This window comes from Benincasa hispida, chromosome 11 (genome assembly GCF_027475165.1).
Source record: "Benincasa hispida cultivar pf3 chromosome 11, pf3_genome.v1.1, whole genome shotgun sequence".
NCBI lineage: Eukaryota > Viridiplantae > Streptophyta > Magnoliopsida > Cucurbitales > Cucurbitaceae > Benincasa > Benincasa hispida.
This window is the reverse complement of record NC_143488.1, coordinates 72,993,087-73,137,265: the sequence shown is the minus strand read 5'-3', so window position 1 is coordinate 73,137,265 and position 144,179 is coordinate 72,993,087. Positions and strand designations below refer to the sequence as shown.

Genomic DNA, 144,179 nt, shown 5'->3' with positions numbered 1-144,179 from the left:
ATTATATATGATATAATCGGTATGATGTATGAGATACATCTAGTGGAGGATTAATGTAAATAAGATTTACATTAAGTACCATGGAATAGAAAAAGAACTATGGTTTATATGTTTCATGAGATGAAATATTAAAACTATAGGTTATAAATATAGTATGATAAGTTGGTTATCATTTATATTTATAATAATATTAATATTTGATAATTAATATTTTTTTCTTTTAAATAACCAAATGTAGTGGGTGGTTATTGATCATGGTAACCGTGAGTTTAAAAGGAAATCAGTTTTCTATTTTGAAAAAAGAGGGTTTTTACAAAAGTTTGAAAAGAATTTGAGTTTTCTCTCGGGCAAAAAGAAACTCACAGAATTCATCAAGTAAATACAAATTTACTAAACGACGACTAGGTGAGCTAAACGATCGTGCAGGTGCTAGCTAAACGATCGTGCAGTGTTTACTAAACGATCACATAGCTTTGTTAAACGATCGCTGGCCCAAGGTAAATGATCATGTAGAATCAACCGAGCTAAACAATAGAGTTAAACGATCACATAGATTTTTCTAGACTATCGCATAGCTTATCTAAATGATTGGGCATCAACCTATACGATAGGTCTCCGACTTCTCCCACTTGCCCAGTCGTGTACACGATCTGTCTTTCCTCCGTTCCTCCGTTCGTCTACCCTCTAGATTCTCACACCAAGAATACCAAGGTCGTCTTGTTGGTGGTGTCAGACTCAAATCAACATAGTTGAGGTTTTCTGGAGATCATTCGTGGTGCTTTGGAGCAATCCGTTCATGGTGTTGCGGAGGAATTCGTGGTGTTGCGGAGGAGATCGTGAAAGAGGAAATCGTTGGGGACGAGCGCGAAGTGTTCGTACAGTGTTGCATTCATGTAGATGAGCGCTCGTGGTTGCTGTTGTTTAATCAGAGGCGCGCATCGGAGCATGGAGACGCTTCCACCGTTGTTAGTACAGTTTCTCCCTCTGTACATTTGTTGTTCATACTGTAATTTCACTGTAAATTGTATAACCGCTTGTTTGGAAGTCGACTGTAAATATATGTTGATTCATGATTGTAATTTGGAATAGTGTTGCTTCCGCTGCTCACGGAAATCTCGAGTGTCGATTTCCTTCAACTCGTTGTTGTTCGAGGATATTGTTGAGGCATTGCGTTCGTGCTGTTGGATTGAGAAAGTACAAGAAGAATAGGTTCTTCTAGGGTATGTTCACTCGTTCTTCTATATTTTCTTCTTGGAGCATGCTGTAATTTAAACTTTATGCATAATTATTGTTATTTAATTGTAAATGTGTACGTTCTTTCACAATGGGGTATCTGCTTCCACTCACTGGTTCTCTTTGTAAAGAGTTCCTTCAATTGGTATCAGAGCAAGGTTGTTCTAATATTCCAAATTCAATTGATGTATTGAATTACTTTTGCAGTCTTGGTGGGTTTTCTGTTTGTACAAAGCATTTAAGTGTTAGATGTACTTGTGGATATGAATTGATGGATGTTTCGGGATGATTGCCTCTGTTTGTTAAAGCTTTCTTTACATTTCAAGTTAATTTGTAAGGGCCCCTATGTTTTTTGGGCATAATGACTTTGCAATCGAGTTTGTATTCAAAGTGTTTGAGTCTATAAAAGTCGTTCGTGATGAAGCTTCAAAGAATGGAGATGTTGTTCTCATCGAGGAAGAAGACCAAGGGTTGGTCACATCGTGTAGTCCAGGCTAAATAATCGTTTAGATTTGGCTACGTGATGGTGTAGAAAAGTTTTACTCGATTGTGTAGTATTTGCTAAATGATCGCATGGCTGATGCTAAGCGATTGAGTAAAGACTTTACTCGGTCGTGTTGTGTTGGCTACTTGATTGCGTAGATGCTGAGGTAAACGATCGTTGAATATATGATACTCGACGCATGGTAGGCACGCGCACTAAATGATTGAATAGGCCAGCATGCTTTATTGCATAGTCACTGGTTATTCGATCACTTAGTATACAATATTTGATGCTTATTCCACGATCGTTTAGACGACCATGCTTCATCGCATAGTTATCGTCTACTTGATCGTTTAGGCATACGTTACATGATGTGCGCATGATCGCGTGGCCTTCATGCTTCATCGCATGTCATAGGCACTCGATCCATGCTACACGATCGTTTATACTTGTTGAGTGTTACTCGATGATCACAAGGAGCTGCTATACGATCATAAGGCCTGTTTGAACCAGACGACTCAATGGTTTTTGTAATAGATAGTTTTTCTTTTCCAGTTTTTTAGGTTGTTCATCTCGGTCCATTAATTTTGAATGAATGTACATGTGATGTATGTTTATTTATCTGTCATAAAGTATGTCATATAGATTTACAACCCACTATAAGTTATGCATTTGTTCATGCATCATCTTTATATTATAAGATTTATAATATAGTAGATTGCATGATTGAATTACTTTAAAGTATGCTCATGCATCATATAATATAAGGGTTATAATATATGCATGCATTAAGCATATCCATGCATAATCTTTATATTATAAGTGTTATAGTATAAGGGTGTATGAAAGTATATATGCTTGGTTCATTACAAGTTATATAAGTGTTATATATAGTAATGAATAAACATTGCATGAAGTATGACACTTAGGTTAATTTATAAAAGTTATAAATACCTAGTCTAGCTTAGCAATGTGGATAGTTTTAGTTGTTTCTTTTTATAAAAGTTATAATAGAAATTAGAACTAAAATCAAGAAGAAAGATATGCATGTAAACTTAGGTTTAATCATGTTTTAAAAGAGTTTTAAAATTTGATTGAGATAGACCTAAGATCACAGTTCTAATAAGATTAGAAATGTAAGATTAATCTTTTAATCGGTTTAAAAGGATTAAATTGACTAATAAAAGATTAAATATATACCAAATCTATCTATAAAGGACCTTTTGTCTAAGGCGGATTCTGTCTAGGCTAGGGTATTTAAGCTGACGAAAATGGAACACCCCTACCTGGGAACCTACCTGGAAAGGTGAATTAGATAGATTTACTACATGCATGCAAATTTGAGGATAGTCTGTTAAAGTATTTAATAAGATTTGATTCGAACTTGTTTAATTATCAAAAGCAAAAGTTTCTTTTTAGCAAATTAAACTCACACTTAGATAAAATCAGTAGCTGAATTTTCTAAGTTAATGAATCCTAGGTAGAACATTCAGTGAGAGGTACTTGGAGTATATGGTACTTCACTTAAACCTTTACACATTTCTCCCTAAAAGTTCACACCATGAGATAGATCAATACCAAGGATAATATCCACCTAAAGGATGGTGTTTGGGTAGGTCAATACCAAGGTGAATGGAGAGAATGTTTATGGTAAGTGGGAGCGGGACGTGTGACAACATATCCCACGGTCTCTCTCATTAGGTTGGATAACATTTTGTGCATCGTCTCGAGGAACCCTGGGAGTGTCCCCCCTAAAGGATGGCAGTATTTGCACAACTCTTTATCTGATCTCCTAAAAAGGATAAGGTTGTTTTAGTCTCTTGTCCTAATATGCTTTTTCCCTACGGTGGGTGCATTAGGGCAGGACTCTAGGGCCTAAAATGCAGGGTTACACTTACGCAGAATTGTTAAGGTTGTTAACAAATTCTGGATCAAAAAATGGTGACTGTTAGAGTCAAGTACAAGAGTTGTTTTTGTCTAATGGTTAAGAATGGCTCATCCCAGTGAAGGGGCAATTGATCACCCCAACGGTGACTTTTGTCTTGCCTCATCGGAGCATCATTGCAAAATAGATGTCATTTCACTTAGGGTACAATAGAACTATTTTTCTAAAACCTAAAATTGGTGTTAGATGTGGTAATGCAAGTAGACTTATTAAGTTTGTTCTTGTTTTCAGCATCTTTTAAATTATGGCAACCGCTACTTTAGTTCTTTTAACCGCCAACAAACTAATTGGTAATAACTACGCTACTTGGAAGAACTCGATAAACACAATACTTATCATCGATGACCTCCGATTTGTCCTTACGGAGGAATGTTCTTTTATTCCACCTCCTATTGTCGCTCAAAAAATTCGAGATGCATATGAGCGATGGACATAGGCGAACGAGAAGGCTCGAGCGTACATCTTGGCCAGCTTGAACGACATCTTGGCCAAGAAGCATGAGCCCATGGTCACTGCACGTGAGATCATGGAGTCTCTAAAGTGCATTTTCAACTCCAAAACGAAGGAAGGTACATCTATTCGAGAACATGTTCTGGACATGATTGTCCACTTTAATGTGGCGGAGATGAATGTGGCTCGCATCGATGAGGGCAACCAAGTTAGCATTATTCTAGAGACGTTGCCAGAAAGCTTTATGCACTTTGTATGCAGCGCTGTTCTGAACAAGGTTGATTACAACCTTACAACTCTCCTCAACGAGTTGTAGACGTTTCAATCCTTGCTGAAAATTAAGGAGAAGACAGTTGGTGAGACAAATGTTGCTTCATCATCTAAAAGGTTCCACCGAGGTTCGACCTCAGGAACTAAGTCTGCCTTCTTCTTCTGGCACTAACAAATGGAAAAAGAAGAAGAGTAGTAAGGGGAAGGGGAAGGCACCAGCTAACCCAAAACCTGCCACTCAGCGGCGTAAGCGACTACCTCCGATTGAAAAAGAAAAATGTTTCCACTGCAACCAAGATAGGCACTAGAAGCAGAATTGCCTACGCTGGTTAAAGGAGAGGAAGAAGGCAAAGGCCAAGTCCAAACAAGGTAAATATGATTTACTAGTTTTAGAGACTTGTTTAGTGGAGAATGATGATTCTACCTGGATTATAGACTCTGGGGCCACTAACCATATTTGTTCTTCTTTTCAGGGGATTAGATCCTGGCGGCAACTTACAGAATAGGTTTATCATTTTGAATGATGTATATGTAGAATGATGATGTGAGTAGGCAATGAGCACGTCATCTCAGCTGTGGTAATGGGAGGCCTCCGGTTGACTTTACAGAATAGGTTTATCATTTTGAATGATGTATATGTAGTTCCCAAGTTAAAGAGAAACTTAATTTCTGTAAAGTTGTTGCTTGAATGTAAATACACTCTTAACTTTTTAGTTAATAAAGTGTTTATTTCGAAAGATGGTGTTGAGATATATTCAGCTTTACTAGAAAATAATTTGTATGTGCTAAGACCATTAGCAACAAATTCCCTCCATAAAATAGAGATGTTTAAAACTGTCATAACTCAAAATAAACGACTTAAAGTTTCTTCTAAAGAAAATGTCCAATTTTGGCACCTTCGATTAGGGCACATCAATCTTAATAGGATTGAGAGATTGGTGAATAATGGACTTCTAAACGAGTTAGAAGAAAATTCTTTACATGTGTACGAGTCATGCCCTGAATGCAAGATGAATAAAAGACCTTTTACTGGAAAAGCTTATCGAGCCAAAGATCCTCTAAAATTAGTACATTCAGACCTTTGTGATCCGAGGAGTGTATCAGTAACAGCGGAAGCAACAAGAATCATTAAGCATTCTAATTCATTAATTTTGGCAAAATATAAAGCATGCTCTTGCAGAAACAAGTGAGTTTCATGACATACCTTTGTAGAACTTCTTCAAAGCTCGATCTCCAGCTGCAATCTTCTCCAAATCTCGTTGTAGACCACCTCAAGATCTTCCCCATTATTCTCTTAGTGCTCTAGATTGAATTGTGGGACTCAAAACAAGCTTGAATCAAGGGATTATTAAGAAGTGCTCACAGCAGCAATCTGGTTGAAGAACACCTTCTTCACTATGAATTTTCAACTAAAATTTTTTTGATTGCATGCCTCAAATCACTCAATTATTCTTTATTTATTGCAGGTGAACATGCAAAGGAGAATGTTGCATGACTTCCAGCTCATGCTTGGAGTTAATGAAGAAGAGGAAATGGGTTTTGTGTGAGCATGAAGAAAATGGATAATGGAATATCTCAATATTCCATTTGTGCATGATTTTTCCAATTTTCCAATTTATCTCAAAATCAAAACTTGATTTTAAAAAACATTTTGATTTTAAAACTGAAAATTTTAATTTTATAAAATTAATTTCATAAATTAGTTTTTAAATAAAACTAATTAATTTAATATCAAATATTAAATTAATTTTTACACATATCCATCTTTATATATTTAAATCATATTTAAATATAAATTCTCTTATTCCATTTAGTTCTCAAAATTAAACACGTAATTATATCTCATATAATTACTAATTTCCTTAATTCTAATTTGAATGTTTCAAATTAACTTATCACGCTATACTAGAGCTAATCCATTTATAATCTAGTAGGGGGACCTCGTGGACCTACAGATCATGGGCTTCAACAACCCGAGATTAATTGGCTAAACTCATTAGATCAAATTAACACTCATTCGTTAACTAATGGGTCACTCCACTAAAGCCCATAGTTGCACTTCTCTCACTGTAGATATATTATATCCACATGATTTAACCATAATCAGTAAGTCGACCCTTCACAGGTTGTTCGTAATAATGGATGGGTCAAATATCTATTTTACCCCCGAGATTAATTCTTGTTCCTCAAGTTCCTACTGATCCTCTAATGAACAACTGGTTTGTGATCCAATCACTAAATCAAAACTCTCTCAGTCTAGTGAGTGATTGTGGCCCCTTGTTCAAAACCTGAATTCAGTACTTGAGAGAACAACCTTTCTCTTATCCCTAAATTTGGTAAGCATGAACTCCGTCTTGCACCCTATGTCCCCAGCTATCTATTTGGTATTACCCCTGAAACGGGAAGCTTATTGAGCCGGTGTTGTTAAGCCAACCCTCACCTATGTAAATCTAAGGATAATCCCAAAATAAACTGGAGTTCATAGTTAGCTCAGGATTAAGATCGAATTACCTAGGTCATCTAGGTAAAATAGTCAGTCTTATACAGTAAACAGCGTTATAAAGTAAGAGTGACTTATTTCTTGGTCCGATCTTATGCAAACTCATTACATAAGACGCCCACACTCCTCATGTCATAACATGTACGAATTAGGATCACATTGTATGTAGCACTTTACAACTCTTTGTAACAACTACAGGGTAGGCCGCATCTAATAGTGTTATCAGAATAAGGTACCCAACCTTATTCATGTACTATAGATCATTTTGACAATTTACTCGAACCTGATCCACTCTTATGTCTCCACATAAAGTTCAAGTGCTCATGTAATAGTCATGGGTCTTAGTTTATTGGATTTAGACGTTCATGTATATAATTTATAAAATTAATAATAAGTTTATTAATTATAGAAAATGTTTATCATTTTACAAACTGCGAGTTTTAGGACATAAAACTCAAATGGTAAAACTATGTCTGGTTGCCTTTCCCAAAACATAATGTTCACAAAAAGTCAGTTTGTCTGAAATTCCTTTGGATAGGATACCTTGTCTAGATAGCATTTCCAGTCGTTTAGCACTAATATGAGACAGCCTCTTATGCCATATATCAGCTTCTGTTAGATCATTAGTAGTGGCAATATATGCCCCTATCATCATTTCTACTCCTTTGACCACTAACAAATCATTAACTTTCTCCCCAACAAGGAGCACCTTGGAATCTTTTAGAACCTCAAGAGTTCGACTCTTGCCTCTATATTCACACCCTACAACATCAAGCATTCCCAAAGAGATTAAATTCCTCTTAAGAAGTGGTACATGCCTAACATTTCTAAGAAGTTTCTCAGTCTCATCCTTAAATTTCATTGAGACAGACCCTATTCTTTCAATTTTGCAGCTTTGGTTGTTTCCTATGTAAACCCTTTCTCCATCAACTTCTTTGTAGGTATTAAACCAAGGTCTCATTGGTGTCATGTGATAGGTGCATCCGTAATCCAAGACCCAATCATGTTTCCCAAGGGGGTTTACATGATTGGCCTTGTCAAGTGTTGAAGCTAGTGCATCTGAGTAGATAAAGGAACCTTCTACAACAGAAGCTTCAGGCTGCTTACATTTAGTTTTTTTTTTTCTCTTTATCTTGATTTTTCCTCTTGAGAATAAAACAGTTTTAATCAAATAGTCTTCCTTTTTACAATATTTTCATTTAACTTTCTGTTTTGGCTTATTTTCATCTGTATGTTGTTGTTTTCTATCCTTCTGCTAATTTTATTTGAAATTTTCCTTCACAAAAAACCCTTCACCACTTGGTTGTTTCTTTTTAACTGTTTATAGCTCAAGTTATTTTGTTCTTAGGGCATAGATAATTGCATCAGTAGTTATATTTTCCCTTCCATACTTTAATGCATTTTTAATTTCTCTATAGGATTCTGGTAAGGAGTTTAAGAGCTCATATGCCTCATTATCATCTCCAATTTTCTCCCCTATATTCTTAAATTCAGCAACAATTCTTTTGAATTTATCAAGATTGTCTGAAAGAAATTTTGATGGGTCCATTTTAAAGGTGAAGAACCTCTCCCTAAGGTACATTTTATTAGGAAAATCTTTAGTAGCATACAAGTCTTCCAGTTTTGTCCAAATCCTATAGGTCGTCTCTTGATCAAGGACTTGTTTTAAAACATTATCACTTAGGTTTAGGACTAACGTACCATAGGCTGCTAGCTCCTAGTCTTCTTTCTCCTGAGTTGTGACATTGTTTGGTAAAGAGGATGGATCAAGAAGAGCCTTGTGAGCCTTCTGCTAACCAAGAATGGCTTTGATTTTGGCCTTCCAAAGGACAAAATCACCCTTACCATCAAATTTCTCCACTTCGACTCTAGCTACTGCCATTTGATTCTGAATCTTGAATCTTGATTTTCCAAGAACTGAAGTCTTTTAGTGTCTTTGCTCTGATACCAATTTTATTGGGCTTGTTTTATTTTTGAGGCCCAAGGGAAGAGAAAGCTTAATCCAAGATTGAGATTAGGTAGAAGGAAATGCTCTGAAGAGGCCACAATCTTCAGCTCAATGATCAACAAGTGGTGAATACCACTAACACTGATCAGATGGATTGAGGTGAGCTGATGGAATTCCTTCACTTTAAACAAAAACTTCTCTCTCTCTCTGACACCTGAATCTAAAATTCTTTCAACCCTTTCTAACTTTTTTCTGTTCTTGACAAAATTCACAGACAATGAAGAAGAAATTCAAGCATGCAATTGAAGGAAATGAAAGAGGGAGAAGAGATCTACACAGTGATGTACTTGGTACGGCAAGAAGGTGCCTACATCTAGGGGAAGGGAGTTGTTTCTTTATTGAAGACTACAAAAGATAAGATTTTTCTCACAGATTTGTACAAATGCAAGATGTAAAAACTATCTAGTTGTTTTAAATGTTCAGCTTATATATACATGTTTTTATAACCGTTACAAATAATTGTTGAATCTGTTAAAAGGAAAACTAGCCATTAAGATTATTTTCCTTCACTTATCCTGGTAATACTATGGATATGACCTATTTTGTAATTTTTACAAACGATTTTATTCAAATCGTTCATGTAGAGGCATATGAGTGGGGGTATCATATGTAATGAAGACCAGACCACAAAATATATAGTCTCTCGTTATAACATTGTTAACTGAAGAGATTAATATTGCAAATGATTACCATGGAACTCAATCTGAATCCTGAGTGAGTTATGAACTCCTACTCATGAGGAGGCTCCTATCGAATTTTTAAATGAGGAGGCATCACCGTAAGATCGGCACTAGCAGCTTCACAACATATTGTTCGGAAAGGGATTTTTTCCCCTAAGCAAGGCTTGGTTTCTGATGCTTAATTTTATGAAGTGGAAATGTGGATGATATGCGTTGATGAAATTGCGTTATGCACTCAAGTTTCCTCAGCATAATCCAAGTGTAAATTCCCCTGAGTTTCCTGCTAAGTCCAGGGTCGAACACAGGGACTTGTGAAAACAGACTGCGTTGGTAATTTTTTATGAAGACTTTGCAGTAATCGGATAAATAAATAAAGTGTTAGGATTGTTGTTTGCGTTGATGAAAAATAAAAAAATGTAACAGAGTTCGAAAAGAGTTGATAAACGAGAAATGTGATGAGTATGCGCTGAATGGGTTGAGAAAAGTTTCGGCTAACACTTTCTAGGATGCGTTCATGCTATGCGATCATGCAACATGCATACAACAGTAAACCACCTCTCGGTGCGAATGCCTCGGCTTCTAAGGCTAAACGTATGCGATATATGCGCTAAGTTTATAGGACCTACACATAAGCCTCTATTCTTATTTATGCGACGATGAAATGACACACACACAAATAAGGCGACCACATAATATCATTCCCATCTCTAGGATGCATGCAATGCAAGTTGACAAACAGAGCTTATCTCTAAGTCCCTATCTCTTGCTTATGCAGTTCTAATCTTGCTCTCTCGAGTCCAGATTCTAACTTAGCTCTCTCGAGTCATTAGGTTCTTTCTTTAGACTCTCTCTCGAGTAGCTCTAAAGGGTATTTGGCACAACATAAAACAAGACAATCGCAAACAATGAACTTCCTAGATCATGTTAGCTTAGTTTTTCTCAACCTATTAGACTAGTTTAGCTACTCATGCGTGTTAAGAGAGTGAACAGATGTAGAAATAGAAATTCTATTGTATAAATATGAAGATGAAGTACAAAATAACAATGCAAGTATAAAATAAAGGGCCTGGAAGCAATCTCTTGCTTCTCAGGCTTTTACACTGATTTCTACTCGTGCTCAAAAGATAATCTCGCTCTCGCGAGAGTCGGCCCACTCTCTGCTTCTTCTCCTTAAGGTTCTCTCTTGAGTTGCCCTGAGCGATCTCCGGCGTCACCACTCTTCTCTTGCTCCGCCTTAAAACGAAAGGAAAACTATGCACAAAGACGAGCAAATTGAAGTATGAAATCTCTAACTGCTGAACTGGTTCACCCCTTTTCTGAAGAATGCCCTTGGTATTTATAGAGCATCTAGGATAAAAGGCAGCTTCTCTCTCATGATTGTACATATGGGACAGATTTAATTCCTGACTGATGCGCCGGATAATTGTCACCGAAAATCTGAATGTATTTGTGATCATTATCGGCTTTCAACTTAATTTAGATTTGACTGTCATCAGCTTTCTGTCCCATCGCGATCAATTAGCCTTTTACTCAGATGCGCCTACCATGTTGCGCTGGCCAAGTTGCAGCGATCCTTCTCGGGCAAATATTTGTGAGCACGATCATCGCAAAGCCTTGCGGTGAAATTGCGCTCCACCAATGATTTCCTATGATCGCAATTCTTGCATTGCGTCAATGCATATTCTGCATAAAAATACTAAAATCAACTATTCCTATGCGATGAACGCATGCGATCGCAATATTATGAAATTGATGCTTGATGGACGCAATTTAACATGTTTTATTAATGCAATCCAACATTGTTTAAGAACTTAGTACTATGATAACGTGCATTTCTGCCCGTAATCACAACCCTAAATTTAAACAATGCTTGTCCTCAAGCATAAGCTAAAAATTCCTTTAGCAAGTCAACCGCAATGTTCTTTTCCTAGATTTCTTAAGGATACTTCGTTCAAATCCTATATACTAAAGTTTCCTTAAGTTTTATTCAAGTATTTTCTTAAAATATTTCTAAGACCTAGGGACTACAAGCTTAACCTTCAAAAGGACTTTACTAATTTTCGGAACATCGCATGATTTATTTCAAAAAGAAAATTTTCCACTGGGGTGTCAATTGATTTTATCCTTGCATATTTCTTGACATTATTATTATTTTTTTCTGAACTTGTGCTAATCCAAGTGCCTTGCTTTCATTTTGGCTTGCCCCCATGGGTGTCATGCGGACATCCAACTATGAGCAATATGCTCTTTCTCAAACTAAACTCATACCTAATTGGCAGTGGAGTTACGGTCATTTATTTATGCATTGATCCTGGTGACTTACTTTTGTTTTGGCTTGCCCCACGTGTGTCATGCGGACATCTAACTACGGGTAAATGCCTTTCACAACTTAATTCTTATCAACATGGGTTTCCCATTGCATTGACAGTAAAGTTGTTATTCTAAAAAAAATTTTTTTTTCAAAATAGCAAGGTCGAAAATAAATACCTCACCCCCCAAATTTAAAATGCGGCAATGTCCTCATTGCCAAAAATATTGATATAAGTCATGCTATGTTCTTAGAATGCGTTGTAAAGAGAGTTTGAAAGAAAGCTAGCAAACCCCTAACTTCTAGAAATATTTTATGAGGTGACTATCTTAAAGTTAAGTTGACTCTAGTATATATGAAAGACATAGAAGCATATTTTTCATCATTGAAATCATACTCGGCAAAGAAACAGCATGCGGTAACCTACTAAAGTTATTTATGTCAAATGATTGCGGTAATCAAAGAGGATGCGATGATAAGACTTTTAAAACTAACATACAATGTGATAGCGTAAAATTTGAAATAAAGATAAGGAAAAGTACACCCCCAAATTTGCACTGTCGCCCGCATTGTATATTGACGCATCCATCTTTGTGGCGATCGCTTTTCTTTAGATTGCGGTGATGGAGTGAGATAAGTTGCTTCTTCGCGTAACATCTCCGCAATCCAGCGCCTCGATCGTTGCAAGAAAAACAGAGAGAGGTTCAAATTATTTTAAACAAAACAAAATTCGTTAATGCAGTCCCCCCCCCCCTTTTTTTGTAGAAATAGAACAGATAAAGCTGAAAAGAGATAGTGGAATGAAAATTCAGAATAGTAGAGAAAAGTTAAAGATTTCATGCTTTCCAAAACTTGTGTCCCTGATGAATTGCGAACGTTCGATAACACAGGGACCACCTACTTCCTTCTTTATTCAAAGTTGTTTAGTTCCACGGGGTCGACTCAGCGATGCTAGCCTTCTCCATGATATGCTTTTACTCGCTGCCCATTAACTTTGAATATGTTGGTTCCGTCATCGTTTGATAATTCAATCGCACCATGCGGAAATACTTGTCTGACTATGAATGGTTGATGACATTATATCTTTAAGCATGTGGACAAATATGAATGTGAATGATACAAGCTCATGTTGCCATAAACTTGTAAGAATACGACATGTAATGTTGTCTATCTGATGCGCTGATGAATGAATGAATGCTCTAATTGCGCTTAAGTTCTTTTGCGATAAAGATAATTTTATGTGATATTACATCTAAATATATGTGTTATTAATGATATGCTATGCAATGGAGTAGTGCATGTCACAAGTTTCCTTGCGATGAAACCAAATATAATTCCAATGCAAGTTTCTCAGAATGATCCGAGGTCGAACACAGGGATTGTTTTCGTTAATGCGCTACTTATATGATACATGCGACCAGTTTTTAACAATGAATAAAGAATGTTGATTTATACAGAAATGTAAATTGCGATGGAAGTAAAAATGCATTAATAAAATAAATCCTAAACTAATATGATACACGATACATGATACATGATACATGATATTGAGGTCGAGAACTTACTGTGAAGTTACACAAAGAATCGATGTATGCGATGGCAAGTCCTTATGAACGAAGCAGAAAGAGAAAGAGCAAATAGTAAAAACATCGCAAGTTTGCCAATTGTGTTAAAGATGCAACTCAGGTTCCGCTTTCCCTTGGCGTACACCTCTCGGTGATCGGCCGCGTTCCCATATCTTTATGGTGAAACAGGGATGAACGTGATGAACGCAAGGTTGCTTCCATCTCTGGAAATACTTCTCGCTTTAGTTAACGTATTCTTCCAACCTTCTTTCGATAGGTGGAATAACATCTTCACTTCTGCTCTCACAGGTGAAGATGCGTCGAGCATGCTTTAGATAAACTTAATTATTTCCTTAACACAAATTAACTCACTCCTTAATTCTTGCTATTTACCCAGGGTATTAAGAACCATCATGGAGAAAATGGATTATGGATGTACGGAAAGAGACAGAGAGATGACAATGGAAATTATCATAACATTTAATTCTAAAATTAAGCATTTGATACATGGTGTGAATGAAAGATTAGAGGAGATGAATACAGATGATGAAATAGAGATTAGAAAAAATACAGAAATAGTGTCAACGTCTTGACACAGATTCCGAACGGAGATTATGCTTGCCAGAGTGTAGAAATGGTGGAGAGGAAATCTTCCCTCTCAGGCTTGCTTTCTCGGTAGAATTGACCTTCGTACAGAGCTTCAACTACAGGGATCGGAATAATTCTCTGCTCGGAGACTCACCTCTCGGCCTTATCTCGTGGTTCTCCTGGATTTACTCAGGACAGTCGCTTCAGACCAGCCTCTCTCTCAGAATCAATATATGCACGTCTCTATGTATTCATGTATATTTTTCAGTGAATTTGAAGAAGCTATTTATAGTCGAAGCTTGGCTCTTTGAATGTGTGGTCCCCACTGTATGGTTATGGTAGTTCCTGAAATGGCGGAATGAGAAATTTCTTCTGTTACGCAATCAACCCGTCAGAAATGCACAACTGAAAGCTGTACACTTGTCAGAATCTTCCGCAAATGCATTGCTCTTTACATCTCCGATCTATGGCCGCATGCGGTGTTGTTTTTTATTACCACATGCAGTTGAAATTGTGTTGATCCCTATAGCTCTTAATCAATTGTCGCATGCGCCGTCATTGCGTTGATCATCTCTTCATTCTTGATTGATGGGCGCAATGCAACGTAGATGCGTTGTTTATTTTATTTTTGAGCCATGAACGTATGCGGTGACTGATTTCCTACAAAACAAAAACTGAAACATTCTATTCTACCATCGTAATTGTATTAGTGGGTGTATTTGCGACATTTTATAATTTTTGCATTTCTTAGCCAATTTGTATATAATCGATGCAACTTTTCTTTCTTTTAGCCGCAATATCTAAATAAAACAGCATAAATAACTTGTATTTCTATAAGTTACCAATGGTTCAGACCAACGTGATTTTAATTTTCCCGGAAAGAGCCGCAGACATGTGTTGAAGAGTAAGACCCTCTGCCCGACTTGGAGGTTTTTACCGCATATGCGTTTGTCATGCCAGCGTTTGGTGCACTCTTTGTAAATCTTCGCATTTTCGTATGCGTTAATCCTCCATTCTTCTAGCTCGACCAGTTGCATTTTTCGCGCTTCTCCTGCTTTCTTCAAATCAAAGTTTAGCTTCTTTACCACCCACAATGCCTTATATTCCAGCTCAAAAGGCAAATGACACGCCTTACCAAATACCAACGCATATGGGGACATACCTATGGGTGTTTTAAATGCAGTCTGGTATGCCCACAATGTATCGTCAAGCTTTGTTGCCCAATCTATTCACGAAGGCCTTACTACCTTGTCAAGTATCAACTTAATTTCTCGATTGGACACTTCAGCCTAACCATTCATCTGCGGATGGTATGCGGTGGCCACTTTGTGGAGAACGTTGTATTTGCGCAGCAGCTCCTTGATATTATGGTTAACAAAGTGGGACCCCTCATCACTTATGATGACATGGGCAGTGCCAAAACGAGTGAAAATATGTTTCTTAAGGAACTGGGAGACTACGACCGCATCACTTGCAGCGTAAGCTATTGCCTCTACCCATTTGGATACATAATCAACGACTACTAAAATATAATGCTTACCATTCGAAGGAGGCAATGGTCCCATGAAATCAATCCCCCATACGTCGAACAATTCAAGCTCCAAGATGGTGTTCATTAGCATTGCATGTTTCCATGAAATGTTACCTGTGCGTTGGCACCGATCACACTTCATTGCGTAGTCAACTACATCCTTGAACAATGTAGGCCAAAAGAATCCACTCTACAAGACTTTGGTTGCGGTACGCTACCCTCCAAAGTGCCCACCATATGGTGAGTCGTGACATTGCGATAATATAAGTTGTTAAGCATCATTTGATACGCATAATCAAAAATTTTGGTATGCCCATCTTTTATACAGATTCGGCTTATCCCAATAATAATGTCTGCATTCATGTTTGAGCTTCTTTTGTTAGTGGTAGGTGTAATCTTCAGGAAATTACTCGCAAACCAAATAATTGACTATGTTCGCATAGTAGGGAAATTCTTCTATATGGAACAGCTGCTCATCCAGGAATACGACACTTATCTCAGACTCATTGCGGTCAACCTCAAGATTTTCCAGTCTAGACAAGTGATCCGCAACTTGATTCTCTGTCCTCTTCCGATCGATTATTTCTATATCAAATTCTTGAAGGAGGAGAATCCACCTGATCAGCCTCGGCTTTGCGTCCTTCTTTGCCATTAAGTACTTTATTGTCGAATGATCAGTATGGATGAGTACCTTTGTTCCTAACAGATATGCCCGAAATTTCTCCAACGCAAAAATTACCTCCAAGAGCTCTTTCTTTGTAGTGGTATAATTTGTCTGAGTAGGATTTAATGTTTTACTCGCATATGCGATGGGATGCAAGATTGTTTTTCTCTTTTGCTCTCTAAAGCTACTCCTATCGCATACCCGCTTGCATCGCACATAATTTCAAAAGGAAATGTCCAGTCCGGCGCAATCAATACAGGTGCGGTAATCAGCGCATTCTTCAAAACTCAAAATGCATTGAGGCAGTTGTTGTCAAATTCAAATTTTCTGTCAACCTCTATCAACGCACTTAGTGGTCGTGCTATTTTTGAAAAATCTTTGACAAAGCGTCTGTAGAATCCAGCATACCCCAAAAAGCTTCGCACAGCCTTTACGCTTGTTGGAGGTGGAAGTTTTTCAATTGCTTCGATTTTTGCTTTGTCCACCTCCAACCCATCCCGGGAAACCTTGTGTCCCAACACTATGCCCTCCTTCACCATGAAATGACATTTTTCCCAGTTGAGCACCAGATTCGTCTCTTCACATCTCTTCAGTATCTTCTCCAAGTTGGCTAGACAGACTTTATAGGTGCTCCCATAAACAGAGAAGTCGTCCATAAATATTTCAACAGAGTTCTCAAGATAATCTGAAAAGATGGCCATCATGCACCTTTGGAACGTGCTTGGCACATTGCAAAGGCCAAACGGCATGCGGGAATGTGGTCTTGTCTTGATCTTCTGGAGCTATCATAATCTGGATTTACCCGGCATAACCATCCAAGAAACAGTAAAAATCATTTCCAGCTAGACGGTCTAGCATTTGGTCGATGAATGGCAGAGGGAAATGATCTTTCTTTGTGGCTGCATTCAGCTTGCGGTAGTCCATGCAAATGCGCCATCCAGTGATGGTCCTTTGCGGTATTAATTTGTTGTTTTCATTCGGGACTACCGTCATGTCGCCCTTCTTCAGCACACACTGCACAGGGCTGACCCACGTGCTATCTGCTATAGGATAGATAATGCCCGCATCTAGCCATTTAATGATCTCCTTCTTGACGACTTCTTTCATCGCAGGGTTGAGTCTGCGTTGATGTTCAATCATTGCTTTGTGGTCATCTTCAAGACTAATGCGGTGCATGCAGTACATAGGGTTAATTCCTCTAATGTCGGCAAGCATCCAGTAAATTGCTCGCACATGTTTCCTGAGAATGCTCATCAACGAATTCTCCTGGTCTTCGTTGAGCGCAGAGGAAATAATAACTGGCAACTTCTCATTCTACCCCAAAAATGTGTTCTTCAAATGGGTTGGTAGGGTCTTCAATTCAAGTGTCAGTGGCTTCACTAGGGAAAGTTGCGTTGTTTTTCTTTCTTTCTTTCTTTTTTTTGTTGGCTCTTCTTCTTGCTTTGCGATAATTTCTTCTTCCTTGCTTTTTTTTGTTATGATCGCATTACAGGCAGCAACGGATGCGCTGGCATCCTCTTCTTCATTTTCTTCATCAAACTTTTCTTCTTCAATCACATTCTGGTCATCATCTGAGTCATGCAAGTCTTCCTCATCCGGAAACTTCATGGCACGAATTATGTTAAACTTGAGCTTCTGTCCATTGATGCTCAAAGTGATTTCCCCTTTATGCACATCAATTTGAGCATGACCCGTTGATAGAAAAGGTCGCCCCAGAATGATGGGTACATCTTTGTCAGCCTCATAGTCCAATATGATGAAGTCAGCTGTTAGGATAAACTTATCAATGGTTATCAGCACATCCTTCACTTTTCCCTCTAGATGCACCAGAGATCTATTGGCCAGTTAGAGAGTCGCTATTGTGGCACAAGTTGCCCCACGTTCAGCTGTCTAAAGATTGACAGAGGCATCAAATTTATGCTGGCTCCCAGGTCACATAGGGCTTGCCCGATGTATAGTCCTCCTATAGAGCAAGGAATGGTAAAGCTCCCAGGATCGCTCATCTTCAGTGGAATTATTGATTTGGAACGTTACGTTAATGCCACCGTGGCAAATTTTCAAGCTCCCCTCTTCTTAGTTACCATATCCTTCAGAAACTTGGCGTAGGCAGGCATTTCCTCAATCGCTTCACTAAAAGAAATATTAACATGTAATTTTTTTAACATAGATAAGAAGCATTTGTACTCTACCTCTTCGTTCTTTTTCTTCCTTAGTCTCTCCAGAAAAGGGGGTAACTGAACTTTTACGATTCCCGTTTCAGTTGGCTTTGAGGTCAACGCAACCTTCCGTTCTACTGCTTCTTTTTCTCTTTCTTCTTCTTACGTCACCGCAATCTCAGGTTCAGCCGTAATGGAAGTTATCCGACTAAGCTCCTTCTTTTCTCCCTCTACAGTCATCCCACTTCGCAATTTCATAACCTGGCATTGCTCTTTACCTGATCTCCCGGGTTGTGTGGAAGTTCAGTTGAACTTGGCAGAGCCCCTTGCGGTCTACTCTTTAGCTCACTCGTAATCTGACCCATATGTAATTCTAGATTGTGGATGGACGTAGCCTGACTTTGAAGCACCGTTTCATTTTTCTCTATGTACTGCTTCAATTTTTCTCTATGTACTGCTTCAATAGGCTTTCCAAAGAAGAGGATTACGGTGGTTGTGATCTACTTACTTGATTGCTCGTTTGACCTTTATTGCGTGGGAAGAATCCTGGCGGCCCTTCTTTCTGTGCCACAGATTGGAAATTCTATTTTTGATTCTTTCAAGCAAAATTAGGGTGGTTTCTCCACCCGGGGTTGTAGGTGTTCGAAAAGAGGTTATTCTTTACAAAGTAAACAGATTGTGGATTTTGTGGGCAATCTTCCATCGCATGCCCATCACCGCAAGTCGCACACCTTGCGGTGTTTTGACTGATTGCGTTGATTTGCCCATTTTACGATGTTGAGCTGCTGATCGCAATTCCTTGTATTAAGTTCATCACTGCGGTCATCTGGTTTTGTAGTGAAGCAATAGCACCATTACTTGCGTCATTGTCTTTAAGTCTCAATCTCTGGTCACTCTCTCTCCAATCTTCATGGTTCTTAGAGATGCGATCCAAGATATTCTTCGCCTCGTCATACGTTTTATCAAGCAGACCACCAACGGCTGCCACATTGGCAGTGGTCTACGAAGGGGAATTCAATCCTTGGTAGAAAATCTCCATTTGTAGGCAGTCTGGTAAGCCATTAAGTGGACAGTCTCTTACCAGTCACTTGAACTTCGCCCAGGCATCGCTGAGCGATTCATCATCTTCTTGTTCAAAATTTGTTATTAATTTCCTTCTCCAAGCATTCTCGGTTGGTGGGAAATACTTCTTCATAAACTTTTCCACTACCTGTTCCCACGAAGTTATCTCTCCCGGTTCGAGAGAATATGGCCATTTCCTCGCCTGATCACACAAAGAAAAGGGAAATATAGTTATTTAAACTTCTTCGGTTGAGATATTTGGGAACAAAAAAGTGTTGCAGATTTCTATGAAGCTCCAGAGGTAGGCGTGCGGGTCTTCGCCACACCTTCCTCCAAACTGCCCAGTAGCCTAGATCGTCTGCAACATTACCGGCTTCATTTCAAACCTCGATCCATCTAACGCCGGCCTCATGATTCCTGGAGAGAGATCGTAGAGGTTAGGTGACGCATAGTCCCGAATGGATTTATTGCAATCATTCGCCAGAAAGATGGGGTTGGCCATTATATTATTCGCATTCGCGGCCCTTTCTGCCCGTTGTTCCGCCATTCTTGGTGTTCTCTCTTGTTGTTGTTGGCATTCTCTTAATCTTCTTCTGAATGTCCTCTCAATCTCCGGGTCGTAATTCGCCAGAGATTGAAAGTCTGCAAAGAAATAAAAAAAAAATTACCGTTAGCACTCTATTTTGCCGAAGTCCCCAGCAACGGTGCCAAAAACTTGATGCTTAATTTTATGAAGTGGAAATGTGGATGATATGTGTTAATGAAATTGTGTTGTGCACTCAAGTTTCCTCAGCAGAATCCAAGTGTAAATTCCCTGAGTTTTCTGGTAAGTTCAGGGTCAAACACAGGGACTTGTGAAAACAGATTGCATTGGTAATTTTTTATGAAGACTTAGCGGTAACCGGATAAATAAATAAAGTATTGGGAGTGTTGTTTGCGTCGATGAAAAATAAACAAATGTGGCGAAGTTCAAAAAGAGTTGATAAACGGGAAATGCGATGAGTATGCGGTGAACAGGTTGAGAAAAGTTTCGGCTAACACTTCCTAGGATGCATTCATGTTATGCGATCATGCAACATGCATACAACAGTAAACCACCTCTCGGTGCGAATGCCACGGCTTCTAAGGCTAGAACGCATGCGATATATGCGCTAAGTCTATAGGACCTACACATAAGCCTCTATTCTTATTTATGTGATGACGAAATGACACACACACAAATAAGGCGACCACATAATATCACTCCCATCTCTAGGATACATGCGATGCAGGTTGACAAACAGAGCTTATCTCTATGTCCCTATCTCTTGTTTATGCAGTTCTAATCTTGCTCTCTCGAGTCCAGATTCTAACCTAGCTCTCTCGAGTCATTAGGTTCTTTCTTTAGACTCTCTCTCGAGTAGCTCTAAAGGGTATTTTGCACAACATAAAATAAGACAATCGCAAGCAATGAACTTCCTAGGTCATGTTAGCTTAGTTTTTCTTAACCCTTCGACTAGTTTAGCTACTCATGCGTGCTAAGAGAGTGAACAGATGTAGAAATAGAACTTCCATTGTATAAATATGAAGATTAAGTACAAAAGAATAATGCAAGTATAGAATAAAGGGCCTGGAAGCAATCTCTTGCTACTCAGGCTTTTACACTGATTTCTACTCTTACTCAAAATATAATCTCGCTCTCGCGAGAGTCGGCCCGCTCTTTGCTTCTTCGCCTCAAGGTTCTCTTTCGAGTTGCCCAGAACGATCTCCGCCGTCACCACTCTTCTCTTGCTCTGCCTTAAAACAAAAGGAAAACTATGCACAAAGACGAGCGAACTGAAGTATGAAATCACTAACTGCTGAACTGATTCACCCCTTTTCTGAAGAATGCCCTTGGTATTTATAGAGCATCCAAGATGAAAAGTGGCTTCTCTCTCATGATTGTACAGATGGGACAGCTTTAATTCCTGACTGATGCGCCGAATAATTGTCACTGAAAAGCTGAATATACTTGTGATCGTTATTGGCTGTCAACTTAATTCGGATTCGACTGCCATCAGCTTTCTGTACCATCGAAATTGATTAGCCTTTCACTCAGATGCACCCACCATGTTGCGTTGACCAAGTCACGACGATCCTTCTCGGGCGAATATTTGTGAGCACGATCATCGCAAAACCTTGCGGTGAAATTGCACTCGACCAATGATTTTTTATGATCGCAATTCTTGAATTGCGTCAAAGCATATTCTGCATAAAAATACTAAAATCAACTGTTCCTATGCGATGAACGCATGCGACCTCAATATTATGAAATTGATGCTTGATAGACGCAATTTAACATGTTTTATCAATGGCTACCTAGACTGCAACTTAGACTGCAACTCACAAACGCTCAAACACAGCGACTGCAACACAGCACGATCACAACGACCACCACACGAACACCGCAAACTCAACAAATGGCCTCCAAAAAACCTCAAACTATGTCGAATTGAGTACGACATCACCACAATGGCTACCTTGGTATTCTAGGTGTGAGAATCCAGAAGTGTGGGCTCTGTGTGAACTTAGTTAGAGGACGAGACCGGAGGAAAAAAAATCGTATAAATGATTGAGCAAGTGGGAGATGACAAAGTCCATCGTATAAACGATGATCAATCGTTTAGAAAAAGCTCCACGATCGTATAGCAAATGCTCTGCGGTCGTTTAACAAATGGCCAACTGAGTGAACTATCGTATAGTATCACTCCATGATCGTTTAGTCTCTCTTTAGCTATCGTTTAGTAAATCTAATCCACTTGATAGCCTTTCCGTGAATCTCTCCGAGAATGGAAAATCTCAATTCTCATTTAATTTAAAATTAGGAAAACATTTTTCCTTTTATCTCACGGTTACCATGAAACCACCAATAACCTCCCACTCAATTGGTTATTAGAAAAAAAGATATAATTATCCAATAATTAATATTATTATAAATATATATGATAACCAACTTACCATACTATATTTATAACCTATAGTTTTATCATATATAGTCTCATTTACATTAATCCTCCATTTGATGTATCCCATACATCACACCGATCATATCATATATAATCAAATTTCCTCTTATCAATTTGAACATTTCAAATCAACACTATGAACTGATTCTCAACTTGAATCCATTGAGCTACCAAGGGGAATTTATGGACCTATAGCTCAAAGCTCCAACAGTACGTGAATAACTGACTAAACTCTTTAGTCACGGGATCCACCATCCGTTATCTGCCAGGCACTCCACTAAAGACCGATAACTGAACTCTCCTTACCACAGATATATTATGTGTCCATATCAACGAATCAACGGTACGATAACCCTTCACAGATCGCTCGTAAGTACAGCTGGACCAATAACCATTATGCCCCTGTAGTTACATCTAACTCCTTAAGTACCACTGATCCCTCTAATAAACATAAGTCATAGTTCTTTATGACTGAGTCCTCTCTTCCAAAGAGAAGTTGTGGCCACTATGTTTAAGACCCTGAATCAGCCCTTAAGGGAGCAATCTATCTACTTACCCCTGCTTTAGGGAAGGAGTGAATTCCATCTTGTGTAACTGAGTTTCCAGCTCCCAAATCAGACAAATCCCTAAAAAGGTATGCATGTTGAGTTGGCAATCTAGCCACTCTCACTTATACTAATCAAAGGACCACCCTTAAAGGCAGAAGTTCCCAAAACACTCAGGATTAAGGTCACGTCACCTATGGTCATTTAAGTAAGATGTAAGTCTCAAGTATCAATTTTGTTATATACAGAGACAAGTCATCTCATGGTCTGGTCTTATACAAACTCTTTGTATAGGATACCCCCGCTCGCATGTCTCCACATGAATGGTCAGGATCTACCATCTGTAGTAGTTCACAACACTTGCAAACCTCTACAAAGCGGGCTGAATCTGTAGTGTTACGAGGATCAGGTATCCCTTCTTAATCCTTATACTACAGACCTATTTAGGTTATCACTTAAGGCATGATCCACTCGTATATCTCATATACATGCTTAAGTTTACATACAATAACCAAGGAGCTTTGTTTATTGGATATGAGTAAATGTCAAATAAAATAACTCTTATTTTATTTATAATAATATGTATATATTACAAACTACGAGACTCTGGGAGAATTAGGACACCAATCTCAACATCTATACCGAATACAAACCGCTTTGGAAGAGGCTGATACTAGCCATATACAAACAATCCTTCATAAGGGATATTCAAACGACGAGCAAATACAGCAGCATGAAGTCTCCTTGAAGATCCATCACAAAAGGCCTTGAGTGGTTTAAAGCCAATATTTTTTTAAGGTAAACAATAAAGAACAAACCTTTTTTTTGGAGAGGTTTATGGCATGACAAAAGTTCATTAGCTGACAGCTTCCTCACACTTTTATTGTGTCACAAATCCCAAATAGCTCCATAAAGGAAGTTTGGAACAATGAGAGAAAGGATTGGGATATTCAGTCTAGAAGACGTCTTCGAGATAGAGATATTATGCAGTGGAACATTGCGAAGAAAACCTTCTCAGTACCAAATGATGACAGAGTCATGGACCAACCCAATTGAAACTTGCCATAAATTAAAATTCAGGATTTCTTCGATAGAGGAAGCTATGTGCCTCCCAACACCAAGGGATGAACCTTCCTTTAAGCCGACCATCTATAAGAACTTGTGGAAGTCCAACATTCTTTGAAAATGCAAATTTTTCTTTTGGACACTCTCACTCAAAAGCATCAATACGATGGAGGTGCTAAAGAAAAAAACTCTTAAGCTCCTCTCTCAATCCTAATTAGTGCCCACTTTGCAAGAACCATGATAAAAATATGGAACATTTATTTATCTGTTGTAGAGTTGCTTCGAACTTATAGGCCATGATGGCTAGTCATATGAGGTGGCACACAACATAAGTAAGTCCATCCAAACACTTTGCAAAATACCTATGCTTCGATCAAACAAACCATCAAAAGAAATGTCAACACCTTGATTGTTATGTTATCGACCCTTTGGATTGAACGGAATAATCGTACTTTCAAAGACACAAGCAAAAATATTGCAAATCTATGGGAAGATGTTTGCACCCTCGTGAGTTGTTGGTCACACAGGTTAAACCTCTCATCGCCCTCAATTTGAATGTTTTTTGTAATACACAATATATTGATTAACTCTCATAAGGAATCTAAATTTCCTTGTCTTCTAGTCCCTCTTGTAAGTTTAACTATATTGGGTTTTTTTTTTTTTTTTTGCCATTAATATAGTAGACTTAGTAAAAACCAAACATTGAATTTAGATGATAAGTGAATAGCAAAATTTTTCTTAGGACTATTTTTCTAATTTTTCATAAAGTAGCATTTAAGATTTCTAATAGGCCTACTGAAGTTGATATCTACAACTAGATCTAAGTTTCATACCATTTGTATTCGCATTACTTTACAGATATGCATCTTTTATATAATTTGTAACTAAAATGGGTAACATGTTTTTCATGACGTTGCACCATTTTAGATATTATGATGATTTATAAATTGAGACATATATGTTTTTCATTAATATCTATGGATTTTTTAACTGTCCATATATATAGTTATGTGTGATATAAGGCACACTCATGGTAAAATTGCATTACTTTATATGCATCACTTGTGTGTGATGTAATTACTTCCCTTCCCTATTGTGTTGTTATTTGAACGTTCTAGATGTAGAATAGTAATAAACATGGAAAGTCTTACAAATGAATAATAAAAATTATATATATATAGTAAATAGTGATATGTTGGTTCCTCCACTAATTTGATTTGTTGGACTTGTGAATATAAGACAAAGTGTGAAATGTCTTATTATAAGTTATTACATCAATTTTTTATTTTGTGACATTTCAAATCTCAAATCCGTCAACCATATAAACTTAATTAACTTTTTGTCCATAGGTCAAAATATGACTCAATCATGATGTGATCATTATATATAACATGTCCTATATGGTAAGCATTTTCTTTTGGCTTTTTGTGATTTGAAAGTAAATGATATATATATATAGTTTATTAGGATGGGAATTCAATTTTATTGTTGTATATTTTATGACCCATGCATATGTAGATCACAATCAAAAGTAATCTAATATAAAGTTATATATTGTAGTTGTTTCTGTCATAAATTAAGTATCGGTGCAAAACCAGAATATAAAATTATCTAATTAATTTTCGCAAGTTGCAATTTTATAATATATGGTTTGCAAAATTTCAAATTACACCACTTAGAATTATTTAAAAGATATAGAAGAATAGTTTGCGAGCCAACTATTGTAAAGCTTTACACATTCACCAAATTAAACTTTTTTACTTGTTTATTTTTATGATTTAAATATTGAATTGCATTATTTAATTGAAATTTTAAGTGGCAACACAATCAATTTGTGTATTTAAGCCACAGTATTTGAGTCATGGTATTGAGCTTTGGAAATCAACTCTACCATAAATACGTATGTTAAATTCAAAAAAAATATATTATTTTATGATTTTAATTTGATTATTCCATTGACTTTAGAGGTAAAAATTAAGATTATTATTTATTTATTGCAAAAAAATTATCAAGAATAGTTAAAACATAATCACCTTGTAAAAGTTGCAACAAATTCTAAAAAGTTTTAATATTTATAGTGCATCTACATTTTAATATAAAAGTATAAATAGATGTTCGTATGGTTGAACTCAAAAAGTTAATCAATAATAATTTATATTATCAACTTAAAAAATTTAGTGGATATTATAACTAGTTTTATGATAAATAGATATAATATAAAACACATTTTGAACAACAACGTTTATAAATTAGAATTAGAATCCAATTTTTGTTTGTATTACTAAAAGTATATCAAAAACATGAAATATAACCACATTTTTATCGAATTCTTTATTTTCAAATTTTCTATTGTAACAAGGTTGTTGTTTGCTAGTAAAATGTGATACCTTTCAAATGAAGAAAAAAAAAAGGGCAAGTGGGTTCAAAAAGGAAAAGCAAATTACCATGGCTTCCACTAAGAAACACCATTAATTTTAATTTCAGGCTCTGAATCAAACCATGAATCCCATACAGTTTTGTCCCAGTTAACACTTAACAGCTTTGCACAAAGTATTAAATTAATAACTAACAACAAAAATTAATATAATGAAAGTATAAACCCTAACACTGCCCAAATTAGGATGTTATACTCTCTTTTCAGTCCATTAATCATGTTGGATTATTAAACTTAGTTATTAGAATTATTTATTTTGAATGGAGAAGTTGTTTGTTTTTAGATGAAAAGCTTTTTCTATCTCTTTACTCTCTTTTTCTTTGAGTTCTATGGAAATATGCTTTGTCCCCCATTGAAAGGTTGTGTCTTTTAAGAATACTCAAAGTAGTTGAAAACTTCTTTTTCACTATGTTTTTAGTTTTATGGAAGATGTTAATTCATGAATAGTTTCTTTTTTTTCTTTTTAATTCAGTTGGGTGCAGACTTGAAAGGGTTACAAGACGAGGATATGAATAGTGTCTATAATGAATTAAGAGCACATTCATCATCCTATAGTCGCAATGAATGTAAAATAATTCAAGCAAGTGGAGCCCACTTGATTACTTTCGTGGTTCTTTATACAACTCTTTAATCAGAAAGGAATTGTGGGACCCATATAATTACATCATTCCAATCAAACAATTTATTGAATCCTTTGTTGAATTACGGGACCCACACCGAATTTTTATATACTTTGTCCTTCTTTTGAATCTCTACACATTGGTTTGGACTCTTTTTCATCCTCAACATTGGGCTATCAATAGTTTGGTATCAACTTCTTCATTTACAGTTCACGTTTTTACTTCGCAATCAAAAGTGTCCATGTTATCCGGAAGTATGTATTCTCTCTTTATCAAAAAAAAAAAAAACCAGACTCATCAAACTTTAATTTATATGCCGTTTTTCTCTCCATCTTAATTCTTTTTCTAAATCTCTCATTTTTTTTCTCTAGCATTTTTTCGGTCTCACTCTCACTCTTGCTGTTATTATATGTGCTAAAAACCAGACACCCTAGGTAATTTTCACTCTAGTTTAAGATTGCAAAGCAAGATTATTATTATTTTTTGGGCTTCCAATCTCGAATTTAAGTTCCAAATCCATGATTTCATCGATAAATTCCTCTCTCACTCTTCATCCTGATCTCGCTCTCGCTCATGTTTGATCTCACTCCCTGAAAATTAGACATGCTATGTACTTTTAGCTCTGGTTTAAGATTGCAGATCAAAATTATTGCTATTTTTAAAACCAAAAAGAATATTTTATTCATTATATAGATTTTATATTATTAAAGATTTTGTTTAAAAATTTATATATAATTATCTAAAAAAATATTTGTTAGAATTTTTTTATCAATTAAAAAAATATTATTTTGAAGAAATAGATCTACAGTCAAATTAAAATGTGAATTAGATTAATGAAATAGTTGTTTTTAAATATAGAAAAATAAACCAAAATATTTACAAAATATAGCAAAATTTTAGAACTATCAATATAGATTCTGATAGACATGGATAGACGCGGATAGATTGATAGGAGTCTATTTGTGTCTATCAACGTCTATTCTAAAATTTTATTATATCTTATTAATATTTTCAACAGTTTTACCATTTGAAATAATTTTCCTTAACGAAATTCAAAATGATTACTATTTATTTTTTAAAATCATATACTTTTTGGTTTAGGTATTAAATTTTGTTAAATATAAAAGTTTAATTACTAAATAAAATAATAAATGAAAAACTATAAAAAAATAATAGTCATCATAAAATTAATTAGAAATATAAAAGATATTCCGATAATCATTTCAAATTTCTCGTGAGTAAATATCATAAAAGGTACTTTGATTATTTTGCAATCCATTCCTGTTATAATGCAATTCAATTATAGTTGCATGGATGGGTAAATGACCCTAATTTTCTATCCCCATAATTTTTTTTTTTTTTTTGTTTAAATCAAATTTCGCAAGAAGATTTATTTTTCGTTATTAATGTTATTATTATTCATTTTAGAGAGATTTTCAAAAATAAAAAAATAAAGAAAACTATTTACACAAATAATAAAATTTTAATTTTTTTTATAGAGGCTAATAGAAGTCTATCAGTATTAATTGATAGAAGTTTGTCACTGATAGATGCTGATAGAAATCTATCAATGTCTATCAGTATTTTTTTTCTTTACTATTTTTGTAAATAGTTTGACATTTTTTCTATCTGTAAAAATTTTCCTTCATTTTATATCTAATATATCTAATTTGAATTTTTGTGTTTGATAGAACCCTCAGCTTTTAATTTTGGTCTATTAAATTCATAAGTTATATAAAAAAAATGAAAGTTTGAGACTAAACCTCGTTTAGTAACTATTTTCATCTTGATTTTTTATTTTTGAAAATTAAGTTTATTTTATTCTATTTTTACCATAATTTACATATTTCTTAAGTACAATGGTTGATTTTTAGTCAAATTTCAAAAATAAAAATAAGTTTTAAAAACTATATTTTTTTCTAATATTCTAGATTTTGCTCGATTTGGTGCAATAATAGGTTAAACAAAAAATGAGTATCCAATGATGTCTAAATTTATGTTTTTGAAAATTTAGAGACGGAATAAATAGGGATTCTCAAAATTTAGGGGGCTAAATTGGTAATTGAACTTAATATTTCATTCCAGATAAGATTTCAATGTAACCTCATCCAGAAATCAAATTCGTTGCAAGTAAACCGGCCTGGATTCTTGTTTAGGCAGTTAATCAAAATTAAATCTGATGAACCGACTCAATCCCACAAGTTCTGACCTTTGTCTAAAATCTACGCTTTACTCTTTCTTTAAGCCGCAACAATACCGATGCACACACTGTTTCCACGCGCCTTTCTCAATGCGGCCACCGAGACCAAACCCATGCCAGAGGGTACAATCGTAAGTTTGTCTCCATCTCTTTCCCGTTACGCTTCCCCCACTGTTTTCACGCATTTCATTCTAGGAGGAAGAACCCTGTTCCCATTAATCGCCATTCCACCCGCTGCCAGTTGAGAAAAGGGCAATCAAAGAGAAACCAGATATGGGGCTTCTTTCCAACAGGTATTTGATCTACCAATTCTCTCTGTTTTTAGTTTTATCCCATGTTTTAATCTATTGGGTACCCTTAATTTTAACCAATTTCAATTGGGTTTCCTGTCATCTGTTCAATTTCGAAGCCTTTTTTGCCTAAACGAAAAGTTGTTTGGTTTGCTTGCTTGTAGAGTCAATCGGGAGAGCTTGAAACCGGGTGATCATATCTACTCTTGGAGGGCCGCTTATATCTATGCCCATCATGGTTCTCGTTCTTCCCTTCATTTTTCTCCTTTTTTTTTTCTCTCGTTGTTTGGATTATTTGTGTATTTCCTGTAGTTTTAGAGATGATTCGAGTAGAATTAAATTTGCCCCAAATATTCTTCTTGCCTGCTGGGTAATTTGAAAGGGTTGGACGAGTTGCCTGAGTGGAACTGAATTGAAGAGGAAATGTTTTGATGTGAGAGCAGAAGAATTGGAGTATGCTTTAAGTTAACCTCTGATTTAATCGGAGAGCGATAGTTTGATATATGAGACTGCACTACGGATCTTCGATTCTTCTTATGTTGGCTTGGATTGATTTGTTGGACAGTAGTAGTGAAGGATCAGGATGACTTTTCTGTGGTGTGTCTTGAAAATTTTGTTTTCAGGCCGATTGATGACCATGTTGTTTTTGGGTTTTGTTTTTAAAAATTAAGTCTATAGATACTATTTCCATCTCCAAATTTCTTATCTACCCAATAAAAACAGTAGTTTTCGGAATTTGGCTAAGAATTCAACCATTGTACTTAATATGTAAGTCACTATAAGAAATATGGATAATATAAGTTTAATTTTTAAAAACAAAAACAAAAACCAAATAGTTACCTAACGGGACCTCAAGAATTTTGTATGTCATTTTGCACATTTTGTTTTCCTTTCAGACTGTTGAATGTTATTGACTTGTGATTTTCCAGAAAAGAAAGTGGCTGTTTTAGATTTCTGATATTGTTACTGCATTACCACTTCCCCTTAGTATTGAAGGATCACATTTGAATATTGCGCACGGGTTCAAGTGAAAATTTTGGATCAGATCAGTGTGCTTTCTTCTAAGTTGCTGATATGTTATGTTCTCAATCTCCAGTAGAATGTGCTTTTATTCTACATGTTACTACAGTAAATTGTGTTGAAACTAGATTCGTACCATTTCAAATTGTTATTTCCATTTGTTTTTTTATTCATTTATAATTCTTTTGTTTTCTCCATTCTAGGCCTTTTTCATTATTCACATTAATATGGACAGTAGTGTATCAAATAAATATAATCTGATCGTATATAAATGAAGCTAGTTGTCTCCGTTTCATGACCTTTGCTTTTCCCACACATGATCTTATTGTATTTTCTGTGATACAATCACTTTTGTGTGATATTAGAAGTTTTTTATAATTGGAATATTTTGATTAAATCGTAATTTCATTTCTCTTGTTATTTTGATTCTGATTGTATCTACGTTGAAATTTTTTTTATATATTTTTGGGTTGCTAACTCAATGATAGAGTACTGGGCTTTTAAGTATGGCTAGCATCTTTTACACATTTTTATGAAGTAATAGATTCATCTATACTATCGATAGAGTTTGTAAGACTGCGACTGATCCTGAAAGGAATGAATGGAAAAAGAAAAAGTAGCGTGTCGTACTAGTGGAAAATTCTACTAATATTTTTACCTTACTAGATTAGGCCAAAACTTGTTTGGATTCTTATGCGGAAAAAAAAAAAAATCAAGTCAAGTCGGGTCGAATGAACAAATGGATAACGGCATCTCTAGTAGAATATGCTTTTATGCTACATGTTATGACAGTAAATTGAAACTAGATTCATACAAAGATAAATATATTACTTAGTATCACTTTTAGCTCTTTTTCCCCTCTAATCTATATCGCTAATGGGAATAATTCAGGCATCTATGTTGGAGATGGCAGAGTTATTCATTTCACCAGAAGAGGTCAAGAAGTAGGAACGGGGACTGTGCTTGATGTCTTACTGGTAAGTTCAGGACCTGCTCGATCTTTCGTGCCATGCCCTACTTGCATTCCTCTAGAAGAAGGGAATGGGGTTGTCTCCTCATGCTTGAACTGTTTTCTTGCTGGTGGGGTGTTGTATCGTTTCGAGTATGGTGTTAGTCCCGCTCTTTTTCTGGCCAAAGCTCGAGGTGGAACTTGCACCCTTGCTAGCTCTGATTCAGATGATCTCGTGGTCCATCGAGCAAAATACCTACTTGAAAATGGCTTTGGATGCTATAATGTATTCAAGAACAACTGTGAAGACTTTGCAATATACTGCAAAACTGGACTACTTGTGGTTGATCAGAGGACCATGGGACAAAGTGGGCAAGCAGTTTCGATCGTTGGAGGACCTCTTGCAGCGGTTCTTTCAACACCACTGCGTCTCGTGACAACCAATGTTTATGGAATGGCAGCAACAGCCGTTGGGGTGTACTGTGCCAGTAGATATGCTGCTGATATTGGGATGAGAAAGGATGTGATGAAGATACCTGTGGAGGATTTGACACAAAGGCTGGCCACAGGCCTTATCCAGGTGGTTGAACCACAGATTTTACCTGCAATGTCGCCGGAGTCTCACCTGCTTACGAGCAGATAAATAAGTTACCATCGAAACTGTTGTGAAATGCAAACTGTTGCAAAACAAAATATTTGTGGCAAGTTAAGAACTTTAATGTGTTGGGGAGTTCTTTTTAAAATATATGGGAGGTCTTAAATTTATTAGGAAAACATGATCAAGTTATAGGAGGGTTATTTGATTATAATCGCTGAAACTTCGTCTCCAATAAATTTCTTCATCAAAGCTTGTTCTCCTATATGGACATTAATGTAATTACCAACCAACCCAAAACAAAAGGCTTCAATGAATCCATCTGTTCTTCAACTTATAGTTCTAAGGGATTTTTATATAAAAAAGGTCTTATATTTTAAAAATGTCTTTAAATTTGAATTTTTTTTCCGGAAAGGCTTTTAATATTATTTTTGGACAAATTTATCTTTTTTTTTATTTATTTTATTCTTGATTTTTATACATATTTTTCCTATTTTTAAAGCTTTCTTAATGATGTAGAAAGAAAATTCATTTAATATGAAAATTTAATTTAATTGGAGAGAGAAAATATAATGATTTTTTTCTATTTTCATTGGTTTCATATTTTTCTTTTTTATGGATTCATGGTTATTTAAAATATACCTCAAAACATTTTGTTAGGAAAATTCTAACCAATGTATGAAGAGCGAAAATGCATTTATTATGTTTTTTTTCCTTTTTCGATGGTAGAGATAAAATGAATTTGATATATTTTTTCCATTTTCATTTGGGGAGAGAAATTGACATTTAATATGATTTTATTTTCCATTTCGTTTTTTATGTTGATTTTTGTTATTATATGAAATATTTCATTGTTTGCATATAATATATTCCGTTGTTTATTTGTACATATCAATTTATTGGGTTTTTTTATTGATTAATGGTTATTTTAAATATACCTTAAAACATTTTGACGGATTCATGATTATTTTAAATATACCTTAGAACGTTTTGTTAGATATTTGAAAATAGTCTAACCAATATATGAAATATATTACAGTTTATAAATTAGAGATTGACTCAATACTTGACATAAATCACAGTATAAACCAATATATGAAATATACTACAGTATATAAATCTTCATAAATTTCATTTACACCACAATATATATATATATATCATAATACAATAAGTCTAGATAAAAAAAAATACTCATTTATATCAAATAAATTAATACATATACCACAGTATATATCAAATTTCCTACAAAAGCTAAAAAAAAGTACATATATATCACAGTATTTATAAAAAATAGGAAAAAATAAAGTTAATCTTCATATGAGAGTTTATAATACAGAACCATCTATCTTCATTTCTTCTTTTTCAGTCATGGCCACCACGGATCTCTCTCCCCATCGTTGTCGACGGGATTTGTTCACCCTATCGTGTCGTCGATCGAATCTATTCAACCTATCACCGTCGATTCGCCCCACATGGTCTGCACCATCGATTTGTCCCAAGTCGTTCGTGTCACCTCGTATCGAGCCATCAATTCGCCCCACGCCGTCGTCTATCGCCTACAACTCACATCGTTGGAAGGAGAAAAGAGAAGGAGGGGGAGGAGAAAAGAAAGGGAAGAGAATATATGAAATATATTATTGGGGGAGAGAGTATGCATGTAGGAGAGAGAAATACCTTAATAAATATACACATATACATATATACATACATATACATATATACATACATATACATATATACATACATATATACATATATATATATATATATAACTCAAGTGAGGGCTAAATTATAAATAGCCACTGATATTAGTGAAAATAAGGAGGTTAATAAGTCTTTTTTGTAAAAAAAAAAATGAAATGTTCAAAACACTAACATAATATGTGCCTATTCTTAAGGCCTTTTATGTAGAAATCGATAGCTCTAATGAAAAGCCCATGGACCTTGAAGATGAAAAGGTTCTTTCTATGGGCGATCATTTGTAAGGATTCTCCCTTACTACCCAGTATCCAAGCACGATGATAAACCCAAAATACAAGGAAACGAATTCGATTACTAACAAAATGAGGATACAATAACACTATAGTCAACTAAGAGGGTTGCTCTCTTTATAGTGAACTATTGTCCATACACAAAATACAAGATAACTAACCCTAGCCAAAACAAAGGTATAAATACCAACATTCCCATGTCACAGGTACAATGCGAGACCATAGTCAACTACCCCTCTGTCTGGGGGTGTAAATCCCTTTTTACCCCTTCTTCTATAAATGTTCTTAATGGGTGATCTTGTCCTTAAGGTGAAAATCCAAAAATTGTCGCCGGAGTAAAGCATGGGACTCTCAACTAGCTTCATGATCAAGTTGCCCCTTCCATTCAACATTATTAAATAAATAATTTAAATAAAAGTTCAACTCAAAATTTATACCGTTTGATTAGAGGTACCCCTTAAAACTTAAATTTTAAAAATAAAGGAAATTAACTGTTAAAGAAAGTCTTTTAACGCCTAGACTCTGTCAAAAACAAGACCATGAAAGAAAACTATAAACATGAAAAGACTTATGAACTCAAATGCGAAAGGGTTTTCTAGTCCCATTGGCACTATCATGGATTCCTCTTATCAGTCGCCCAAGTATCCTTGCCCTTACCTAAAAAACATGTAAACATAAACTTTGAGTATAAACTATCAGTAAGTGATCTCATTACTAGGATCAGGCTATGCATTCACATGTAGTGAATGCTTGGGTTAGTGGGTCAAGCAAATGTAACTTTTCATGAATGAAAAACTAAGGGGATAACCCATCTCACCTTGACCTACATGTCTAGTGGTCTGATGGCACACCGTCCAAACATAGAAAAACATGAAAGTGAACCTGTCAATTCACAGAATCGTAACATGCAAATGAACTTGTCAACTCATGCATGTCTAGTGACTTGAAAGTACACCGTCAAAACATGAAACTGGTCCCGTCGTCCCCTGAATAAAACATGTGTCGAGGCGAGATAGTAGATCGCCCGTGCTGATGTAATCATGCATCACACATCTAAATTTCATTAATGATCCCACATCACAAATTATAACATATCATGTAAATTCAATCATGCTATTGAAGGAACTCGGTTACAAGAGATCCATGAGTGGAAACAGATCGTCTAAATTCCATTTTAATTGAAAACATAAGTTTACAATAAACAAACAGATTGTGCATGTTAACTGAAATTACAGCATGCTTTTAAACGAGAAATAGAGTTCAAAGATTATACCTTTGAAGAGCACTTCTTCGCATAAATCCCTCGAACTATCACGAACTCCTCGAACAACAACAAAAATCAAACCAAAAGTGTGAAGACACTACCACTTGGAGACTTCGGTATTCTCAGGGTGAGAACCCAGAAGTGGTGGGCTTTGACTATTTTTGTTAGGAGGGAGTTTGTGAGTTTGGAGAAGGAAGACGATTGAAGAAGATCTATCGTATAGCAAAATCTTCTCAATCGTGTAAACAAAGAGTCTATCATATATTCTCTTCTCTTTTTCGTGTAATGTGTTATTTCGTATGGGATAAAAGAAAAAAACTATTTTTTTTTTCATTTATTCCATTTTGCGATAAAAATCAACTAACCACCCACTAAGGGGGTTAGAGAGAAAAGAGGATTAATTATCCAAAATGATAAATAATATAAATAAATATAATATCCAACTTATCATATTATATTTATAATCTATAGTTTCAATATTGCATCATATACAATAACAACTATAGTTCTTTTTCTCAATTTTATGACATTTAATATAAATCATATTTATATTAAATTTAACAACTATGAATCTCATTCATAGAAAATATATTTAAATCTTATTCAAATATTTATTCCTCCAATTAAATTATAATGTATCAAATACATTATGTCAATTATATCATATATAATTAAATTGCCTCTTATTAATTTGAACAATTCAAATTAACCTAAAAACTAATTCTTAGCTAAATCCTTTTGAGCTACCAAGGGGACCTTATGGATCTGTAACTTGAAGTTACAACGGGACGTGAATAATTAATTAAACTCTTCAATTACATTATCCACCATCCGTTAACTGTTGGGCACTCCACTAAAGACCGACGACTGCACTCTTCGACTACAGATATATTTTTGTGTCTATTGGATATAACCAATCAACAGTACGATGACCCTTCACAAATTTCTCATAAGTACAGTTGGGCCAAATTTTCGTTTTGTCCCTATAGCTACATCTAACTCCTTAAGTACCAATGATTCCTCTAATAAATAATAGGTCATAGTCCTACTATGACTAAATCCCTCTCGGGCCAAAAAAAAGTGTGGTGCCACATTATTCAAGACCCGGAATCAGCCCTTCAGAGAGCAATTTATCTACTTACCCCTATCTCGGGGAAGGAGTGAATTCATTGTGTAGATGTGTTTCCAGTTCCCCATCAGGCGAATCTGCAAAATGGTAGGCTTGTTGAGTCGATGATCTGGCCACTCTCACTCATACAAATCAAAGGACCGCCCTCACAAGTAGGAGTTCACAACTCACTCAGAATTCAGGTCATGCTACCTATGGTTATCCTGGTTATATAATGAGATTAAACATTTCGTGGTCCAGTCTTATACAAACTCCTTTGTATAGAATATCCCTGCTCACATGTCATACATGAATGATCAGGATCATATCATTTGTAGCACTTTACAACAATTGTAATACCTACAAAGCAGGTAATACTCGTAGTGTCATCAAGATAAGGTATCCAACCTTATCCATCTACTATAGACCATTTAGGTTATCATTTAAACGTGATCCACCCGTATGTCTCTACATGTATATTTAAGTTACAAAGATAACCTTGGATGTTAGTTTATTGGTTTGTGGTTAATGCATCTAAAATATCATATATTTTATTAAAAACACAATGAGTTTGTTCAATAATATTTACAAACTATAGAACCCTACGAGATTTAGGGTATCAACCCCAACAATCCCATCACTATGTTCAGAGATAACTCCACTACGAGACTAACTTCCAACATACGATCTTCCATGTCTTCCATCTCTATATCTTCAAGATTGTTGGCTACCATACACAAAAGCAGCTCTTTGTTTTTGCAACGATGGCCTTTACTAAATGGTTCATCACAACGATAACATAATCCTTTTTTGTCTCCAAGCTTGCAATTCTGAATCCATCCACCTACGAAATTGGGATTCTCGTCGATTCGTTCCAGAAATAGGTCCTAAAGTAAAGATTTTTTCTACTAACATGACAATACGTGTCGCTATTCCCTTTGAGCTCTTGATCGTTGGCTTTTGGGCTGGTTTCCAATCTTTTCCATGAGGACCTTGGTCTGAGCGGGCTGTTTCAATTCGATCCTCTACTAATTGGGTCGCGTCCATGGTCTCCTCTAGGCCCACGGGCCTCATAGAGAAAACTTCTGTTTGAATCACCATATCCAAGTCATTTGTGAACGTACTCACCAAAACGTCCTCCACCAAGTCTGGCAATGGGGTAAACAGTTCTTCAAATTTCTGTAAATATTCTACAACGACCCCTTCTTACTTGATCGCTAGGAAGTGTGCATATGGTGTGCCTCTATGTTGTGGCCGGAAAAGGGCGTAGATCCTCTGCTTCAAGTCTTTCCATGATTTAGACTTCCTTTTGTTCTCCGCCTAGCGAAACCAGTTCAGTACCTTTCCCTCCATGCTCACGCTCACAATTTGTAATTTTTCTTTTTCCGTCAGAAGATGTAGCTGGAAATAGTGTTTTGCTCTGAAAAACCATCCATTTGGGTCCTCGCCGTTGAAAACGGGCATCTCGAGTTTTTTTAACCTAATCTTCTCTTGGCATTATGCTTACCCCCTCAGCTAGAAAGTCTCTCCTTCTTCTGTCTCATCGATTTCCTCTGGCTTGTCCTCCGCTCTCACCTTCCTCTTTCCCGTGTTGATTTTGGTCATTTCAGATGACCCCTGAGACCGGTGGTGTTCACCGTGTATTTCTTCGAGGATGGTGTGTAACTTCTTCATTAACTTCTCCAACGTCGCTAACTGCTGGACCTTCTGCTTAATACTCTCGATGTCAGCCTCTGTTGCACTCAGTCACTCTTCTATATGCTTCTGTGTTATTTTATTCCACTTCCCCGGGTTGTCTAACAGCTTTGATACCACTTGTAAGGATTCTCCCTTACTACCCAATATCTAAGGACGATAATAAACCCAAAACAGAAGGGAAACGAGTTCGATTACTAACAAAATGAGGATACAATAACACTACAACCAACTAAGAGGACTACTCTCTCCACGGTGAATTATTGTTCATATACAAAATACAAGATAACTAACTCTAGCCAAAACAAAGGTATAAATACCAACATTCCTCTATCACAAGTACAATGCGAGACCACAACCGACTACCCCTCTGTCTGGGGTGTAAACCCCTTTTTACCCCTTCTTCTATAAACGTTCTTAATGGGTGGTCTACATCATTTTGAAGAAAAGTTGTGAAGAAATTAAAACTTCTTCCTAGCATTGCTTGGCATGTCATGATGTAACTATACTATAAAAACATTGGTTTTGATCTAAATGTTTAAATTTGATCTTCTTTCCTTGTGCATATCGTCTTAGCAAATTTTAAATCTAATTCAATATTCAGAAATCAAACATGCTAAACATTTTTTTCATTTTGGAAATTACATGTTACTTGGATGGTATAGTTTCGAAAAAAGGTGAATGGAGAAACTTTCTAATTGTTCACAGGTGTACATAAAGTGTTTTAAGCACTTAAAAAACCATTCCAATATGTTGGTTGAGTTAGTTCCATCTCGATTGGCATAGCTCAATTTGACCTAGTTGAGTAAATTTTCATAAGAACTCTTATATTATGGATATTTCTCTTTCTACATAAGCAAAAGAGTGTTTGGTTACATGTGAAATTTCAGTGGTTCAAATAACGTAGCTGTTTTTTTTTTTTTTTTGTACAATGCGTGGTGGAGATCGAACGTTTGATCTCTAAGAAGGAAGGTCATATCAATTACCACTAAGTTAACCTCCGAACTCTAGTGCAGTTGGTTTGAGCATCTTTGCTTGGTTGTACAAAAAGCATGCACGAGGTGGATTAAAAGAGCGGGAAAAAGGAGATTTTAAATGTAAGAAAACTTAGAGAAATTAGCACATGGAATGGCTCCCTCCCTCCCCCACACCCAATTGAAAAACAACCAAAATATTGATGATGAAAATAGAGACAGATTGAGACCCATCTGTCCAATGAGTGGATCAAAGCAACAAGAAAACCCTAAACAGCAAGGCAGTTTAGTTGGATGGGCCAACAAAACAAACAGATGTGGGCTTCAACCCATAAGTTCTTATTTTTCTTTCCTTTTTTTTTCCATTATTGCCCTTTTCTTATCAATAGATTATTCAAGAACATCATAAAAATATTCTATCTATTTCTTTTTATTTTTGGGATCAGACTTATCTTCGGAAATGATGGACCAATTTAGTTTTTTTGTGGACATTATTGGGACTTTTGGGGGAAGAGGAATCAATTTGTTTGATTGGTTTGGCATGGGGCAGTGGTAAGAGGGGAATTATTCCCTTTTTTTTGCACTTGTCTTCTCCTATTATTTCAATGAATTAAGGGTATCCATTCATGCACATGCCCTTACACTCTCTCTCGTCCATTTTCTCACATCATTATTCTTTCTCATAAATTCTATTGATTTACATATCTTGATAATTATTGAATTATAAATACTAATAGGTTATAGGTTGAAGGTAATTTGAATCTCCTCATATTTACTTGTAAATGTTTATATTCTAAATAAAAACTAAAGTGTATATATATTTGGTATACATGTGAAAGTCATAAGTATTTCTAAAACCAATTAAAAGAATACTCCAATCTAACTACAAACTTGTAATATTATATATATATATATATGACATTTAAAATAGGTATATAGACTAAAATGTATATGATACACCAAAATCAATAGCTGATTCAAACATAGTTCAATAGAGACGACATCAAGCATTATTTTAAAAATAGATTATTTAATTTCCACTTTTATTGAACTGACAAAAATAACAAAACAAAACTAGTAATTTTAAAATTATAAAAAAGAAAAACAAAACCTCGTTAAGATTAAAAATGGAAACACAACTAGATACTAATCTAATGTAATGATTTTACGATTATTTGAATTCAAATTTTAATTTGAAACAAACACAACAATTATATTTGGTTCACTAAACAGAGTATAAATATTTTGTCAAAACATATTTTTTCTAGAAAAAAATAAAGAAAATAAAATAATTAAGAGGAGTTGTTTTACAAATATTGTCATGGAATTTCATTCAGACATTTAATATTTATGTTTGTTTCAATATTATTATTTAGTGAACTTTTAAACATATCTGACATGGGATGTTTTAATACTCTCCATACTTAGGACTTTTATACTCCAGATTGATATAGTCTGATTAATTAATAAATTAATATCAACTAAATATTATTATTAATTTTAATTAATTATTAAATATAAATATATTATAGACTTAAAAAATTTCAACTAATGTATTTACCATTGATATTTTATGTTATCGTAACTATTTAATATAAAAATTTATTATTAACTATTAATATTCTGATTAATTTATACTTATTTATTTATTTTTATTAATTAAATAATGTTTAATTTTAAAATATTCATGTAAAGATACTTTAATTGATTAAATAATTAATTAATATAACAGTATATTAAATAGTTAAATTTAATTATTTCTACATTACTTAGGGTTTGTTTAGATTGACTTAGGAAAAAACTGTTTTTCAAAAAATTAATTTTTATTTAAACAATTTTGATAAAAATTATTGAAAATACACTTCAAAGGCTATTTTAAGTGATTGCCAAACATTCTATTTTTTTCCAAAATGACTTTTTTTTAAAAAAAAAAAAAAATTAAACACTTGAAAATGCATTCCAAATACATCCTTGTTCTCTTACATTTGATTAAATAATTATTTAGTTTTGACTTCTATATACAAAATTGGTAAATAAAACACATTCATTTAACTTTCAGACATTAATTATCCTGCATATCCAAATACAAACATTAATTATCTCATACATTTAAAATTAGACATTTAGGATAGATAACGTTTCCATTTTTTGTTTTCTATTTTTGTTTCTTCTTTTTTTAAGAAACTGACTTTTTTTATATAACCATTCTTGTTTCTTTCTAGAATTTGATAAACGTTCCTAAAAATGGTGTCAAAATTGAGAAAGTACACAAAGTAGTTTTTCCAATTCTGTTTCTGTTTTATTAAAGTTGTTTCTAAATTGTATCAAAGTGTAGACTTGACTAACGGGTGAGGAAGCATACCCAAAATATTCTTACGATAAAATCTCAGGTGAGACTTTTTTATTTTCTTTTTCTTTCTTTCTTATATATTTCCTTTTTCTCTAATTATTTTTTAATATTTCTTTTATATTTATTTCTTTTTTTTTATTTATATTATTTTTTATTATTTTTTTATAATTATATGTTAATTTAATTTTGAATTTTGAATTTTCAAATATTTTGATTTATATATTAATTTGATTTTTAATTTTTAAATTTTCAATAAGGTTGTTTTCAAATATAGGAATGAACCAAAATATTTATAAATATAGTAAATTTAATTTTTAATTTTCAATTTTCAAATATTTAGATTTATATTTTTTTTTGTTTTCAAATTTAAAATTTTCAATAGAATTGTTTTTAAATATAGAAAAATGAACTAAAATATTTACAAATATAGACAGACAGCGATTGTGATATTCAACATTTTTTTCATTTGAAATAATTTCCATTTTGAATATGCATATATAAATATTTTTTAAATTTTGAATTTTAAAATTTGCAATATGCATTTTTATATATTTTTAAAATTTTTAAATTTTATTTTTCTTATATACAAAACCAATTATAATTTTACAATATCTAAATTTTGTTAACTAAGATATAATTTAGGTTCATTTTAATATTTTTACAACCACGACATTTACATAATAATATAATTGAGTTAGATTTGAGTCTACATCATTTAAAATTTAAAACAAATTACTTGAGTGCGAAATAATAATGTAAATCAAATTTTAGCAACATTTGAATAATAGAAATAATTGTATTATTGTTATTAATTTTTATATCGGGACTTATGTGTATTTGATAATTTTTTTTTATATTTTAATACATGTTATATATTTTTTATTTTATATAATTATATTATATTTAAACTATAAAATATAAAAAAAATGTAAAAAATACAAGAAATAGTTAGCAAACAAATTTTTGTCCTTATTTCTTTTTTAAAAGAAATAGAAAACAAAAATAATTATCAAACATATTTATGTTTTTTGATTTAAAAAAAAAAGAGGAAGTAAAAAACAAAAAATAAGAAACGAAAACAGAAAATAGAAAATGAAAATGTTATCAAAAGAGTCAGTCTCGAAAAGACATTTTTGTCGCTTGACCGATTATTTCGAAAATTATTTGAAATATATAAATTTTAGTGGATTTTGACTTTAGAAAAATGATAAAAATTCGTCACATCTTTGACTGGAAGCGTTTAAAAAGGCGTTTGATTAAAATTAGAGAATTGAGTTAACGGCGTTTTCTTACACCGACATGGACACGTGGCTTTGCTTTGCTTTCAAAACTAAACCGATCCTTAATTTTAGGTCATTCATTATCGACACAATCATGGTCGCCACCAATTTTCATTCCAAACATAATTATTTCCATTTTTTTTCTTTCAGAAACTTTTCCTAAAAATTCTGTAAACATAAATTGTTTTGTTTGTTAGTTTTTTCTATTTACAAATATCATAAATATCATGCTAATTTATATTATTTAAATCTTCGCCCTAAATTTTTAAATTGTCATAATTTTTTACCACGAAAATTCAAATCTCTAATCTTTTTATCGATGTTATAATCAATGGCCAAAAATTGAGTAAAAGTTAATTAATAATCTTGGTGATACGACCTTTATTTTTTTATTTTGACCAATTTTATTAAACTCAATATTTCATCTTAATTATACCACCTTTATTTTCTAATGCTTTGTTAAATATGGTGGTTTGGCTAATATTTTTTATACAAAAATAGATAGTAGAAATAAGGAGTAATAATATACATACCATAAAATAAATATATAATTTCAAATATAACAAAAAGTTTGAAAATCTTTATACAATAACACAATTCAAGTTGACTCTACTTTTGTTTCTATTATAGTTAAAACATGTTAAAAAACAGTCCCGTGTATATTATATTTGAAAAATAATTGTGACATTATTTAAAATATATGTTGTTAAATTACCAATTAACCCATAAGTATAAGCTAATAAGTTTAGAAAAAAAAGAATGACATTTATTCTCAATAATACCTCCATCAAATGTTCTAATTATCCAACTTCATCATTTTCATTGTTAAAACTTAACTTAAAATATACTAGATTTACAAATTTGACTTTAAAGGGTTAAAATGAAGGTTCAAATCACACCACATTACAGCTTATAGTTTGCAAACAAGACCCAAAAATATATTTTAAAGAAAAATATTGGACTAAATTTGATTCAATAGCTTAGAAAGTGAGTGATGTGATGAATTATAAAATTAAAAATTAAAAAAAAATGGGAAAAGAAAATAAATAGAAAAGTAGAAAAAAGTAATAGAGTAGGGCCCCAAGGATCCAGCTTTTGACTAATTGGACTCATTCACCTTCCTCCCCACATCTCTACAAATTACAATACAAACAAAAAGTTTAGCACAATATTTGGACCCCACTTTTGTCTGTGTTTAGCCTATATAAAAAAAGAAAATTAAAAATAATGAAAATAGAAAAAAAATCATAATAATAAATAAATAAAACCCTCTTTGGCACCGCCGCTGCCCTTTCCCTAACTTTATTCTCATTTCCTTTCATCCTCGATAATTTTCTCTCCATGTTCTAAATTATAATAATTTTCCTTTATTTTTTTTTAAAGAAAAAATAACGTTCACAAATTTTAATTAAAAATTTAGGAATAAATACGCTTTTAGTTCTCAATGGCCGAGTCTAGTTTCCACCGGCCCACCAAATTTTAAGATGTTACTATTTTATCCGTGAATTTTGAATTTAATTTCTATTTAATCTTAAATTTTAAAATATTATCAAACGTTTGGAGCACTTAATTGATTATTATAGTTACTGATTATTATAATTAACAAATTATAATAGTTAGTGTTTGCTTATAGATTATTTTAGTTTGAGTTATAATAGTTTGTGTTTGAAGTGTAAACTATTTTTTGTTTGAATAAGATATAGAAAATATTATAGCAAAAAATAAAATAGAGAATGAGTATCAATTAGTAAATACTATAGCAAACTTAATTATAGGTTATAAATAGTTGTACACACCACTATTATATTTAGTGTCCCAAACATGGACTGGGCTATAATAACCCACTCCACTATCTTCTAGTTGTGTCCCGAATGACCCCTTATATTTACACCTTGTATTTTGAGTTTTATTTTTAGTTGATACCAAACTTTTACACTCAATGATTTTTCACTAAATATTTAACATGGTCTTTCATGTTAACGTCTATAAATTAATCTAAAAGAATTAAATTAGTTTTTTTTTTTTTAATTTTTTCATCACTATTAAAATTAAATGAAAATTTTTACACCACAATTATTTTTATATAATTAAATGAAAGTTAATAGCAACTGGAAAGTAAAGGAAATCCAAAAACAAAATTGAAATAAAAATTCGAAAATTTACATAGAAACTCTCTATTTTTGTTAAATATCATAGAAAATTACATGCAAATAAGTTAGGGTCTGCTTGGTAAGCAATCTAAAAGCAGAAATTTGAAAATAAGGGATTCAATAAAAACAAAGTTATATTTCATGTTTTCAGATATGTGTTTGGTAGCAGATTTAGAAATTAAATTTTAATTTAAACAAATTTTTAAAATGTGATTGAAAATAATTTTAGTTACTCATTAAATACTAGATTGAATATAAATCATTACTAATTAATTTCTGAACTTGTTTTATGTTAAAGTTTTTGTATAATTATTATTTCGTAATATCATATAATATATATAATATATTATATATTTTAAGCTTAACAAAAATAATTGAGTTTATAACATGAAATAGTATAATTTTATTATTATTTTTATTATTTTTAATATAATTATGCATTTTAAAATTTTGAATTTAAAATCTGAATCCACTAAAAACATAAAAAAAATATGTTTTCATAATTTACACTATTTGGATCACAAAATTCAGAAACAGTTTTCGAAAATAAAATCCAGACTGCAACCAAGCACATATTCACTGAACTCAATGAATCTAAAAAGTTAAAATAGAATCTGTGTTTGTTCACTTGAATCTAAAAATTTAAAATAGAATCTGAGTTATTTATCAAACATATCTTAAAAATTTTAAAATTTCATTTTTATCCTTGGTTTTATATATCTTTCTCACACAGCTAAATTCTATATTCTATCTAATTCTTTAAATTGGTCAGTTTAATGCCACTTAAAAATATTGTTGCTATTAATAAATTATTTTTAAAACTAAAACAATTTCAAATTAACTCTATGCTATTAATTAATTATTTTTAAAATTAAAACAATTTCAAATTAATGCGAGTATACACATATATATACACGTTATAACGTCAAACTTCTACAATGTTTTTATTCTCTCAATTTAGATGGGAAAAGTGAAAGAAAATGAAGGATAAATGAATCACTTGAAAAGATAGTGAAGAATGCATTGGATAGGGATCTTGCATTTCCATAATTATAATTTGGTTAAAAAATTTTATTCAATTTAGACCTGTTTGAAAACGTTTCTGTTTTCTATTTTCTATTTCTGTTTCTCATTTTTCAAGAAACAGACTTATTTGATAATCAGTCTTATTTTTTGTTTCTAAAATTTGAAAGACTTTTCTAAAAATAGGCAAATTTTGAAAAACTACAAAAAAAAAAAAATAGTTTCTTCCTATTTCGTTTATATCTTATATTAAACTATTTATATTATTTAATAAAATGTATTCTTGGCTTATTAGTAATTTTGCATGTCCACAATTTCTTTCTACCTCTTGGTTGTGTGTGCAAATCTTAAAATGGACACTTTTATTTTGTTTTCTCTCTCTTTTCTTTTATATTTATTTCCATATTTCATATTTTATTTATTAATTTTATATTTATAAAAAAACGGTTATATTTATATTTTATTTTATTTTTGAATTTTCAAATTCTCCTAGATATATATATATATATATATTTTAATTTTCAATATGTGTTAATTTTTTTGTTTTTCAAATTTCAAACACTTTTATTTATTCTTTATTTTTTATAATTATTTCCATCTTTTATATTTTATTTATTTTCCTTATTAATTTTGTTATTTACAAAAATAATTTTGCTATATTTATATTTAATTTTAATTTTGAAATTTAAAATTCTCCAATAATTAAGTTTATATATTACTTTAATTTTTAATACGTATATTAATTTTTTTTACAAATTTAAACTTTTGATTCTTAGTTCTAATATTTTAATATCTGAAATTGAGTAGATTTTACTATATATATATAAATTTTGTCGATTAAGACATTATTCATATAATTTAACTTTAATATTTTACAACCACTACATTTACATAATAATATAATTAAGTTGGATTTAACTTGACATCATTTAAGAAAAATGACTCGAGTTAGAGATGGCAATACCGATCTTGACAACATATGAAAATTAGGATACAATTTGTTATTATATTTAGTTTTCACCGGGACTTATATTAGATGACATAAACTTTTGATAATATTTTTTTATGTTTAATGTATGAAATATCTTCTCTTTTTATATTATATTATTAAAAAAATAAGAAAAAACAAGAGAACAAAAAACAAAACAAAAAACAAGAAATAGTTATCAAACAAGTTTTTGTTTTTGTTTTTTTTTATAGGAAACATAAATAGTTATCAAACATATTCTTGTTTCTTGTTTTTAAAAAATAAGAAACAGAAAATAAAAAAGTTACCAAATAGGCTCTTAATAACTACCGTCCTTTTGAAAGTGAGAATTAAATAGGGCCATTTGTAAGTGTGGAGTGGACTACCACAATAAATTGTTACTCCATTTTGAATGTTTTAGATTCCTAAAACTTTGAGAATCTCTTTTTCCATTGATATTCATTTGCTTTGAGTTCACGCTATAAGATATTAGTTGACATATTTAGTACTTAAAATTTTCGTTAAAATATTGTTTTGGTCCATGTATTTTGAATTGTGTTTCATTTTCATCTCTATACTTTCAAATATCCAAATTTAGTCCATATATTTCAATAAATCTTAAATTTTATTACTTTTAAATGTATTCACATGATATCTTTCCTTATCCAATTATATATTATGATATGTAGATTAGCATTTTTTTTCGTAAATTTTAAATACATTCATATGGTATCTTTTTTTTATCTAATTATAGTTATTATTTAATCAATTTTGATAAAAAAAACCACTTTGAATGACTAAATTTAAGATTTATTATAAGTATAAAGAGTCAATTTAATATTTATTTAAAGTATATATAGTAAATTGATCGGATGTATCACCACCAAAAAAGTATATGGACCAAGACATTTAACCTTAGAAATTTATATGATACATTAAAGTGTTAAGAAAATGTATATGATATATTAAAGTGTTGATATGTAAAGACCAAATGTTAGAGATTAAATTTGCATTTAACCAAAATATAATATAGCTTCAACGATTAAATTATCAATCAACTCAATCAAAAGTTTAACTAGATGAGTTACGTTAAATTTAATTGTTTCAATGTTTTTAAATTTAATTGTTTCGATGTTTTAACAACCCCTCACATTTTTTTAATACAACAAATTAGGATAGAGAGATTCAAACATCCAATCTTAAAAGAGACCGTATATATCAATTATCGTTGAACTACATATTCATTTTAGCACACTTCCTCTCACTTATGGGTTTGAAGAATTGTTGAAGGTTTAGGCTTCTAACAAATAAGAATCATTCCTAATCACCTTTTTAATAGTACTGAAAAATTCATCTTTTTAATACATATTTGATGGAAATATCAAAGTCCTAATTTTACATAAATTTTGTAAGAAATATCGATAAAATATTGATTTTTATTGGTATTTTTAAAAAATTATAAAGACAAAAAAAAAAAACAATAAATTAGGAAATAATTTTTTTTTTTTTTTTTTATCATTTTAAAACAAGTTAACATGTCTATTATTTATATTTTAGTTATATTAGTGACATTTTGTTGTTTTTTGTTTTTTTTTTTGTTTTTTTTTTATTTTTATTTTTATGTTTCATGGATTTTTCTATGATACAATAGAAATATTGTTTACTCCTTAGGAATGTCCAATTCATAAAAATGTGAAAATATCAATGAAAATATTGATATACTGAGATATACTATGTGTATCATTGTCTTGCATCTTATTTATAAGAAGGTAATTACGAATCATACTGAAACTCTATTTTGTAGAAATAGCGCGCATATATATTATATAATATATATATATATCACACATATAAATATATATATATAATCATTTTCCTTACAACTTTTGTTTGAAAAAATAAACATATATTACAATAGACGCCGAAGAATTTTAATTAAAAAAATTGTGATTTGAAATATTGAAAAACCAAAATTATAGAAATTGAAGAAATCAAGATCAAACATTTAAAAAATTTCAAGACTAAAATTAATAATAAAAAAGACAAAATTTTAAGACTAAAATCATGTTTAAATAAATAAATAAGTATTTCCATAATCGAGTTGACTAATGGAATTGTCTACTTCTATAACATAGCCCGTGACCTTCTGATAATATTATTCAAAATGCTTCTAATTGTCTACGTTTACCAATTTTAAGACATCAGATTTGTCTTTATAAAAAATCAAATTTGTCAACATAATAATAATAATAATAATAATAATAATAATAATAATAATAATAATAATAATAATAATAAGTAATACTGAGATAGCTGTACACCTCAATTCACATCCACTCTATACCAAGTTTGCATTCCATTAAATACATGCTTCATCAAGAATTAATATCATTGAATTAAAAAAAACATTAGGATAAGATTGTCATTAAACATGAACAGTTGAAATTAACATTATTAGATATATTTTCCATTTCTGCTACTTAAAATTTAAATGCTCATATCAAATACCAAAATGGGATAAAAGTAAATTAGTAATTTCACCCATCTCAAATAATTCATTTTCATATTCATTCAATGTCTTTTATTTAAATAATTTTTTAAGTAGACATAAAAAATAATAATTGTATAAGCAAATAAAAGGAGAAGTATCTCAATAAAACTCCATGTGCCACGTGTCAGAGAATAAAAGAAGTCCTCCAAATAATAATACTAAATAATAATTGAAGCTAACGAATGATATGGGTTCGTGATTAGGCTTTAGACAATGATATTTAAATAAATATTATATTGTTTTTGTTTTTTATATTCTCCTCAAAGAAAATTTTGTTTTTTTTATATATTTTTCTAAAATGTTACGTTTAATACATCTCTATTTTCGTGTATAACAAATCATAGGCCTATTTGAATTATTTAAACAAATTTGTTAAACATGTAAATGAAAAATTAGAATTATACTACACTTAAAAAGTCATCTGATTTCGGATAGATTTGATTTTTTTTTTTTTAAAAAAAGGAAAATCAAACTTTTAAGCTCAATATTGATATTACATATCTAATGTCATTGAATTATGTTTTTTTGGGGTAAATATTTAAAGTATTTATTACATGCAAAGTTGTGGAAGAATTAAATTTGAAATTTAGCCGAAATAAATCAAAATAATAGGGTTTTATGGGTAAATTGAAAAAAGAAATTGGGGTCAAAATGTAAGAAAAAAAGCCGCCGGTTGCCGGAGTGACGTGGACGTGTCGTCATCGGTTAAAATTCAACGAGACAGTCCCGTGATTTTCTCGTAAGTTGTGGTCACGTCTTGCGTCCCGGGATGAATTTACGGAAATGCCACTGAGTGCAATATCCTTTTCTTTTTCTATTATTTATTTTTAAGGGGGTAGTTATCGCATGCGGTCAATTCTACGACTCCTTTGTCCTGGAAATTTTAAAAAGGATATATCTTTTTTTGAAAAGTAAAGTATATTGGTCTTTCATCAAAAGATGAGAACAATTCTTTTGAGATTGTAAAAACTAAAAAGTATAATTTTTTTCAGATGCAATTTGCTTTTTTTTTTTTTTTGTCCCTTCAATTTTATCTAGTAGGATTTTAATCACATTCTTTGACAACAAAATTTTAATAATATTTTTAGCATTTATATTTGCAAATCCAAATACAATTCAACTAGTATAAGCATTTCCTTAAAAGTTGCATATTTGAATTATAATTAAATCAAACAAAGTGCTGATAAATTCTGAAATATGTTAAATTTTGAAAGTTGCATTTGAAATTAATCCAGAAAGTGTTTTTGAGACTTTTCAGTAAAAGGGTGAATAGAAAAATGGGCTCAACTATGTGTAGAAATTGAAACGTATGCATGATATTATTTTTTATAATTAATTTTTTTAAGCAAAAGAGATATTATTAATGGAAGGCAAAAGAAGCAGAATTACAAAGATCCTCTTTGGTTAATGAGTAGAGCCAAAGGGAAAAAATCAAGCCATAAAAAAGGCAGAGAAGAATGAGTAGCAAATATAGTAAGAGAATGAGCTATTGTATTACAAGAATGGAGGATATGGGTTAAAGTTTAAACATAAGAGGAAAGTTTGCCAAGTGAAGCTTGAATTTCTTCCGACCATACTCCGATCTCGTTTCTAAGTGAGGAATTTGATTGAACGACTTTGAATGCTAAAAAGGAGTTTGATTATGATTAGGTTTTTGTAGCCAAGTGAAATTGCATTTGAGAGACTAAAGGAGATAGTTGCTAGTTCTGCTTGCAACAGGCTTTGAAGAAGATTCAGGTTGCAATCAAAGGCTGCAACAATGGTACCTTTAGAGTTACGAATAATGGCTCCAAAGCTAGACAAAGAGGTTGAAGGACACCAAGCTCCATCTGTATTTAATTTGAAAAATCCATGTTGTCACACCCCCTCCTAGATTACCTTCTTAACCTAGAAGGAGATGTGAATATAGCAGATGTCAACCCTTTTATGACATCCACTGCCCATCTCAACTTCAAAAACCTGTAATCCAAAGCTTTGTGCACATGATAAACAATTTATAAGCATACATTCATCTAACACTCCCCACAACAACACGCAGCCAACTCAAATGCACATGTTATATATATACATATCAAAATGGTTTACATACAAGTTATAAAATAGTGGGTCCCCATCTCAAGTCTACCATATTAGGGTTGTTGTCCTAAATCTTATGAGTCCTGTAGTTTGTAATTGTAATGTACAAACAATTTTATTTATTTAATAAAATATGCGATATTTTATTTGACATTTAGTAGCATTAACCCACAAGTCATTAAACTAGCATCCAAGATTATCTTCTGTAGCTTAAACATGTATGTAAAGACATACAAGTGGATCACGTTTAAGTGATAACCTAAATGGTCTGTAGTAGATGGATAAGGCTGGATACCTTATCCTTGTGACACTACGAATACGACCCGTTTTGTAGATGTTACAATTGTTGTAAAGTTCTACAAATGATCTGATCCTGGTCATTCATGTGGAGACATGTGAGCGAGGGTATTCTATACAAAGGGGTTTGTATAAGACTGGACCACGAAATGATTAGTCTCATTATATAACACTGTTGATGATAGAGACTTACATTTCACCAGGATGCCATAGGTGACATGACCTGAATCCTGAGTGAGTTGTGAACTCCTGCCTATGAAGGTGATCATTTGATTTGTATGGGTGAGAGTGGCCAGATCGCCAACTCAATAAACCTACCATTTTGGGGATTCGTCTGATTAGGGAGTTGGGAACACAACTACACAAGATGGAATTCACTCCTTCCTCAACATTTGGGTAAGTAAATAGATTGCTCTTTTAAGGACTGATTTTGGGGCTTGGACAATGTGGGATCATGCCCTCTCTTGGCCCGAAAGGGGTTTGGTCATAGTTAGACTATGAGTTATTGTTCATTAGAGGGATCAGTGGTATTTAAAGAGTTAGATGTAACTACAGGGGCAAAACGGTAATTCTGGCCTAGCTATACTTACGAGCAATTTGTGAATGGTCATCGTACTGTTCACTGGTTATATCCAATGGACACAAAAATATATCAGTAGTGCAAAGAGTACAGCGATCGGTCTTTAGTGAAGTGACCGAAAATTAATGGATGTTGAATAATTTAATTAAAGTGTTGAATAATTTAATTAAACTTCAATAATTTAATTAAAGAAGTTTAATTAATTATTCAAGTACCATTGGAGCTTCAATCTGCAGGTCCATAAAGTCCCCTCGGTAGCTCAATAAGGATTAATGAGAATTGATTTTGGATTAATTTGAATTGTTCAAATTAATTGAGGGAATTAATTATATGTGATATAATTAAATTGATTATATATGTGATATAATTAATATAATGTATTTGATATATTATAATATAAAGTTTATTTGAAAGGAAATAAATATTTGAATATGATTCAAATACTAATTATATGGATGAGATTCATATACTTATGTTTAGTATAATTGTGATTTATATTAAATATCATGTATTAATGAGAGAATTAAAAGCTATTGTATTTGATACAATATAAAAACTATAGGTTATGTGTTATATATATATAATAAATTAGTTTATATATATATATATATATATATATATTTAAATTAAATTATTTTTAATTTAATTTTAAGTTTTAAAATTAAAATGAGGGAAATAACTTCTCTCCCCTTAATTCTCTCTCAGACTAATGTTGGAAGTGGAGCAGTTTTGACGTGATCATCTTCTACACAGAAGATTTGTTACAAAGGCTCTCTCTGTGTGATCTCAAGAAAGATCTCCATGCAAAAAGAAAAATTTCCTCTCTCAAATCTCTCTCTCTTCCAAAATCTCAGAGCTCACGCACTCTTGAGGATTCTCTACTCAAAAGAGAATACAAAAGGCTCCGCTTGGTGGTGTCATCATTAGGTGTTCGTGATTCTTTTCGTTCATGACAGATCGAGGAGGGATTTCGTCAAAAAATTGGTTTCTTCAAGGGTAAGTCACATTCTTCTTAACCCTTTCCCCTCTTCTAAGGCATGTTGTTTTTTTATGTTGATGCATAATCTTTATGTTCTGTAAATTTTTGTATTCTGTGTAATATTAAAAATTGGGAACGATCCCGTTTCCACTACGAAATTCACCGTTCCTTTATACCCTTAGCCCATAATATGTACATGAAAGTTTAAAACAAAATAGGCTTAACCACCTAAGCTCCTTCTATTATGGATCCTTTAGGGACCTTGATACTTGTGTGGTAGATTGGCAGATCAGTTAGGCTTCTGGGTGTTGACCGCTACTTGGGAAAAATGAAAACATTAGAAAGGGTGAGCTAAACACTAAGTGAGTGACTTTTGAAATCTACTATTAAGTAAACATGATACGAAAGCATGCTCGTACTTAAAACATAAGCTTATTAAATTTAGGGTTATGCAATCATTAAAGTATTAGGAACATAAAATCTTTGAAATTGCCTTTAGGAATCTTGAAAACTCATATAACACCTTATTCTTTTGAAAAACCATCATCCTCTAGCCTTGGTTGAGAGATAGTCCTTTTGTTCGATCGCTCAACGTTGAATTTCTTAGTTGATGTAGAGTAATCTCAATACAATCAGTGCGGATCATATAGAACCTATGTGCACGTGGTCAAGCCCCAAAGGCTGCTTATATGCCCTGGATACCGTCATCCCTTAGGTATTAGGGGATCCAAATACCCATACCTTCAGTATCGGATTTCCTCAATAAATAATTGTAAAACTTTTCAGGTAAAATCCCGTATTTCAAACATAGAGCACATCATAAGCAATAAGATCATTAAGGAATAGCTTAACTCAGGGAATGCTAGTTGACACACATTTTCAAACATTAACTTAAATATGCTTTATAAATCCTTTTAAGGGTTCACCACGTATAGGCTTAATGCTTGATTTTAAAAACTAGGAAAAGAATACTTTGCAACTCATGGTAAAACTCATTAAAGGCATGCTTTATTTTACCTAACTTTAAAGCTGTAAAAGAAAAGGGCCATGCGCCCACTTACTATACGACCACATCTCAACTTTTAACTAAGCATGAATTGAAAAACAACTTAATGGAAATCAATTCAAGTTCAACTTAATGAAATCTAATCACTCACTGTCTTATGCCTTTCCCCAACAGCTTATAAGTTTCTTCTATTTGCATTTGTTCTATAATAATGGGTACCTTAGGTTAATACTATGAGCTCCCTTTTGGGCTTAATTTGAACATTCAAGCTTAACATTACACTTAGAAATTCCTCGCAACTCACCATCGCCTAGCCTAGCTCAAAGAATCACCAACATTTAACCAAAATGCCTTGCAACTAGGTTGGTGGGTGGTAACGCACACACGGGTGCTTACTAGGCCCCAGGACCTGTCGTCCTTGCCTATGCTTTGAGTACTTGCTATCGAAACCCCTCCGCTTGCCTCAACCATTGTGCATTGTCTCACGTTCACTCTGCGCGCACACTTTAGTCCACATCTGCCTACACCAGTGCATACCCTCACCAATGCGCGTATGCTCACCTATGCACAACCTCAATCCGGCCAACTGTTTACTTATCCTTAGGTTGCAGTTACCTGCTTGTTCATCCTACCAAAATTCCAGATTCGATTTCCAACATAAATTTTAGATATTATCTCACAAAATTTCCTTCTAAGAATTTGTTCCTAAACATTTTAGCTATCTCAATTTAGAATTTTAGCCTCTGATTCCTCTTGATGAACTCGGAATCCTTCAATCTTCCCAACCTACCCGAGAAATCCGAGAGCCTTGAACACTTGTGGATTTTCTTCAATTTTCAACTTCAAACTGTGTGAATTTCCTCTTAGCAGCCTAGGATCCTCTTCAAACAGATCAAGCTTTAATTTAGCAACAATTCTTTCCTTTTGGCACGAGTGGATTGCACAAACCGAGCTCTTCCTTTCAAACTCCCTTTTATACTATGGGTTGCATGATTAGATGGCTTATCAGGATCACACCTAGGCCACTAATTTGTGCTTAACGCCCTAATCATGCCACTTAGCCCACAAACCGGGTGATTAAGCTAGATGCTTAAGCTTCACTTCATCGTATAGGCTTGCCTTACTTAACTCTTAAGCTCGCGTCCACTCAAGCCTTCTCTTTAGACCATAAACTTGCCTTGTCTTAGGCACCTGTGTCTAGGCCTGCCGCTCGTCAACGCCTCAAGTAACCTCTAAAGCACGCCTCAGTGCCTCGTGCACCAACGCATATCCCTTGGGTAGCCACATGCCCTAACTTTTAAGCCTTCTGGCCAAAGCACTCCTTATTGTTGCCTAGCCTTTGCCTTGGCTCATGCCAACTAACCTCCTTAGCATCACTTTAGCGCCCTTCATGCGCTTATCTAGGCAAGCTTGGCTGTTCGCATGCCGCTTACCTTGGCCTTCACTAACCTCTTTGTGTCTTCCTTCGTTAGGCACAACTAACCTCTATATGGGCCATCAATGAATGCTTCGTGCTATAGTTAGCTAATTCCTCCCTTGAATCCCTGGGCGCATAGCGTGGCAAGATCTCCATAACAAACTCTCCTATTTTCTATCAAGTGTTAAAACTTCCAATTCACCCGAGAGCCTCAAGTACCTTTCTTAAGGTATTTCCTTCATTCTTAAGCCTAACTCCATGTTTAACTTCCTTATTGCCTTCACCTCACTAAATCTCACTAAGTGCAAATGGCTCCTTCACTATCCGAGAGTAGCCTTCCCTATACTTAGAGAAATTTCCTCCTCTCAAACCCCTCTATGCTTTTACACTACTAACAACATGGCATGCAATTAAGTTAACCAACATAAGCATCACACAATAACTATGAATACTTAGTAAAATGAGTTCTAGGGTTTACAATTTACCTTCCTCTTAGAAAAATTCGTCCTCAAAATTTGCCTCTAGCTTCAGCATACGAATAAGTGGGATATCTGCTACTCATTTGCTCCTAGGTCTCCCATGTCGCCTCTTTCACCTCGTGGTTCCTCCATAATATCTTTACTAATGGTATTGTATTATTTCTCAGTACCTGCTCTTTCCTGTCAAGAATCTGTATTGGCTCTTCTTCATATGACAAATCTTCTTTCAATTGTAATGGTTGAGTTTGCAAAATATGCAAAGGGTCCGTACATATTTCCTCAGTAATGATACATGGAAAACATCATGCATCCTTGATAACTCTGCAGGTAAAGCTAGTTTGTAAGCTGCTGACCCGACCCCTTCAACTATTTCGTAGGGTCCTATATACCTTAGGCTCAGCTTACCCTTCCTGCCAAATCTAAGTATTCTCTTCAAGGGAGATAATCTCAAAATCACTCAATCACCAATCTTAAACTCTAGTTCTCTTCTTCTTTTATCCGCATAATTCTTCTATCTGTCTCAAGTTATTCCCAAATTTTCTCTTCTCAACTTTACATTATTTGAGGTCATCTACACTAACTCCAGCCCCACTAATTTCCTTTTGCCAACTTCATTCCAACAAATTGGAGTTTTACACAGTCTTCTGTACAATGCCTCATACGGAGCCGTTCCAATACTGGAACGATAACTGTTATTATAGGTGAACTCTACTAATGGAAACTATGTATCCCAACTGCCTTTAAACTGCAATACACATGCTCTCAACATGTTTTCCAACGTCTAAATTGTTCGCTCTAATTGTCCATCTGTTTGTGGATGGAACCTTGTACTGAAATGTAATTTTGTGCCAAGAGCCTTCTGCAAACTGGGCTTAAACTTCAAGGTGAACCTCATATCTCTATTTGATACAATCAACATAGAAGCTCCATATTGGCTCACTATTCTATCCACATATAGCTTAGCTAGACTATCTAGCGTAAAAGTAACTTTAACTGACAAGAACTTAGTTGTTTTCATGAACCTATCAACAATCACCCGTATACCATCATAACCACTCGGGGTTTTAGGTAATCCAAATAAGAAATCCATCATGACATGTTCCCATTTTCACTCCGACGCTGGAAGTAGGTTAAGCAATCCTGCAGGCCTCTGATGTTCCGGTTTAACTTTTTGGCATACTAGTCCAAAAATTTTGCGCTGTCTGACCACTCTGTCTGATCTCAATTCATAATCTGACCTTTGCTTCTTACTTACTTCCTCTGTTAATTTCTGTAGATTGGGATCTTCTGGTTGCTCTTTGAGAATATCATCCACCAGAGTAGGTTTTACCTGGAAGTGCGCTATCAAACTCCCTACTTGGCAAACTAACAAAACGACATCAGCACTTTTCAATTCCTGCAAAAACATACCCTTAACTTAACTAGGGATGGCTTTAGGATGTCTCGACTTCCTACTCAATGCATCAGCTACCACATTCGCCTTCCCTGGCTGGTGCTCAATAATACAATCATAATCTTTAATCAACTCTAACCACCTTCTTTGTCTCAAGTTTAACTCTTTTTGTTCAAAAATACATTTCAAATTCTTGTGATCAGTAAATATATAACTGATGGGATTCGAATCCCCAACTGAAACATGCGAACGCCTTACATTCTGCAAATTGATTTTTATATAAACAAAATTAGTGTACAAAAACAGAATATGTGTAGAATAAACATGTGAAATAGCATGCTTTAGAGAAAGGAAAGAGCCATTCTCACATTTGTAGATTCCCAAGCTCTTAGAATGATCCTCTCAATATTCCAACGAGCGACTCCAACAATCTTGAACACAAACGTCTCCTCGAACAATCTTGAAGACGATCACATGACTTGTTATTCTCAAGGATTCCAATAGAAAGATAGGTGGTATCCAACTATTGGAAGAGGGTGGGGAGGAAAAACCTTTAGGAGAGTAGAGAGGATTTCTTTTTGTGGCTTAGGGAAAATTTTGCACAATGAATCCTTTTTTCAAAAAGGCCACAAGGAAGACTTTATATAGAGAAGGGTCAACCCCTTTCTCCAAGTCTTTTTCCAATTTTTTCTTGTGCACAATGAATTAAATAACACTTATTTAATTAATTATCACATTAATTAAATAACTATTTATACATTAAATCCAATTTAACGTATATATATTTATTTATCATAAACATAGTATGTCTATATGCAACATCTCTTTATTTATTAATTAATTCTTTATGAATCTAATTCACTTGAATTAATTATTTGAATCTTATTCAAATGTTTCTTTCCAACTTAATTTGAATTGTAGATCACATCTATAATAAATTATATGTTAATCATATTAATATACAATTTTCTCAAATTGATTTGAACAATTTAAATCATTCCTCTTTAATATCCTTTAATTAGCTAACAAGGGGACCTGGTGGACCTGTAGATCATAGACTCCAACGATATGAGATTAATTGGCTAAACACATTAACTAAGTTAATCAATATTTGTTAACTATGGGTACACTCCACTAAAGACCTACAACTGCACTCTTCTCACTATAGATATATTTCTATGTCCACGAATATAGACCAATAACAAAAAGTTATTCCTTCATGAATGTTCGTAACTCCAACTAGGTCAAATTTTTGTTTTACCCTTGGGTTACCTTTGACTCCTTAAATACCAGTGCTTCTCTAATGAACAACCTGTTTATGATTCAACCAATAAACAGAAACCCCTCTCGAGCCAATGAGAGGGTAGGGCTCTTTGTTCAATTTCTAGAGACACCACTTAAGGAAAAACTCATCTATTTACCCTGAAGACGAGAATGAGTGAGTTCCGTCTTGTATTATTATGTTCCCAGCTCTCCACTCATTCTTGTCCCCAAAATGATAGGCTTATTGAGTCAGCGAACTGGCCACTCTCACCGTACAAACCAAAGGACAATCCCTCATGAACAGAAATTCATAATATACTCAGGATTAAGACTAAGTTGCCTAGGTCATCCTAGTGAAATAGATACCTAACTAGTCAACAGTGTTACATCTAGTGGTTATTATTTCATGGCCCAATCTTATACAAACTCATTTCATAGGATATCCCAACTCACATGTCACCTATACAAATGCGTCAGATCATTGCGTTTGTATTAAATAAAAAGTGGGTTGTATTCATAGTATTACTAAGATAAGATACCCAACCTTATCTCTAAACTATAGACCCTTTAGGCTATATCTTGAACATTGATCCATGTATGTCTCCACATATAGTTCAAGACTCATAAGGTAGTCTTAGATGTTAGTTTATCGGATTTTAGGTTATTAAAAAAAATAGAAAACAACATAAACATTTATTGAATTAACACTATAACTCTTTATTTATGATGGTCAATTAATAACATTTACTCTCTACGAGTTTTAGGGCATAAAACCCAACAAACTCCCACTTGAATTAAAACTCTAGTCAGTGGGTTGTACATAATATCATAATAAAAAATGTGATATTATGGTAAATAAATACAATAAACTAGGGCATCCATCTACCCATTACACATCTCCCACTTGTCCTAGATTATATAATGTACATGTCTCGTAGATCTAGATTCTTTAGATGAACCTCGAACACTTTAGCCGAGAAAGCCTTCGTAAATGGATCAGCAATGTTGTGCTTTGAGGCAATCTTTGTGACGATCACATCTGCTCGGTGCACAATCTCCCGTATCAAGTGATACTTCCTTTCAATATGCTTTCCTCGTTTGTGATTGCGAGGTTCTTTAAGTTGGCTATTGCCTCATTGTTATCATAGTATAAGGTGATGAGCAAGTCCATATTTGGAACCACTTCCAAATCGCTTAGGAACTTCCTGAGTCAAACTGCTTCCTTTGTTGCTTCACAAGCAGTTACATATTTAGCTTCCATAGTGAAATCTACAATACATCCTTGTTTGATGCTACGCCATACTGCAACTCCCCCATTCAGGGTAAACATTGATCCTGACGTAAATTTCCTAGAATCCTTGTCAATTTGGAAATCAGATTTGGTGTATCCTGTCAGGATCAAATCCTTAACTCCATACACCAGCTTGTAGTCCCTCGTACATCCTTGAGGATATTCTTAATCACAGTCCAGTGGTCTAACCCTAGATTGGACTAGTACCTACTAACTATTCCCACTGCATAATAAATATCTAGCCTAGTGTATAGCATAACGTACATTAAGTTGCCCACAACTGAGGTATAGCGAATACGTCTCATTTCCTCAACTTCTTGATATGTCTCAAGATATTGTTCCTCTTCCTTAGACAAGTGAATTACGTGTTTGAAAGGTAATCACTAGAAGAAATTCGGGCTTCAATGTCCGTTGAAAATAACATTATTGGATGTATTATGTCGGTTGAAAAAAATGGATCTTCAATATCGGTTGTAAACGACATTGAAGATGGCCTACAATGTCAATTTAAAACCGACATTGAAGGCCTCCCATTATTTATTTTATTTTATTTTTAAAAAAAATTTATCAAAATTAAATTTTGATTTCCCTCTCGCGCGTGCCCTAACTTTCATCTCTCAGCTCTCTCACTTTACCAAACGTACTGCAACGCCGTCGAAGCCGTCGAAGCTCCCTCGTAGTGCCCTAAAATTTTCTCTCTCAGTAGCTGTTGGTCGGCTGTTTTCCTTCAGGTGGGGTTGTCTTCATCGGGCGGTCATTAGAAACGAGCTCATCATCCAAGCTTCTCCATCGCAGGTATATTTGAACAACATTTTCGTTTTCCTTCAGGTGGGGTTGTCTTCCTTTGTCATTTGATTATGTTTATAAACAACGTTTATAAACATAGGTATATCCTCTGTCGTCGTCATCCAAACTTCTCCATCGCAGGTATATCCTCTATCAAATTTCTGCTCACAAACTAATTGCATCCCATAATTTTCTGATTGCATTTCGTTTGCCCTCTTGATTGCATTTCGCACCACCTGAAAGTTACCATTCTTTTTTTTCAAAAAGAAATTTCAGCTTTATTATTTTTGTTTTTTTCTTGTTTGCATTCAGATCTTGTTGGATTTTGTTGATTTTGTTTGACTGTTTCTGAATGGATATGAATGTTGAATGGATCTTGTTGGATTTTGTTGAATCTATTTGACTGTTTCTGAATCGGTCTCCGTCTGGTGGTTTCAATCTCAGGTGGATTTTGTTGGGGTTTCTGTTTCTTTGCCTAATGGTTCTCACATCATGTGGATTTTGTTGGGGATGTTTGTCTTATTACATATATTGTCTTGACTGATGTTTTGTATATTCTCGCTTTTGCTTTCAATCTCAGCTTCTTCAGTGCATTAACACAACAATTACTATTACTATTAAATTTGATGGTAACGATTGTGTTCTTTAGGACAAGTCGTCTTTGACCACAATTGGCAAAGCTAGCTTATCTCATGGATGGTATGTTTTGGACAATGTTTCATATTTGCCAACTATTTGTGATGTATGCCCACTGGCTAGACCAAAAGCATTTGTATTTTGCATCAAATAAACATGTTGTTGCTTATGTTTTTGAACTAATACATTGTGATGTTTGGGGGCTACATCATGTTGCTTCTCATGCTAGTTATCGTTGTTTTGTATTCATTGTTAGCTTTTCTTGAAGTATTTATAGAAAGAGTTTAACTCTAAGGACACGGTTTATTGTGATATTGTGATTTTGGACGTGTTTTAAGAAGGTTGACAAGTGGAGAAGGTGCACCCAATACAAAAAGGACTTCATAACAACATTAATAACAAGGGCAAGGTAATATTTATAAGATGCTTATCTTAAAAGTCTAATTGTTCTAAATTTGTTGAAGTTGCATATTTTTCAATCATAATTTTATGCTTTTAAATTTTCCCTTGTTATTGTTATTTTATTTTATTTTTTTGTAGATTAAGTTGCATATTTTATAATCATGGATAAGTCATGGATGAAAATGAATAGAATGTCAGCCGAGTATGGTTTAAGGGTCGAGGTGTTTATTAAAAATGGTTTACAACATTCAAATATACCGAATGTTATGAGTTGTCCATGTTTGAAGTGTGCTAATGCAAAGACTCTAGATGTGAACAAAATAAGAGAACACTTATTTTTTAATGGTATAGATCAAAGTTATCAGACATAGATTTTTCATGGTGAATCATTACCGCTTAAGATGAACAATGAAAATGTGTCTACTAGTAAAAGAGACGAAGCTGATGAGGATGATGTTGATGTTGATGACACAATTGGAATGTTTGAGGCTGCATACAATAACTATTTTAGTGGAAAATCCGATAATTTTGAAAAATTATTAGATGATGCAAAGAAACCATTGTACCCAAATTGTAAAACTTTTTCCAAAATATCTACATTGGTAAAGTTATATAATTTAAAAGCTAAATTTGGATGGAGCGATCAGAGTTTCACTGAGTTGTTAGAATTAATTCATGACATATTACCTAGTCCTAATGAAAATCCAACTTCTACTTATGAAGCAAAAAAGATGTTGGGTACTCTTGGAATGAAGTAAATCCACATGGAGATCTGGGTAATAGATATAGTTGTTGGCCAGTGATGTTAGTGGCGTATAAATTTGTGGAATGAAGTAAATCCACATGGAGATAATTCCAACTTCTAAATTTGAAAAATTTGTGGCCAGAGTTTGGGTCAGAATCTAGAAATCTTCGTCTTGCTCTTTTGACAGATGGGGTAAATCCACATGGAGATCTGGGTAATAGATATAGTTGTTGGCCAGTGATGTTAGTGACGTATAATCTACCTCCATGGTTGTGCATGAAGCGAAATTTTTTGATGTTGACTGCACTAATATCTGGTCCTAAACCGAGAAATTACATAGATGTTTATTTAGCTCCGTTAGTAGATGACTTGAAAAAACTTTGGAAAGATGGGGTAGAATGTTACGATGCATATGAAGAACAACGTTTCATGCTTAAAGCCATTTTATTATGGACCATTAATGATTTTCTTGCGTATGGTAACTTGTGTGGTTGTACGGTTAAAGGATATCATGCATGTCCAATTTGTGGAGAGAATACTTCATCCACTTATTTACCAAAAGGGAAGAGGATGGCATATCTCGGGCATCGCAAGTTTCTACCCCGCCATCATCCATATAGGAAACAAAAGAAAGCTTTTAATGGCACACAAGAATTAGAATTTGGTCCAGAACCATTGAATGGGGAAGAAATTCTTGCAGAAACAAGTAAGTATCAATATTCATTTGATAAGAAAAGTATCAAAGAAAAGAACAGTGGAGATAACACTTCAACTTATTGGAAGAAAAAATCTATTCTTTTCGAGTTAGAATATTAGAAGTATCTTGACGTGCGACATTGTTTAGACGTGATGCACATTGAAAAGAATGTATGTGCAAATCTTATTGGCACATTGCTTGATATTCCTGGTAAAAAAAAAAATGGAATAAATATTCGATTAGATTTGGTGGAATTGGACATTAGATCAGAGTTAGCCCCTCAAGTAGGAGAGAAAAAATTCTTTTTACCTCCTGCATGTTATACATTAACATGAGCTGAGAAATTGAGCTTTTGTAAGGTACTATCAGAAATTAAAGTACCTGAAGGCTATTCATCGAACATTCAAAGTTTAGTGTCGCTCACAGATTTGAAACTTTACGGACTTAAGTCGCATGACCATCACGTTCTTATGCAACAATTATTACCGATAGCCATTCGTGATATTTTAACCAAACATGTAAGACTTGCAATTACTCGCCTATGCTTCTTCTTTAATGCTATATGTTGCAAGGCGATCGATTCATCTCAATTAAAGGGTATGCAAAAGGATATCGTTGTCACTCTATGCCTCTTAGAGAAGTATTTTCCTCCATCATTCTTCACAATAATGGTACACCTTGTAGTGCATCTCATAAGAGAATTTGAGTTTTGTGGACCTGTTTATTTGAGGTGGATGTATCCTTTTGAACGATACATGAAAGTGTTGAAAACTTATGTACGAAATAGAAATCGACCAGAAGGATGTGTTGGAGAAAATTATATTGTTGAAGAAACTATAGAGTTTTGTTCTGAATTCATATCTGGTGTTAATTCTATTGGGCTAAACTCATCAACAAAGAAAGCGAATTCAAACATTGATAGAGCATTGTCACTGCTTCTTTTATCAGATCGAGTAAGGATGAGTTGGATCAAGCTCATCTTTATGTCCTTCAAAATGTAAATGATGTGCTTCCTTACGTCGAGTATGTAGATCTTCATCTTATTCTTGTTTTAGGTTACTTGATTATTCAATAATCTACTAACTTTGTCATTTATAATAGGCAACATATGGATATTTTGTCTAAGCTCAATTCTGGTAAAAATAAAAGTAGAAAGTGGCTTCAAGAAGAGCATAATCGTACATTCAGTCGGTGGTTGTCCACACGGATAATCTCTAGAGACCTACTATTTGATGTATAATTAAATGTTAACTACTAAAATATTATGAAATATATCGTAGGTTGCACTAGCTCTCGAAGTACCCAAAAATTCCATATCGCCTTCTTTGAGATGGATAGCTAATGGACCTTGTCCAACTGTGGCAAAATATTCTGTTATGTGGTCAATGGTTACTACTATCACACATAGAATCACGATGATGTTAGGAGGGTTCAAAATAGTGGAGTTAGTATAACGGCTACCACAATGCAAGTCTCTAGTGCTAAGGATAAAAGGCCCGTCATGTCAGATATGACCTTTTATGGTGTAATACAAGAAATACAGGAGCTTGACTATCATAGATTATCATTTATTTTATTCAAATGTAATTGGGTTGAGAATAGAACTGGAGTCAAAACAGACGAGTTTAACTTTACCTATTGTGGACCTCAATCGTATTGGACATAAATCAGACCCATTTATTTTAGCCTCTCAAGCAAAACAAGTGTTCTATGTAAAAGACCCCGAAAATTCGGGTTGGTCAATTGTTTTAACATCTCCACAACGAACAATTGAGGATGATTTTTATGAAGATGAAATAGGAGATATGCTACAAGAGTGTGGTTATGGAGGTATGCAAAGAATGCCCAATGTTGATACATTTACTGAGATTGATGATACAACATCCACATACATTAGACATGACTGTGAGGTCGATGGGTTGATAAATAATGTATTAAACATGGTATGTCATTTACTATGGTTATATGTATTTAAATATTAAGATTATATGTTTTTTGTGTGAGTAATGTTTTTTTTTTTTTTTTTTGTGTGCAGATTGACATGGAAACTTCAACAAGTAGTAGCGAGGATGATAGAAATATGATCCCACAAAAACATAGTAGAATAAGTATACCACGTGGCCCAACTACAATGTCTGAGTTGGCACAAATAAGGACATCTGGGCAACGGTTGACCATCGATTATAATGAACATGGACAATCGGTTGGATCTGAAGCAAAGAAGATGCAGAGTTATATAGGAGTTTGTGTTCGACAATAAATTCAACGTATGATTCTTGGAAAAAAGTTCCAAACCATTTAAAAGACAAACTTTTTGATTGTGTAGAGGTATGTTTTCTAAACTTTTAATTCATGTGCATAGTAGTTTATTAGTTTATTGTTTAACTATTTTTTTCATTGTGTAGATGTCGTTCAATGTGGACTCTAAGTTCAAACAGTGTATACTAATGTCTGCATCTAGGAAGTTTTAGACTTTCAAGACAACGTTGACTCAAAAGTTCATACTTCCATTTAAGGATGAACCTCGGTCTTGCAATTTCCACCGCAACAATATTCTCATATAGAGCAAGATCATTGGACATCGTTCGTCAATGAACGATTGAGTGAAGAATGGGAGGTAAGTCATTCACAATAAATTACATGTCAACATTATCATTGTTTTGATAGGTAACTTCAACTAGATTTGTTGTACAGAAAATCAGTCGTGTTAAAAAAGAAAGACGTGTGAAATGTGTATATAATCACCACATTTCTCGGAAGGGCTATGCGAATCTTGCCCAAGAATTAGTGAGTTATTCGACTTAAATTAAATATTTTATTCTAATATGTTTATGCTAATTAAATATGTATGTTCATGTAGAACCTATCGAATGACCTTTCTTATCGGGTGACTTTATGGAAAGAAGCAAGAAAAGGAAAGAATAATGAATACTTTGATGAAGTTACTCGAGAATGTGCCAATCGGATTGTAAGTATATATTATGCAAAATTTAATTAAAATTTTCTTATTGATGTATATGTTCTTGAATATTCATTTTTTTGGGAATTCTGATAGTTCTGTTGAGAACAAGTGGTTGTGAAATGTTTTTAGGAATATGTTTCTTTGAACAGGTTCAAGGTAAATTTTTGGTTTTGTTGTGGTAGCATCGTTATGCTGCCAAAAATTTTTCAAAGTCTAGTTATGGTATTGTAGATAAATTCATAGGTGGAAAACAAATATTGATGAGTATATGTAATGGATTGGAAATATTGATTCTTGTTTGTGGATAAATTCATAGGTGGAAGACAAATATTGACGGGCTCGCCATGCAATTTTTTTTATACTATTTAATATAAAACAATGACGGACATTTCCTGACCCAACACGAGACATATAATGTCATTTTCAACTTATTTGACCAAAAAAATTGATTCGGCAACGAAATTTAAAGAAGAAACAGATAGATTCGGGCTTTAATGTCGGTTAAGAATTAAAGAAAACAGGCTTTAAAGTCAGTTGAGACCTTCAATGTCGGTTGCAAGACTTTCAATATTAAGACTTTCAATGTCGGTTGCAATCGACATTGAAGGTCTTTGATGTCGGTTGCAACCGACATTGAAGGTCGCAATATTGGTGTTACTGAAGGCCTTTAATGTCGGTTTAAAACCCTTCTCCATATAAATATCCCTTTATGGCCAATTTAGGGGATGAAATTCATTGTGAAAAAACCTAGCTTCCAATCTAGATTTTCTCTCAAATTTTTTCATCTCAACCATTCTTTATTATTCTTTCTCCTCCAAAGTTATAGAGGCCACTCTTTTATCCTTGGATTCTTAGAGAATAACAAGGTTTCACTTGCGGTGGTGCTTCTTGTTCGTTGAAAAACCGTTCGTGAGAAGACGAAGAGGAAAATGTGAAAAGTTCGTGATTTAATAAAGGCAATCTCACGCTTCCATGAGAATTTGATTCCCTTCACAACTATGACTAAATCTCTTTAGGGTCAGGAGAGGGTGAGGTGCCTCATTGTTCAAGCTCCAGAATTAGCCCTTAAATTAGCAGTTTATCTACTTACCCTTATAATAGGGAAGGAGTAAATTCCTTCTTGTGTAGCTATGTTCCCAACTCCTCAATCAGACGAATCTCCAAAATGGTAACCATAATGAGTCGATGAATCTGGTCATTCTCATCCATGCAGATCAAAGGATCGCTCTCATAGGCAAGAGTTCACAACTCACTCAAGATTAAGGTCAAGTCACCTATGGTCATCCTGGTGAAATGTAAGTCTCTTCTAGCAATGGCGCTATAAAGAGATACTCAACATTTCGTGGTCCAGTCTTATACATACTCTTTGTTTAGAATACCTCTGCTCATATGTCTCCACATGAATGATGAAGATCAGATAATTTGTAGCACTTTGCAACAATTATAATAACTACAAAGCAGGTTGTATTAGTAGTGTTTCCAGGATAACGCACCTAACCTTATCCGTATACTATAGACCATTTAGATTATCACTTAAACATGATCCATCTGTATATCTCCACATATATGTTTAGGTCACATAAGATAATCTTGGATCTTTGTATAATGGGTTATTGCATATAAACTAATCAACCATTGATTCAAATAACATATAATTATGAGATTTTAGGGCATACATCCCAACACCTTAGCCCTAGGACAAAGGATAAGAGCGTGCAATATTGATTCAAGATTTTGCTTGCAACAAGGGCAAATAGCCAACCAGTCTACACCTTTTTCAATGAGTCTACATCTGGTAGATAAGCATTTTGTTAAAGCTTTTCACATGAACAGTTTAATTTTATTGTAGATTTTGATTTTCCATAAATACTTCCATAAATGCTTCATCATCCAACCAATTGAACATGACATTATTTACATGATCATTCGTATACAAATTAACATGGAAGATTATGTGTAAAAGTTGATTCAGTAAATGTTATTGCAAATAATGTCAAGAATGAGTTGAAATGAATGGTTAACGACTTTGATATTTTGCATAACTGAAATTGAGTTATAGATGGTGTCATACACACTTTTCAACTTCTATAGTTTGATGTTGTGTCAATTTATTTATTTCATTTTAACGAAAACACTCTAATGGTTTTTTTTTACCAATAATTTCCAAGTTTATGGATTAAAATAAAAATTTTCCAAATGTAAAGTATAATTAAAACTACCCCAAAGTTAAAAGGGCTATTTTATAAACTTTGACCTTAAATTATTTAGGATTTTTTTTTATAGACAATTTAGATTATACTCATTTCGTTGACATTTTATTTAATGTATATGAATTATATTTAGTAATTTGGACATTCGATCATTCATCTCCACATTGTTGTACCAAATAAATGGAGTAGAGAGATTTAAACTTTTAATCTAAAAAAGATAGTATATGTCAATTATAATTGAGTTAAACTCACTTTAATAGAAATTTAATGTATGAAATTAAGTATACTTAGCTAAAAGATTGTTCGATCTCTCACCCAACATGTTGAAGTAAAAGAGAAAAATCAAGTGTAAAAAAGTATTTCATTTATTTTTAATCAATAGCAAATTAAAATGATTTATTAGAGGTGTTTTCAAATATACAAAAATGAGTCAACTATTTATAAATATAACAAAATATCACTCTATCAGTGATAAACAATAAAAGACTACTATCATCTATCAGTGTCTATCACTGATAGAGTGATATTTTTATAGACAATGATATTTTACTATATTTAAAAATATATCCATCAATTTTATCATTTAAAATAATTACCTATCAATTTTGTCATTTAAAAGAATTACACTCGTAGTTATTTATTTTCAATATACATTAATATATATGAAATTGTAATTATTTAATATTCACGACTGATATTTCTATTGAATTGCTTTTCGACCCAATTAATAAAGTAAACCGTTAATTACAGTATGTGGATCCTTTTTGTTTTTACTTTATATTTTTTCTGTTAGAACAGAATGTGAATATAGTCTAGACCTATAACGAAACAAAAATTTGACTTTTAGTTGTACTTATATTTTGATTGAATTAACAGACAAAATTGTTTCACATGCATATGAGATTAAAATTTACCTTTTTTAAGGTTATGTCCGATTGGGTTCACTTGAGAAAAAAATATTTTTTTAAAAAAATCATTTTTATTTAAACATTTTTTACAAAAATTGTTGAAAATACATGTCAAATACTTCAATTTTTCTTTTCCAAAATGACTTATTTTTTAAATTAAACACTTGAAAATGTGTTCCAAACATAAACTTAGACACTAAATAAATACCATATTGATCAAATCTAGAACTAAGGCCACTTTTTCGAATGTAATTATTTGTAACATATGTAACGTATGAGCATAATTAAAAAATGTTTAAATGAATAATCAATACATATCAAAATGAAATTAGTTTAATGATAATTGGCATGGTCTCATTTTCTAACATTGGGAGGTTTGAATCTCGTTGTACTAATAAAAATATATAGTAAAAATTGTAAAACATTTGGACTTCTTCAACATTGTTCAAGTACTCAACATTTTTTTTATAATTTTTTTTAATATCAATTTATACCTTTAAACTTTAAAGGTGAATTAATAATTGTATTAATTTGAATCCTAAACATTTGTAATTATATCAATTTACACTCCTTCATTACGTTTCATTTGAAAAAGTCTCGTATGAAATTTATAATTGTATTAAATAAACCTTAAGCTTTCATAAATAGATTAATTTAGATTTTTAGTCGGAGTTTCCTTTGAAAATCGTTCATGCATATATTCTAATCATTCATTTTATAAAACCAACATTTGAAGAAGTCTACACACGTTTGAAAATCAATGCATAGAAGATTTTCTAAGGTAAATATAATAAAAAAAAATATCTAAATTGATTGACTAATGAAAATTTAGGAGTTCAGTTGATTCAAACCATAAGTTCCACACGATATTGGTCGAACAAAGTCTGAAAGATAATGTAAATTGATGCACTTACAAAAGTTCAGAAGTTAAATTCATAAACTCTCAAAATTTAGATGTATAAATTGATATTTACTTTTTTTTTCTACAAATGTTCTTTTTCTCCATAATTTAATAATAAATTAGGTGAGAAATGGAACATTTGACATTTTAGTCGATAATAATAGAATACTTTCATTAGTTAAGTCACACTTTTTACCATCTTTTAATTATAAATGATAACCTTTTAGTACTTAAATAGTATGTCTGAATTTTATTTTCTCATTTATAATTTAATATTATTGGAAAAAATTCATATCCAATTGTAATTAACATATGTACTACCTATTACAAATTTATCTATATCATTTATTGTGCTAAAAAAAATTGTAATTTAAAAATAAGTTATAGGATGTAAAATAATAAAATATAGTAAAAGCACACTAATAAAAGTAATAATTATTATTAATGACTCATGAGGAGGGTTAAAGATGGCAAAAGAGGCAAGAGAATTAATCTTTTTTTTAAAAAAAAAAAAAAAATCTCTATCTAATTAAAAGAAAACCAAAATTAATTTTTATAACTTATTTTTATTTCTATATAGAAGACCAAAATTATCTTATAATTACAAAAAGGAGAAAAAGAATGTAATGATGGAAAATTTAAAATAGACACGTTTATGTTATAACTTTCCGTCGAAAAGTTCCGTTCATCTTCGTCATATTCCTTGGATGGCGCCGGATTAGCGCCAAATATTGAAAAGACAAAAGTAGCCTTATGTTTTCACAAAATGACGTCAAGGACAAATGGAGAGAGAAGCGGAGGAAGAATGAGAAGGAAGAGGAAGAAGGCGCGTGGCATTCCTCACTTCCAGAAACCATTAACGCTATTAGCATAAATTCCCTCACAAGGGACACACTCTCCAATAATTTCTCTCTTTGGGGCCTCTCTCTCTCTCTGTTTTTTTTGTTTTCTTCAGTTTCCGATCTGAATTTCCCACATTTCCATCTTTTCCTGAAAGTTTTGTCGTTACGGATCCGCCTTTCTCGCCCTGACCTTCACCCAAACTTGATTTCTTCACCGTTATTCAGTTTAGAAGACAGAGCGATTTGGCTGTCCGTTTTTGTAACTGGTAATTGAACATTTTGCTTTTCACTTCGCCGGACAGTTCTTTCAATTGGGGCTGTGTGTTAACCCAAATTCTGCCATTCTCTTGCTCTACAGTGCTCGATTTCATGTGGGTGTCGTGAGAAACCGCTAGAAATGGCGTTGTGAAGGTTGTTCTTGGTAAGCATTTCGGCCCCAGATGGTCCTTTTGGGAGCTTGGTTTTGCTTCACAGATCTGCGATGGAAGACGTTAAAACAGAGCTTGTTCTAGCACTCCTTCTTGCTGTGATTTCTGTGGGGTTTGGCGCTACCGACCCCAATGATCTTGCTGTTCTCAATGACTTTAGAAAAGGGTTGGAAAATCCAGAGCTCTTAAAATGGCCGCCCAAAGATAACGACCCATGTGGCAACAAATGGCCCTATGTGTTCTGCCATGGTTCGAGGGTTTCCCAAATTCAGGTCCAAGGTTTTGGACTGAAGGGCCCTTTGCCACAGAATTTCAATCAGCTTTCTATGCTCTGGAACATCGGTCTTCAGAAGAATCAATTCTCCGGTCCCTTGCCATCGTTCAGTGGCCTGAAGAATCTCCAGTACGCGTTCCTTGATTACAACAATTTCACTTCGATTCCGGCTGATTTTTTCACGGGCCTCGATAGTTTAGAAGTTCTTGCTCTCGATGGGAATAATTTCAATGGTAGTTCTGGGTGGATGTTTCCACCGGCGCTGAGCAATTCAGCTCAGTTGATGAATCTTACTTGTATGAGTTGTAATTTGGTTGGTCCCTTGCCGGACTTTCTTGGCTCTATGTCCTCTTTATCTGTGTTGTCGCTTTCTAACAATAGACTCACCGGTGGAATTCCGGCGAGTTTTAAGGGTATGATATTGACGAGGTTTTGGTTGAATAATCAAGTGGGAGATGGAATGAGTGGTTCTATTGATGTGGTGACGACGATGACCTCGTTGAATAGTTTGTGGCTCCATGGGAATCATTTCTCAGGGACTATTCCAGATAACATTGGGGATTTGAGTCTTCTACAGGATCTGAATCTGAATGGTAATGAATTTGTTGGTTTGATTCCAAAGAGTTTAGGTGATATGAGTTTAAGTCGTTTAGATTTGAACAATAACAATTTCATGGGTCCAATCCCAAAGTTTAAAGCATCAAAAGTGAGTTATTCTTCAAACCAGTTCTGTCAAACTGAGGAAGGGGTTGCTTGTGCCCCTCAAGTCATGGCGCTGATCGAGTTTCTCGGCGCCATGGGTTACCCTTTAAGGCTTGTCTCTTCTTGGACTGGGAATGATCCATGTGAAGGCCCATGGCTGGGATTGAACTGCAGATCTGGGGATGTCTCTGTCATTAACTTACCAAAGTTCAATTTGAATGGGACCTTGAGTCCATCACTTGCAAATTTAGTTTCTCTTGCTGAGATTCGACTTCAGAACAACAATTTGAGTGGTTCGATTCCATCAAATTGGACTGGTTTAAAGTCTCTTACTTTGTTGGATGTAAGTGGGAATAACATCTCCCCTCCTGTGCCACAATTCAGTGGCACTGTGAAGCTTGCTACTGGTGGCAACCCATTGTTAGCTGGTAAGCAATCCCCATCGTCGGGAATTGGAGGTTCACCTCCTTCTGATAGCCAGTCTTCTCCAAATACAGAACCGGGTTCTAATTCTGGTAATGGGATAGGACAAACACCTACTCGTTCCAAGGCATCTATAATAGTTTCTACTGTAGTTCCTGTTGTAAGTGTGGTAGTTGTTGCTTTTGTTGCTATTCCTCTGTGTATATATTTGTGTAAGAAGGGGAAACGCAATGGCCAGGCTCCAAGTTCTCTGGTCATTCATCCAAGAGATCCATCTGATCCCAACAATTTGGTTAAGATTGTTGTTGCCAATAACACAAATAATACTACATCTACCGCCTCGGGAAGCGGTTTGGGAAGCAGAAACGACAGTGGAGTTGGTGATTCTCATGTCATTGAAACTGGAAATCTAGTCATATCTGTACAAGTTCTACGAAACGTGACAAATAATTTTTCTTCAGAGAATGAGCTCGGTCGTGGCGGATTCGGAGTAGTTTATAGGGGAGAATTAGATGATGGAACAAAAATAGCAGTCAAAAGAATGGAGTCAGGTGTAATTAGCAGCAAAGCATTGGATGAGTTCCAATCTGAAATTGCAGTTCTTTCGAAGGTACGGCATCGTCATTTGGTATCGCTGTTAGGATATTCAATTTCAGGAAATGAGAGACTTCTCGTTTACGAGTATATGTCTGAAGGGGCTCTCAGCAAGCATCTGTTTCATTGGAAAAGCTTTAAGCTCGAGCCTCTTTCTTGGAAGAGGAGGTTAAACATTGCCTTGGATGTTGCTAGAGGGATGGAGTATCTTCATAGTTTAGCCCATCAGAGCTTCATCCACCGGGATCTCAAATCTTCAAATATCTTACTTGGTGACGATTTTAGAGCAAAAGTTTCTGATTTTGGATTGGTTAAGCTAGCACCTGATGGTGAAAGATCTGTAGTAACCAGACTTGCAGGGACATTTGGTTACTTGGCGCCAGAATATGCTGGTAAGCTTTTAAATTTTTACGGATGAAATCCAAAATCAAAATCAATTAGCAATAGAATTTGGGATGGCTTTTGTATATATTTTTAAAAAGTAGACTAAAGGATAAAGAATTTGTTAGTAATAAAACCCTGAAGCAACTCATTTTTCTCATTGTTATGTTAGTTTCGTATCTGACTTCCACTTTCATGGTTTCATTGATACAGTGACAGGTAAAATTACTACCAAAGCCGACGTGTTTAGTTTCGGTGTTGTGCTAATGGAGCTATTGACTGGACTAATGGCTCTCGATGAAGATAGATCTGAAGAAAGTCAATATCTTGCTGCGTGGTTCTGGCATATAAAATCAAACAAGGAGAAGCTGATGGCTGCTGTGGATCCAGCCTTGGGTTGTAAAGAAGATATATCTGAAAGCATTTGCATAATTGCTGAATTAGCTGGACATTGCACTGCAAGGGAGCCTACCCAACGACCTGATATGGGTCATGCTGTAAATGTCCTTGCTCCACTCGTTGAGAAATGGAAGCCAATTGACGACGACACAGAGGAGTACTCTGGAATCGACTATAGCCTACCCCTTAACCAAATGGTGAAGGGTTGGCAAGAATCCGAAGGGAGCGATTTCAGTTATGTCGATCTGCAAGACAGTAAGGGTAGCATACCATCAAGGCCAACTGGGTTTGCAGATTCATTCACTTCGGTCGATGGTCGTTGAAGGAGGTACCTTGATGCTCTTCTCTTTCCCTCATGCTTTTCTTTAGTAGGTGGACAGCTGGTTGTGTGTTCAATCTGTTTCGATACAATTTGGAGATTTCTGATGCCAGAGAAATCTCAAATGTAGGTTATGGTCTTTCTTTTGATAATGTGGATGTAGATAGATATCAATGGTCCTTAAAACTGGATAGTTACCCTTTCTTTTTCACTTTGTGCTTGTAAATTCCTTGTTCAACAGACTTGCAAGTTACAATGTTCTCTTGTTGAACTTCTTGCATCTTGAGTTCAGAAAATGAATTTACACTTCTGTTTGTTCCTTGGATTGAGAAGGGGAGAAGAGGCAGAGGGTAAGAGAGGGAAAAGTTGTTCAAAGACAGAATTGTTTTGATAGGAAAAAACAAGTTATATTGGTATGGAGCTTGCAGCAACTCAGAGACAGAATTCTAGCAGCTACGTTGAGATGAAATCATATTAGGTTCTTTTTGCCCTTCAACTTCTATATATTCTATTTTCTATTTTGGTCATTGACCTTAAATTTTGATTATAGCCTTCAGAAAATGTATTTTGTTTTGTTTGTTCTTTCATTTTTTAAAAATTTTTATTAGTCTACCATTACTCGTTAAATTCTTCCTTTTGACTGCTGTCCTACAAATTTTATTCCTAGTTTTTGAAATTATGATGTGATACTATAAACAATCCAACCAACTACACCCACGACCAAAATGTTAGATGTTCAAATTCTCGCTCTATGTCTTATCTAAATTGTCAATATTATTGGTTCTACTAAAGGGATCAAATGTAAGGTTTAAGCATTTATAGTTAGAATTAGAATTTTTGTTTCTTTAAAGTTCTTATAATTTTTGCGGCTCTCTCATTTTTCTCTAAAGTTTTTATATGTATTTCTAATTTTATTCTCTCTAAAAATTGTAATCATTTTTCGTACTTTGTCTCCTCCATTATATTTCTAAATCTCACTAACTTTTTTTTTTTTTTTTTTTTTTTTTTTTTTTTTTTTTTTTTTCTCTAAATTCTTATTCCTCTCTATTTTTCCTCTCTTAACTTTATTTATCTAACTAATCTTTATATACCTCTTTTGCTAACCTTTTTTTTTTTTTTTTTTTTTTGAAAAATTTTACCCTCTTGATCTCAAGATCTCTAAGAGTAAGGATAGGAAGAAAACCTTAGGCCTGTATGATAGAGGATCTGAAAACAAAAATTTAAAAAAAGGTATTAAATAGAAACAGAATTATATTTCATGTTTTTAGATATATGTTTGATAGTAGAATTCAATTTTCTAATTTAAATAATTGCAAACTCTTTGGTAGCAGAATTTAGAAATTGAATTCCAATTTAAATAATTGTAAACTAGTTATAGTTACCCACTAAATATTAGTTGATAATAAATTTTTAGGGTAAATTGAAAATTTTGTTCCTATGGTTTGGAAGAAGTTAAAATTTAGGTCTTATGATTAATTTGAATTTACCCTAGTGATTTGACAAAGGCTTTACAAATAGTCCCTATGGTAGAGATTATTTAAAAGAATTTAACAAACTATAAAGACTATATGTGAAGTTCTATCAAAACATAGGAACTAAAATCTAAAATTTAAAACTATATGGATTAACTTTTAACTTTATCCTAACCAATAGGATCAAATATAGAATTTAACCTAATTTATAATATATTACATAATAAATATATTTTTAAAAAATAAAATTGAATTGAGTTTATAATATGACATATGTTATCTTTTTAAATGCTTTTAACATTATTTAATATAATTATGTATTTAAAATTTTAAAATTCAAATTTAGATATAATGAAAACATAAAAATGTTGTTTTCAGAATTTGTATTGTTTTGATCATAGATTTTGAAAACTGTTTTCAGAAACAAAATTCGGATTGTCTATCAAACACATATTCACTAAATTCAGTAAATCTGAAAACACAAATCAAAATTTGGATTGCAAACCAAATAGAGCTTTAGCTTTCTATTTCTCTCAACTTTTTTATTTCCCTTCCAATTTTTTTTCTCTATATCCCCCCCCCCCCCCCCCCCCCCCCCTCTCAAATGTAAGGTCCTTTGTGATGTTTTAAAAATATCTTTTGAAAACAAAAATTAACCCTCAAAAAATCATTTTAATATTTCAATAGTCTCTTTTACAATGGTAAATGTTAAAAATCACTCTCAAATATATTTAAGTATCGAAGTTTTTTTTTTTTTTTTTTTGTAAGTTCGGAGAATAGAAAGAAAAAGAAGACGAATGACTTTAAATTTGCTCAAAAATTATAATTTAAACTTTTTCATTACAAATGAGAATCTTTTGAAATTGAAATGAATCCTTCACATCAATCAATTATTATCAATGAAACTATCACCAAAAACCTTCAAATTTTTAATTTGTCCAAGAAACTCAAACCTCCTCAAAATTTCACCCAAAAAAATAAAAAAAAGTAAATGAAAGCTATAGATGCAATTTTTTCGTTAATTTTTGATAAGGCATAATGTAATGTCCTTAGTAGGGGAAATTCGAACATCGAACCTTGAAAGAAGTAATGCGTGTCAATTATCCTTAAACATTTAGACCAAAATAAATGCATATTATAGTTGGAAAATGGACATAAAAGGAGTATCTGATATTATCTCTAGGATTGAAAGGGTATAAATTATGAGCCACAAAGCTATTGATAGTGAATTATTCACAAATGGGTAAGGCATAGAGATATTTGTCATTCATATCATGATATCCCCTATTGAGAAGGGCAGCCTTGAGAGCCATAGAAATATTAAAGCAGAGAGCTCACCATCATTTGGCGTCTGCCTAATTCCCTAATTGCCTAATTGCTCTCTCTCACAAACCAATTTTCACTAGGACGTATAAAGACATCCATTATCCTTATACCATATATCTTTTTTTCTAATATACAGAATGAAAACAATTATTTTGTACCATATATTTGTATGTCCTAGATTTATTAGTCACTTTCAATAATTTATGTGAATCTAGTTTTCTTTAAAATATATATATAAGAACAATACGTGGCATGATTTTAATGTACTTGACAAATCATACATTATACGTGGCATAATTGTAAACAAATTACAAACATGTAAAGTTTAAATACTACTTTAGTTTCTATATTTTCACAATGTTTATTTTAATCCATGTACTTTGAACTTTTGTTCCTTTGGTCTCTATCATTTTTATCCTTGAAATTTTAAAAACTAACCAAAATGAACATTTTTAAAGCATGAGACCAAAGTAAATAAAAGTTGAAAGTACAAGGACCAAACAAAAGTTGGAGTGAGAGTACAGGTTGTTATGAGTGGCTATGAGTTGGATTGTATGTCACTGATATTTTATATTCATGTCTACTAACTTTGTAACAATGCACTCAGTCCTCATCACTACTAATGCCTCCGTTGTTACTTTGGCCACCACCTTCGGCCACATCTAGCCACCACTGTTGGTGATGAACTCCAACGACCTCTGCTGGCAACCATCTCCACCAACTCCTACAACCATTATTTTAAATTATCAGCTCATAGTATTTTATAGTCGTCATTTATAGTAATTTGACATTAATAAAAGCATTTTTAATATATAATAAACCAAGCAAACTTGTATATAAAGCCATTTTTGAGAAAAAGTTGCCAAACACATGAGTGTTTTTATTTTAAACAATTTTTATAAAAAATATGTTTAAAATGAAAATGATTTTTAAACAAAAATCCAAGTTAATCCAAACAAAAACTTGTATCATGATAATAGATAAGTATGAACTAAAGTTTGGGATGCATAAGGAAATTGTAGAAAATATTTATCAAATAGAGGATTTAGATGGACGTTTATATAATTTTCTTATGTAAGTGGAATTGGCCATTTGTTGGCACATATCATAATATATATATATTTGTCATATAACAAGGCTGGAGAGTGTGGACATTTGTTATATATTTTTGTGTCAACTATGTAACATGACCATAATAGTATAATTACATTTCGAGAATATTTCACTTACAATATAAATCCAAACTTGTTTTGTTTCAATGGACCCAATATAATTTTGTCCGACTTAATTAGATACGTCACATGCAAAAATTTGTAAAATGATTGATTACATTAAAAAAATTGAAATGCACGATCCAAAAACGAACCCTAAACACCACTCCTAAAACTCCCAATGATATATGCATACTTAAAACAAAATACACTCCATAGTTTATTAAAAAAAAGTATAAAATTATTGAATAAAAAAGTTTTCAAACAATAATAATCACAAGATATCACACACATATGAACTCAATTCACACAGACATATTAATTCAGACAAAATAATCCTACACTTCAAACACAAACATATAATTCTACAGACATATAAATTCTATAACTAAAAATATATCAACTCAATTCATCGCCATAAATAATCCATGATAAATGATTATCCCAAACTACAATGATTCAACATCATTCTATTATTCTACCTTCTTTTCAGGTGCAATGATAGCAAGTAGAGGTACTTATGAGATGATGATGAATAGTCACTTGGGTTCGAGAGTTAATTATTAACATATGCAAATTAATTAACAAAATAAATATAATTAGAGAAAAAAAAGGTCCCTCAACCCACAAATTATAAACTTATCAAGTCTTTTTAATTCATGAAATATGAATTGATGCAATAATTAATAAATATAAATCTTTTCTAATTCTATAATAAAATAATAATAAATGATCTATTCGGATAGAAAAAGTTATACATTCTCACTTTATATATATAATTTTATGCAATTGGTCAGAGAGTATCATTGTATATATTAACAATCATGAAACCTGTGGTTTAAATTTCTTCGACTCTTATTATATTAAAAAAAAGTTCTATGCATTTGTATTTTATCGAACTATAAAACACAAAATAACTATCTTCTTTGTTCCAAACCAATCATTCAAGGTTTTTCTAATTATCTCCCTTTTTTTTTTCCACATTTGTTTTATTTTAAATCTCATGCATTTATTGGGTCATGTAATTAACAAAACGTCATTGTGTTTTTTTAGATTAAAAGTCTTTTTAGAATTTAATGAAGATTATGTTTATATGTAGTTCCATACATTTTGTATGTTGACTAACACTACAACAAAATTGGGATTTTATGACATTTAAAAATCATCGGATTTAAAATTTGTGACAGTTATTTTCATTCATTGTATCGCCTGTAAATGTATGAACATCAATGACAATTTTTTAAAAATGTCATAATTGGTCTTCTCATGACAATAAATAAATGTAAATAATGAATAATTATTGACAATTATAAACTGTCATCGTCAAGTTTATTATGACATATTATCAGTGTCATCAATTGAATCCAAATTGGCTTATTTCTGTAGTATTATATGTATTTACGACAGTCCTAAAATGTAAAAAATGAATATATAGTGACATTTTTTTTATCAATAATATGTGAAATATGACATTTCTTGTCAAGAATATTTGATCCATGACAAATATTTTATGTCAATAAATGTTCTATCATAATTCATTTTTATTGTCACATAATTTCATATTTATGATACTTTTGTATTGTCAAAATTATACATGGCTTGATAGTTTGTTATTTCTTTGAACCCTATCATCACACGTGATTTCTATAATCAACTTATCCTATTAAAACACTAAAAAAACAATATAAACATGAAGGACTTTTATATCTGTAATGATAAAGTTCATAGCGTTTTTACAAAGAGGTCGACCAAATAACCATTGGTAAAGGTTTTACAATAAGCTAGCTAAGTACAATCTACAAACAAGCTTGAAATAAATACATTGCAACCAAAATTTTGCCACCAACCCTACAAAAAGTCTTATAAATCAATCAATTGCTTTGTGGTTTCACTACTCCAAATGGATTCTTGCAAAACCTAGTAAGAAAATAAAAATAATTTTAGAGTACAGCTTTACACATCAATATTGACAATGAAAACAATATAAGAAGGTTTTATCCTTTGTAATGTCAATAAAAGGTATCAATTCTTAGCCAAGTTACAAATGCTTACACAACTTTAGCATCTCTAACCCGTAATGTAAAATTCATGTAATTTTTAACATCATTCTCATTCGTCATTCATCATATTCATCTTTCTAGAATCAACAAAAATAATATTTTAACATACCTCGATGTTCTTCCAGCCCTAGCCAAAAAAGAGAGAAATTTAATCTACTTCAACCAATTATTAGTGCATAATATATAACTCAATATATCACAATAAAGTAACAAAAATAACTCACCCTAAATCCTTGAAGTCATTTAAACTAATATCACAAAATTAGATGTAGGTTCTAAATCATGGTTGAAATAGATGTAGAAACAACATACCATTTAATAATTATGAATTACGATGCACAAACATGGAAAAGCTCTTCAGTCACAAAAAAAAAATTATTTATATAAATGTGACAACTACAATTGCAAGTCATAGACATATCGAATGGAATTTGAATGGTTCTCAGGGCTAGCACTTAGTTCAGACCTTCTAACTACCCTTGCAAAATAGAAACTCTTGCTTAAGCGATAGGGTTGGCAAAATTTCCCGCAGGGTTGGGTCTGGGGATGAGAACAAATCGAGGACGGGGTGGGAATGGGGAGGGTATCCCTGACCTCGTCCCAATTAGGCTTATATATATGTATTTAAATTTTTACATTTAGCCTAATCTAAGTCCAACTAAAGTGTCCAAGCCCAAACTAAATAGAATTTTAGAGGATTTTTTTTTAAAAAAAAATAGTCCCCATGGGGAAACAAAAGGGGAAACGGGAAATGGGTCCCCGTGGAGACCCGTTTCCTCGATGGGGGTAAAATCCCCCAACAGGGATGGGGACGGGGAACTCTGTTGTGGTTGATGCCCTAAATCTCGTAGGTTCCTATATTTGTAATTGTATTGTACAAACATCTTATTTATTTAATAAAATATATGATGTTTTATTTCATTTTGAGTTGCACTAACCACAAACCAATAAACTAAGATTTAATATTATATTGTAGCTTAAACGTGTATATAGAGACATACAGGTGGATCATGTTTAAGTGATAACCTAAATGGTCTGTGGTAGATGGATAAGGCTGGATACCTTATCCTGGTGATACTACGAGTATGGCTCGCTTTGTAGATGTTACAATTGTTGTAGAGTGCTACAAATGATCTGATCCTGATTTTCATATGGAAACATGTGAGCGGAGATATCTATACAAAGGAATTTGTATAAGATCGGACCACAAAATGTTTAGTCTCATTATATAACGTCGTTCATAATAAAGAATCACATTTCACCAGGATGATCATAGGTAACATGACATGAATTTTGAGTGAGTTATGAACTCTTGCCTATGAAGGAGGTCATTTGATTTGTATGGGTGAGAATGGTCAGATCGTCGACTCAACGAGTCTACCATTTTGGGGATTCATCTTATTGGAGAGCTAGGAACATAGTTACACAAGAAGGAATTCACTCTTTCCCCGATGTCAGGGTAAGTAAATAAATCGCTCCCTTAAGAACTGATTTTGGGGCTTGAACAATGTAGCGCCACACCCTCTCCTGGCCCGAGAAGAGTTTAATCATAGTTGGATTATGATTTATTGTTCATTAAAGGGATCAGTGGTACTTAAGAAGTTAGATGTAACTATAGGGGCAAAACGATAATTTTGGTCCAGTAGTACTTACGAACAATTTGTGGAAGGTCATGGTACTATTGACTGATTATATCCAATAGACAGAGAAATATATTTGTAGTGCGAAGAGTGCAGTTGTCAACCTTTAGTGAAGTGTGCGACAGTTAATGGATGGTGGATAATTTGATTAAAGGAGTTTAGTTAATTATTCACGTGTCGTTGGAGCTTCAAGATACAGGTCCATGAGGTCTCTTTGATAGCTCAACGAGAATTAATGAGAATTAGTTTTTGGATTAATGTGAATTATTCAAATTAATTGAGAGAATTAATTATATATGATATAATTAATATGTGATATAATTACTATAATGTATTTGATACATTATAATACTAAATATTTATGAGAGGAATAAATATTTGAATATGATTCAAATATTAATTATATGAATTGGATTCATATAGTTAAATTTAATATAAATGTGATTTATATTAAAAGTCATTGGTGAGAAAAAGGAAACTATAGGTTATATTGTATATGAAAAAAATAAATAAATGTGAATTTTATACAAAACTCCATAAGTCTAAATAGAATTACCAATTCCTTTGTATTTCATTTGTATATTAAAATTATAGGTTATATGTTATATTTGATATAACATATAGTTTAATATATATTATATGATAAGGTAGTTATCATATGAATATATATTAAATTATTTATTAAATAAATAAATAAATTTAATTTGATTTATTTATTTATTAAAATTATTTTTTGGGAGGGAGTTACTTTCTTTCTCTCCACTACGTGGGAAGAGGAGTTGAACAGATGTGTTTAGTTTTTTCTCTCCATCTGGGTGGTTTTACAAAATAGTTATGTAATTCTTACGATATCTCCCAATCTTCTCTTCTCACTCTAATTTTTCTCAACCAAAATAGCTAGAGCCCCTACATCTTCCTGGATTCTTACTCAGAGAATACCAAGGTTTCCTTCATGGAGGTGCCTAATTGAAGTTTGAGGGACTTTTCAATTGAAGAACTATTCTTCAAAGGTAAGGGTTCTGAACCCTAATTTATATTTCTATATTTCATTTTGAGCATGCTGTTAATTTCTAAATTAAATGCATAATTTTCTGTTCATCTTTGTAAAATTCTGTGTTCTGTGAAATTGGGAAATCGGGACAATCCTGTGCTCCACTCAAAAACCTTTCATAGAGTTCTATCAATTGGTATTAGAATCATTGGTTTTTATCCCAATTTTTCCTAATTTTAAGAACGATTTTTACAGTGTTGGTGGGTAAATCATTCTATTTATTCATATGATAAATTTTGTGTTGAATGGTTTGCGTTGATGGATGTTTCGAGATTGAGCTGTATAGAGTTATCGCAATTTTTTTTTTTTTTACAAAATTGTTTTGTAAGGGCCCATGTTTTTTTGGGCATTAATTTGTAATTGAGTCTATAATATTTGTTTTAAGTCGTTCGTGAAGTTCCCGGCCAAATTCTTGAAAACAAAAATCGGAAGAATTTCGAAAGAGTTCAAAACTATACAGTGGACGATTGTACAGTAACATCGCGATGCTACGAAGAATCTAGCAAAAAAAAAAAATGTTTACGTTTGCTTTAGATTGTCTTCGTCATAAAATGTTCACATTTTATTGAATAACCTAGCAAAGTATAAATCTTCATATCCACGAGAAGACAATGTAAAGCAAAATCGATAATAGTGAAATATATGCTTTCACATGCCTAAGAAAAATAACAAAAACTAACCACAAATAAAACGATATTTGGTCTATAGCTTTTCAAGTTATGATGTTGCACTTTAGATGCATCTGCAATCAAATGTACATCTTTTGTTGAATAACCAAGCAAAGTATTAATCTTCATATCCACAAGAAGATAATCTAAAACAAATCAATGAAGTTCTTAAACACTTTCACCAATACTTCAAACATGTGATCTGAAAAATATAAATAAAAAAATTATATGCAATACCCATATATATATCTAAAAGACAGTTTTAAAGAGAAAAACATTAAGAACTGATTGGTTTCAGTTTGTAGATAAACCAACTAGGAGGAACTTCCATTGGCGAAGTCTAAGTTTAACCGAATATTTTGTGTGATTTGGGCTTTGAGTTGAGGGAACCTACAGAAGTCTCCAATCATAGTATGAACTCTTTTCTGAACATTTCCACTCATTCTCAAAAATAAAAATGTTTCGAGTAATTATGTTATTGATTTTGGGTAATTGGGATAAATATGTTCCCATGGTTTTGTAAAACAATCTCATTCGCCTCTGATTCAGTTGATACCATAATTGGTTGTGATAAAACCGAGGGATGATTTCATTAGACTGTGGTTATTGTGTCTTATCACAAGATTGTGATTCAAAATTTCAGCAATTTCAGCTAAAGTCCTAACTAAGATACAAATGATCAAATAAAAAATAAGCTGAATATCAAAAATGAAAATGAAATCACCCAAACATCCATTAATTGGTGCAAAGTCTAGAGATCAGTGCAATAACACAAAGAGAAAAGTTTAATTAACATATTACCTTTAGAGTTCCTCAAGGTCTTATATTTCTCATTCTCCATGACGACAGCGAGTCTCTTGTTGATGTTCTCATGGATTGTTCAAGGTTTCACAACCAGAAAGAAAAATGACAGAATACTCCAAAACTAGCGTCGCATGCCAGATCTGAACCACGAAGGCTCACTAAAAGGCGAGATCCGTTTAGATCCCGCTGTGCATCGCGACCAAGAGTACCTGAAGATGAGGAAGAATTCCACACCAGATGGGAGTCGAGGGTTCCCATTTAATGACAGTTAATAAACGTCATAAATCGATGACATTAGAAAACTGTCATAAATGATAAAAATCCGAAACTTGCATTTTTGACACCATTTTGGCACATTTTGTTTATTTATCACAGTTTTTTTTCCCTCTTCTATATCAATTTGGATTACACCCTTGTGTCATAGAAGCACACATTTATTGTAGTGTAATTGAAAAACAAAGAATAGTTATTTTCCTTTGAATCAAATTAATCGATTCAAGCCCTCAAAGCATGTTGCTACACCATCTTAAGAGCTAAATTAGGGAAAATGAAGCTTGTGGAGAATCAAATCGGAAAAGAAGGGATCAAGGAAATAAGAATAATTATTAAAAACATATATCAATTTTCATCTCTGTGTTATATGTTTGATAATGTACTATAGCAAAAGTGAACTTCCATGATATAAGAATGTAGCTAAATTAAAGAAAGTGAAAAAAGTATCATAAATTTATTTTTTTTAAAAAGTACGTTTTTTTGTTTTTGAAAAATTAAGCATGGAAATCTTATATAATTTTAATAGATTAATTAATTAAAAAATAAATATTATTTAATATATTGATAAAAATTCATTAATTAAGAATCAATAATAATTTTAATTATAGATTTTAAAAAATAAGCAATTTATAATTAAAATTAACCAATTAACATATTTAAGGAACATCATATTAATTATAATCTTACTTGATCATGTTTGAAATTAATTAAATTCAACATTAGTAATTTTGAATTTAATTAAATAATATAAGAAAAAATATTTTAATTAACAATATATTAAATAAAAAGTGATAAATGTGATAAAAAAAATATATGATATATTAATAGAGAATACTAAAAAATGTTTTATAAATATGATATGTTGATAATGAATGAAGTAATATAAATTAATCACAACAAATAGTTAAGATTATAAATAATCAAGAAAAAATGTCAAACGGTTTATAGAAATGAAAGAAAAAAACAATGATAGGCATTGATAGACTTTTATCGGCATCTGTCAGTGATAGACCGGTAAACTTCTATTAATCTCTATCAACCTCTGTCAAAGAAAATTAAAATTTTTCTATTTTGTGTAGATAATTTCTCTTATTTTTCTATTTTTGAAAATCCCTCAATATTCAATAATGATTATATGTTTTAAAGGAATGATCAAACTAAAATTAGTCTCAATAAATAATTGATTGATTATTAAAAATAAAATAATAAATTATTATTATTGAAAAATTGAACTAAATTGAACTAATCTTAGTTTACTAATTCAATATATTTAAGATATTGTTAGCTAATTAATTAACAATTTATGTAAAAAATAATTGCATTCATTTGATAAATTTTTATAGTAAAAGTAAGTTAAGTAAATATTTTTATAGATTGTTGTTGATTTATTGAAATAAAGGTTCATATTGATTTTGTTAAATTAGTATTAATTAAGAGAAATTATTTTAAATAATAGAACTACTGAAAATATTTACAAATAATAGTAAAATATCATAGTCTATCTGCCTGCGATAGACCGTGATAAACTACGATTTGTGTCTATTGTGACATAGATAGATATAGATAGTAGTCTAATAGTGTCTATCATAAATAGACAGAAAAATTTAAATTATACATATAATAGTCTATCACGGTCTATTGCAAATAGATAGTGAAATTTTGCTATATTTATAGATATTTTAATTCATTTTCTTATATTTAAAAACAACCCATTAATTAATTAATTATATTCTAAATGAAATTATATATAAAATGAAAAAACAGATGAAGAAGGAAAAAGATAAAACTCATAGTTTTGAAAGAAAATAGAAAACATAAGAAATGAGAATGCCTGAAAATAGCTTATTCTCAAACAAATGATTGAAAACTGTGAAAAAAACAAACATGAGATTTAGATGTCTGTGTCAATTCTCATACAGAAAACTCTAATGAAAATTATTCTCAAACAAATGATTGAAAACTGTGAAACAAACATGGAATTACATACCCATTGAGAAGTGTGGGGCCGTTTGGATTGAGGTTTTCTCAATGTCAGGATGTCTGGGAATAAAATTCCTGGAATTAAGGATGACTGATGACTATGTTTGATTGTGTACGGAAAAATAATGTCTAGAAATCGTATATGTGAAAATTAAAAATTACTATGTTTGATTGTGCAAGAAATGTTATCAACTTTTCCTGGGTATAAGTAATACATTTGTTTTGTGTTGTATAGGAATATTATTAGATCACCCAAGTAAATGTTATTTTTGTTTAAATTGTGTGATCACTTTCAAAATCTTGTGCAATTATAAAGCATATAACTAATAAAAAAAAACTTGCCTTAATTGATTTTAAATAATTAATTTGTGCAATTTTATTTTTATTATGAAATTATTAAAAACAACGTTAAGGCACTATATTAGCATTTATATGGTGGTAGGAAGGGAAAAAAGAGGTGAAAACCCACGCTTCTCAATGGATATGTAATTCTTTCACTTGTGTGGCTAAAAAATGCCTAAGAAATCCATTTTCGAAGATAAATAAACAAAGTTCACCAACCAAACATAGACTTTGTCAGCCCATTCCCATTCCCATTCCCACCCTCTTTTCCCTCCAACCAAATAGCCCATAAGGGTTACTTTTCTTCATGTTAACTTTTTATATATTCCATATTTATATTCATATATATATGGCCCATATTTATATATTCCTATGTTTTAGGATGTTTGTTTCCTAATATATATATACCCCATATGCCATATGTTTGTCAAAACAATAAATCAATTAATTTTTCATTAGAAAATACAAATTATAAATCAAACATCAAACTATTATTCAATATTCAAGAATAATTAATCACACAACAAAATGTTTTCCATAACCATATCTACCATAGAGGTTGAAAGTTGGTCCATTGAAATGTGCACTATAATTTTTTTCGCTCTATTCTTCTGTCGATCCAAACTTGAGAGTATTGTACATACACAAGCTCGTACTAATAAAGGACTAACATCCTTACTTGAATCTGAAGGCGCAAGATACAAAAAGTGATTCTGAAATCAAAAGTTATCTTCCGAGCAAATTGTGAAAAAGAACTAGCAATTGCTCAAATCAAAGCAAATGACCTTTGCTTGCCTTGACAATGGCAAGCTACTTGAGCCAACAGAAAATAACCACATCAGAAACTGGATGGTTCTTTCAGTATCACGATTGGCTCCTATGAATAATCTGAATGTCCCTCCTTGTCATGTAATTGCAACAAAGGCTAGTGAATAACCAAAAGCCGCAGAAGCAAGCAGCCTGCGCCCTCTTTGTATTCTGTGCATACTATCGTATAACATGTGAATCGGAGTCCACAAGGCCGTGAGACAAATTATTAGACGAGTGAAGCTGAGTAAAACAAGGTTCAGTGCAGTTGAAAGGCAAGGAACATGTTATGACAGAAAACAAATTGACAAGTAAAGAAAGCGTAAACTCTAAAAAGTGACACGAAGATTTACATGATTCCTACGGTGTATTAGCTATGTTTACAGGTAAAGGAAGAAAGTAGTTTATTATTTGAGGGGAACATAAAAAAAAATAATGATAACATAAGCATGAATGGGATTAGAGAGTTTATATATGACACTCTCATGCTTGGTCATTCGTAGTGTAAGATAACAGAATTAAGGCATTCTAGTAGAACAGAATAAAGTAATCAGAATGTAAGAGAAGAGACTGGATGTAACGCCCCGGGCTCAAGATTTAAAATCCAAATTTGGCACCTGAAGGCCCCAACATTTCTCATTCCCTTGCATCCTCTGCAACTTAATAACATCATGCTTGTCTTGAATCCTTCCAAAAGTGAAGACTATCCCCAAAAACCAACATGGGTTCTTTCAACATGCTTTTTCCTCATTCACATACTCCGTAGGAAAATTTCAATGCTTGTCTTATAAATATTGTTATAAGTAGTAACTTTTTGTTCTTTTAAACCTTTCTAACTATACTTTCATATTCTCAAGATTTCTCACTCGGATGTAATCTCTGCGGATTCATATCCCTCTCATCAAGGCATAACATAACAGGCTCCCTTGCAATGTTCCGTATCTATTAAGTAACAGCTAAACTCAGACTAAATGTCGTAGTATGGGCCATGAAATGAGCTTAGTGGATTTTAATGCTGACAATAGTAGATTAATAGGAATTGGTGCACACTGCACACTGTTACCAGATAAAAAAAGCTCATAATCAATTAAAGGCTTAAAAATGATCAAGCAATTGAAAATTTGAACATGTGTGTTTTATTCCAGCTGTACCTGTACGGCTCATTGTGCTATAGTTCTCCTGAGAAACAATCAATGTGGAAAGCTTGAACAGAATCCAACTTCTGGTCTTTCAATGAGGTTATGGGCACAGATGATGAGTTCTTTGATGCACAAAATTGCTTGTACGGGCGAACGGCAGGAGGCAACAGTAAATCGGATTGTTTGTTTACTGATAGCAGCTGTCCACATTTACTGCAAGACCAGATTAACACGCCATTAAAGTGTCAAATCCATACAAAACCAAATGTAGAAGCACTGAAATCCCTAGACGCACCTACAAGCTTTTGAAAATAAATTTTGGTAGCTGCAGATCCAAAGCTACAAGAAAGTACCACAAATTAATTGAGAGTATTTTAAATGAAATGGAGAGAGAATATGTCAAGTCCACAAATTCAATGATTGAATGTTACCAATAGAGGATATAGAGCTGCTTTTGCTTGATTTCCAAGAAAATACTGCAGCACCGTGGCAGCATGCTCCTGCATCAAGATATAACGAAATTATCATCTCTCTCTGAGAGAGAGCAACCTCCATAAATGTGAATGAAAGTAGACATTATGAGCGAAGTGATAGGTACCGTAACATGTCTGAACAAATGATGATTTGAAAAACCCCTGGCATGTACATGGCTGCCTCTCTGTTGCAACACAAAAAGTTCTAAATAAACTGCAACAGTTACCAACTTAAGTGCTCAAGTAAGACAACGAAAATCAGTGCAATAAATCAGAACCAGGTGGAGGCTTGGAGCATAGATAATAATTTTAGAAAAATAATCTAAGAAAGTCTAATTGCATTTGTAATGAAAACCATGTCTGCTTGGTCTCAAATCCGATAAAATACAATGATGAACATTGATACAATGATATTCAATAATAGAAATAGAACTTAGTTAGGTCATTAAAAATTATGGCAGAGTGTTATTAGACTCACGCCAATTATTTCATAAATTAATTGGTTGCATATCTTTAGACCATGCAACTGGCAGGTAAAGTACCTCATATAAGGAGTAAAGAACTCCCATAGCATGGTCAGGGAATAACCCAATTCATTGAAAGAATTTTCTTGTCGTCCGTACAGCAGAATAACGAGTAAGGAAATTTGACAATGAATACTTATGCACAAAATAGAGTACCTCGTCAGGAGAAAAGAAAGCGACAGCATCTGGTTCAACAGAACCAACTGGATGCAGTGATACTACAGCTCTAAAAACCGAAGGAATGACCAACTCAATTACACCAGCTTTATCAACGGGAGTAGCACCAAGTGATCCAGGGCTCATCCTAGGACTATGATAGCTATGTTCTTTCAATACTCCTATTGAATTCTCATTTGCTTGAGAGGGAAGGGCTGAAGCTTGTTTTAACCAGTCCAATCGCTCATAAGTGAAAATCTTAAGCTCTGGCACTTCCTTTTCCATACATGTTAGAATCTCTGATAGTGATCTAGAATCATTAAGCTCATTTTGTTTGACATCTGTCACTCCATGAGAAAAACAAGGCTTCTTCAGAGCAGGCTCATTATTCGACCCATTTTCATCTTCAAGATGAGGGAAAAATCGTCTTTTTTGGTCCGTGAAGGCCTTTAAAGCTAACCTATTAACAAGTAAAGCATCAGTTAAAAACCTGAACTAATGGAAGTCAGATAATTACATGATTTTATCTATCGTATTAAAATTTCAGGGCAACTGAAAATGCCCTACTTAAGTAAAAGCAAAAACATTTTCAAGGCCAATTCATTAGTCAACTTCATCTCTCTGTATTAGAAAATATGTTCAATAATTAAAACCATCTGTAGGTGAAAAAAGCAATGTGACTATATAATCATCTCATTGGATCCAAGGGCCTTTAACATTTGGTTACAAGACAAAAATGAACATAAGAAATTAATAATATATGTCGTTTGACACAGGCCATAACCTAATGGTAGCCCACGAAATATCATTTCCACAATGCATCTATCCATCTAACAACTTAGGTTCTTCTTCTTCTTATTCGTTTATTCACTTATTTTTATTTTATAAAATACCAAACTTTTATTGAGAACCATGAAAGAAGATACAAGGGGCATACATAAAGACAGCCCACACAAGAACAGACCAAACCAAGCCTACAAAAAAAAGGTCTCAATCGAATAGAATAACACCTGACTGATGATTACAAAAGGCCTCATAGAGGCCATCACAAGTATTGAACAACTTAATATTTTCCCAGAGAACATCCCAAGACCGATCAAACCATCAAAAGATCCTCCTATTCTTTTCAAGCCAAACACACCCACAAGATTTTTACAAAAAAGAAAAGGAAACAACAGAAGCCTCAAAGGAGTCCAACAACTGACCCCAAATCAACTGCACAAACTGGTAACTCCATAACAAATGATCAACATCCTCCAAAGCTCCTCAGCACAAATGCACCACTAAGGACCAAAACAGGACGAAGAATACCTCAGAATGTGATCCCGAAGTGTTGACTTTGTTGAGCAAAACCTGCCCGGCAAAAAGTTCGTGCTTTTTGGCATTCCAACATTCCAAAGAGAGAAAAATGAAGGGGCTTTTGGGGAGGAAACGAGGCACATAAAGACTAGGAGAAAAAGGATTAGGGAGCCAAAACCGAGAATTACTTCTTCCCTGGCTAATCTGAATATCCCTAATTAACCCCAACACAGCTAAGCTATAACCTCCGATGCTTCCCTATATGTCAAAAGATGGAAACTCACATATATTTATACAAAATACTTGATCAATTATTTCGGAATTAATTAATATCATCAAGCGGAGCCTGGAAGCTCTGTTTCCTGTTACTTCTTTAAAAAGAAAAAAAGTGAATTTGGGAACTCTAACTTAGCCAGTCGAGTCTAAATTACCACGAAGCAATATGAAGAAATGTCAACTTCCAAATTCAAGTAGTTTTCCCGTATACATGGCCTAGAGCAGCTATTTTCCTGGATAGGTAAATGCAAAATGTCTAAACAAACCTGGTTCGGTCAACTGCAGATGCACCAGCCTGGCCAGCTAGTTGACGTTTCCAAGCATAAGCAACCACTGCACCATCAGGACACACTAAAGGCATATGTAGTCCCCAAGAATTACTTCTCGAAAGAAGAGATTCGCTGAGAACACCAGACTCTTCGAGCTGCTTTCCTAACAAAATTAAAAGTAAAACAATTAAAATCTTGCTAATATTAACCCCTTGTTTTCAATTGTATGATCTCATCCATAAAAATGAAATCCCTTCTTCAAATCGTAGATTTAACCCTATAAAAAAATTCTTAAAAAACTGATGCAAAATACCAACTGCACGAAGGTCAAGGAGGTGTTGGCGCATGGAAGCGTCTTCTTTCTGAAACAAGTGGAGGGGCTTCGTGCTTTGATGAGGCTGGGCAGTGACGCAGAGGGCTTCGAGAAGGCGATCAGCACCGAGCCTGATGTCAGCGATGAGACGAGCGGCGTGGCCGAGTCTGTCCATGGCGAGTGCGACCTGCTTCGGCGGCGCGTCGTCCGCAGAGGCGGGAGAGTGAGGAGGAGCAGTGTTAGGGCTCACCGTCGCAGTCTGGCCCTGCGCTGGCTGCTGAGTTTGTCGCATTTACCCTCCGCCGATGTTCACTGCTTCCAATTTCTTTCCCCAAAAGCCTCTTCGGAGGTGTGACCAAGACGACTGCTAATTAATTTCTTAATTTCCACCCTCCCTTTTCTTTTCTTAAAATAATAATTATTATATTTTTTAGATCAAATAATAACAATAATAATAATAATTTAACTTTTTATTTAAATTCATATTTCATTCCCGAAATTATTCAATGTTATGTCAATTCAATTGTGCTATATTCTTTTTGCCAGTGATTAAAAAATGTTTGAATCTCCTTTATATTGTATTTAAAAAATTAATTTTTCTTAAAACTATATATAAAACAAAAAGCATACATATGTAAGAATCCAACTCTTAGAATAACGTTCTTCGAAGAAAAAAAACTTTTAGGATGATGAAACTTATATATACGTAAATGTAAATTTATTAACTTTAGCTCTTCTTTTGAAAAAAAATAATTATGAACCTTAGCATGAATATCAAAATTATATATACATATATAAAATTTACACATCTTTAAATCAATTTTTTTTTTTTTTAATTTAGCTCAACTGATTGATAAATTTGTACTTTCCATCTTTAAATCCAATTTGTAATTTTTTAAAAAAACATACTTAAATTGAACTTAGAAAATGATAAAACCCAAAATATATATTATATATTTTCCAAATTTCTTTTCAAAACTTCACTATTTATGATATAAATTCTTTTTCTTAAGTTAATAATATTTTTTTCAAATTTAATTCAACTAATATAAATACGTGTTAATAATCTAGTTTGAATCTTTCATGTCCACTGAGTCATTCTACTCAAATCTATTTTTTAAGGAAAAAAAAATACTTAAATGCTAATTTAGAAGAGGGACAAACCCAAAATTTATATACATCTCCCAAATTTCTTTTCAACCAAAAACTTCACTATTTAGGATATAATTGTTGTCCCCTTTCATTTTGCATCTTCTCTCTCTCTATATATATAATTCCTTTCCTTTTATAGTCAAAACTCAATAGCAAGATATAAGTTATTATATAATTTAAATTTTGAAATATAAATTATATTAAAAAAATTGAGATTTGAATCTTATTTTGGTTCCTCAATTAATGTTTTATTTTAGTCTTTAAATTTTTAAAATATTTCTTTTAGTTACTTTGAATATTGTTTTATTTTCGTTTGAAACTTTTAAAAATGTTCGTTTTAATCTCTCAATTTTTATTTTGATCCCTGGCACATTAAGATTTCACTAACTCTTTAACAAGATGGATGACTTATTTTTTAAGGATCAAGTTACCAAATAAGTTAGCTACGTTAAAAATTCTAGAGCCTTAATTTTGAATAAGCTGGCAAAGTGAAAAAATTAAAAAACTATTTTTAGTTTAAAATTTTGGACATTCGTTATTTTGGCATGTTTGTTATTGATATTTTACTTTATTTTCATCTTGCTCAATACATCTCAAGTCTAGGCATAAAAAAATATAAACTCACCCACATTTCGGTTAAAGGTCAATATAATTTTTATGGTAAAACTAAAATAAATACTTTCTAAAAATCTAAAAATGAAAATGAATATTTGTTTAAAGTTTGAGGACTAAGATTAAAATAGGATTTAAATAAAAAAAAAAAAGTTTAAATAATTTTTCAAAAGAAAAGGGCGGGAGAACAAAATTTCAGCAATCCCCATGGCGGCAAAATCTGCCACAATCTAAGAACCACAAAGAAGACAACAAATGCAGAATGAACCTTCTTGTCCTGAACTTGCAATTGAAATCTTTCCAATCATGCAATCTAAAATCAGCACCTTCTTCAAACGCCCTTCTTCGATTTCATCACACAGGTCGCCGGAACCCTTGAATTCAAACGCTGACGACAGCGACTATGGAACATTAAAGATCTGGGAAAAGGCAGAGCACCAATATATCAACACCTATAAGCGCAGGTACCCCACATTCTTCTTCTTCTTCTTCTTCTTCTTCTTCTTCTTCCTCTTCCTCCCCAGAAATTGTAATTGGCTGTTATTGATGAAATCCTTTTCGTTTAATTCTAAGGAATGTGACAAGTCCACAATGCGTCGACTTGGAGACAAAAATTCCAATTCCAGACGATTCGTCTGCAAAATCAGAATTAGCGTCATCGACCAAAATTCTGGTCAAGAACAAGAAAAGAAGCTATGCTCAGTACCATTTACTTTTTGGTCAGTCTGATTTTTTGCTCCATTTTTGTTCCACCTGTGGAATCAAATATGCTCGTGGGGATGAAGACGATGAACAATCTCATAAAGCATTTCATAAGAAATACACTTGTGGAATCCAATTTAAGGTAACACCCAACGTTTTATTTTCTCCGGTTTCTTTCTGGGTATCTTTCTAATTGGATTTTTGCACCGTTGGTAGGGATGGACTCACGAAAGGGTTATCGATATTCCCTCTGTTGAAGGCGGCCGTATTCTGTTGGTGTTGGATTCTGACCCCTCTGCTCATAAGCACAAGGTCCAAACTCTGTTAAATTTGGACTGTTGAAGTGGAATACTTGGTGAAATTTAGTTATGTTGAGCTAACCTAACATTTTTCTTAATCTTAATCAATTCTGTTATATTGGAAGGTTGAAGAGGTGGTCAAGATGATGGAGAAAGAGCTGGGAAGTGGATGGATATTGCATAAGAATTATCAGGTGCTTAACTTAATGTGAACTGGGCAATTTCAGAGTTCTGGATCATGTTGATTCTTTTGCACACATCCATCTGAATATGTATAATTGGGCATCTAATTTATTATGCCATCAATTTCAGGATTGAGTCTGCTTTTTTATGTTCTCAATGTTTTCATTTTCTAGTTTTATTCCTAGATTTCCACTTTGCATATTCTGTAGTTCTTGACTATCATGTTTCTGCACTTACTTTTCTTATCCCAACTGCAGGTTTATCTGTTTGTTTCATCCCAGAGAATTGTAGGATGTCTAGTAGTAGAACCAATAACGAAAGCTTATAAAGTTGTCTCATGTTTTCTGGACGAAAGAACCGAAGTGTCTAAGATAAAGGATTCAAAACCAAATTCAACTACCTTGCAGTTTGGTAACATCACTTTCCAGAGAGAAGCCATTTTGAAGAAACCTACTAATAATCCTGAGGCATTGGAAATGAACATGAATGGTGCAATTTTATGTGAAGAAGAACCTGTTCCTGCTGTTTGTGGAATTCGAGCAATTTGGGTTACTCCTGCCAATAGAAGAAAGCATATTGCCAGCCGATTGCTAGATGCTGCAAGGTAAACAAGTATAAAGACGTTAACATCATTACCTTTTCCTAATTTTCTCTTACAGATGCTGAAACCCAGCAAACCACCTTATAAAATTGGAATAATTGCATTACATTGACAACAACATGCTACTTCTATTGAATTATTAGACATACTTTTCTTGGGAAGGGCAAACATCACTAGACATAACTAGATACTAATTGCTAGGAAGTTTCCCTTATTGACATCAATGAAAGGACAAGTACCAAGAGGTTTGTTCAGACACACTTCTAGAATGGGGCTGCAGGTTAAAACAACCCGAACCGTTGTATCGTCAAATCTCTTCACCGTGGGTTTATAAGCCCTTTGCTTATTATTAATAGATAAATGTCTTTGTTTTTCCGGGTACTTATTTTATGTAATCGGCTTATAAATTTTTATGTAGTTTTTGGTCAAACAGCACAACAATTGGGTTCTTCAACTTCCTTTTTTCTGCTCCAGGAAAAGCTTCTACAAGAGAGCTGCCCTCGAGTGCTCTCAATTGGCATTCTCTCAGCCAACTTCTTCTGGAATGGCATTGGCATCAAAATATGTAAGCTCCAAGTCTATATTGGTGTACAAAAGCAGCATTCTGATCTAAGGATATCGAAATCTTGGAGAGGGTTCATATTTAGCCTGGACAAAGAAGGTAAACCAAGCAGGGGGGACATAGTTCTCATGAATGATGGGAAAATTATATGGTTCATTCAAGAAATGAAGAAACAGACTTTTTCTGCTGTGGATTCTGCAGGTGGCAAAGCAGATGCCTCTGGTGGTGGTGTTTGAGGAGGTGCCACATGCTTTTACAGGAGGGAATTCATCACTTGAGACTGAAACAGCTCTGGGTTCATCATAATAAAGGTGAAAAGTAGCTTCACTCAACGTGCTTAAGTTTCTTTTTCTTGACAAAGCCAACAGAGAGTAGAAACAATTGTGTAAATGCATATTGCGATTAGTTTATGAAAATTCGAGGCACTAAGTTATTGTCTACTCTGTCCACTTTAGTCGATGTATGGTAGTCTTGTTTTACTAGTGACAATGAGATTAGAGTCGATAGAAATTATACAATGAATTGGAATTAGTATCAATGTCAAACTATATTCTATTCTTGCAATTAGAAATATGATTGGGACAGAATTATTATTAATGCAACACAAAGGAGACTAGAATTTTCCCTTAGAAGAATAATCATGAATAACACGTTTAATATTTGTTTATCGTTTTGTTTTTGTTTAAAAGTCATATGCTTTTTTTCTCTCTTCTCCAATGTTTTCCATAACTCTAAATAAATAAATATTTTAAATAAACTTACCAATTTGGAATATTATCAAATTATGAATTTTGATTCAAATTCTAATCTAAAATTTGGTCAAATTTAAATCAAAAGATAAATTAGATAAATTTTGAATTTGGGCATCGTCAAATTTTTATACCAAATCTAGTTTCATAAAATTTTTAAAATACTATTTCAAATCTAACATTAACCTAGAATTAAATTAAACATATTCCAAACATTATCTTAAATATCTAATCAAAATGTACCACAAATAATGTAGGAAAATTTGAAATCAAATTTTTTATTATTGAAAAAAATTCTAACTCAATAGTATAGAACACAAATTTCGAAACTCCATGTTAAACAACTCTCTAAGAAAACTTGGAGAGTAAAGTACAAAAGGATTAAAAAAATAAGCAATAAGATCCTCCAAACGTGGCCTTAAAGCAAAAAGGCAAAGGTTAAAAGTAGAAGAGCGTCAAAATCAAGCCCATGGAGATCATTTACAATCTCATATTTGGACACTCAAATCCTTTTACAGCTACACAAATTAGTTAAGGTTCTGATTCCAATATCTTGGCCTCAGATTTTAAATATGAACATTAATTCACCACTCTTCCAAATTCCAAAAGGATCAAACATATCTGCCTAGTTATCAAAACCTTTAAACGAAGGCATTCTTATTTGAACAATGAAAGTTAGATATGAGTATATAACATTTTCTATGAACCTGTGATTCATATGATATACAGTTGTATAATGATCGTGGTATGATCGATAAATAAAATTATCTTCTTCCCATAGCAGAATTTGAATACTTCAGCTAACCAATTGGGTTTCACTCTGCTTGAGAGAAATGTCATTATCCCCATTTCCATGTATGAACTTACCAAATTCCTTCATCACTTGTTCATAAACAGGTTTCCGGGATTTGTTAGCCTGTTCAAACGATTGTAATGATTTCAAAGAAATTGTTGCAGGGGAAAGAAGGAAGCTAAAAGTTGTTTACTCACTTGGTTCAGTAACCGTTCAATTGACATCCATGACCATTCCCCAAACTCTTGCCTTTCAGTTCCATTGCCCAGAAGATTTATCTCTTCGTCTTTTCCGGTTAACTTCATCAGAAACCTGTTCACGAGCTTTAGGGTCGATCAAATGAACACGGAAGTTTGAAGGGGAAATAACATAATCCATACACGTCGGTCAAGTTTTTGAAGCTGAAAAAAACAAACAGTTACCACATTCGCAAACAATTTGTTTTTTAAGGACAAACAATAAGATTATACCAAGAAAGCAAAAAACTGTAGGAACACTTTCCAAAAAAGGAGATTCCTTAACATCAAAAGGTTATAGGAGTCAGATTTTTAGGTGGCAATACCACTTATGGGTTTGGCCTTTGTATCTTACTCCCCAGTGTTTAATGTGTTTGATGCTGACTTCAGGCGAGAAATCGTACGAAAGCCAGTAGGGTAGCTATATTTAACCATGGATCGAATCAGTCCCGATTTAAATGAAGCTATTTCTGAAGCTCATCATACAATGTAAAGACGAGATATGGAGGCTGTAGAGTTATATATCTGGAAGCATCTCAAGATGCATACCTCTGCAATAATTTCTGCAGAAACTATTCCTGTTTCTTCGATGAGCTCTCTCTTGGCTGCAGTTTTGAGATCTTCGCCTTCATTTATACCACCCTGTATAATGGAAAATCATTATCAAGGAACAAAAATCTATGGATGATCCTCCACAAGCTTCAAGTTCCGCAAGCAGGCAATAAGAGAACTTTTATTGCCTTCTTATGACTTTGAAGTTATTGGATCAATCCACCATTTCAAGTCAATTATGAGTTTCCTAGTTAAATTTTACGTAAGCTAACTCATGTAGAAACTCCAATTGTAAACAAGATAAAAGACATAATTTCCAACACCTCTCAGTCTCATGATTGAAAAGAAGAGAATCACACAAAATTGTCAAAGAAACACCAGCCATTGAATATTATCATCAGGTAGCATAAACAGCTTTCTGAAAGCTAATACAATTCTCTAATGGAAAGAACCAGAACCCACAGCACCATAAGAGTAAATTCGAGAGAAATGAGTACAACTAATTAAAAATCCCCTTCTCATTTCAGAGGATCCTCGAATTTCTCTGTCGAGTACTAGAAAATCTAAAGAGTTCTTCAAAAAGGGGGCTCAACAAAGAATTTTCGGATATTCCCACAAGGAAATCAGAGATGGAACCTATAGATATATGCCCTAATTCGCACAGAATAAAGCGAGAGAAGTACTTAAAGAAAAGCAGAGAGACGGTACTTTCATGTTTCCCAATGAATAAAGCTCAAAATACGACGGAATAGAAACTACCTGAGGCATTTCCCAGATTTCAGGCCTGTTCAACCTCGAAGCTGCAAAAATCTGCAAAAGAGTAATTGGACAGAGATGAATAAATTATTATCAGAAGAAATCGAGATAACAGAGAAAGAAGAAGACGACGAATCGAAATTACTTTTCCAGAAGAATTAAAAAGACAAATCCCAACGCCTCTTCTGTAACCTTCTGGAGGAAACTCCATGGATGATGATGAAGAAGAAGACGAACACAGCAGAAGCTCCTTCCAATTAGGCGTTGACGAGAATTTAATTACATAACAGGGGTATTTTGGTCAAAACATACCCAAGCTGACCATTACGATGTCGTTTTATTTTTACTTGATTCCCAAGTCTCTTTCCTTCTATATAAAAACGTTTTGAAATTTCCTTCTAAGTTCTCCGTCTTGATTCCTTAGGTACCAAGGCCACAAATCTCATTCTTTATTCCGAAAATACCCTCACCGCTTTGTCGTTGCCATAAAAACCTAAAACCCACTCTGTAAAAGCAAAACCTCCCATAGCAGCATATAGCCTCCTTCAAGATTTCTCCGTAAAACCCTCCTTCATTCGTTCTTTATGAGAGCTTTTCCTTCTGTTCCCCAATTGAAGAACAATTCATTAATTTGCAGCGGCGATGGCGGAGACCGTCGAGGGCGTTTCATTCCCGATCGTTTTCCACGACGGTGAACGAGATTCCAACATCGGTTCCGTTATCGTTTCTTCTTCGATGGAGTTCAAGAATTTCCAGTCGATTTTGAGCAAGATGATTGGAATCTCATCGCATCAGTTCACGGTTTACCTCGCGGAGTATAAGATCGCTCTGGATTCCTCGACAAAGATTCGGCGGAGAATTCCAATCACCGGGAAAGTCAATTTCGGCGCAATCTCCGGCGAGAAGGACAGTTTCTTTCTTGTGGTTTTGAAACGGTCAAGACGTGAGAGGAGGCGAAAGGTCATCCACGACAACGAAGATGAATATTACTTCTCGTCGGCAACGAAGACGAAAACAAAGACGAATCAATCAAAGAAGAAGAATCCACCGGAGAATGTGATGTTGTTGAGACGAAACACTGGCATTGAAAACGAATTGCTCTCTGGCTTCATCTCGCCGGTGATGGATCGATACGAATACGAAGAGCGAATTCGGAAGCTGCAGTTGGAAAAGGAGAAGTACTTAACGAGCATACGGCTAGGCAATCTGACGATGGGCAGAGATGGCGGCCGGAACGGTACTGCGAGATCGGAAACGACAGCCTGCCGTGATTGCCTGAGTGCGAAAGAGACCGGGGTGGCGGCTGGATTTCACTGCTGCGCCAACGACGCCGTGACGGCAGGATTCCGGTCACACGCGGGTCCAATTGCCCGACCCATAAAAGAATCCGATTAAAGATCCGACCCGAATTTAGCTTATTTTGGTCTTCATGTTTTGTGCGCTGCGTGTGAATAACAGAGTAGGTAGGAGAAGAGGAGAGGGAATGGTGAGAGGAGAAATCCTGTGAAGTCGAGTACATCGTAAGAAGAGTGTACCAAAGTCTTCCATTGGCTATGATTTGATCATTTGGATACCTTCAGGAGAAAGGATCGCAGCCGTTGATCATAGCGAAGTAGGTGGGTCCACAATCCACCTATTTTTTTCTTTTAAAATTGTGAGACTATTTTGACCAAAAGGAGGAAAGAGTTTTCCTTTTTTTCTTTTTTCTTTTTTATTTTCTTTTTTGTGAAACGTAAGGGGAAAAAATTACGTTCTGTGCAGTTTCTACGACCTTGGACCGGAACAAGAGTACTTTTTTCAATATTGATATTATCATTAATATTAGTGTTATTTTTCAGTTAAATTTATCCTCTTTTCTGTGATATTAATTCTTGTTTTTGGTTGAAATTTATTGTTGAAAGAGACGTTTCTAATTCTTGATATTTCGTTTTATAGTCCATAAAAAATGACCATTCGCTCCTCCGTTCATGCATCTGTATTGTGTCATGTTGAGGGTTGGATTGGGATTTCCTTTAATAAAATATTGAATCGCTTTCAAGCTAACCTTAAAGATGGGAATTAAAAAATATGAGGATTTTATTATTGAAGCTAGTTATTTCGATTTTCAAAAGATTATTAGACAAGTTTCAAACAACCATCTTTTCTTGTCTTTTTCTTCCTCTGGTTGTTGTTGTGATTCTAGTATAGTAATAGTTGTCCTTGTTTCACATTTACTTGCAAGACAAACTCTTCAATACTAATTGATTGGAAGATTCTTGAGGTCGATCAAACATTTTTGTTCATTCTTGAGATGATCTTTGTCTTTTCTCTTTTTACACTTAGACTACCTGATTTTATGGATGGTGTCAAATGGGTCTTTAGCTTAATTCAATTCATAATATTTATATTTCTAATTTAATGAATTTCCTTGGGAAAAGGAAGAATGTTCCATTCAAAATTCAACCTAAAAGGGGATTTCAAACCATATTTTTAAAATTTTCCGTTTCACAAATATAATAATTAAAAGAGAAATTGTTGCCATTGGCATTGCCACTTTTTGGTAGCCTGCCAAGACCGGTCTTTCTTTGATTTTGACCAAAAGGAAGTCCAATGAGATAGCGTTGTATCCATCATTTTGTGGTTTAGAAAACCGTATTTATTGATAGAATTATATTTTTCCTGCAAATTACTTTCAAATTATTATTTAGATTAATTTATATCAAATATCCCTAGACTTTAGAGAGTATGTTCCAATAACGCTTAGACTTATCATTATCAAAAGAAAAGGGGGAAAAAGAAAAACAGCTTCAAATTTGAAATGTCTCATTTTTATGGTTGAAATTTGAATTTATTTGATAATGTGTAAAAAGGAAGCCTTATGTAATATCCAACAAGGTGCACCTTCATTTTTTGTGGCTCAATCTTAAGAACTCCTTTGGGAGTTTTCTTAGGATGCATGCGAGTGAGGACAAAGGGTAATTGACGTTACATAAGTGGAAGGTTCAATTCTCCATACTCACAATTATTGTACTGAAAGAATGGATAAGCATCATGTTGTTTTTCAATTTAAAATTCAACATCGAGATCCAACATAATTATCATAAATGATAAACATAGAGATCTCATAATTTAATTTCAATATAAATTATATAATATTCATAAGATAATATATCGAAACTCAATTATTTAGAAAATCCAACATAATTCGAAAATAATTTTGATAATTAATTTTTTTCAACTATCAAATGCTTGTACCAACCACGTTGGAACTAGTTTCTTACAGCTTTAAAAGTTGTCATCCGAATTTAATTGCAATTCTTATTCTCATTAGAGTTGAATAACATGTAAATACTAGAGTAGTTGAATTGAATATTCCCAAGTAGTTTTTTAACATTTTTTGTAACTTTTAAATTTGAATACAATCCATTGACAAAATCAACAAAAATAGACCACACACGAAATGATTGTCATGTAAATAAAATAGAAAAACATTTACAGAAATTAAAACTAGATATCTTTTGGTCATATTTGTATTTTTCCAATGAATGCCTTTTTTTTAAATAAATTTATCGATTTTTTTAATTTCATTTTTCATTATTGTTTTGTGTATAATTATTTTTTTATTTTTTTATTTTCGTTTTATATCATTAGTTTGGGTGTAATCATTATTTGAGTCATATTTTATTGTACTTCGTGTATTGTCTAAGGTGCCTAAGAATGATGGTTCATATGCTAATTCATTTTTAATTTTTATTAGGTAAAAATCTCTTTTTAATGATTCTTGTTTCTGCTTCTTCATCTCTCTCCTTTGGCGCAATAGAAAAGTGTGTGTTTTTTTCTCCTTTAGTCGATATTTTCATACATTTTTTTTTTTTATTTTCATTGTCTTCATGCATTATTTCTTCTACTCCCTTCGTATTCATCTTCGTTTTTTCATGTTTTTTATTTCATTTTTTTTCCATATCTTCATGCTTTCAATTTCATTTTCTTCATGCATTCTCTTCTTCTTCCCCTTGCCATTATTCATGCAGTTTTTCTTCTTTATTCTATTTGTTTCTCCATTATTTTTTCCTCCGTGAACTCTACGTATTTTTTATGCATTTCGTTTTTTGGTTTTTATTTCTTTTTTGCAGATTTAATAGTTTTTTTTTTTTTTTTTGCATGTTCTTCCTCGGTATGAAATTGGTTAATTTGAAAATTCAATGTTGGGTATACATTTTACTATTTGTATTTTTTATTATTTTTTATTGTACACTGAGGTATAATTGATTTTGTTGTTATATTTATTTGTGTATTGATATATATATAATTGTTCACACAAGGTTTCCGAAGAAACTTGTTTTGTGGAGTTGAACTTGTGTTGATGCAGATTTATAAAAATCTATAGTACTCGATCCTTTGATTCTCTCTTGGTTGAATGTGTATGTTTGATATATGGAAGTAGAGCGTGTGGATATTCTTGAGCGTGTGGATATTCTTGAAATTGGAGTCTTGGAAGAATACTTATATCACCAAAGGACTTCAATCTTCCAGTGTGGTCAGCTTCCGGAGTTAATGAGTCTTAGAGAATTCCCTTTAGGCTCTGAATGTAGAATTGCTAACTCCCACAAATGAGAAGAGCTCCTCTATTTATAAAGTTCTCTAGTGGGTTTCGTGGGCAAAATTAAGCCCATTTTTGGGCTTAACGTGACCAAAGTCCAAATTATAACATCAAATTGGGCTAAGTTATTTTACTCAATTCAACACTTGTGATGAAAACAAGTAGCGTCATCGGAATTTGGGATACATGTCAACTCCTAATTGGTCCCAAATTTGATGATTTGGAATTCGTCATTGATTTAGTAAATGACGTAACAATTTGTGGTTGGTCTAAAATTTCTCATTTAACAATAATATATGCGTTATTTTTTAAAAGTCAGTTCTAAAATATGATTTTTTTATGTACTACCTTTTATAGGAAATCTTACTATTCAAAATCTATATACTGAGTATATATTGAATCTGTTATTATAATTGTTTGCATAATGAGATGTATATGATATATGAGTTATTTAAATAATCATTTTGTATTTTTTATGTATTATGTACTACATTTTGTAGGTACTCTTATTGTTCCAATCTTGTATGTCGATCGTTTCAACGAGAGAGATAATTACATTAATTACAAAGTAGCTAAAATAGATTTTTATCATCAAATGTCGTTTGTTGAGTTTCAACAATTACTAGTTGATAAGATGAGTAGTGTAGGCAAGCATGGTAATATTGAGATTCCCATTATTCTAATATAATAGAGTAGTTATGATTCATAGTTTATAGTAATATCATAGAGGGATATACCTTTTTCGGTTTTTTACATAGGAAGTAGGATTTATCTATAATAAAGATACCTCGGATTTATCTATAATAAAGATACCTCTTTTTTACGAAATATGTTGTATATTGAAGCTGATTGCTTCATCTCCATAATTTGGCTATCGATTGCTGTAGGTTGTCGCTTTCATTTTTGTCGATAGTGGAGGTTCAAAATAAACCTCCTGTTGGTTGTCAATAGTCTCGGGCTTTCGGTTCAAGATGAACATCCGTTGGCCATCGATTCTCTGTTGGCCTATTGGTTGAACATTGGTAGTCAAATAAAAAAGAACAAAGAAGAATGGTGTCGAATGAAGAAAAATCCTCGTCTCTCGTATCAATTCAATATAAACCTTCGTTGGAATTCAATAATCGAGGTTAAAGATTAACCTCTTTCTACTGTTGATATTGCATTGGCCTTGTCGTTGATCGTTGGCCGCCAATTGAATGAAGAAGAAGAAAGAAGAAGCCCTCGTCTATCATCGATTGAAAAAGTCCTCGTTTATCGTCGATTGAAACTAAATGGACATGTAGGAGAAGTTTAATTGGAAATAGGAAATTTTTGGAAAAAAAATTAAATCATTAATGGGATGGTAAAGCAAGTGAACCTTTTTAATATTTATACATATGAGAGTGAAAAACGTTCTTTTGTAAAACATAATGTTGGAGATATTAATGTAATATGAGCCTCGAATGTTTTTTTTTTGTTTTTTTTAGAAGCCCCTTAAAACTATAACGGCAAAAATAATTTATGAGGTTTTAATTATAGAGACCAAAAAAAAGGGAAAAAGAAAGGTGATATAATATAAATGAAAGCAAAATAAATTCAGAAGTTTGTTCTTTGTTTCTTATCCGTTGGAAATGGTTTAGAAAAACAGAGGTTGAAGATGACAATGTCCGAACCTTCCGTCATTTTTCTAAGAAAAGCCTCAACAGATCTCCATATTCTAAGTCCTCCTCCATTTCCCCTCAAACTCCTCTCCTTCCTCGTTCTTCTCTCTCTCTCTCTCTCTCTCTCCAAATCCATTCACAGAGAGAGAGAAAACCAGAAACAGAGCATACCCCTCCAAATGGCTTCCTCATCGGACGATCATCAATCCCAATCCAAGGCCACCGACCCACCTCCCATGCCGCCTCCCTCTGCCGGAAACAACCCCCCTCCTGTCTACCCACCACCCACATTGGGCTACCCTCCTCCTCAAGGCCATTGCTACCCTCCGGCAATGGGTTACCCTCCAGCCCCACATCCAGGGTACCCACCGGCGCCGGGGAATTACCCTCCTTACAATCCCTATTACGCTCAGGCACCCCCAGCGGCGTATTACAACAACCACCAAAATTACAGGGCGGAGACGGTGAACACGGGATTCCTCCGGGGGATTGTGACGGCGTTGATTCTGTTTGTGGCTATAATGACTCTGTCCAGCATATTGACGTGGATCATCCTCCGCCCTGAAATCCCAGTGTTCAGAATGGATTCATTTTCCGTGGTGAATTTCAACATCTCGAAATCGAATTACTCCGGGAACTGGGACGGGAATATGACGGTACAAAATCCGAACCACAGACTGAACGTGAATGTGGAACGGGTACAGAGCTTCGTGGACTACAAAGACAATACGTTGGCAATGTCTTATGGGGACCCATTTTTTCTGGATGTGGAGAAGAGCATCCAAATGAGGGTGAAATTGACGTCGAGTAGTCCGGATGATCCCGGTAGTTGGGCGGAAACAGAGGATAAGCTGGGGCAGGAGAAGGCAACCGGAACGGTGAGTTTTAATTTGAGATTTATTGCTTGGACAACTTTCCGATATGGGTCTTGGTGGACCAGGCGGGTTGTTATAAGAGTGTTCTGCGAGGATTTGAAGCTCGTCTTTGCCGGACCCGCCGCCGGTAAGGTCGTTTACTCCCCCAACGTCAACCCCAAGATTTGTTCGGTTCTGCTCTAGAATTCCATCGGTAAAAATGTTTTCTTTTTTTCTAACAAACCCTTCTTCGCTTTCTAGTATTGTATATAATATAGCTTCTAATGCTTCCAATGTTTTTTTTACTTTTTCTTTTTCTCAATAATCAATTTCATTTATCTTTTTCTCAATAATTAATTTCCAACTTAAGTTTTTTTTTTCCCCATAAAGAGTTATCATTACAAATTAGCTACAGATTGGCAGTTAAAAAAACTTTTCCCTCTTCTTGGTCCCAAAACTTTAATGATAAACTAATCTCTAAATTTTAGCAACTAATAATTTAGGGTCATTTGTTTAACGAGTATCTTAGATTTTCGTAAAATGGGCATCTAGATTATTATATTTGTTTTGCGATACTATGAGATGCAGCGACATCAAAATTTCTGGGCATCCTAGGATGCTCGGACAAAGAACATCTGAAGAGTTTTAGATGTCCCTCTTGAAACATGTGTTTTCCAAATTTCTGAGTTGTGAGCATCATCATTTTACTTTTTTTATCATTCTTTTTTTTTTTTTTATTTTACATACATATTATTTTTCATGTACATTATATAATTAAAATAAATATTGTCAACGATGTATATCATATATTTTTAGTTATATCATAATTCTCATTATTTTTTAGCAGTATATTCAAATTTAAGTTTAAACTAATATTTTATTTTATAAAAAATCTTAAATTATGATATATTATTTAGTTGAGAAAAATAACACATAAAAAAAATATGTTGTATAAATTTTAAAAGAAATTCATATTAATAAAAACAAATATGTTATATAAGTTCAAATTATATCAAATAAATTACAAAGTAATAAATAGTTGTAAGAGCATTTTTGGAACTTCTGGTAAATTTAAGACATTCCTAAGTAAAATCCTACCAAACAAACCCAGTTATCAAAATATTCCCAGATATCCACAAAAGTATTCCTACAAAAAAAAATGGTAATCTAAAAATGTCGGACATCTATAATTTCTAATATATATAATTACGGGTATCTAAGATTTCGGTTATCTACATTCCCAAAAAATAAACGGCCTCTTAGTTTTTATATTTTAAAACTTATAGCAATTTAGTCTCTGCTATAGAAAAAAATCATCAAAATTACATATCAATTCATTACAACATAGTTTTTATAGTTTATAAATACATTTGCTTTTCTGTATATCAATATACATAAGTAAGAAAGTTGATTACATCATAATAATATTTTTTATGATATGGACTAAATCGTAACAAATTGTAAATTATAGAGATTAAATTGTTATTTTTATGAAAGTTAAAATTTTAACCTAAATTGAATGTGTAGTGTTGGCTATATATATTTGCATGAAATGATCTTTTCTATTTAGTTTTAAGTAGTTGATTAGATTAAAAATAAAGATGTATATAAAATGGATTCACTTGGAATCTAGGGTTATTGTGGGATGAAGAAAATTAAGAAAAACCATGATAGCTTAAATTAGGATGAAGATGAAGAAAAATCAAAACGTTTAAAATTCATATAAATTACTTTTTAACTCATTAACCCAATCCTCAAATCTATTTTCTATGTAACACATTTTATTTTTATTTTATCCAATGAACTTTAACCTATGCAGTTTTATCACATATTCACTTTCTGTTAGTAGTTTTCAAACTATAAAACTTATTTGTGATGATTTATTGAACTATAACATGAAATTCTAATTTATTTGTTGTAGCTTTTTTTTAGGACATAAAAAGACTAAATTTGTAATTTAACACTTTAAAAATTATGAAGAATAAGAAATGAGAATTAATGAAATGAAAAATAAGAAAGTTACAAATTTACAATATAAGTCTAAAAGTTTTTTCTTTTTTGATCAGGAAAGTAGGCATTGTCTGTGGCTTCGAAGGATAAGGGTTTAGCAGAAAGATTTGCATTCATATTTGGAGATGATGAAACATTGAACTTTAGAGATGTTTTCTTTTTTTATTTATTTTTAAAATTTTTTAGTGTCATATCTATTTGTCCTATTCAGATAATAATTTGATTATTTGTAGATAGAAAGAGAGATGAAAAATTGGAAACTTAAAACTTGTTTCTAAATGTGTTGTTGTTATTAGAGGAAAGAAGAGACCATCTAACTTTGTTTTGTTCAATTTTTTTCTTTTCTTTTTCTCTGTCTTTCAATCTACTTTAATATTTTTGGTTTTTTACTATAGGTTTGATTGCATTTTAATACTTTTAAAAGTCCAAGTTTATTTTGTATTTACAATATATCTTCAAATTAATATTCTTCTTCTTCTTGTTTGAACTTAACTTTTATCAACTTGATAAAATAATAACAATAATAATGTCAATTCAAGGAAGATACAATAATGCGAATATATTTCTAAATTTTTTATAAAAAAGACTACGAAATAAAATAAAAGACAAAAAAAAAAAAAAAAAGGTTAACCATAGACTAGAGTAATTTTAAATTTTATTGATATTATGGAGACTAAATTTGAGGACTTGAATTTATACGATTACACAATTGAAACATAATAATTTTTTTTAAAAAGAAAATGTCAAAATTAAACCATCAATCTCTGAGAATTTCAATACGCTACCATGGAAATAAACTCTCTAACAATGAAGTTTGATAATCTTTCATCGCTTGATGGGTAGGAGAATGAGCTGAGCCAGTGTGACAATGAAGAGTATGACAAAAAGAGTTTTTTCCAAGCATTTGTGATAGTTCCTTAGCTTCCTTATTGAAGAATTCAATCTCTGTAAGATCGTACGTAAGCTTATTATTAGAAGTTTAATCATTTCTTAACAATCGTATTCCACTTCGATCTTCAAAGAGGTTATGATGATCATAACTTCTAGGATCTTCATTTCACAAGATCTAGCAATATAGTGCGTTCCTACCCATTGAACATGAAGAAGATGATCACACGATATTCACCCAAATCCTTCTACTTGTCGTCGAGGGCTCTACGCATTGTAAGAATTCAACTTTTATGAGTTGGACATCAGAATATTAAAATAGAATAAGTTCAAAAAATGAATGGATTGAGATGATATTAATATTTGGTTTTAGTTTTTTATTTTTTAATAAATAAAAAAGAGATAAATTTAGATAGATAGGATAACACAACCCTATGCAAAAAAAAAAAAAAAAAAAAAAAAAAAAAACGTATTAGAGAAATATCATTTTTTTTTAATAGTTAGAGAAATATCAACTTAAATAACTCATAAGTTTGAAGTTTCATGAATTTTAATATTCTTTTATAAATAAAATTACAGTAAACACAATAAACAGTCAATTCAAGATCTCGTTTTCCAAATGTATAGGAATAACAAGAAGGCATATTGTGACATACATTTAATATACTTCTTTTGCACGGTACATAGTTCATCGTAATGCAAGTAGATCGAAATGAACGTAATTCAATTGACTTAAAATTTATCAACGAGATTCAACTATTCCCATATATTGTCAAAACATAATAATAATATGATGTTGGGTAAAAATTTAACTTTCAAAACTAGAGGGAACTAACTTTTTTGGTTGGAGAATCCCACATTAGAAAAATTGGTGTAGAAAGTCTCCTTTATGTGCACCAAACTTGTGTTTTGGGTTTGGGCCCCAAGGGGTACCCATGTTTTGGAGAGAGTGAGGAGATAGACCAATGTAGGTTCGATGGACGTCCCACACGTGCACCACCGCCCAGCGTCCGGTCGGTCGAAGCGAGGCACGCGTGTGTTGATTAATTTTAATAGCAATATTATTTTATTTCTTTTCTTTTATTATTATTATTTTTTTAACCTAAAAAAAGGAGGAAACGGTCCGTCCGCCATTTCGTCCGCCCATCCCATTCTGAGGCCAAGCACTTTTTTCACTCCCTACAGTTCAACGCTGAAGGCCTATAAAAGGCGAGGCCTTCAACAATTCATAACATAGAATTCATTTCTTCATTTTACCTTTCCTCCTTCATCTCAGCGTTCCGAGCAGTAAGTTTAGAAAGGGTGTATGTTCCGATCGGTAACGATGTATTTCTGATTGGGTTTCATTTGGCTGTTTTATCCTGGGACGACGTGACACTTTTCAGACCTGCTTGTACATTTAGGCAGAGTCGTGAAATTTCGTAAAGAGAGCGAGCTCCGCGACTGAGCCTATAACGAGTTTCTGTTTTGCAGGTTTTGCCCTTCGCTTGACCGTCGTGCCTTGATGGTTTACTGTTTGTCGTTCTGAAGGTCCTGCCGTTTCCAACAATTTTAAGATGTCGTGACACATCATCAATGGCCCTCAGTAGCAACAATGACGTTATGATATCTGACTTCAACCGTCCATTCCAGTTCGAAGGAGCGAACTTCAAGCGGTGGAAGCAAAAGATGTTCTTCCTCACCGTAAAAAAAGTTGTTGAAGCACGTACCAGCACTAAGCCGATCGTCCCTTTAGAAGAACCAACTGAACAATAGATAAAAGAAGCTGCTGACTAGGAAGAAGACTTTCGATGTAACAATTTCATTTTAAATGGTTTGACTGATGATCTATATGACAACTACAGTACAATGAAGACAGCGAAGGAGGTCTGGGTGTTAGGTTGATGCCCTAAAGTCTCGTGTCCTGTAGTTTGTAAACAGTATGTACGAACGCTTGTGTTGTTAATATATGATATTTACTTCACATCTTATATTTTGCTCATTTACTTGTTTTATTTACTTTACCACAAACCAATAACGATAAAAATCCCTGGTTATCTGGATGGGATTCAAGCATGTATGTGGTGACATACAAGTGGATCATGTCTTGAGTGATAACCAAAATGGTCTGTAGTATATGGATAAAGGAGGGAAACCTTATCCTACTAACGCTATGGACGCGACCCGCTTTGTGGAATGGTCACAAGTGTTGTGACTTGCCACAGATGGTCTGATCCTGATCATTCGTGTTGGGGACATGCGAGCGGGGGCGTCCTATACAAAGAGTTTGTATAAGACTTGACCACGAAGTGTTAACGTCTCGTTATATAACACCGTTCATGACAGAGACTTCACTTCACTAGAATGACCATAGGTAACATGACCTCAATCCTGAGTGAGTTGGGAACTCCTGCCATTGAGGGCGGTTCTTTGATTTGTATGGGTGCGAATGGCCAGGTCGCCGATTCAAACCTACCATTTTGGAGATTCGTCTGATTTGGGAGCTGGGAACTCAGCTACACAAGATGGAATTCACTCCTTCTTCGAGGCAGGGGTAAGTAGATAGATAACTCCCTTAAGGGCTGATTCCAGGGCTTGAACGATGTGGCGCCACACACCTTCTTTTGGCCTGAGATGTGTTCATACATAGTAGGACTATATTGTATTGTTCATTAGAGGAACCAGTGGTACTTAAGGAGTGAGATGTAACTACAAAAACATAATGGTAATTTGGCCTAGTTATACTTACGAGCATCTGTGAAGAGTCATCGTACTCATGATTGGTTATATCCGATGGACACAGAAATATATCTGTGGTAAGAAGAGTTCAACTGTTGGTCTTTAGTGGAATGCCTGACAGTTAACGGATGGTGGATCTTGTGGCTAAAGAGTTTAGTCAGCTATTCACATACCGTTGGAGCTTCGAGCCACAGGTCCATTAGATCCCCTGGGTAGCTTGGATAAAGTCGAGAACCAGTATTTCGATTAATTTGAAATGTTCAAATTGACGAGAGGAAGTTCGATTATATATGATATAATTGGACTGGTTAATTATATATGATATAATTGGCAAAAGTATGAGATACATTATTTTAGAGAAAATTAGATATAAATATGATTTATATCAAGTAGAAGAGAAAATACTATAGTAGATATGTGATATCAAACTATAGGATACAAATATAATATGATTATATTTATTAATTAATTAGTTGGTTAATTATAAGATAATTATGCCAAATTTCACATTCGGACGTGGGTTAGTGGGCAGCATCAGTTATTGTAACCGATGAGTTAAAATGAAAATTGTTTTAATTTTTGCATCGCCCGTCATTCGCCCAAAAAGTTTTCGGAAGTGTGCGTTTGTGAAAGAAAACGATCGCTCGAAAGACTATACGATAGATCTTCTCTGCCTAAACGATCACACACTCTCGCCTACACGATCGGATAGCTTTTCTAAACGATCGTATAATGTGTCGATTTAACTAAACGATCGTATACCTTTTCTTAAATGATCGTTTAGTAAATCCTACATGATTGTATAGCTCCTCTTAAACGATACGCACTTCTGCTATGCGATAGCGTTGTTTTCCCTCCCACTTGGTTATCACCTACACGATTTGTATTTTATCCTTCCTCTACCAAATTCACCAAAGCCCCCCTTTGGGTTTTCACTCCGAGAATACCCGGAGGTCTTTAGTGGTGGTGTCGTCCCCGTTGTGGTCGTGAGTTTGCGTTGTTCGTGCTGCTGCAGTCGACGTTCCCGCCGGGAGTTAGTAGATTGTGTGGAGGGTTTCCACAGCGTTGGAGTTCTGAAGTGTGAAGATTGTCTTCAAATGGTATGAAACTCTGTCCCTTTGTTAATTTGTTGTTCGTAGCATGGCGATAATTAGATTTATTTGCATAACTGTGTGTGTTGAATGTATATTGTTGTATTTCGATCACTATGAGATCGGAGCGATCCGAACACGCTCATGGGACTCTTAGATAGAGATCCTTCAATTGGTATCAGAGCCAAGTTCTAATACTCCGATTTCATCTATTGCAACGAAATGAAATATACATTCATGATGGGTGCATTTCTACGCTGTTTAATTGTTAAATCTACTATGGATGTGCAGGATTAATGGATGTTTTCGGGATGAGAAGCTTCGGTTTGATTTAAAACCTTTTACATTTGCGATTGTTTTTAAAGGCCCCTGCATTTTTGGGTATTAGTAATCCTTATCGAGTCTGTATTCAAAGTTTGTTTTAAGTTTTGAGTCGTTCATCAAAGTTCTGGGCAAGCGTTGCGGCTCTTCGAGGAAGGAGGAAATCTAGGGTTGATCGCATCGTGCAGAAGATGTTTTACGGATCGTTGTTGATCGCATCGTAACGACGAAGAAGTACGCGATCGCTAATGAACGCATCAGTTAAATGATAGGGAATGCAATCAAGAGTTAGTCGCATCGGGTTGACGATCGAGTACGCGATCGTTGAGTATCGCGTCGTGTAGACGATGAGATGCTCGCGGATCACTTAACGCACGCGTGCTAGACAATCGTTTAGGTCAGCAAGCTTCATCGCTTATTAACTGACTAAACGATCGCTTAGTAAGCAAGGTAAATCGTTTACTTGTCATCGCACTACACGATCGCATAGACGATCAGGCTTCGAAGCCTCGTTGTCATGATCGCTTACTAATGCTTTTATCGTCTAGTGTGCGCTGAACAATCGTCTACCTGCAGAGTTTACTACATGATGAAGACCTCCTGGAGGTTCAAGATCTGGTTCGACTGTGAATCGTTTAGCTCGATGAAAAATGTAATAGATAGGGTTTTTTCATTTTGATTTTTGTAAAGGCTCATCCCGATCCATTAATCCTTTGTTTATTACATGCGATATATGTTTTTATATGTCATATTGTATGCATGATAACTTGTAGAAATACAAGTTATTTATACTGCTTTATTTAGATATTGCGGTTAAAAGAGAAGAAAGTTGCGCCAATTGTATGGAAATGGACTAAGAAATGCAAGAATTATTAATTTTCATCAATACACCCACTGACACTATTGCGATGGTAGAAAAGAATATTTCAAGTCTGTTTTGTAGGAAATCCAGTCATCGTATGCGTTCATGGCTCAAGAGAAAAAGAGTAACGCTTCTACGTCGCATTGCGCCCATCATTCAGGAATGAATAGACGATCAACGCAATGAAGGCGCATGCGACAGTCGATCCAGAGCTGAACTTCAACCGCATGCGATAATAAAAATAACACCGCATGCGAGCACACGATCGAAAGATGCAAAGGAGCAACGCAACCGCGGAGGATTTTGACACGTGTACAACTAACCGTTGTGCATTTTCAACGGATTGATTGCATAACAAAAGGAATATTTATTCCACCATTTTCGGAATTTCCATAACAATAAAGTAGGGACCACACAGCAAAGAATCAGAGCATTCATCTATAAATACCCTCAAAGAATTCACTGAAAGATATTCTTGATACGAGGCTATTTTGATATCTGTATATTGAGAGAGAGGCTGATCTGAGTGCTGATTGGAGAAGATCCAAGAAGAAAAGAGGCAAGGCTAAGAGGTGAGTCTCAAGGTGAATCATTCCAAATCCCTGTCGTGAAGCTCTGTACCTAGATCAACTCTATCGGTTGAGCAAGTCTGAGAGGGAAGCTCATCCTTCCATTACTTCCATACGTTAGCAAGCAATCTCTCCATCCAGATCGATGTGAAGACATTGGCACTCTTCCGTATCTGTTTCTAACTCTTATTCATCAATTGTATTTCATCTTCTTAGTCTAAATCATTCACAACCATGTATCAGACACTTGATTTTATAATTAATTGTCATGATCATTTTCATTTCTACATTTCTGTCTATTTCCGTTCCTCCATTAATCGCTTTCTCCACGATGTTTTCTTAATCCCTTGGTGATTAATATGAGTTAAACAAGTAACTTAATATGTGCTAAAGAAGTAAAGATGTTTAGCTAAAGCATGCTAGACGGTATTTTCACCTGTGAGAGCAGAAGTGAAGATGCCATTCTGATCTGTCGAGAGAAGGTTAGAAGAATACATTAACTAAAACAAGAAGTACTTCCAGAGATGGAAGCAACCTTGCGTTCACTACGTTCCTCCTGTTTCACCACAGAGATTTGGGAAACACGACCGATCACCGAGAGGTGTATGCCAAGGGAAAGCGGAACCGCACTTATGTCTTTAACGCAATTAAGGAACTTATAATGTTTATATTAATTATCCTTTCTCTTTCTGCTTCGCACATAAGCCTTGCCACCACATAACACGATTCTTTGTATAATCTTCACAGTCAGTCTCAACTTCGGTGTCACGTATCATGTAACCTGTATCTTGTATCATCATAGCTTAGGTTTACTTTTACCGCACTTTACTTTTACCAAACTTTACTTTTATCGCACATTTATTTTAACGCATCTTTACTTTACTGCACAAATTTACTTTATCGCATGTACAAACCTCACTTTTATTAAATTGAAAAACCCTTGATCGCATATATCACGAATGTAACGCATTTAACCTAAAACAATCCCTGTGTTCGACCTCGGATCATACCGAGAAACTTGCGGTGGAATTATACTTGGTTCCAACGCAAGGAAACTTGTGACAACGCATAGTATACTACAAGAATATCATAAATAACGCATATCTAGAAGTAGTATCGCATAAATAAAGTGTGTCTGTATAAGCATAACACAACATCCATATTCCATTTCCATTCCAAGTCAATGAGTTTATAGTAACATGAGCTTGTATGATCCATCATTCATCACCATCCATATGCCTATTTAGAATCACCGCATCTTAATTGTTGTATGACATAAGAAGATAAATTTTATGCTTACAAGTTTATGGCATCATCGCAATTTTTATGTCAGACAATGCATGTATAATAAATCCCACCTTAAGTTATGTAATGGTCATGCATCATCTCTTTATTGTAATAGTTATAATTTAGAGAAGCATGATTTAATTATGTAAGAGCCTGCTCATGCATCATATAATATAAGAGTTGTATTTATGCATGCATAAAAAGCATTGACATGCATCATTTTTATATTATAAATGTTATAGTATAAGGGTGAATGATAGCATGTTTGCTTGGTTGTTACGCATTATATAAAAGTTATATATAGTAATGACCGGATATTGCATGAAGAATGACACATAAATTACTTTATAAATGTTATAAACGCCTCGTTGTACGCAATGTTTTTAGTTGTATCTTTTCAAAAGTTAAAGAGAAGTTAGAACTAAAAGAAAGAAGAAAGACATGCATGCTCACTTAGGTTTAATTCATGGTTTTAAAGTGTTTAAATCTTGGATTACATAGACCTAAGATTACGGTTCTAATACGATTAGTAACCCTAAGGCTTTAATCTTTTAATCAGTTTAATAGGATTAAATTGGCTAATAAAAGGTTAAAGTGTAGCAAATCTATCTATAAAGGACCTTTTGTCTAAGACGGGTTCTGTCTAGACTGGGGTATTTAAGTTGATAAAAACGTACACCTCTACCTGGGAACGCACCTGGAAAGGTGAATTAGATAGATTTGATGCATGCGTGCAAGTTAAGGACAGTCCATTAAAGTGTTTAAATGTGACTACTTGAACTTGTTCATATTTCATAGACAAATGTCTAGGTTAATAAATCATTAGCCAGATTGTCTAGGTTAATAAATCCCTAGGTAGAACATTTAATGGGAGGTACTTGAGGCATGAGATGCTTCATTTAAACCTTTCACGTTTCTCCTAAATAGTCCACACCATGAGATCTACCATTGACCTCGCGGCACCTTTGGCATGTCCCCCCAACGGATGGTGTATGGGTAGGTCAATATCAAGGTGGAAGAAGAGAGTGTTCATAGTAAGTGGGAGCAGGAAGTGTGACAGCATAACCCTCGGTCTCCCTCGTTAGGTTGAATAAAGTTACTACGCATCGCCTCGAGGTACCCTGAGAGTGTCCCCCTAAAGGATGGCAATTTTGCACGTTTCTTTATTTGATCTCCTGTAAGAGGATAAGGTAACTTAGTCTTTTGTCCTAATCTGCTTCTTCCCTACGGTGGACTCATTAGGGGGGACTCTGGCACCGATAGCAAGGGGTTACACTTACGCGGAATAGTTAAAGGTTAACAATTTTGGATAAAAAAATGGTGGTATTTAAGTTTAGTTCCAAGAGTTGGTTCTGCCTAATGGTTGAGAATGTCTCATCCCATCAAAGAGGCAACTGATCACCCCACCGGTGGCATTTGTCCTACGCATCATTGCAAAATAGAAGTCTATAACTTAAGGTACTTGAAACTGTTTTACAAAACTAATTGGTTTAAAAGTGGTTTAGAAAAATCTAATAAAGTTTTGTTTGCATTTTCAGCAACATTTTCAAAATGGAAACAACCACATTAGCATTGCTAAGCGCCGAAAAACTTACTGGTGATAATTTCGCAACATGAAAACACATGATCACGACGATCCTAATCATCGAGGATCTCATGTTCGCTCTCACGGAGGCTTGTCCTCCTATTCCAGCTCCGAATGTTGCTTGAAGTGTCCGGGAGGCATACGAGCGATGGACAAGGGCGAATGAAAAGGCTCGAGCCTACATCTTGGCAAGTCTTTCTGAAGTCTTGGCTAAGAAACATGAGCCTATGGACTCAATACGTGAGATCATGGAGTTCCTGCGGGGGATGTTTGGACAACCGTCTGAACAGCTTATGCATGAGGCTCTTAAATACATATTCAACTCCAAAATGGAAGAAGGCACCTTTGTTCGTGAACATGTGCTAAACATGATAGTCTACTTTAATGTGGCAGAGTGGAATGAGTCAACCATCGATGAGGGCAGCCAAGTTAGTATAATCCTGCATTCTTTGTCGGAGAGCTTCCTGCACTTTATTAGTAATGTGATTCTTAACAAAGTGAAGTATAACCTTACAACTCTCATCAACGAGTTGCAGACATACCAATCTTTACTGAAAAGTAAGAAGAGGCAGAAGGGTAAGGCAAATGTTGTTTCATCCTCTAGGACGTTCCATAGAGGTTCGACCTCAGGATCGAAGTCTACACCTTCTACTTTTAACTCTGCAAAGGGGAAGAAAAAAAAGGGTAGTAAGGGAAAAGGGAAGGCACCTGCTAACCCACCGCTTGTCGCCCCAAGGAGGTGTCCACAAGTTGCTAAGGGAAAGTGTTTCTACTGCAACCAAGATGGACATTGGAAGAGGAACTGTCCTTGATATCTGAAAGAGAAGAAAGCAGCCAAGGCCGATAAAGGTAAATTTGATTTACTTGTGCTTGAAACTATTTTAATGAAGAATAATGATTCTGCCTGGATAATTAATTCAGGCGCCACTAATCATGTTTGTTCTTCTTTTCAGGGGATTAAATCTTGGCGACAGCTGGAGGCTGGTGAGATGACGATGCGAGTAGGCACCGGGCACGTCATCTTCGCTGTGGTAGTGGGAGGACTCCAATTAGCTTTACAGAATAGGTTTTCTGTTTTAAATGATGTATATATTGTTCCTGAACTAAAAAAGAACCTTATTTCTGTAAAGTGTTTATTGCAATGTAAATGTACTGTCTCTTTTAATGTGAATAAAGCGTTTATTCATAAAGATGGTGTTTTTATTTACACAACAAATCTGGAATCGAATTTATATGTGCTAAGACTGTTGGCCATTAATTCCCTCCATAGTACTGAAATGTTTAGGACTGTCATAACTCAATCAAAACGTCGACGAATTTCTCCAAAAGAAAATGCCCAACTTTGGCATCTACGTTTAGGGCACATCAATCTTAATAGGATTGAGAGATTGGTGAAGAATGGACTTCTAAGTGAGTTAGAAGAAATTTTTTTACCTATATGCGAATCTTGCCTTGAGGGTAAGATGACTAAACGACCTTTTACTGGAAAAGGTTATAGAGCCAAGGAGCCTATTGAGTTAGTACATTCTGACCTTTGTGGTTCTATGAATGTGTGAGCCCGAGGTGGCTATAAGTATTTTATCATTTTCACTAATAATTAATCAAGGTACGAGTATGTTTATCTTATGCAATGGAAGTCTGAATCTTTTGAAAAGTTCAAAGAGTTCAAGGCTAAAGTTGAAAACGCATTTGTTTGTTGACTTCGTGATTCGAGCTTAGGAGTGTATTGTATAAAATAATTTGAAAAAATAAGTTTAGGTATGAATGATGCGTTGATGCGTTGATGCGTTGATGTATTCGTAACGCGTTGATGCGTTAGAGATGTGCAACAGAACGCATGACACTCCTCTATTGACGTTCAAGTTTTCCTAAATCAAATCCAAGTATAAATCCAATTTAGGTTCCTGGTAAGTCCAGGGTCGAACTCAGGGATTCAGATTAAGCTAACGCATATCTTGTGTTGTAACTATTGTAGGGATATCCTAAATGTATGGAGAAATGCGTTATTTACACTAAGGTGTTGTGTGTGTGCAAGAAGATACAAAAGGGTCGAGGAGAGAATGATGGGTCGTATGAAAATGGATTTTGATGCAAGTGATATGCGTCGATCTAAGTTGGATGTACACAAACTAGAATATGATGTCAATGAGATGGCTTATTTATCTTTGTTTATGCGTTAGACTCTATTTGACACTTCTCAATGCTCATATAGTACCTATCTTTAGGATGTATGCGTTAAACACATGATGCAATAAAACACCGTGAGTCTATCTCTAGATGTACTAGGCGTTCTAACTTGATACTGGCTTACTTATTCTCTCAAATAGTCTAAGCTAAAGATGCTTTTACCAATTGATTTAGTTGGCTTAAGCGTTTGAAATGGAATTTTGCATGAAGTATAGATGCATTCAACATAAACAAGAAATAAACAATGGCAAAGTATGATAGATCAAAAATGTGAATTTATAAAGAAGCTGATTGTCTTTACAAAAGCGATACTTAATCAGATGAAATGATGAAAGCAATAAGTAAGATGAAATGAAATGCGTCAAGCCACAGAGTACAATCTCTTGTCCTCTTTGGCTCAATTCTAGTTGTGTACAACCACTTGTGTAAGAATTGGACGAAGTGTCTCTCTCGAGCTTGACTTCCTCCACTCCTTGATCGGCGATGATGGTGGTTCTCTTCCCTCTTGCTCTTCTCGACACCACAGCATAGCTCTAAAGATCTAAAACTGTCACACTCCGCACCAGATTGCCCTCTTAACCTGGACGGAATGGTGACTGCAGCAGTTACCAACCTTTTTACTGATACTTATTGCTTATCTGTTAAATAATACTCAAATCCTGAATACATACATATTAACTCAGAACTTAACACATTTACATCACAGGGTTTCGCAGCATTGTTTACACATTGATATTACAACCTAGTGAGAACCATTAAGAGTACTAGTCACTAGACAGACACATGTGTACTAACTAATACAGGTCTTCAATTACGTTTCCTTCAACCTGTTTCTTTGAGTGGCAGAGCAGTAGTAGAATAGTCCTTTGGGAACTAACCGCTACCTGAAAAAGAAAAACATTAGAAAACGTGAGCTAGAAGCCCAGTGAGTGACTTAATAAAAATATAAATCTCATGCTTAAAATCGAAAGCTTAAGAACATAATACTGAAACTAGAGTATACCAAGCAAACGTGTACATAAAACCTTTAAAACCACCTTAACATCATTATTCCTCAGTTGAGAACAAACATGCATCGTTCTAGCTCCCAACGTCTGTTATCGGCTAAGAGACCCATACCTCGGCCTCTCAATCAGACCTGTCTACGTGCTCATGGAATTTTCTATGTACCGTCAACACCTTAGGTACATTTACTCAGATTCCTTCCTTACCTTTGGTATTCGGCTCACTCAAGCTATCACGTTCTTGAAAAGCATTTAAAGAATAGTTCTCAAATATAGCATAGGAAATTCTTTAAGATACCTTCCCTACCTTTAGTATCTCTTTCAGTATATCTAGGAATACTAACGCATGTACTTTGACAATCTTAGGTATTTGAAGCATAGTACATCAAGCTTCAAACGACCTTAGCTTTAACCCTAATGCATGCTTCATACTTTGCAAAATAAGTTAGCTTAAATCATGTTGAACTAGCTTGTAAAACTATTAGCATGCGTTAGATATGAAAAACATACTTGGAAAAACTCATACATTAGTGACAACATGTGTGGATAAACATTCATAAGCATTAGCAATTCCAAACTATCCTTCTAGCCTAGAAGAAGATATGACTACCTTTATCCTTAGTTGAGAGTGAACTATCAGATCTAACTCTCAATGCCAACCTTAGTCGGGGAGAACCCTTTTGCTCAATCCCTCGACTTCGTATTACCTACGTATACGTGGTTATAACTAAGTACCGTCATACCTAAGGTGCTTGACTAGGATACCTTCTCATTGTCCTTTAGTATCCTTAGGACACCTTCTCTTTGTCCTTCAGTATCCTTAGGATAACTTCTCATTGTCCTTCAGTATCCGTCATATAACTAGTCATAAACATTTAGTTGAACACTAAAGCTTAGTGCTCAAATCATCATACTAGTTCATCCATCATACTGGTTCATCATAAAAATGGAGTTATTTAAACATACTGAAAGTATTTGGACAAGATAACATATCTAAATCATATCAATTCTATGGAAAACATGATTTACTTAGCATGAGAATAGTTTCACAAATATGTTGCTTAGCACCTCATTTAAACACTTAACATGAGAAATATTTAAAGAAATCAAAGTTTCTAAATCATTAAAACAGTAAGTCATCATATAGTCACTCACAGCTCATTGGCCTCTTAATGGATTATACGCCTCTTCTAGCTCCTCTTGGCCTGAAAGGACATAATTCCCAGTTGAACTACTTAGAATTCTTAGTAAAATACCTCAATTAATTCATTTATTAAAGGAACTTTCATCAACAAAGACAGCTTTACTGGCAAGATCCCCATGAGCGAGGTCAGCGAGATCCTCTAGAGCGATATCAGTGAGATCCTCTAGAGCGATATCAGCGAGATCCTCTAGAGCGATACCAGCGAGATCCTCTAGAGCCGATACCAGCGAGATCAGCGATACCAGCGATACTCAGCTCAATTTCTAGCGAGATTCCCTTCTAGAGCGAGATCTTCATCACAAAATTAGGGATATTTCCTTCATTAGCGAGATCCTCATCACCAAAATCTCGCTATAATCTTCACGGTGAGCTGTTTGCTTGTTCCTCCCAAGCAACTGTCTGCTTATGCACATATTATCTCTTATAATTTTAAGAATTCATAACTCAAAATCCAGACCTCTTTTGAAGAATCTTCCTTCTACAAACATGTTTATAATTGAGTTAGCAATTTACCTTAAAATTTAAGCTCAAAATTCCTTGTTGTTTAATCTAGAGATTCAAAACTTCATCGTTGGCCCCAATTCAAGCAACTGCCTGCTTGTTCAACAATTTCCAGTTTAAACTTCAAAATTATATAACTCGATTTCCAGGCCTCATCTTAAAAAGTTCCATTCTATAAATTGTTCATAACTGAGTTAACAATATTACCTCAAAGTTTTAGCTCAAAACGCTTCGTAATTCGCCCTGAAGCTTCAATTCTTTACTGATGGCATAAATTCACCCGAGAACCGAACCCTTCATCTTTATTTTTCCCCTCTGGCCCTGATCCAACGAGTTTTCCTTTCAGCAGCCCAGCCACAGAAAATAGACACACAGAGCTTTCGAATGCCACTAGAATTACACAAATAGCCTAAGTAGTTTATCCAAACCGACCCAATGAATTTGACCTTCTTGCTTATATTACCGCCCAAAATCCAGCATGAACCCTCCTTGTGCCACCTACCCACTATCGGTGATGAAAGCTAAGATTTAACAAAACTCCTTTTTCTAACTTCCCTCACAATATTACTTCAACACTACACCTTATTAGATGGCATGATCTCATTCATATGTTTATTATGCATTCCATCATCAAGCATGACCTTCCTTAGTCTTGTCGAGTTTTGTCCTACTTTTACACTTAGCTACCCAAGAGCCTATTTCTTATTGCTTCCTTCTTCTAGCCTTCCTAAGACATGGCTTCATTTAGCTCATTAAAAGACATCACATTACTTACTCTTACTTGAAGTAATTAGGGTTTGGGTTTTATAAAAACTAAGACTAAGCTAATACTGAGACTAAAACTGAGAGTGAGAACTTAGAACTTCTAAACCTTTAACTTTGGTGGGATTTCTTCTATTTATAGGTGTTGGTCTTCTCTAGCTTGATAATGGGCAGCATTAAAGTCTAAACCCAGGTTAGCCGCCTGATACTTAGATGATTTTCAGACGTCGCCCGCTGCAGGTGCCCATGCTTGCAAATGGTGATTTGACACAAACAGCCTGAATCAATGAATCTTTCTTGCGTTGAATCCCTCCAACGCATGGCCCATGCGTTAGGCTTTGCCTGCGACACTTTTCTTAAGCATGCGTTAGCCTCTTGTTGAAATCCTGCAATATCATGTGTTAATACCGCAGTACTTTAGCAATAAACATTCTTTTGCATGAGTTTGATAATGTTCGAGTAATTCCATGCGTTTCTTCTAAAAATGATGAGATTTTATCATTAAAAACCCTAATTGTTCCAACTTAAGAGCCACAATAACTTATATTTCTACAAGTTATCAGCATTGGATAGATGGATTAAAACAATTCGATCGGATCGAGGTGGAGAGTTTTTGGACCCGACATTCCAGGACTATTTGATAAAACATGGAATCATTTTCCAACTCTCAGCGCCGGGTACACCTCAGCAGAATGGTGTAGCGGGAAAGGAGAAATAGAACCTTGTTACACATGGTTCGCTCGATGATGAGTTACACTTCCTTATCGAACTCGTCTTGGGGTTTCGCAGTGGAAACTACGGTATACATACTAACCTTTGTTCCCTCCAAGAGTGTTGCTAAAACACCGTTCATGACAAAGACTTCACTTTACTAGGATGACCATAGGTAACATGACCTCAATCCTGAGTAAGTTGGGAACTCCTGCCATTGAAGGCGATCCTTTGATTTGTATGGGTGCGAGTGGCCAGGTTGCCGATTCAAACCTACCATTTTGGGGATTCGTCTCATTTGGGATCTGGGAACTCCGCTACACAAGATAGAATTCACTCCTTCCCCGAGGCAGGGGTAAGTAGATAGATAACTCTCTTAAGGGTTGATTCCAGGCTTGAACGATGTGGCGCCACACACCTTCTCTTGGCCCGAGAGGTGTTCACACATAGTAGGACTATATTGTATTGTTCATTAGAGGAATCAGTGGTCTTAAGAAGTGAGATGTAATTACAAGGGCATAACGGTAATTTGGCCCTATTGTACTTACGAGCATCTGTGAAGGGTCATCGTACTCATGATTGGTTATATCCGATGGACATAGAAATATATCTGTGGTAATAAGAGTTCAACTGTTAGTCTTTAGTGGAATGCCTGACAATTAACGAATGGTGGATCTCGTGGCTAAAGAGTTTAGTTAGCTATTCACATACTGTTGGAGCTTTGAGCCACATGTCCATTAGATCCCCTGGGTAGCTTGGATAAAGTCGAAAACCAGTATTTCGGTTAATTTGAAATGTTCAAATTGACGAGAGGAAGTTCGATTATATATGATATAATTGGACTGGTTAATTATATATGATATAATTGGCAAATGTATGAGATACATTATTTTGGAAGAAATTAGATATAAATATGATTTATATCAAGTAGAGGAGAAAATACTATAGTAGATATGTGATATCAAACTATAGGATAAAAATATAATATGATTATATTTATTAATTAATTAGTTGGTTAATTATAAGATAATTATGCCAAATTTCACATTCGGACGTGGGTTAGTGGGCAACATCAGTTATTGTAACCGATGAGTTAAAATGAAAATTGTTTTCATTTTTGCATCGCCCGTCATTCGCCCAAAAAGTTTTTGGAAGCACGCGTTGGTGAAAGAAAATGATTGCTCGAGAGACTAAACGATAGATCTTCTCCACCTAAACGATAGTCCTTCGTGTGCCGAAACGATCACATACTCTCGCCTACACGATCGGATAACTTCTTTAAATGATCGTATAGTGTGTCGATTTCACTAAACGATCGTATACGTTTTCTAAAATGATCATTCAGTAAATCCTACACGATCGTGTAGCTCCTCCTAAACGATAAGCACTTCTACTATGCGATAGCATTGTTTTCCCTCCTATTTGCTTATCGCCTACACGATTTCTATTTCTTCCTTCCTCTACCAAATTCACCAAAGCCCACCCTTTGGGTTTTCACTCCGAGAATACCTGGGGCTCTTTAGTGGTGGTGTCGTCTCCGTTGCAGTTGTGAGTTCACATTGTTCGTGCTGCTGCAGTTGACATTTTCGCCGAGAGTTGGTAGATCGCGTGGAGGGTTTCCTCTGCGTTGGAGTTTTGGAGTGTGAAGATTGCCTTCAACTGGTATGGAACTCTGCCCTTTGTTAATTTGTTGTTCGTAGTATGCTGATAATTAGATTTGTTTGCATAACTGTATATGTTGAATGTATATTGTTGTACTTCGGTCTCGGTGAGATTGAAGCAATCCGAACACGCTCCAGATGACGGATGATACCGAAGAGGTATGATACCGAAGAGGCCGGGTCGAAGGAATATTCTGTTAGCCGTTATCTCAAGTTCCAGATGACGGATGACAAATCCGTGGAGGCCCAATCCCATGAACTCCAGAAGATAGCCCACGAGATAATTACTAAAGGTATGCCTCTAGACGAACAATTTCAAGTTGTTGTTATTATTGATAAACCGTCCCTTTTGTGGAAGGACTTTAAAAACACTTTGAGGCATAAGACCAAGAAGTTCTCCTTGGAGAGTCTTATAACCTGGCTAAGGATCGAGGAGGAAGCTCGGAAGCAGAACCAGAGGGAGAAGGTGAATGCAATACTCGGGAAACCCGCCTCTGCCATGGTAAAACCTGACCAAAAATCTAAGGGGACAAAGAGGAAAGGTCAGAACCGTGGCTCCAGCAACCAGAACCAACAGAAAAAACAGAAGCCCCCTTCAAGAGAAACAGTACAGTTCTTTTGCTTTAATTGTAATAAACCTGGGCACATGGCTAGGAACTGTAGGAACAAGCGTCGTCCTATTGGTTAGGTGAACCTGACAAAAGAACCGTTAGTCGCCATGATCACAAAAGTAAATGTGATCGGTGGTTGTGAAGGGTGATGGATAGACACTGGCGCTATGCGCCATGTATATCACGACTTAGTCTATTAAAAATTATACTGAAACAAAGGATAAGAATATTCTGTTGGGAGATCATGACTCCACGAAAGTTGCTGGAATCGGCAAGGTGGAATTGAAGTTTATCTCTATGAAAACCCTCATGTTGAAGGACGTTCTGCACTCTTCGGAGATAAGAAATAATCTGGCTTCGGGTTAGCTCCTCAACAAATCCTAGTTTACTCAAACTATAAGGGCATACATATACCCTTACCAAAAATAATATATTTATAGGGAAAGAGTATGCAACTGAGAGAATGTTTAAGTTAAATTTAGACTTTAATAAAATGAAATCTTCTATTTATATGTTGTGTTCTATGAATATTTGGCATGCTAGACTCTGTCATATGAATAAGAATTTCATTAGTAACATGATTAGGCTGGAAATGTTACCTAAGTTATCCACGAATGATTTTGATAAATGCGAGTATTGTAGTCAGGCTAAAATTACTAAAACTCTGCAAAAATCTGTACTTAGGAATTCTGAGCCTCTAGATTTGATTCATTCTAATGTTTGTGAATTTGATGGCATCTTGATTAGGAACGGTAAAAGATATTTCATTACTTTTATTAACGACTATTCTGATTTTACTTTTGTATACTTGCTGAAAAATAAAAGTGATACTTTTGAAGCCTTCAAACTTTTTGTTTCTGAAATAGAGAATTAGTTTCATAGAAAGGTTAAAAGACTTCGTAGTGATAGAGGAACCGAGTACGACTCGGACAATTTTAATGAATTCTTTAACTCACATGGAATTATACATGAAAAGACCGCACCTTATTCTCCTGAAATGAACGGAAAAGCCGAAAGGAAAAATAGAACTTTAGCTGAACTAGTAGTTGCTATTTTACTTAGTTCAGGAGTCGCGTCTTATTGGTGGGGTGAAATCATCCTTACTGTGTGTTATGTCCTAAATAGAATCCCAAAATCTAAAAATAAAACTTCACCTTACAAAATTCTCGAGAATAAGAAACCAAACTTGTCCTACTTTAGAACATGGGGTTGTCTAGTCTTTGTAAGGATTCCTGACCCAAAAAGGAGAAAGTTGGCTAGTAGAGCTTACGAGTGTGTCTTTATAGGTTATGCCTTAAATAGTAAAGCCTACAGGTTCTATGATCTAGTGAACCAAATGATTATTGAGTCAAATGATGCCGACTTCTTTAAAGATAGGTTTCCTTTTAAATCAAGGAATAGTGAGGCTCTGGATCAAGTGGTATAACCCTAGTTAGAAATCCCAATCCTAGAGAGGAAATTGATCCAGAACCTAGAAAAAGCAAAAGAGCTAGAATCGTCAAAGATTTTGGAAATGACTTCCTGACCTACAATGTACAAGAAGACTCTAAAGATCTAAGATCTGCCCTGTCCTCAGTAGATGCCAACCTATGGCAAGAAGCCATAAATGATGAGATTGACTCATTTAAGTCGAATAGGACTTGACACTTAGTAGATCTACCCCCAGGATGTAAGGCAATAGGGTGCAAATGGATCTTGAGGAGGAAACTTAGACTTGATGGGACTGTTGATAAATTTAAAGCCAAGTTAGTAGCAAAGGGCTTTAGACAAAGAGAAAACGTAGATTTCTTTGACATCTTCTCTCCTGTCACTAGAATTATCTCTATCCGTGTCATGTTCTCTCTCGCTGCCCTTTATAACCTCGTAGTACATTAGATGGATGTAAAAACCACTTTCCTAAATTATGAACTTGAAGAAGAGATTTACATGGAACAACCTAAGGTTTTATTGTCCATGGTCAAGATTATAAAGTGTGTAAATTAGACAAATCTCTCTATGGACTAAAACAAGCTCCTAAGTAATGGCATGAAAAATTTGACAACCTTATCCTATCTAAAGGTTTCAAGGTCAATGAAAGTGACAAATGCATCTACTATAAGTTTGATAATAACCTCTGCATTATTTTATGTCTATATGTAGATGATTTATTAATCTTTGGGTCAAACTTGCATGCCATAAATAATGTAAAATCAATTTTGAGTGCGAACTTCGACATGAAAGACTTAGGAGAAGCTAGTGTAATCTTAGACATAAAAATAAATAGGTCTGAAAGGGAATTTCTTTGGATCAATCTCACTATATGGAAAAGATTCTAAAGAAATATAATTACTTTGAGTGTAAACCAACCTGTACTTCTTATGACCCTAGTGTCAAGTTGTTCAAGAACACTGGTGACAGTGTTAATCAATCTAAGTATACGAGCATTGTAGGCAGTCTTAGATACGTTGTGGACTGCATTAGGCCTGACATAGCTTATGCGATAAGATTACTTTGTTGGTTTATAAGCAGACTTAGTAAAGAGCATTGGAATGCTAAAGAAAGGGTCATGAGATACTTAAAGAAAACTCAAAGCCTAGGATTACATTATCAAAAGTTTCCCGCTGTCCTGGAAGGGTTCAGTGATGCTGATTGAAACTCTCTTTCGGATGATTCAAAGGCTACAAATGGCTATATTTTTTATATAGCTGGCAGAGCTATCTCTTGAAAGTCCAAGAAACAGACTATTTTAGCCCAATCTACGATGGAGTCAGAAATGATAACACTAGCAACAGCTAATGAAGAAGTAGGCTGGCTTAGAAGTCTGCTATCAGAGATTCCCTTATGAGAAAAATCGGTACCAGCCATATTGGTCCATTGCAATGGTACTGCATCGATCGCAAAAGTTCAGAACCGTTACTACAATGAAAAGAGACGTCAAATACATCGTAAGCTCAGTACCATTAGAGAGTTTCTCACTACCAGTACAGTTAGAGTGGATCACATACGGATTGATGAAAATTTGGCAAATCCTTTGACGAAAGGACTAGCCAGAGAAATTCAGAATCTCAGAAAGGATGGGACTTATGTCAATCAAAAGATGAATCACAGTGAGGAAAACCCAACTTGTAGACTGGAGATCCCAAGAAACAGGTTCAATGGGTACTAACTGATCACGAGTGATATATAGTGAATCATGCTAAACCAAACATAGAGTTCCATTCCTATGACTTAAAGTCTGAGCATGATATCCTGAAGCGTAAGAAAGGTTGAACTCGGTTCTTAATGAGATCTATACTTAATGACAAGTGGGGTACCTAGCTACATGAGTACTCTTGATAGACTCACCTGTGTGAATGTGGAAGTGAGGGTCGCTTCCCTCACTTCCTATGGAGTTTTTAGGCAAATTCTCTAGAGCATTCACTAAACCGGGATTCACGTGTTAGACCTTAAAGCACGAGCTTTTGTAGTACACCCTAATAACACTTTATGTGAGATGCTGTTAGAGATAGAGTTCAAAACCAAGGGTTACTCTAGTATATTATAAATCATCTACACTATGTAAAGGTTCAAGTCGTAAGATAACTTTGCTTATGCACAGTGTTGTATAGACTGAAACTACTCGATGAAAATCTTTCCTCTTTTTGCTTTTTGTTTAAATTTCCAAGTAGAGGATTATTGGGTGAAAATTTAACTTTCAAAACTAGAGGGAAACAACTTTTTTGGTTGGAGAATCCCATATTGGAAAATTTGATGTTCGAAGTCTCCTTTATGTACTCCAACCTTGTGTTTTGGGTTTGGGCCCCAAGGGGTACCCATGTTTTGGAGGGAGTGAGGAGATAAACCAATGTGGGTTTGGTGGACATCCAACACACGCACTACTGCTGTCCGATCGGGCAGGCGGGGCGAGCATGGTGATTAATTTTAATAAAAATATTATTTTATTTCTTTTATTTTTTATTATTATTTTTTAAGAGGAAACGGTCCGTCCACGTTCGTCCACTCGATCCGCCATTTCGTCCGCCCATCCCGTCCGTCCGTGCACATTCTGTGGTCGAGCACTTTTTTCGCTCCCTACAGTTCGACGTTGAAGGCCTATAAAAGACAAGGCCTTCAGCAGTTCGTAACATAGAATTCATTTCTTCATTTCCCACTTCATTTTTCCTCTCTTCCATCTCAGCGTTCCAAGCAGCGAGTTTAGAAATGGTGTATGTTCCAATCGGCAACGGTGCATTTTCAATCGGGTTTCATTTGGCTATTTTATCCTAGGGACGACGTGGCACTTTTCAGACTTGCTTGCACACTTGGACAGAGCCACGAAACGTCTTAAAGATAGCGAGCTCTATGACTCAGCCTATAACGAGTTTCTGTTTTACAGGTTTTACCCTTCACTTGACCACTGTGCCTTGACAGTTTACTGTTCGTTGTTCTAAAGGTCCTCCCGTTTCCAACATATAATGCAAGCATATACGCTACCACATGAGCCATCGACATATAAGCTAATATTTTGAATTGATTAAAATTACTTTTAAATATGTTTACATTCAAAATCATTTGTGATGTTAAAAATCGCATTTACAAATATAAAACCGACATCCATGTTGACTTTGAATGATGGTAAAAGAACAATTGAAAATAATTTTAAATATGAGAAAAGTAGTTCTAATCATTTTGAAATACTCTCTAACATGGCATAGCTACAAACATCCATAGTCATTGAGCAATTTATAGGATGTTTAAGGTATGAGTTGAGAGAAGAAATGGAGAAGAAAAAACTAACCTCTTGAGTGATTTTCATAAAGATGGATATATATTATTTAGAGTGTCATTTCAATTTTCCATAATTGAAAATTACCGATTGTGATATATATATAGTGGCTGAATAAAAAAAAAACCCATACCAATATTTTTATTAGAACATAGGGGAAAATAATATTCAAAGAATAGATTTGAAACATATGATAAGAATTAAGAGCACATTATCCTTTTGGTTGAAGAAGGTTTCAAGTTGGGTTGTTTGTAGAAACATGGCCCAATACAAAATGGACTATGGACCAGAATCCAAAATGAAGTGTGATTGGGCTTTGACTAGGTCTGGCCCAATCCTTCCCAGCTTTACATGGTGCTGGCTGAAATTTGAAGGCTAATGTTTGAATTATTCTTAATTTCCCTTTTCCTTCTTACAAAATATTGAAGAGTTCATATTCTTGAGATGAAACTATATCATTAGAGTAAGTTAATCTAAAATTTATTGTCCAACAACTTCAATTCTTTTCTTATTTTTTAAATTTAACTTCAACAGATTTTTTTAATTTTTTTTAGTTTTTAAACTTGATTTAATTTCTTAAAACATTAACAATTTAACAAAACATGAGTTATGTGTGTAAGTAGTGTTTATAGGCTTATTTTAAAAAATATATATAAAGATATATATATAAATAATTATAAAATGAAGCCTAAATTAGGGTCTATTTGGAATGACTTGAAAAAAAATGTTTTTCAAAAATTAAATTTCATTTAAACACTTTTGATAAAAACTCCTTAAAATAAAAACCCATGTGTATTTGACAACTCTTTCTTAAAAGTGTTTTTATATAAAGTTTGTTCGGTTCGTTATATAATAAAAATATTTTTATTAATATCAAATTTTTTATATAAAGTTTGTTCGGTTTGTTATATAATAAAAATATTTTTATTAATATCAAATTACTATAAAGAATAAAAAATATCATAAACTAATAATTTAGAATAATGGTCGGATAGGGTGATCGCTGGATTTGGGCGATGGCAGTGGTGGTCGAAGTTGGCCGGCGGTTATGGTCAGAGTTTGTCGGTGACAGTTGCCAAAATGACCACCCACGGTGGTAGCTAGAGTTGATCGAAGGTGACCATCGATAGTGGTTGCAAGAGTTGGCTACCAGTGATGGTCGTGCGGTGTTGGTTGTCAGTGGTGGTCGTCCGACGAGGCTTGCAAATGTGTCCGTGAAGGGTGGTGATAGCCACACCAAACATATTGGAGTGAGAGTGATTAATTCGTGAGAGATTAACCATTAAACAATCGAAATTCATTTTTCTAAAAGTTGATTATGTGTGTTATTTATTTGATTGGCGGATAATATTTTCTGTTATTATGTTGGATATTTTGTCTTGAACTTTGGTAAGTTCCTTTCCTTATCGATGGTTGATTTATTGGAAAGATTTTTTTTCCCTTCTACTGTTGCTGGTTATGGTTTGTTGGCTTTATGAATGAGTTGTTTTTATTCGTTGGTTTTCAAAGGTTCTAGGGAAATCCATTTCTAGCCTTTGATCAGAGTTTTCTTGTTCGAAAAGTTTTTTGGTGAAAAGACCGTAGGATCGTACGTGAATTACCTTCATGAAGTTGAGCAGCTGTTTTTGGTAAAGCTTGTTATGGTAAAGTAGTTTGTTTGTAGAGTTGTTCGAGACATTGGGTGAGTGGTTATTCATCTAGTAGGTGAAGAGAACGTGAGGTCATTGCTGCATCAACAGATTTAGGGAGCCTAAATCTACAAACTCATTTGAAAGCAGTATTGGAATAAGGGGGAGCCTAACTTGTTCACTAATAATTCAGTTGTGTGTAAGCTGATTTTATGTAATTTTAGTTGAAGTGTAAGCTGTAAAACTAAATTACATACTAGTGGATTTCTTTTCACCTAGGCGTAAAACCTCCCAGATGTTGGTGTGATTACACCAAACTGGGTTAACAATTTTATGTGTTTTCTCTCTCTTATCTCTTTCTCGGTTGTCGTTATTTTTGTCAATGATATCTTTCCTGACTTATGACATCATTATGATTCACCTTTCTTTATTTCAATGTGTTTATCTTGAATCAACTTATTTTATAAATTCATTTTATGAAAATTCATTTTTGAGTGGCTATCAAACACTTGAAGTCTTTTCAAAATGACTTATTTTTTAAAATTAAATACTTGAAAATGTTTTTTAAATATATCTTTAATCAAATTGGCTATGGCAATGAATTGATTGGACAAATTAGGGATTGGGATTATTAAATATGACTATGATATCTAAATGATGAATTCATATCATTGGATTGGGGATTACATGAGGTGTTTGTGAATTATACATATAAGAGGACAATGAATCAAACATTATTGCCTATTAGATAACACAACCACCATATCCTTCTCATCTCATTAGGCTTTTTTCAAGGCCATCACATGAAAGATGGCTTTTTATTCAAGCATTATTATTTAGTATGAAAACTATATATCTTATATAAATATATATGTATATAATTTGGGAGATGAAATCACCAATTTGTTTTATTGATGGGGCAGCCAATTAGCCTTGATTCATCATGCATTAATAATTTGTATGTCTCATTTTATTGACCTTTTAATCATACAATAAAACCTAGATCTAGAAAACCTAAGAAAGGTATTGACAATCATAACATTTTGATATTGTATAAAAAAATTATCTATAGAATTGGATCTCTAAAGCCCCACCATCGCTAAAACGAACTCGTTAGATTAGAAGTAGAGATGAAGGGTATATTTGGAATATATGTTCAAGTGTTTAATTAAAAAATAAGTCATTTTAGAATTAGCGGAAGTGTTTGACAACCACTCAAAATAGTTTTTTAAATATATTTTAATCAATTTTTATCAAAAAATAGTTAAATAAAAATGAGTTTTTTGAAAAACATTTTTTTTTTCAAATCAATCCAAACATGTACCATGGAAACAATAAAAAACTTTTCTAGATTTTGTAGGACATTTGAAGAATATCATCATGTATTCATCATTTCTTTATCTTTTTAGTCCTAAATTTTGAAGAATAGATATGTTTGGTTTCTGAAATTTTAAAAGGTAATTTTTTTGTCTTCGAATTTTTTAATATGTTTAAAAGGTACCGTAAGTAATTTATTATTATTTTAAATAATAATATTACTTTAAGGAAAAAAATTTAAAAATAATTTAGGAGAGAATAGATAATTGTTTAAAATAATAAAAAGAATATTGTAGGGACATTTTAAACTGACATTTTAAAAAAAAATAAAGAAATAAAAATGTATCATTGAAAACTTAGGCATGATTCTTAAAAACTCAATGATTAAAATTAGGGGTATTTAGTTGAATTGTGTTAGTTTTAATTGTTGGATTGGATTTGGTTGAACTTTTTATGTTTTTTCAAGTTGGATTGAGTTCGGGTTATACTTTTAAAAATTCGTGTTGACTCAACCCGTATATATATAACTTATAAATATTGTAACTCATATAAACCTTTATGATGTTTGCCCGAATTAATAATAAATATCTTGGATTTTGATATTTAACTTTTGAGTTTAATGAAAATTTAGTTATGAGTATGTGTTGTCAATAAATTTAAGTATTTTAAGTTAATAAAAAAAATATATTAAATAGGAAAAGAAAAATTAAATAACTCGACAACCCAACCCAACTCAAATTTTAAAGGAAGTGTTGGGTTGGGTTGAAACTCAATTCGAGTCATTTAGGTAACCACCCTAATAAATCTGAATTTTTGAATTAGTCCAAAAAATTCTTCCAATGTACATCCATAATCAAAAATTTAAAATGGTATATTTTGATAAATGGACCAAACATATATATTTTTCAAAACTTTGAAACTAAAAAAGAGAGTTTTTCTAAATACCCATTATCTTTTGAGTTGAAGTAATAAATTCTCACCTATTGTACTAAATTATGTTGACGTGTCAACATTTATATTGATATTTTTACCTATCTAAAGATTCGAAATCTAAATAAAAAGTAAATTAACATTTTCATTCTGTCGAAAAAATTCATAAAACATATTAACAAAATAATAAAATTTGGTGAATATAATATAAGTAATAATATTTCGACTTCGTTGAAAGTATAAATATCTTCGTTTTTGCTTTATAATTTTTCCAAATTTTTTTATCAAGACATTACCTCAAAATGGGGAAAAATCGATGGCTAAAACTAAAAAGTGAGCAACAATTTAATGAGACTAGAGATAAATGTAAAACCACGTGGAGCGAAATATTCTATAAATGGCCCCGCCGTGCCGGACACGTCAAAACCTTTTTCCAAACGCGTTTTCTAGTTAAGCGTTTATATATATATACAGGCTTTTGTTTCTTTGTTTCTTTCTTTTTTCTTTTGTAAAGAAATAATTGGGTTAAATTATAAAAAATATCCCTACACTTTACATTTTAGATAAAAAAATGTCTTTAAAATTTTAAAATTTTCAAAAATACTCTTAAACTTTCAAAAAAAAGTTCAAAAAATACTTCTGTCATTAGTTTTGGATATCGTTAAAGTTTTGTTTAAAAAATGTCCTTAAACTTTCAAAACGTTTAAAAATACCTTAACTTGATAAAAGTTCAAAAATACCTCCACCGTTAGTATTTGAACAAAAATCGTTAATTCTTCATGACAAAAATGATTTTAAAAATTAAATAATAAGAATAGTAAATGCTCCTATTAATCAATTTGTTTGAAGTTTTTTTTAAGTTCGAAAAGAACCAATTTTAAAATAAATAATATAGATATCCTGATTTTTTTTTCCTATAACTACTTTCATATTTCTCTTAATTTTTCAATTCTCAGCTTATATCAATTTTCTCAAAAACCAAAATAAAAACAAAATATTTAAGTTAAAACATAAAATACCACAAAATTTCACAAATTTCCAAAATCAAAATCTCCTCTTGAAACATACCATAATGATAAATAGTCAAATAAAAAAAGCATCAGCCTAAATCATGTTGGTTCTTAGGAATTTAATATTTATTTTAGTTCTTAGATAGGTTATCGAGCAAAAGAAGTCGTCGGGACGGTTCAAATGCAATTCTGGCTTAAATAGAGCAATTACCAAGCAATGTGAGGCAAAATGATGAAATCAACCAAGGAGATGCACGACGTTGCGTAAGTGCTACAACACTTGTGCCCCACACCATTCATAGAGACAGTTTTCTAGGCAAGCGTTATAGTCTTACCCTGCGGCACAAAATCGCTCTCCATTTGATATGCGTGCATGAAGAGGCACTCCTTCCAATTTTTGGGTTGATGCTCTAAATCTCGTAGGTTCCTATAGTTTATAATTGTATTGTACAAACATTTTATCTATATAATAAAATATGTGATATTTTATTTCAAAATTAGTTGCATTAACCACAAATCAATAAACTAACATCTAAGGTTATCTTGTAGCTTAAACATGTATGTAGAGACATATGGGTGGATCATGTTTAAGTGATAATCTAAATAGTCTATAGTAGATGGATAAGGCTGGAAGCCTTATCTTGGTGACACTACGAGTATGACCCACTTTGTATATGTTACAATTATTGTAAAGTGCTACAAATGATCTGATCCTGATCATTCATGTGGAGACATCGAGAATATTCTATACAAAGGAGTTTGTATAAGATCAGATCACGAAATGTTTAGTCTCATTATATAACGTCGTTCATAATAGAGACTTACATTTCACCAGAATGACCATAGGTAATATGACCTGAATCCTGAGTAAGTTGTGAACTTCTATATATGAAGGCGGTCATTTGATTTGTATGGGTGAGAATGGGCAGATCGTCGACTCAACAAGCCTACCATTTTGGGGATTCGTCTGATTAGGTATTTGGGAACACAGCTAGACGAGAAGGAATTCACTCCTTCCCCTATGTCAGGGCGAGTAGATAAATTACTCGATTGATTTAGGGGTTTGAACAATGTGCGCCACACCCTCTCCTGGCCCAAGAGGAGTTTGGTCATAGTTAGACTATGATTTATTGTTTATTAGAGGGATTAGTGGTACTTAAGGAGTTAGATGTAAGTACAGTGGAAAAACGGTAATTTTGGTCCAGCTGTACTTTTGAGCATTTTGTGAAGGGTCATTGTACTGTTGATTGATTATATCTAATGGACACAAAAATATATCTATAGTGCAAAGAGTGCAGCTGTCAATCTTTAATGTAGTGCCTGATAGTTAAACGATGGTGAATAATTTAATTAAAGAGTTTAATTAATTATTCACATATCGTTGGAGCTTCAAGCTACAGGTCTATGAGGTCCCCTCGCTAGCTCAACGGACTTTAATGAGAATCAATTTTTGGATTAATTTGAATTGTTCAAATTGATTGAGAGAATTAATTATATATGATATAATTAATTAAATTTTAATTATATATGATATAATTACTATAATGTATTTGATACACTATAATATGAAGTATTTATTTAAGAGAAATTAAATATTTGAATATGATTCAAATATTAATTATGTGAATTGTATTCATATAGTTAAATTTTATATAAATGGATTTACATTAAATATCGTTGTTGAGAGAATTAAACTATAGGTTATATTGTATTGGATACAATATTGAACTATAGGTTATATATTATATTTACTATAACATATAGTTTAAATATATATTATATGATAAAACAGTTATCAGGTTTATTATTAAAATTAATTTTATTATTTTTAATATATCTTTTAAAAAATAAAAAATAAAATAAACAGTTTTAGGGAGGGAGTTACAACTCTATCCCCTTATTCTCTCCACAATGTGCAGGAGTGGGAATGTATGCTTCAGCCTTCTTCTTCTTGAAAGAAAAAACACAGAAGAGTTTTGTGAAAAAACTATTCTTCCTCTTCCTCCTCTCTAATTAATTCTATCCCTCTTAAAAACTAAAATAGATAGAGCCCCACCCAGAGAATATCGCGGTAACCTTGTGGTGTTGTCCATTTGTTCGAGGGAATTTCAATCGAAGAATCATTCTTCAAAAGGTAAGGGTTTTGAACCCATTTTATTTTTACTGTAATTTGTTAAAAGCATGTTGTATTTTTGTTAAATACATCTATATTTTTTTATCGTTTTACTGTAAAATTTTCATTATGTGAAATTTGAGAAAAATTGGGACGATCCACTTCCGCTAACCCTAACAAGGTTCCTTCACCAATTTACTCTCAAGGTGCTTCGTCAAGGGGCCTTCAACGTCACGACGTTTTAGTATATTTTGGTTGTTGAGAAAACTGGTGTAAGCTAAGAATTGAAAAATTAAGAAATATATGAGAGAACCTACATGTACGATAAATAGTCAAATACTTTGAATTTTGTGAAATTTTGTGGTATATGTTTTAACTTATTCAAACAAATTGATCTGAATGAGCATTTTTAAATTTTTAAAGTCATTTTTATCGCGAAGAATAACAATTTTTGTTCAAATACTTATGGTAAAGGTATTTTTGAACTTTTATTAAGGGTACTTTTGAAACGTTTTGAAAGTCCAGGAGTATTTTTTAAATAAAACTTTAACGGTTTCATCCAAAACTAATGACAAGGGTATTGTTTGAACTCTTTTTTAAAGTTTAAGGGTATTTTTGAAACTTTTGAAACTTTAGGGATATTTTTGACACAAAGTGTAATGTTCATGGGCATTTTTTTTTATAATTTAACCAAATAGTTTTTTTTTTTAAAAAAAAAGAAAAATTATGTTGACGTGTTACATTTTTTTTAATATCACAAAAATAAATATAATATAAATATATTAACTTGTTTAAAATACATGAAAAAATTTATTTTATAATTATTTTAAAAATATTCCTCAACTGACATTTTATTAATATTTTCATCAAATTGAGACCTCAATATCCTAGACTTTATTTGTAAGACAAATCTTAGAGTTAAAAACTTTGAAGGACCTGACATAAATCACATTATGGGCATGTTTGGGGGTCTAATATCTTATGTGGGGAGATCATATAGCCCTTATATCATCGTTTGGCTCACTGACATACCAATTCCCCTTTTCACTTTCTTCTACAGTAACCTTCATTTAACAACTCTCTCAGCTTCTTCACCCCCACTTCCTATGTCTCCTCTCTTCTCATACCCGATCGTCACTCTCTCCTCCCTTCTAATGGCTCACTTACGTTTTTATTTCTTTATTCTTTTCTTGAATTTATTTCATTATACCTCGGGTGTAATTTTTTTTGCCACTATATCCATTTTATTAAGAAACCATGGTATTTCAATCTAGTTCTATGTACCCATTTTTTACCTTCAATTTACATACATCGTTTTTTTACTCTAGTGTCATGTGATAGAGTATATTAATAATTTATTATCTATAAATTATGTCATTCGTGTTTTCATTTTTATTTGTTTAATATATCAATTATTTATCTGTAAAATGCCTATTAAAAAAAATCACAATATTTTAGATTAAATCTTTGTACACAATTTCTCAAAAATAAAAAAATCTCTTCATTTACAACATAAATATTCAAAACCTACTATTCAAAAACCCATTATAAAACCTCAATAGAAAACTCATCCGTGAATATATATGAGAAAAGTCTTAATGAAATCATTAAAATCAAACAGAAGCAATTTTTTTTAGATGCCTCACTAAAATATTTAACTGGGCATTCATAACCCTTTAATTCTAGATAGTTTTTAAAAATTAAATTTATAAATATACTACTTTCACTAATCTATTTTTTTTTTAATTTTTTATTTGTCTTACTTTTCAAGACTCTTTTTAAAATTCAAGTCATGATTAAAAAATATATATATATATATATATATATATATATATATATATATATATTTAATATTAAAACGTGGAAAAATGTTTTAGAAAAAAAAGTTGGTACGTCTATCCCTGGTTTAGAATTAAATTTCGTATTTTTAAATGTTGATATTTTGTTGACTATTTACGATTGATATTAAATTTTGACTAAGTGTTTTTTAAACAACAATAATAAAGAATTATTTAAAAGACAATAATTGAATACAAAAAACTGAATTGATACAATGATTGAATTATAAGATTAAAAAAATAGTGTTCATCAAACAAATTATTTTATAGTACAAAAAACTGAACCAAATAGCACTGAAATATGAACTCTGCACACCCAAACACAGATATATGAACTCAGACAATACAACTCTACATCCCAAACAAACTTTCCAGATATCACAACTGCAGACATCCTATATTACCTCAGTGTCCCAAACAACCCCTATAATCTTTGTACCATTTCAATCCCCATCTCACAATCGTGTACTAAAAAAAACTTTAAAATGACCTATGTGAGCTCCAAAATATCTATCTCATAGTAATTTTGGTCAAAGAACTTAAAATGTCTAACTTCTAATTTCTAAAAAAAATGATTTTAGATTTTGTAAGCGTTATTGTTTTGCAACCTAAATCCACCCACCTTATAATCCCTTTAACGAATTTTTGTAGCTCTAATAATATGTCTATGTCATTATGAAAATCACATATAAAACCAACATTAAATATTTTGTAGATATAACAATAAGAACAAAATTGGTTTTTTTTAGACATTACATGGATTTACCCCGAGAATAACCTAAAAAATTTCAATAGGAAAAATATACTTGGAATGTTTATAGGCAAAACAAAATAATCATAGGAGTTATACCTATTGATGCCAAATTTTGGACAGGTAAAAATGTATTTAATTTTCACGTGACAACAATGGTAAATTTGTAATTTGAGAAAGAATGTGACTTGTAAGATGAAAAGATCTGCACATTAATGTGGTGTTAGCCACACTAAGTTCGATGTTAAGTCAAAAAATGTATATGTGTTAGTAGAGAGTTTGAGTATTATAATTGACTTATACCTCCCTTGAAGCTATCTTAACCTATTTATAGGTATAGTTGACCTAGAAACCTTCCCCTTAGGGTTTTTCGAGTTGCTTTAGGTTGTTTCCCTTTCAACTTCTTATGTGTAGGCCTGCGAGGGACATGTCCTATTTTGTAATTTGCTAGAATCAGCCTCGACGAAGGCAGAGGTCGAGCACCTCACTTTAGTTGTATTTTAGGCTCACAATGGTCACTTGGCCTGTAGGGGCATGTGTGAGTGCATACCACATTAGGTATTTAGTGGGGCTCGGCTTGACTTAGGTCAAGGCCCAAGTCAGTTTCTTCTCCTTGGCTCATTTTGATCCTAAGTTGTCACCCTTGACCTGAATCATGCTTTTTTTTTTTTTACTTTGTTGTTCATGTTCTCGTCAAATGTCATTCGTGCCCTTTGGTCCAAAAGCACCCATAAGAGTATTAAAAATAGAACTTAAATTTAATCAATTTTCACAAGATAAAATAAAAACTATTAAATAAAAAAAATAAAGAATTTGACAGTTAAATGAAGAATTGTGATAAGAATGAAGTAGAAAAATCAGAGAAGAAATCATACAGCCATCGTCATAAATAACAGAGAAGACAACCATCCTCCTTTTGTGTTCTGAATTTTTTGTTAAGGAAAAAAAACTAACAAACTTATATAAAAAAAAACAGTAAAAAATATATGACATATGTAAAAACCTTTTATTATTATTATTATTAATAAAAAAAACAAAACAAAACGGAATTTGGAGGTAGGGCCAATTAGCTTAAGTTTTTTAAAACTTCAAATAGTTAACCAATACATTTAATATTTTTAAATACTTATAAAAAAAAGATTATAACTCAATTGACATCAAATATTACTATCAACCTCAACATCGAAAATTTGATTCCTCACTATTGTAAAAATAAATAATGAATATAAATATAGTTTTGCTGTAAGAATTAAAGTGAAATTAACTTCAAAACAATTTAGAGAAAAAATGAATATTTTAAAAGTTCACAATGTTAAGAAAAAGAAAAAAAGAAAAAACCCATATTTAAATTAGAAACATATGATTCGAAAAATATTGAATGAACAAAAACTATTTTGTCAAATGATACAACGTGGACGAGGATTTAGTTAATGAAAGAAATTATATTGAAATTAAGCTATGTTTAGTAATAATAATTATGAATAAAATGGGCTATTTTTGCGTTGAATTATTAGATAATATGCTTTTTTTGTCTTGTTGAAAAGAAAAAAATGATAGCCGCCATGACTCGAAACACGCAATCACATGCATAATTGTACTAAAACACTACAAATTGTTGAGTTCACATTGTGATCCGTTTTAAAGAGATAAAAGAAAAACAGTACAAAAAAGAATTGATGAAAGGGCCACACTATCCTCAACCTCATCCAATTTTCACATTCATCTTTCCGAGATATCTCTCTCTTTCAATCCAATGTTAAATATACAAGGTGGGTTTGATAATCATTACAATTTTTTTCCTTTTTTATTTTTTTTTCCATTAAAGGTGTTAAAAAAAACCCATCAATCCAACTCGATTCGGTTGGTTCATGAGTTCACTTAAAATAATTCAAATTTGATTGATTTATGAATTCATTTAAAATAATCCAAATCAACCCAATCAACTGAATTTATTGTTAATTCTAAAAAGTATTTTTTTACTTACAATACTACATAAATATGTTGATTTTAATTTATTTAATATTATGATTTTTTTTATAATTTGTTGTCCAAAAATTCCTTAAAAGAGTTTGTTAGCACTTTAAAAAGAAAATTTTTATAATATTAATTCAAATTGAGTTGATAATTTTAATTTAATATATGAAAGTAATTAAATAAAATGTTTTATATTAACATTTTCTTTATTTTTACAACAAAAATTTAAATAAATGACTCGAGTAATCTGAACTAATTCAACTAAGTCAATTGGTTGGATTGTGTTAGGCTTATTATTTAATAAGAGTTATTTTGATTGAAGAAATTTATCATTTAAACAATTAAGTTGGGTCTAAAAAGTACTTCAACTCAAATCTAATACAGTCCAATACATAAACATTCTCAAATATAATTATTGAATTCTTATTTAAATTTTAAAAATAAAAATAAGTTTTGAGAAGCTTTTTTTTTTTTTTTTTTTTTTAAATTTTGGTTTAGTTTGTGGTATCTTTCTGAAACTCGTAGAAATATGTATCTTGACGAGATAAGTTTGATTCACATTAAAACTTTGTCTCCTGAAATATTTCAAGAAAGCTAAGAAAGTTAAGGTTATTATCCTTTTGTCAGAGAAACAAATAGTCTTTCTCGAATTCAAGT

At 33.4% G+C, this 144,179-nt stretch overlaps 7 protein-coding genes, 1 long non-coding RNA gene and 2 pseudogenes across 13 annotated transcripts; 7 read left to right on the top strand and 3 right to left on the bottom strand.

Annotated features, from left to right (window-relative positions):
• The first annotated feature begins 29,215 nt into the window (after positions 1-29,215).
• On the top strand, positions 29,216-32,398 carry LOC120091809 (NC domain-containing protein-like protein). Its single transcript, XM_039049944.2, has 3 exons — positions 29,216-29,585; positions 29,747-29,820; positions 31,494-32,398. Exons 1-3 carry the CDS (start codon positions 29,566-29,568, stop codon positions 32,192-32,194), a joined length of 795 nt encoding a protein of 264 aa, XP_038905872.1. The 5' UTR covers positions 29,216-29,565; the 3' UTR covers positions 32,195-32,398.
• A 30,592-nt stretch (positions 32,399-62,990) lies between these two features.
• On the top strand, positions 62,991-65,003 carry LOC150032877 (uncharacterized; annotated as a pseudogene).
• A 626-nt stretch (positions 65,004-65,629) lies between these two features.
• On the top strand, positions 65,630-71,646 carry LOC150032876 (uncharacterized; annotated as a pseudogene).
• Positions 71,305-75,206, top strand: LOC120090233 (receptor protein kinase TMK1-like). Its single transcript, XM_039047790.2, has 3 exons — positions 71,305-71,638; positions 71,731-74,185; positions 74,388-75,206. Exons 2-3 carry the CDS (start codon positions 71,854-71,856, stop codon positions 74,894-74,896), a joined length of 2,841 nt encoding a protein of 946 aa, XP_038903718.1. The 5' UTR covers positions 71,305-71,638; positions 71,731-71,853; the 3' UTR covers positions 74,897-75,206.
• Positions 75,207-80,583: 5,377 nt separating this feature from the next.
• LOC150032875 (uncharacterized) lies at positions 80,584-85,257 on the bottom strand. Its single transcript, XR_016524727.1, has 2 exons — positions 85,122-85,257; positions 80,584-80,818 (listed from the first exon to the last, which is right to left on the bottom strand). It is a non-coding gene; the product is annotated as an uncharacterized LOC150032875 (long non-coding RNA).
• A 2,931-nt stretch (positions 85,258-88,188) lies between these two features.
• On the bottom strand, positions 88,189-93,378 carry LOC120091149 (mediator of RNA polymerase II transcription subunit). 4 transcript variants are annotated; one of them, XM_039049021.2, is made up of 8 exons: positions 92,976-93,378; positions 92,660-92,825; positions 90,819-91,278; positions 90,264-90,323; positions 90,097-90,165; positions 89,961-90,004; positions 89,678-89,878; positions 88,189-88,769 (listed from the first exon to the last, which is right to left on the bottom strand). In XM_039049021.2, exons 1-7 carry the CDS (start codon positions 93,265-93,267, stop codon positions 89,695-89,697), a joined length of 1,275 nt encoding a protein of 424 aa, XP_038904949.1. In that variant the 5' UTR covers positions 93,268-93,378; the 3' UTR covers positions 88,189-88,769; positions 89,678-89,694. The 4 variants fall into 4 exon arrangements, with proteins under 4 accessions (XP_038904949.1, XP_038904951.1, XP_038904952.1 ...); XM_039049023.2 differs by having other exon boundaries at positions 88,189-88,706; XM_039049024.2 differs by having other exon boundaries at positions 88,189-88,697.
• A 1,546-nt stretch (positions 93,379-94,924) lies between these two features.
• On the top strand, positions 94,925-97,657 carry CTF7 (protein). 3 transcript variants are annotated; one of them, XM_039048910.2, is made up of 7 exons: positions 94,925-95,203; positions 95,313-95,583; positions 95,658-95,753; positions 95,866-95,934; positions 96,181-96,527; positions 96,999-97,185; positions 97,288-97,657. In XM_039048910.2, exons 1-6 carry the CDS (start codon positions 94,995-94,997, stop codon positions 97,135-97,137), a joined length of 1,131 nt encoding a protein of 376 aa, XP_038904838.1. In that variant the 5' UTR covers positions 94,925-94,994; the 3' UTR covers positions 97,138-97,185; positions 97,288-97,657. The 3 variants fall into 3 exon arrangements, with proteins under 3 accessions (XP_038904838.1, XP_038904839.1, XP_090163287.1); XM_039048911.2 differs by having other exon boundaries at positions 97,263-97,657; XM_090307161.1 differs by having other exon boundaries at positions 95,005-95,203; positions 96,331-96,527.
• Positions 97,658-98,464: 807 nt separating this feature from the next.
• On the bottom strand, positions 98,465-100,410 carry LOC120091082 (nudix hydrolase 26, chloroplastic-like). Its single transcript, XM_039048913.2, has 6 exons — positions 100,318-100,410; positions 100,176-100,226; positions 99,414-99,506; positions 99,191-99,285; positions 98,826-98,940; positions 98,465-98,751 (listed from the first exon to the last, which is right to left on the bottom strand). The coding sequence occupies exons 1-6, from the start codon at positions 100,381-100,383 to the stop codon at positions 98,632-98,634; spliced, it is 540 nt and encodes a 179-aa protein (XP_038904841.1). The 5' UTR covers positions 100,384-100,410; the 3' UTR covers positions 98,465-98,631.
• A 404-nt stretch (positions 100,411-100,814) lies between these two features.
• LOC150032874 (uncharacterized) lies at positions 100,815-102,015 on the top strand. Its single transcript, XM_090307162.1, has one exon. It carries the CDS (start codon positions 100,815-100,817, stop codon positions 101,565-101,567), a length of 753 nt encoding a protein of 250 aa, XP_090163288.1. The 3' UTR covers positions 101,568-102,015.
• Positions 102,016-106,317: 4,302 nt separating this feature from the next.
• On the top strand, positions 106,318-109,572 carry LOC120091828 (hydroxyproline-rich glycoprotein family protein). The gene is made up of 2 exons (XM_039049970.2): positions 106,318-107,459; positions 109,312-109,572. The coding sequence occupies exon 1, from the start codon at positions 106,388-106,390 to the stop codon at positions 107,447-107,449; it is 1,062 nt and encodes a 353-aa protein (XP_038905898.1). The 5' UTR covers positions 106,318-106,387; the 3' UTR covers positions 107,450-107,459; positions 109,312-109,572.
• The last annotated feature ends 34,607 nt before the right edge of the window (positions 109,573-144,179 follow it).

Bases quoted from the DNA above. Each gene is read 5' to 3' on its own strand.
- LOC120091809 (XM_039049944.2), top strand. From the start codon at position 29,566: ATGGGGCTTCTTTCCAACAG. The intron at 29,586-29,746 runs GTATTTGATCTA...GCTTGCTTGTAG, and splicing joins ATGGGGCTTCTTTCCAACAG to AGTCAATCGGGAGAGCTTGA. The intron at 29,821-31,493 runs GTTCTCGTTCTT...GGAATAATTCAG, and splicing joins TTATATCTATGCCCATCATG to GCATCTATGTTGGAGATGGC.
- LOC120090233 (XM_039047790.2), top strand. From the start codon at position 71,854: ATGGAAGACGTTAAAACAGAGCTTGTTCTAGCACTCCTTCTTGCTGTG. The intron at 74,186-74,387 runs GTAAGCTTTTAA...TCATTGATACAG, and splicing joins CTTGGCGCCAGAATATGCTG to TGACAGGTAAAATTACTACC.
- LOC120091149 (XM_039049021.2), bottom strand. From the start codon at position 93,267: ATGCGACAAACTCAGCAGCCAGCGCAGGGCCAGACTGCGACGGTGAGC. The intron at 92,826-92,975 runs GTATTTTGCATC...TAATTTTGTTAG, and splicing joins CCTTGACCTTCGTGCAGTTG to GAAAGCAGCTCGAAGAGTCT. The intron at 90,005-90,096 runs GTAACATTCAAT...ACTTTCTTGTAG, and splicing joins CAGCTCTATATCCTCTATTG to CTTTGGATCTGCAGCTACCA.
- CTF7 (XM_039048910.2), top strand. From the start codon at position 94,995: ATGCAGAATGAACCTTCTTGTCCTGAACTTGCAATTGAAATCTTTCCA. The intron at 95,204-95,312 runs GTACCCCACATT...TTTAATTCTAAG, and splicing joins ATCAACACCTATAAGCGCAG to GAATGTGACAAGTCCACAAT. The intron at 96,528-96,998 runs GTAAACAAGTAT...TTTCTGCTCCAG, and splicing joins CGATTGCTAGATGCTGCAAG to GAAAAGCTTCTACAAGAGAG.
- LOC120091082 (XM_039048913.2), bottom strand. From the start codon at position 100,383: ATGGAGTTTCCTCCAGAAGGTTACAGAAGAGGCGTTGGGATTTGTCTT. The intron at 99,507-100,175 runs GTAGTTTCTATT...TCCATTATACAG, and splicing joins AAATCTGGGAAATGCCTCAG to GGTGGTATAAATGAAGGCGA. The intron at 98,941-99,190 runs GTATTGCCACCT...GCTCGTGAACAG, and splicing joins AAAGGCCAAACCCATAAGTG to GTTTCTGATGAAGTTAACCG.
- LOC150032874 (XM_090307162.1), top strand. From the start codon at position 100,815: ATGGCGGAGACCGTCGAGGGCGTTTCATTCCCGATCGTTTTCCACGAC.
- LOC120091828 (XM_039049970.2), top strand. From the start codon at position 106,388: ATGACAATGTCCGAACCTTCCGTCATTTTTCTAAGAAAAGCCTCAACA.